This window comes from Falco biarmicus, chromosome 10, assembly GCF_023638135.1.
Source record: "Falco biarmicus isolate bFalBia1 chromosome 10, bFalBia1.pri, whole genome shotgun sequence".
Taxonomy (NCBI): domain Eukaryota; kingdom Metazoa; phylum Chordata; class Aves; order Falconiformes; family Falconidae; genus Falco; species Falco biarmicus.
Genome location: NC_079297.1, coordinates 18,170,783 through 18,272,025, shown reverse-complemented (window position 1 = coordinate 18,272,025; position 101,243 = coordinate 18,170,783). Strand labels below are relative to the sequence as shown.

The 101,243-nt window shown below is 45.5% G+C and overlaps 2 protein-coding genes across 8 annotated transcripts; one reads left to right on the top strand and one right to left on the bottom strand.

The window, feature by feature from the left end:
- Positions 1-1,054: 1,054 nt before the first annotated feature.
- PAK6 (p21 (RAC1) activated kinase 6) lies at positions 1,055-43,631 on the top strand. 4 transcript variants are annotated; one of them, XM_056354832.1, is made up of 12 exons: positions 1,055-2,041; positions 14,732-15,060; positions 15,370-15,567; positions 16,207-16,271; positions 25,490-25,698; positions 30,222-30,839; positions 33,995-34,486; positions 34,736-34,869; positions 37,549-37,675; positions 37,852-37,977; positions 38,637-38,771; positions 40,731-43,631. In XM_056354832.1, exons 5-12 carry the CDS (start codon positions 25,495-25,497, stop codon positions 40,896-40,898), a joined length of 2,004 nt encoding a protein of 667 aa, XP_056210807.1. In that variant the 5' UTR covers positions 1,055-2,041; positions 14,732-15,060; positions 15,370-15,567; positions 16,207-16,271; positions 25,490-25,494; the 3' UTR covers positions 40,899-43,631. The 4 variants fall into 4 exon arrangements, with proteins under 4 accessions (XP_056210807.1, XP_056210806.1, XP_056210808.1 ...); XM_056354831.1 differs by lacking the exon at positions 1,055-2,041 and adding an exon at positions 2,507-2,842; XM_056354833.1 differs by lacking the exons at positions 1,055-2,041; positions 14,732-15,060; positions 15,370-15,567; positions 16,207-16,271 and adding an exon at positions 20,580-21,539.
- A 4,901-nt stretch (positions 43,632-48,532) lies between these two features.
- Positions 48,533-96,876, bottom strand: PLCB2 (phospholipase C beta 2). Of its 4 annotated transcripts, XM_056354034.1 has the most exons (32): positions 96,389-96,869; positions 92,324-92,401; positions 89,901-89,969; positions 80,594-80,734; positions 79,761-79,840; positions 79,085-79,138; positions 76,430-76,505; positions 75,724-75,824; positions 74,875-75,041; positions 74,530-74,676; positions 74,055-74,212; positions 72,000-72,082; positions 71,528-71,612; positions 69,987-70,158; positions 69,025-69,122; positions 68,196-68,292; positions 67,175-67,259; positions 66,620-66,744; positions 65,419-65,573; positions 64,813-64,977; positions 63,609-63,708; positions 63,231-63,335; positions 62,134-62,219; positions 61,941-62,037; positions 60,348-60,401; positions 58,544-58,754; positions 58,140-58,308; positions 56,317-56,393; positions 54,028-54,123; positions 52,794-52,851; positions 52,217-52,303; positions 48,533-51,817 (listed from the first exon to the last, which is right to left on the bottom strand). In XM_056354034.1, exons 1-32 carry the CDS (start codon positions 96,470-96,472, stop codon positions 51,545-51,547), a joined length of 3,633 nt encoding a protein of 1,210 aa, XP_056210009.1. In that variant the 5' UTR covers positions 96,473-96,869; the 3' UTR covers positions 48,533-51,544. The 4 variants fall into 4 exon arrangements, 2 of the variants coding, with proteins under 2 accessions (XP_056210009.1, XP_056210010.1); XM_056354035.1 differs by lacking the exons at positions 89,901-89,969; positions 92,324-92,401; positions 96,389-96,869 and adding an exon at positions 82,664-82,902; XR_008824276.1 differs by lacking the exons at positions 48,533-51,817; positions 52,217-52,303; positions 52,794-52,851; positions 54,028-54,123 and having other exon boundaries at positions 58,140-58,273; positions 96,389-96,876.
- Between the last annotated feature and the right edge of the window lie 4,367 nt (positions 96,877-101,243).

Sequence of the window (101,243 nt, the reverse complement as noted above, 5' to 3'; positions counted from 1 at the left end):
TTAGCTGGAATGTTGTTGTTCTACCAGCTGTTAAGATCCAAGCTGTTTTCTTTGAAAACTAAGCTTTTTTTTTTAATACTCAAACCTGAATTTTGGACCTTGATCTGTATCTTCATGAAATAATTCTTCTTAGCATCCAGCTTTTAGGAATGTCATTGTCCTGTCAGATTTTGGTGTGATAGATGGTTGCATGTTCAGTTTAGGTGCCATACATGTAAATAATACTTTTGACACCCATGATAGCTCCCCTGTCACATTCTTAAACCACCCTTTATTCCTCCCAGTTTGTTCCAAATCCATTCTAAAATTATTTTTTTTTTTGTTCAGGTCTAAATTTATCATCTTCCCTTTTCTATCTCTTCTGTGTTTTGCGATTTTTATATGCACTAAATGTTTCATTCTATGAGGGTTGCATTAATGTGCAGTGGTGCCCCACATAGTCAAGGCAAACCCAGCAAAATCACAGTTATTATTCAAAGTGATTATAAGCAGCATGAAGCCTTTACATATCTGTCCACTCTCTTTTTCTGACATGCTATTGTCTTTCAGAAATGGCTGTATTTTGGTAATGTTGCATAGATTTTTCAGGATAGAAGTTACTATACAAACACGAGTGTTACATGACCTCAAAAATATCTATGAGCTTGAAAGCTAAATTCAGCTCTAATGAATGAAGTCCGAAAGCTGACAGCATTTAGCAATTTCACGGGCTCAGTATATTTTCTAACAAGAAAATTCATTTCTGAGACTTGTTGACAGAAACATCAAGAATGGAACTGCTGCCTTTGCCTCCACCCACCCCAGCAAAGAGTGGGGGGAGAAAAAGCAGCTCTTTATAAATAGCTCTGTTCCTGTCGTATTTGTAAATTCAGTGCTTTTTGTGTCAATGACATCACCCTCTTCTCCATGGCAACTCCCTACGATGTCAAAACTGCAGGGCACCATCAGAGAAACTTAAACCAGCAAACTAACAGGTTGATTCAAGATGATTTAACTGAGAAATAGTGCAGGGGGTGACCAGAGGTGGTGGGAAACATGAGCAAACAGGCTACTGTCAGCTCTGTTTCTCTGGAAAGCTTGCATTCATAATGACTGTCTCCTAAAACTCTGCCCCATCTCTTCTTTTTGTGAGTCCTTGTCAGGAGGAGGAGGTGGGTGGAAGGCAGGCATCTTCCTTGCCATCTCTGGTGTGTCTGGAGAGAAGCACTACAGGTGACTAAGCAGGAGGAGCATGACTGACTCAGTCCCGAGTTATTTTCTTGCTCCCCTACTCCACCCCCCACCCCTTTTTCTGTTTGTTTTTTAGCTTTCACCCAACAGCTTGTATTTTTCCCCAGGCCCTGATGAGAGAGGTAAGAAAGCCTGTGGCTAATTCTAACATTCACAAAAATATGCTTTTGGTTATCCAGGTGAGGAAGTAAAAGCCAACTCTAAAAGCGAGAAAAATGAATTGTCTCTTGGATACAACACTTTTATCTTAAAAAAAAAAAAAAAAAAAGTAATTCTCCTTTCTGAATGTTGTCCAGGAAATGCTACAGTAACTGACATGCCAGGAAATTGTAAATAACTGGCTTCTTTATCAGGCAACCTATGGAAAATACCTAATTGCCTCACTGGCAACCCTGCTGGTTTTGACTTGATTTCTAAACGGACTGCAGTGGGGGGAAGCTATTTCACTTGCTGTCTTGATTACAGAATTGGATTCTGCTGGGTTCCATTTGGGACTCAAGTAGCAGGAACATAATGGTTACATCTGGAGAGTTTCAGTCAGTGTAAACTGTCACTGCTTCAATCAGCTTAATAAATCTATCCTAATTTACATCCCTATGAAGTCTAAAGCCTTAGAACAATTTACTTTCCTTCTTCTGCAGGGTGCCATGAGATCTGTTGCTGAAATTTAGCCTGCAGAAGTGTCAACTTGATATTATGTTTTGCATTTTTGAAATTGCATGACATGGACCCAGGCAAGTTATGCAAGATCAGCACAACGCCCACAGAGTTCTTATATCCAGAGAGGGACATGTCAATGCTTACCAGATTGGTAAGTAACACTTTGGTTTGCCTGAGCAACGGAGTAACACTTTATTTGCTGCTCATGGTCTGCAGTTTATACCTCTAATAGGGTACAGTAGTCTTTAATCAGAGATTCTGGAAGTGTGAGGCTTTGTTATGTCTGTTAACTCCCTCCCCACCTCAGAGTGAAGTGGTGAAGCGCACGTCAGCCATCCTGTGACTTTGAGGCTTACTTGAGGGGAAATGCACGTATAGTCTTTATACACTAGCATCTTGATTAGTATCTTGCTCTTGCCTTTTGTGCAAAATGTCACTCAACACACAGTCCCATCCTCTTTGCTGAGATCACAGCATCAGCCCACAATAAAAAAGGTCCCAGAAAACATTGATTCACTGCATTTACAGAATCTTGGTAGCGGTATGTGTCTACAATGAGATCTCATCAGTTTTAACTGCAAGGTTTTAATGGAATTTATCACTGTGGTCTCCTCTGTCCTTCAACTGTGAGGATATTTTACCTTCACTGAATTTCTTCTAACACCTCTGCCGGCTGCCAGAAAGAGGGGGCGTGTGGCACTCTGATACACTCCTCCACGGCAGCTGGCATTGGGGTAGTGCTGGTGAGTAAGCAGCTGCAAGCTTCGTGTGTTTGCATGTGTATGAGACTGAACCAGGATCTTTCTGAAGAAGCTTTGAGATGAAATTGCTGAGAATTTTTGCCTGAAGCAAGGGATGTTTCCCGTGTTTAAGACAAGCAGCAACATGCAGTCAGAAGGAAGAAGGGACTGAATTCACTCCAGAAGTATTTTTCAGAGATCTTTTTTTCAAGGTAAGACTGCTGTTGTGGGAGATAGATCGGGCAATAGGGTCCGGCATTCTGAACACTAAAACTGAGATGACTTCTAAAATTTTTTTACCTTGCCAAGCTGTAGAACTGAGATAAATGTCTGATGTGTCTGGCACTCCCTTTTTAGGCTGGAAATTTAAATCAGCCAATAAGAACTAATTTTCTGAGGTCTGAAGCCATAAAAAAGGGGTGAGGGGGAATACTTTTAACACTGCCTTTTGCCTGCCTGTATTCTAGTGGTGAATAAATGCCACTGGTTGTCCTTCTAAATCAGGTACTTAAATAGTGGAATGATGGGCATTGTAGGAGCAGGGTGTAAATGAAAGTAAAATTTAGTAAATAGACATGAGCTTATGATTTATTAATTTTTTTAGTGCTTTTAAACATTGGTAGAGTATTTGTTCTGTAGGAGGTAAAATGAAGATGGTTTCCTGCCTTGGGAACTTGAAATCAAAGTTTTTTAGTAGGCTTTATTTGAAGAAATGCTATTGAAATAAGAGGAAGGAGATAGGATATTTTTTTAAAGTATCTATTTGAGTTACACCTGAACAACCAGTTTATCACTGTTGAAAACTATTTGTGGAGAGGCCAGAAAGTAGTAGAGAGAGCTCCTTGTCCCAGCTGCAGGCAACTTGCTTAAAAAGCATTGTTTAAGGTAGAAAAAAAAACCACCTTGAATGTATAGAGATGGCTATGGAAAAAACTGGTGAGTAACATCTAAAAATTTTATCATCAGTATCCCCTCCTCCCCAGTATAAACCAGAACCTGAAACTCCTCCTAGCTGGGAACCCTCCAGACTGAGAACTGTATGCTTAGGTTGCGGTGTATAAATTATAGTCCTTGATGAAAGTATGGCAGAGCGGCAATCTTACGAAGGTGCTGGAGCCATTAAGGAATGCACTTGCTGAGCCTGGAAGTGCAGGGCAGAGTGTAGGCGTGAGCCTACCCTTTCTCTTTGCGTGCTAATTGAGCTAATACTTGTCTGCAGTTCCATTTTGCTCTTGGAAAAGGAATAAAATCTGCTCATAAAAGCAAAGACAACTTATGTTTAGGGAAGTCAGTGTAGTTAGCAAACCTTTGCACCTAGAGCTGAGACGGAGGAAAAAGCCTTGTCAAGTCTGTGAGAAGTGAAATTAAAATGATCTCTGACTTGTTGCCGCCTCTTCCCTTTGCTATGCAAGGTAAGGAACGGAGCGGTGCCTAGAGGGGAAGCTGTGCTCTATGGAGGCTGCAGAGTGGGAAGGTGAGATTGCTTGGGGAAGGGTACTTGTGCCCAGTATTCATGCAGGGAACGACAGCCAGGAGGGTGCTTGGTGCCAGCAGTCATTGCGTAACTTTATGCTGTCTCCGCAGCTGGCTTTGCCAGGCGCTGGAGCAGTTAATGCAGTTGGATGCTGTTGCTGCAGTTTGATTCCACTTTGTAGAAACAGTTGAGATGAGGATATTCCTGCCAGCTTCACAGTCAGGAGTCATCAGTTCTGCCTCTGACACTTGGGGAGCATGAATGAGTAACTCTTAAAACATTAATCTAGGGCAGCTTCCAAGAATACTAAAGTCTGGAATACATTGTGATCCGATTCATTATCCAGGGACAGCAAAGACTTTGAAGAGGTGTTTACTCAGTGTGTGGACACACAGAGCTTCAAACTCCCAAAGAAAACCTGTCTTGGCAACTTTGAGTAGTGTATTTGGAGAGGAGAGACGCAACATCAGAGGGCAGGGAGGCAGCGGACTGACTACATGCTGGAATGCAAGCAAGGCTATAGGGGAGCGGCGGGGAAGCTGAAGAGGGACAGTATCAGCAACACACTGTGGGCTCGTGCAGGAGACAGGGCAGGAGGCAACATGGCTTTGGGGGGTGTGGAAGTTGCTGCTGCTTTTGGCAGTGTCACTTGACATCAATTTAAACTGCTGTTCTGCATAACCAGTGTTAGGCACTGTATTGCCTTCCATGTGATGGTTCTTTAGTAAGATCTTGTGTTTCTTTTTGGTGGGAGAGGGGGCTTTTTGCAGTGCCTGAGAGAACTGTGGGAAGAGGGACAAGTAGAAGGAAGCAAGGGATACTGGTGGAGAATACAAAGCACAGCAAGCTAGATAAAGGTGATCCTAATTGAGGAGGAGGATTGGTATTTAATTAAAACTACTGCTAAAAACTAGGCTCTTAGTAGTAAAATAAATAATAGCAGGACATGAGTAATTCCTCTCGGGGGAATGTCGGAGACAAAATTACACTAATGTAATAATAAAAGGGGCCTGTGTGCAATTGCTCGGAGGAATAGTAACAGGATAGAATGATTTTTCACTGCTGAGAAGTTCAAATGTGGTTCAAGTCAAAAGGGACTGAAACCTGTTAAAACACATGCTCCTCAGAGCTCTTGGGCCATTTCAGAAGGCAGAGTTGTCTGAGTTACAGAACCTGCTGTTGATGCTTTACTTGGCAATCCCAGCAGAGAGGCAGAGACTGAGCTCCTTCTCTGCTTTATCGAATGATGGCAAGTTAAGTGTGCTGTTTGCACTCCTGCTGCTCAGTCAGTCTGTTTTCAGTGAATTAAAAATAAGTATTTCAGGCCCAGACTTAGGACAACCGAGCCATGTGTCATGCATCTGGAGGCAAGAAAGGACATTAAACCATCTTTTGCTTCCTTATTTCCCTCCCACTCTGTATTTCTAATTGTGAAATCATTTCAGAGCTCTGTCTGCATTCCTCAAGCTGTGATGCCCATTCTGGTAAGGTGGTTAAATAGCATAAGCTCATTAACCATTCTCAACTGAGTAATATACAGTGACATAAGATAATTTCTTTTCCATAGCTGGCTTGCATTGTGCTACACTTCAGTTTTTCTTACTCTTTGTATTTCATCTTTGGCATTTCTATGATGTCCATCTGTTTAGCAGACAAGGTTTAGAAAAAATGGAAAAGAAAAAAAAGAATCATCCCATAATACAGAAAAAAAAAAAAGATACACAAATGAGTGTAAAAGGGATTTAACAAAGAGCAGAGGTATTGGGACACTGGAATGAGAACTGCTGTTGCCCAAGGCAGGAAGGTGAGAGAAGATCCTGGATACTTGGGGGCTAGAAAAGCAGGTAGTAGAACCTTTTTATTTTCTTCCTCCTTTCCTCCCCACTTACCCCAGCCAGGAAAAAGAACCCAGCTACACCAGCCCCCCCCCCCCCCCCAAAAAAAAACAACCAAACAAACCCTCTCTAAAAAGAATTCATGTTCCTCTGCACTTGCTTAAATTCTAGCAAGGAATAGCACTACTTCAACCAAAAAGCACTTTGGAAACAGTTGGTTGACGTATTTTTTTCTCCTGCAGGTTGCCAAGTGGGAGGGAGAAGGCCTTGTGAATCCATGAGGCACTCGGGTGCAAAGCAGTGCTTTGCAGGAAACAAGCAAGCCCCCAAAAAACCAAATTTAGTCAAAGGAAAGAGTAAGGCAGTAGTGGTTTGTGGTAGATAATGGAAGGTAATTCATAGTCTGCTCTGAATAATCATTGTAGCTGACCTACAGCCCTGAGCAGTGTCATTGCTAGTGGAGACCCAGCTGAGGCACTGCAGTCACTGGCCGTGTGCAGGTATCCTTCTGGTATGATCCAGATGTCCTTTAAACACCATTGTATAAAAAAGATGGTTTAGCTCTTAAAATGTAACATGCAGTTTCAGACTAGTAAGCAAACATACTTGGCAGTTTCAGTGGAGACAAGTGTGTCTATGATCTAATAACGTCAGCTTGATGGCTCTGAGCTAAATTGTTTCGCCCCTGAGAAGCTGGTTAAGTGGGACTGTCTGTGGTGTCAGTGTGATCTTATTGCTGGCCACCTAGTTTTCTGACTTTCCTCTCTGCAATGTACAATGCCTTATAAACAATGATGTTTTCTTATAGTCTGTCACCTTTTTCACTGAGATGAGAATTTTCCTGGATCTCGCTTGCTAATCTCTTCTAAATTTGATGTTTTAGTAAAGACAGTACTAAACAGGCTGCAGAGCCTTGGTTGTGTTACCAAAAGAGTATGGATCAGGCCACTGTCTTCCCTGCTGTGATGTGGGTACGGTTTTTTTCCTCCCCTGTGTAAACCTTTGAGTCTTTCTTCAAAGCTATGACTTTTCAAGGCATAGCAAGAGCTGAGGGTCTTTTACAGTGGAGCAGAAGAGCTGTGTTTAGATGGGGAGAACATGTATGAAAGTCTTTCCTTAATCTGGAACAGAGGGGTTAATATGTGTAGTGGCCAGAAGGCACAGAGCTTAAAATAACCAAGATCAGGATAATTTGGCTTTAAAAACCATCTGGGTCTTGATTGAGTGCTCATTAAAATTATAGTAGCCTTATGATTGGCCTCTGGAAGAATTAAGCAGGGTGTTACACTTTATAATGACTACTTTGGACCTTGTCCGTGAAAGTACATAAATGCATACAGTAACGTTAGAAATTAGCTTCTTTCGGGTAACATACAGCTTGGAATAAGACTGTTTCTAGCATTTGTGGAAGCCAGTGAAAAAACTCTGGTTCCAAGGGACTTTGGATTGGATCTGAAGAACAGATGTTACAGCTGACTCTGGAAGGAAGTCTCTGGGCAAGTCATCTTTGAGCTGTTCGTGCTACAGCAAGCTGTCCACTTTGGGTACACACATAATTAATTTGCAGAATTCAGAGCTCCTGAGTGTGTAGTGAAAGGTGTGGAAAATCAGATTGCAAACCTGGATGCTGTTATGAAATATTAGGGCCATAAAATGAGAATGCATGCTGTGTTTATTTCATTAGAAACCTAAATGTATCAAGTAATGTCACAAGTAGTTTAGATCTTTAGATCTTTACCACCTCAGCAACCATAGATGATGTTGTTAGACGAGATGCTCCTGTTTGTAACTGCTATTGAGGAAACTTCTGGATTTCTGACACTTTATTATAAAATATGCACTTTTTGGTGTTAACAGAGAAGAAAATGCTAATTCTGTTGCTTGCTCCTGTATTAGGAATTTGCAAAGCTCTTTGGGCTTTTGTGTTCTTTTCCAAGTTCTAAATATGTTCTCCCTAAGCATCTGCATAATAGCAGCCCGAGTGACTTAAAAATGGAGCCAATAACTCATTTAAGGAACATTGCCATTTATTTCTCTGTCATTAAAAGGTAGGTTTTTAAAACAGTCTCTTAGAAGTCACGGTCACCTAAATTATCTGGCTACTTCTAATTTTTTTTCTGTGACCACCTTCATAATGGGTTGTGGCTGTTCTTGGATGAGATTGCTGTTTGCTGAAAGAAGGAAATGAAAGAATTTTCCAGATCACTACCCAAGTATTTCTGTAGGGAATCTTTGCTTAAGCACTTGGGCACAACTGTTAGCCAGGCTTTCCGTTTTCATCAAAGTTCTGAAGAACAAAACAAGAAAATGCTCGTTTTGAGTCTTAACAAGCATTTGTTTTTAAAGGTCACATATGGAAATGAACTAAGTTAATACTTTTTTATATGAACACATTTCTCTGAATTCATTTATTTATAGAATTTATTTGGCACTCCAGAGAGCACGTGAACAAGAAATATGCTTTTTGAATTAATAATTTGATGAGTGATGGTTAAGGAGAAGGTTAACAGATTTTTTTTCACTTATTTTTACAATGCCATCTTCAGAATCTCTGGATCTGTAGAATAGGAGACATACCATTTTATTTACAGTTTAAATGGCTATGTCTCTTGTTGCTCTATTCTTAACTTCTTTAATTATTATAATTCTTGAGAAACTAGATATTTATTTTAATATATATGTATAAATGGATTAGTTTCTGGTGTTCCCTTGAAGAGGATTCTGGTTCAGTTGTTCCACTATGGTTTGACCCCTTACAGCAGCCAGTGGGACCCAGACTTGTTCAAAGGAAGGACATTTGTTATGATTGCAGCCAAATGCCAGCAGGTCCATGTGGTCAGGTGGACTGTATGACTGTTTAATTTGGGCTCCGTCAATCATGGAGTAGGGTTTTGGTATAAAAATGCTTTTACAATACCAGAAACAGCTGGCATGTTTCAGTTCTTTGTAACACGCATTGCCTGACTGTGTACACGTTTTAGTTTCTTATTGTGGAATCTGACAGCATTAATAATCGCACAAATGTTTTGGGTAGTTTTGATTTTTTTTTAAATGGAGGAAATGGTGGTTGGAAGCTTCATCATGTGTCTGCCAGGCTGTGTTCTGCTGAAACAGTGTGCCCCAGAGCAACCAGCACCTTATTCTGTCTTTATGCAAGTGTTTAGGCTATCATAAATTGCAGCCTGAATGAAGACCGGAGGAGAGAGCTGAGGATAAAGAATGTAAAAGGCTTCTCCAGGTACCAGCAGGAAAGGCCAAAAATCACTCTTAGGGGAGGCAGCAATTAACAACTTTTTCTCTTCCCCCTGCTGTAGAAGTTAGTACACAAGACAAGGATGTCATAGCTAATGTATTTTTTTATGCTACATAAATAAATTTCTAAGTGGTGATTATAACCATTTAACCCTCTGCACCCTGTCCTGTGGACTCCACCGCATTCACAGCTCACGGAGATAAGGGAAGCTGAGGGCACAGTATTATGACGTGCTTGTTTCAGTGGCAAGACAAGATGGCCCTGTTCCTGCATTGCTGGTCACTGGCTTCTGAGTTGTGGTGGCATGACTGTGCAGCTGAACTGTATGCCAGGCTGCTGAAAGAATCTGAGTTTTAAAACTATTATTATTATTAAAGCTGCTACAGGTTTAACCCTTCACCTACCTCCCATTTCCAGTAAAACCGAAAACTTTTTGATGCAAGTGGTTATATTGGTTATCTGCATGGTGTAGTCTGCAGGCAGCTGCACAGTGGTACCAGCACAACTAGGGGAAACGAGCTACAGTATAAAAGTATGAATGAGCGGTGAGCAGCGGTGCTCAACAGTGAGAGGAAGGCAAATGCTTGCTCCAGTTTCAGCAGCTGGAGGGGGTTGAAGATAAATTTTGGATACTCATCCCCTGGAGGGCATAGAGATAAAGTTTTGGACGCTCATCCCCGTTGCAATGGTCAGCCCTTCCTCTTTTCTCTTCCTTGGATTCCATTCAAGCAGCTGCTCTCTGCCTCTACCAGCCTTCCCCTGAAATAAGGTACCCATACAGCACCCTCCTGCACCTGCTGTAGGGTGGCTGCTGCTGGGAGGGTGACCGTGACACCCGTTCCCTGGCACAGGATTAACGGTGCAGCGCTCTCAGATGGGCTACATGCGTTCAGCTGCTTAAGGCTGTGTTGTCTGTGAGGGCAGTTGTTCCCTGCCTCCACACGGCAGCAAGTGGGACGGGAGCCTCCTGCACTGCACAGAGCCACGTGGCTGGGTTTTGACAAGCACAAGTTCCAGCCCTCAAATTATTCTGGGCTCTTGAGAGTTGGGTTTGAATAATGTACTCAGAGGTAGAGAGTGACTAATAACTGCAAATGTTGTTAGACTTTTGCTACCGTTATTTTAGCCACTAGGAATTCTCTGAATTCTGGTTAATACTTTTGCAATAGCTGACTGACCTAGTTATTCTGAACAGAAGCTGTAGTCTCTATTCGTCTTATGTCAGCCAGGGATTTCAATCTGCATTTCTATAGCATCTTTAAGGATCGCAGCACGCTTGAAAAAACGACAGATTAAGCTGCCTCTGTTCTGTGGGAGTTAAGCATTGTCACAGTCATTTTGCCAGTATGCAAAATGACTTTCCCAAGGTGACCTGGTGAAGCTGTGGAAAAGGTAGGCTACGCTGACTTTCTGCTGTGATGTTGCCATTGCAGGGCTGATAGCCCTGACTTTTGTGGGAAGCAGCAGATACACCTTTTGTGGAGGGTGGCATAGACTTGTCTGGTAGAGCATGACGTTACTTCTATTATAACCTAATATGTCTGTGAATTTTTGCAAGTAAAAGATCTGGAAGAAGTGTGAGATGGCTGTGATCCAAGCTGCATTGATATTATCTGCAGGGAATGTCTACCAAGCCACAGGAATTTAACCAGTAGCAAAATAGCATGTGCTGTGTTCAGGTGATGCTCTTGAGCTTCAATTTCAACTTCTCATCAGTGTGGGAGTTAAAATTTCTAAAGAGTCTTCTGTTTTCTCTCTTTAATCTTAATCTGCTTTCTTGCCTATGTTCTCATCCCTCGCTGCTCCAGCTTAACGTTCTCAGCCTGGCAGAATTTGCAGGTCCCCGTTCTGCTTTCTTGGTGGCCATGCTTTGCTCCACCGTTGGAGTTGCCTGGCCCAGGAGAGCTGGCTGTAATTCTGCCCTGCTGCTGCTGAGAGCCTGAAGCAGCACAGATTTTCTTCTTTCATGTGACCCAGCATGCGTTGTATTTGTCGGTGGGGATGTGGTGAAGAGGGACCCCGAGCATGACACTGCCCTGCCACATTTGAGCGTGGGGATGTGTCCTGGTCTATAACAGCACTTGGCAGAGGTGATGAACTCTCTAAAACAACTTCCAGTTCTTCAGCTGTGGTGTGTTTGGGTTTTTGTTTTGAATTGGGCAAAAAAAAAAATGTGAACTGGATTAGGCTGTAAATGTTGGAGACAGTTTCAAGCGGACTGAATGAGCTCATGCATTGGGAGTGCAGATGAAGCTTTGTCCTGCTGCGATTTCCAGGATGCTGCCTTTATAATGTCAGCAATACATAGTAAGCAGGAGGATAACCCTAACATTAGAGCTGGCAATCCAAATAGTGCTCTCTTGAAATTTTCTGCTCACTCTGAATGCAATAGCCTTGGGGAAAGGTAGCTAAGCTGTAAGCATTTATTTAAAGCGAAACTGCCTCTGGATTGCGCCCTCCTTATCTCCAGTCCTGGCTAATGTCATGTGTTGATTATGAGACTTGCAGACTTGATTCCTATCTTGCGCTTCCTCCCACGGGTTGATGCTGATGCTTTGTGAATTTGCAACACACCCTTTCTCCTAGTGACCCCTTTGTCCCAATTGCTGGTGTATTTTTTCACGTCCCTGGCCAGCTTAACTCTGGATTTCAAGAGCCATGAAAGAGAAGGCCCACACTGCTTTGATGGCCATGCATTTGTGCCTCCTAGCAAATCCCACTGTTCAGAGGAGCCCTGCTAGAAGGTCTAGCTCTGAACCACAGCCTAGCTCCACAGGTGGAATTGCCTGAGTTCTCACTGGAATTTCCTGAGTGTGTCAGATTTACTGTGCCTTGGTATTAGGTCTCTCTTGGAAGCTTTGTTGAAGCAGGTTAAATTTTTCTTAACAGCATGCCTAGTTCCCACAAGCTCCAAACGGGTGGCTGTGTACATTTCTCTTGGCTGAAGTAGAAAAAGACATTGTATATGGTAGAGTTGGCACTGATGTCTCAAAATTTTTTTTCTTTTTTTTAAGATTAGAAATGCCCAGTTTTGCTTTCTGGCATAGTAAAATGTTGAAAAGGGGTTTTTTTCTTTCTCAAAATTCTGCTCTGGTAGAGGTGAAATGGGCTTAAATTGAATCTACTGCAGCAACAGCACAGGACACGAGGTGCTGGTGCTTTCCTGCTGCAGTGATGTGGATGGGCAGGGTGAGAAAAGAGGCAAGATCAGCAGTTTTGATCTGAAATTTGCTACGCTTTGTGTCTGGGGAGGGGACATGGAGTATGGAATGGCCTTTGCTGTGTAGATAAATCAGGCAGTCTGCGATGCAAGCATTTAGCCAGTGTACCCTGCAGCACTTCTTCCTTGCCAGTTATGGCTGCTATAGCTAAGAGACAGGACCTGAATGAGCAACACAGAGTATAGCAAACGTAGGAGGAGCGGGGTGTGTATGCGTGTGTTTATATAAATGTGTGAGCATAATTATTTATATTATCTTGTGCAATTCACTAGGTAAGAAGGGAGCAGTGGGCAGGGAAGGAGCAGTGAAATGTTTAATAGAGGGACAATTGCTAAAGGAGAAAAATAGAGATGCATCACTTACACTGGGAAATTTTTCTTCAAAGTGTGTGGGACTGCTGGGACCAAACTTGTGAATAGAAAGATTGGAAAATGTCCTAAATTTTCATTAAGATTGTAGGCAGCAGAAGTTCGCACCAACTTAAAGCTGCCTTGGTTTCATCTAAGCTTGTGTCTTGACAAGTAAAATCAGGCTCTTCCATTTATAAAGAACTTGTGTCTTGTTCTAGAAGACTGTCTTAGCATGTAAGCCCATGAAATATAATACTTATGCAAATCTGAAGCCAGTTCCAAGCCTGGGTGACTCCTTGTAGAATATAAACGATGCTTCTCCGTGACACTCCCAAGCTGTCGCTGTGCAGACTCTTGCCGGCTGGCACACCAGCCAAGCCCAGATGAGCAGATGACCATGGCTGTGTGCGCTCAGTGGCGTTTCTTCCACACCTAGCAGGACTGTGCTCTGTTTCCTTGTTTCTGGTCCTCCACCATGCTGCTTCTGCCCTGCAATTTCCAGTCTTTTGGAGAAAGAATGCTGCCCCTCTCTCTTGATTAGTTTGTTATTTACTACTGTTAATGAGAATTTTCCCTTTTTTGGTTACATCTGTCTATGGGGCCTGTCCCATTGGAGGAGACGAGCTAATCTCCAGACAGAAAGGAACCTGGCTACCTTTATTTCCTATACCCTAGGGATGCTGCTGAGAGGTAGCAGGCAGGAAACTCCATGTCTTTGGCAGGCTCTGGCAGGCAAGGACCTGCAGTCTAAGGTAGAAGTGGTGACGGCACTTTCAGGAAACAGCCTTCCACAGCTTAGCTAACAGTTCTGGAAATGAGGATTATGAATCTCAGACCATCAGCTACAATGCCAGGGTTTCCTTTACGTTCTCTGTATGAACCCCGGTTCTGTTCCTTCTCCGTCATGTTGCTGTAGATATTGTGCATTCCAGCGAGATCTGTGACTCTAGTTGTTGTACAAAGATACTGCAGCCTAGTTAGGCAGGTTGAATGGATAGGAAGGAAAATGGGAATGGGGGAACATGGTGAGGTCACGGGGCTGGCCTGCCTCTGCTGGACAAGCCGCTCCTGCAGAAATGATGACAGCCTAATGATTACTGGTATCATGTCATTCATTTGTTTGTTTTAAGGGCAGTTCAACAAAACCAATGCTAAAAAAAAAACCTTAAAAAAAATCACAGGGGTGGATTTGTAAAGCTTTTATCCCTGCTCTTTGGACCTAAAAATATCTTAGGGTTAAGCTAGCATTGTTAGTGGTTTGGAGAGGCCAAGAGCCCTCTTTATTTGCAGTGGAGAAAGAGCAGCTAATGGGTTTACTGCCATAAACTCTGACCTGTCCCAGGCTATAATCCCCAAAGCATGTCCTCTAATGGTGCTCCCTTCTACCTATGCCCATCCGCCACTGCAAGTGATGGAGCCGGTGTCCTGCTGAACACAAGTCACTCATGGAAATGTCTGTTTCCAGGAGTGGGTAAACCCTGAGGCATGAGGCAAGGCAACAGGATTATAGGGTGATACCAGACTTCAGACCTGGCGGCACTGACTCATGCCGAGTGACTGGGGAAGAGTAAAAGTGCCAGGTCATGTGCTGCTCATCTGCAATGCAAATAAATTGGTGAATTCTTCTATAGGTCAGCCATATAGCAGGCAATCAAAGCTTTTCTGCTGGGAATGACAAGGAATTGGTGGCAGGTCCTGAAATCTGCAGCCAGGTGACACGGGTGGAGATGTGGAGATTCATTAGGAGCTGCAGCAGCTCAAGGCCCCGAGGCTGTGGAGCCGAGAGAAGAGCTAATGAGCAAGTCAGAGCTTAAATAAGTCAGCAGTGAAGTGTGTGTGTGGGGGGGTGGTGGTGTAAGAAAGGGTGGAGGGGAATGGGAAGTGATCTCCCCAAGGGTCTTGCCTGAGACCCAGCAAACCTCGGTGCCCACGTGTGACTGAGCTCTTTCCCTCTCTCATTCCCTCTAGGGACCAGAAAAGGAGAAGACGGTGAGGAGAAGGCAAGGTGGTCCCAAGAGACTCTGCTGCTGGCATCTGTCGTTTTCCTTGGAACAGGAATCTGAGGCTTCCCCGCGCCGTGTGCTTCTGTGTCCCATCTGCTACCACACCCTGAAATCAAACTCGGCAGCTTAGGTGAACCAGGCACTGTACAAACATGTCAGACGTGCCTCCACCCCTTTTTCTTCTCCCACTCTCTCCTGCCGTCTTTCTTGCTCAAGTTTACCGGTGTGTCAGCGGATTCTGGTGGCAGAGCATTCCCACCTCCCCTCTGGTTACGGAGCAATGAGGAGTCAGGGGTAAGCTCCCTCCCACAGATCTGGGGGTCGGCATTGACTTGCTTGCTTTAAAGCAATGACGGCACCGTCCTAATGGCCGCTGTTTCGTGCGATTTGTTTCCTCTGTTTACAGCGGACTAGGTTTGTCAGTTTAAACTAACGTCTTCACTCCCCAGTGGCTGTGCTGCTACGGCTTAACCCCTTCCCTACGGAGCTAAGCCTCGCCACTGCCAAGGATTAGCTTAACGATCACACGCATGTTGGCAGTGCCAGCCTAGGGCAAAGTGAGAGGGGAATGGTTCAGGGGGTCATACAATTTTTTCTCTCAAGGGATGGTTCTGGAAGGGAAGAAAAACTGGGAGCTGGATTCCTTTGGGAAGGAGTTTACTTCATCTTTACGCCTATAGCCCAGCAACACCATCCTCCAATCGGCTCTGCTGCATGACAGTGGGAGAGTTTCCCTCCAGACCCTCTTTCTCCTCTCACTTGGAATTGTCCTCTACCGGCATTGTTGCAGCAGGACTGCCAGTAAGATCTTGCATTTATTGCTTTCTGGTGTCTTTTTAGGTGGGCCAGTGTATGGGTCTGTGGTGCCTGGGGTTGAGCAATTTACCCTATTGACACCCAAGATGACGGGGAATGCGGAGAGGAAAATGCATTGTTGAATCTTGCAGGGTGCCGCTCTTAAAACATTGGGGTGAAGTAGGGGTTAAAAATTACTCCGGATGATGCTTGAGAAAGCAGACAGCATGTCAGGAACATGCATGCTTATTGCCTTTATGCGAGAGATAGCGATATCTCCTCTTAAGTCTCTTGTATCTGCAAGGACCCTCACCGTATCTCACGGAGAGGTCTAATTGAGTCACCAGTTCAAACCTTCCTGCCTGCTTCTGACCTTCTGGCTGCTGCACTAGCCAGGATTCTTTCAGCACACCTACCCACACTACTCTGTAGTACTCGCGCGTGTATGGGTGCATGAGTGTATTTTGGCCACCTGAAAACTGGCTAATCTCCTCCTATTCAAGTTACAATCTGCAATTCTATTGGGCATTTGTACTTAATTATTTTTGCCAGGTGGTATCAGCATACACAGCCAGGTATTTACAGCCACAGAAAACAATCCTGTCCATTAACGTTTGCTGATGTATTTGCTTTCTTCTTTGCCAGGACATTAACACTTTAATGTGTTTGGGGACAGAGTACTGAAAAAACAGAAGAGAAGTTTGTGGCTGGTGAGTGCAAGTTCTCGGGTGAGGCTGGGGGATGTATATAGAGTAAGAGATATTTGGTGAGTCTTCCTCTGCTTTTCTGAGTTTTGTGCTTGGGTAAGATCCTACACAGCTGCTGGGGAAAGCAACACTGCTGCATGGCTCGCTCTCAAGCCCTGTCCCACTGAAAAGTCTCATTCTTGATGGTGTGATGAAGCTGTAGATTGATTTTAATATTCTGCACTGCCTTGGTATGTACATTCTGTGTGCTAAGTGTGGGCAATGATTTATGTGTCTAGTAGCAAAGCTGATCAAGTAGTGGGAAGAGCTATTAACAAATAGTTTGCTGGATTAGTAACTGTGCTTCCAGGTGGAAAGTCTGTTCCCTGTGCTGGAGTTGTTTCTGTCTAGATGGGTGCAAGTAGGTATGTACCTGGAAAGAATATCCTGGGTCCTGCTGACAAGGCTTGCAAAAGTGAGAAACTTAACTCCTGCTTGGTCACAAAATGGTTTTATTCCAAAGCAGAAGCACTATAAAAGTTTGGCTGTCCTACCTCCAATCAGAAAAAACCAGCAATTTTCAACCTGCTTCTGTAACGTGCTTAGAGAAAGTCACAAGCAGAGAAAAAAGCTAAATATTTTGTGCAAATGGCTTCAAACAGCTTGGATTAACCTACGCCAACTGCAAGTAAAAACTCAGCCAGGGTCTGCGTTCTGCATTGCACATGATGTTTTCTTGAGGGTACCATGCTGAAGTTTCATTGCATTCAGAGCCACACATCAGTTCTGTACGTGTGCAGGACGTTGGCTCTGAAGTTAGCAAAAGCAGCTGAAGGCTAGCCAGCACATTGTGCTGCACAGCACGGATAGCTGAGCAGAGGACAGCAAACTTTCAGATCTTGCCAAGGGAGGGTTTGGACAAGGGGACCAGTTTTCTTGTCTGTTATACTAACCCTGCTCCTGCGCTGGTCTCTTTGGCTTGTAAGTGATGGTTGTATAGACTTTGTGCAATGGAGTACAGAATCAGGGTTCGGCTGATACAGGTCTTGTTTTTAAGGAATTTCTCAGTATGGTTTCTGAAGTTGTAGGAGGATTACTGGGGGGACTAATGCACTGAGATTTGGCCATTAGTGATGATAGTGATGATGTTTTGAGGCTGATCTTCCATTTGTCTGGTGTAAGAGAGCAATGTGAATGTAGGGTGATGATAGACTAAAAGTTAAATTTATTCCCCTCAAAAAAAAAAAAATCAGGAAATTACATTTACCCTAGGGCTGAGGCATTTTAACTTGTAGTGTTTGTTCATCAATTAATTACAAAATAATCTAATTACTAAGTGTAACTGTAGACAATAACAGTTATTTATCTTTACTTGTGTTACAAGTACACCTCAGGTTTTAATGTATTGAAGGCTATATGAACGGACATACCCACGGCATGTGTTTTTTCCTTTCCAAACAGAGCAGAATAACTGATACTCCCTAGGAGAAGGCTTGTCTGTTATGATTTAAATTTCCATATTGGTGTTGGCAGTAGTGAGTAGGAAGGCACTGAGAGTCAGCCAGGTTGTGGGGTTTAAACTGGTCTGTCTCTTCCGTGTTTTGGGGTATGCTGCCTGGGCTGCAGTGTTCCCATCAGTTACCCTGTGGAGATAACACAAGTAAACTACCTTGCAAGCTGTTGACAGTGATTATATCTATCTATCTATCTATCTATATCTCACTTTGGGAGAGTATGATGATCGTAAATAGGGACTAAGATTGTTTAGTGTTGTTTGGAAGGAGGTTTAACTCTTGCATCTCTGTACTTGGGTGGCCTGGGGAAGCACCATGGTGTCTGCCAGCCTTTTGCCATGCTGCTGGGGTAAGGATTGTGATCCAGCGTGTGTGTGACTGCCCGTGCCTCTGCTGGGACAGGTCTGCTTGCAAGCAATCGGCTGTGCTCACTTAGCGTGCGAGTCTTGTTTGGCTCCTGCTTGGTGCTTCCCTACAGTCAAGTCTGTACCATGTACGTTGGCAGCACAGAGCTACAGCTTCCCTCTCATCACCCAATGTGCCAGAGGCAGCTGGAGCTGCGACCCGTGATGTGGCACGGAGGAGCACAGTGAGGTTACAGTGCTCAGAGCCGCAGGACGTGGCACCCAGCATTTCAAAGAGCTTTGTGTGCAGTCCCATGTTCCCCAGATGCAGCCAAGTGCCTTGGCTCCTTAGTCTGTCGTGTGACCCTGCATGCCAGATGTGGCCTCTTGCACTTGTCCCAACATAACCTCCTGTCTGTTATGGAAGATGTTGCTATTCGTGTGAAATTTTGGAGTAAGAACCTTGAACATTCTTATTCTGATCTCAATAGTATTCTGATGCTCATTTTGAATGGATCAGTCATACAAGACAGTGGAGAGTGAAGCCCCACATCCTTCAAGCACTGTCTTGAAACTCTGGTATTCTGGATTAACAGCAAAATACAGCCACTTGTTTTTTACCCTGATGCATCCCTTGTGGCAAAAGAATGTCAGTAAACCCATTTGAAATGATGCAGTTACTCTCTGGACACAGAACAGCGAGGTGTGCATGTATAAGGGAAGTGTCAAAGAGGTGCAGTGCTGCATGGGTTTGCATATCCAGAGCAGGACACAGCCACATCAGGTGTTTAAAAAGTGAGGGAAAAGGGTCCTGGTTGTTAGAGTGGCTTATGTCTCAGCCTTATGACCTGCAGCACACACCTAGCTGGCTTTGGGTGAGGAGGATGCGATGAACTGCAGCCTTCCCTTGGTGCTGCAGTGGTGTTTGCGAGCTGTAACCCTCTTACAAACCAAATACAAGATGAGCCTTTTCCCGTCTGTGAAGGTGGTGTTGGATTGCAGTTGAGGTTTAGGTGTGATTTCTGACTTGGCTGCTGGTTTCTGTCACAGCGTCTAGATCAAAGTGCTGGTGTCAAGATCGAACATGTGGTCAGAGCAGGTCGTGGCTCCCACCGATGCTGGGCACTCGTGTTTTCTCCTCACGGAAGCCAGAGTGTGTTGGGCCTGGATATGAAGCTAAAAAGCAGCCAGGAGACATACCTGAAAGCTCTTTTAAGTCTGCTAATCTAGGCATAGCTGTGAAGAAACCGAGCTAGTAATTTTTTTCTGTCTCGTCTACAAATTAAGATGATAATTCCTTTTCCTTACCTTTTGTCTGTTTAGAAGAAACCTCTGGAGGGTGGGGCCTGACTTCAGAGACTGGCACAATGGGACAGTGACTTCAGCTGGCATTTCTGGGGGACTGTAAATAATGGAAAATCTTTATTACTTCTCAAGGGTAAAAGCCCATTAGCATTTGGGACATGCCTGTACTGGTTTCAGAAAGTTCAAGAGGTCTTTTCTTTGCAAGTGCTTTTATATGTCCCAGAATGAATTTGGTCTAGTGTAGCTACAACACACCTAAAAGCCTGTCACTGAGCAGCGTCCAAAACAAGCTTAGCAAATAGGCGTTCACTGTGTTTCAGGCTGTAGACCTAATTTATGAGCAAGGAAATGGAGCAGGGGAGAAAGAGGCAGCACCATAGCCTTTAGATCCTTCAGGGGAGGCATGGCAAAAAATGTTGAGCAAAAAATGTCAAGCATTGATGATGTTCTCATTTGTCAAAAATATAAACAAGTATGTCTCTCTCTAAGCTTATTTCTAATGTAATATTAATCTGTGCGCTCATGTGTGTGTTTGGGCAGGATTTAGAGCATTACATCAGTTTGCTGTGCTGCTAGTTCACTCCGACACATAGCTTTGCTATTGGGGGCTGGTGAGGGAGAGAGAGGAGTGGAAGGAAAGGACTTGAAATGGGGGAAGTGATAGCGCAGCAAGCAAATATCCACTCTTCCTTTAGGAGAAAGGAGAAAAAAAAAAAAAAAAGTACCTAAGCCACTATTTCTAAAACTAGAATTGCAGACAAACATGGAAGGTGTCATTGTGACAAGACTCTGTGCTTTTGGATCCCATTTCAGATTTCAGACCATTTTGCTTTTCTTTCCCCCTTTCACTCACCCTTTGTTGTCATTTCTTGCTGTGTGAAGTCACATTTAGGTTTGTAAGCTCCTCAGGGAAGTAACCTGTCATTTTTCTTTGTCTGCAAACTGCTATGGACGTCTAGGGCTTGTTATAAATAACAATCATGTCAGAAACCTCGGGAGGCTAAACATTAGGATTTTGGAAGGTATAGAGTACAGTGAAATACCGTGTGTGCGTATTCACACGTACATATGTGTGAACACATGCGTGTATGCCTACAACATGTGTTGGTCATGGCCTACGTGAGTTGTGCTGCATTTGAAATGTGTTACATGGCAGTGACCTGTATAGCAGAGTACGGAAGTATGTTTTTTCTTTTAATCGCTGGCTTCTCTGGGATCTTCTTAATCTTCCTGCTCCAGATTCAACCTGCATGTTGCAGTTCCTCAGGTCCTGTAGGGAGAGTTCTCCTCCTCTCCCCCTCTTCTTGTAGCTGGCCAGAGTGGTTTGCCATATCAGCTGAGGGAGTACTTAGAAATCAGGGGAATTGCTTTCCTCAGCCCAGGGACCCAGCGTTATCTCCTGTCTGGGGTGGGAGGAATGTAGAGAGCTGCGTCCAGATCGGCGATAGCAGTGTAATAAGCACTGATGAGTGAGTTCGGTTGCTGCAGCGAGGAGGGGGAGGGAAAGCTTATTTTTAACTGGAAACTATACAAGTGAGACTGAAGTAGCTCTCTGCTGTCTTCCGATCATCAAGTATATGTGTGAGTGAACGAGCCTGTGAACATAGTTAAGTACAGTGCATATATACTAATGGAGTGTGTGATCCTAGTGTATAGGGTGGAGGTAAGTCAGATGAAATGACAGTGCATGCTGGCTTCTTTGTCTGGGTGTTTGAACTCGTGTGTTGTAGTGAGCAATTCCTGATAACATTTATCTACTTCTTTTTTCCAGTCGGATTGATTCTTTTCTGTGCCCTGCTCCTCGTGTTGCCTGTCTCCCAGCCATTCCTCTTTCCCTTCCTAACTCCCATTCCCCTTTCTCTCTTCCATCCTTAATCTTCCCACCCCTTCCTCTCATCTGAGCCTGACCCTTCTGTCTTCTTGCCCCTCCTTCCCAGCCGATCCCTCCCCCTGCTCTGGATCTGCTGGCTGTGGGATTTTTTCTCATGCTCACTGGCAGATGTGACAGCTTTTGGAACTGTATTATCTAGGAACAGCTATATCTGGAGTTGAAAAATCTAACGTGGTTTCCCAGGCAGCAGGAATGGATCGCTGAGAGAATTTCAATCTCCGACTGCTTTTGTCTTGTGGTAGTGACTTTTATTATTTATGTTTGTGACATTTCTTACAGTACAGTTGTCAGCAGTGAATGAAAGACTAAAGTCTAGTAGATGATTATAAAATCAGTGTCACAGTATTTGTGTTATTATATTAAAGGGATGCTGTTTATGTTTAAATACAGGTTTGGCTTGATTTACAAAATCTTATATGCATAAAATGTTCTTATGAATTTCTTAGTGATCTAGAAAAGGCCTGTTTTATGTATTTTATTAAAACATTCTTTAGCTGGGTATTGGAAATACAAGTAAATAGCTCTTGCATGAAAACCACAAAGTGAAAGGAGACTGGTTAAGTACAGACCTCAATGAAATGCAAACCCTACACAGATTATTACGATCCATTGGATTTCAAATAACTATTTTTAGCGTATGAATTCCATTTGATCTTAATGCAGTGTACCTTTAAACCACCTGTCTGATATGGCAATGTCTTTATAATTAAAGATTGATGCTGACCATAGAAAGCAAATGTCATTGGATACCCAGGGCTATATTGTTTTTGGAGTTGATTACATTTTGTTCTTTTTAGGATGTCTAGTATAAACCAATAAGGTAGATGCTGGCCACGTCAGCTTGTTGCCCTAAAATTGACCATGAACTTAGTAGATGCTTCTTTCTGGGTTTAGGAAGCATGCTTTTGTATATAGGATCTAAGTAGTCCAGGTGTTGATTGACGGGTATACTGATTTAATGTAAGTATACAAATGTGATGTTTATGCTTATGTGAACTGATAGGCTGGCATAAAGCCACTGTTCTGTTTGGGGCCAAAACATCACCTGGGCTTTAACAATTTCCATTCTGAAGTAGTTTAGCTAGAATCCTTCTCCTTATGGGGAAATGATTGAAATGTTCAAGAAAATTGATACTACAAGTGCTGATGGTTGTGGCATTTGTAACAGCACATTTTACAGGACCCCTTGCTGCCAGAGGCAGTTAAAGAGCAAACTCGAAAGACACTCTGTGCTGTTCTCTGAATATCTTCTCATTATGAAGATGAGATGAGGAATGAAGCTGTGATTGTAGGAGCAGGGGAAGAAAAGATACTAGTTGAAATAATAGCATCGCTCTGTCCGGAAGTACCCCTGTTCTGGTGGATCAAGTAGCTGTCATGACTGACATGCAGTCAACGATTCAGAACTCAAGCACTTGATATAATACTACAGATATACTTCCTGATTTCCTTGGAGGCTGTAAAAGCTCCTCAGTAGCACCAGCTGTTGGTTTGAATAGTGCTAATGCCATGAGCTATTAGAATCTTTCCTTTCCAGCATTGTCTGCACTTTTTTGTTTGTTTTTGTTTACAGAATTGCCCTCTGACTTCAGTCTTGATTATTAGTTAATATGCAGCACCTAAGGGGCCTTAGAGATGAATCACTGTGTTTTAGTAGTGGCAATACAGACCTGGAGCACAGATGCTCTTCCCATAAGCTCTCCATTAAGATGTATTTGGGTTTTCATTGGAACATATTCTAAGCAAAGATTATTCTGGCTGTGAAAACTCCTCTAGGCAGAACAGTTGCTTCCAGCCTCTTATGGTTTTTTTTCTAGTTGCCTAACCTTTTGCTTTTTTTTTTTCAACTGTAACTTTAGTAGGGTTCTGGACACGGTAATGCAATGGCCATTGTCAGTGTGTGAATTCTGTGTTTCACCAAGGATGGATGGCGTGATTGGGGGTTTAGATGGTGTAAAGGTCCTTCTGCAACAAATACTCCCCATCCCAGTGACCGCAGGATCATGGTAACCAAATTTTAAGCCAGTGTGTATGCTTTTTCAGGATCTCAGTCTAGCACTAGAAAGCAAAGTCATCGTTCACTAAGTGGCCTGCATTTTTCTCCCTAAACAAATTTTAAGTTAAACAACCTGGAAAATGTTTGACATATATTTCACTGTGGGGGAAAAAAAGCACGAGGTTTGCTGATTTTCGAAACCAGTGTCCTCTAGAAGTGTGTTCATGCCTACACCACAACATGTTATCTGTATGCGTTCTGTGTCTCTGACCCTTGTAAATATTTGTTCAGCACAAATAGCTGGAAGGTGAGGTCCTGTGCAGGGGAAGAGCGATCATGACAAAGCTGAAGATTAAGTAGAGAAAAATCCTCTACCTGATGTCAAGGAAGGGGTAGCATTCATCGCTTTAAGCAGTATTAGTGAGAAGCAAATGCTAATATTAAACTTGTCAGTGGAAAGGAAAGAGCATATAAACATCTTTTTTCTACTGGTGGGTATTAATTGCTTTAAAGAAACCTATACAGCTTTTTCCCAAGCTAGAGAGCTTTAGCACTGAATTACCTAAAATGTTTTGGCATTGGGTGTCCATTTTGTCTCACCTCTCTTAAGGCTCTCATTGTGTGGTTCATCCTGTGCATTGACAGAATGCATCTTGGAGAGGAGATGATGAGCTCTGGAACACGCTAGTTCCATTGCATCCACAGAACAGTAATCTGCCCATTAAACGTGTTTCTCCAACAGCGAATAGGAAAATATAACTTGGAATACTTGTAACTTTAAAGTCATCAAGCCATTCAATAAAATCATAGAGCAATTGAGGGACCTCAAGATACCTGTGGTCCAGTCCCCTGCTCAGGGCAGGATCTGCTCCAAGGGTCAGACCAGGTTGCTCAGGGCTTTGTCTTCAAGAGCAAACTTGCTCTTGGTAACCTCGGAGGATGGAGACGGCACAGCCTGCCTGGGCAACCTGCTCCAATGCTGGACTCTCCTGGTCACAAAAAAGTTGTTCCTTCTATCCAGTCAGGACCTCCCCTGTTCTGCTTTACACCTATCATGTCTCAGACTCCCACCACTCTCCACTGTGAAAAGCCTGGCTCTCCATGGAAAATCCCCCTACTTCTCAGCTGTTTCTTCATGGAAGGAGTAACTTCCCCTCACCCCATCTTCCCCGTCTGTCTGTTGTGAAGAGGTTGTGTCCATCCATTGCAGTCTTCCAGTTATCTAAGCTTTCCCACCTCTGTGACTGCGTGTGGAGCTCCAGTTCTTCCTTTTCCTTCGTGCTTTCCCAATTTCAAAAAGGTCTAAAACTTTTGGCTTTATCTATCTACATCTCTCTTTTTTTGGCTATAAAGTCTAAATTCGGATTTTGAACGTCTCTTGTGTTTGGGTATATTTAAGTGTTAGCTGGTTTTGGCTTGTTGCAATTGTAATGGCTGTTCACACAAACTGTCTCTCTCAGCCCCCATGGGAAAGGAATCTTAGTTTTTAATTTTAGCTTCTTCAGCAACCTGCTGACAGAGTTTGATTTCCACCTACCACCTCCTCTCTCTCTCCCAAGCCCTCTGTCTAAGCTAGAAAAACTGAGATCCAGAACCAGTCTGGGGCAGCTCTTCTTTTGGCGGCAACTCCGTTGTCTTTAAATGGGAATCAAATGTATATTACTTGGACTAACCAGTGAGAGGCAATGTGAGCCCTGTTCCTGTCCACCCTTCATTCCAGGCTTGTAGTGGAATCAGCACTGTCTAACTGGCTGGGCTCCAAAGCCATTTAACCTAGGTGCAAGCCTGTGAAATGTAAATATATATATTTAAAATGTTTGTATTGGGCAGTGTGAATTTGTAGAAATAAAGGAAGCTGAGCGGTGGAGTTCAGCCATAGGTATAGCAGGTGTCTGTTTCTTTTCTGCAGCAGGAGCACTGCTTCCCAGTAGGCAGTGTTGAAAAGTTCACTAGAAATCCTAGCTCAGCCACTGACTCACTCAGTGGTCTGGAGCAAGTCGTTGCTCTCTTGCTGCCTCTGTTTCCTCCATCTGTGAAAGCAGATGATCAACTCTGTTGTTGAGGTGCTTGTCACTGGAGAATATTCTTCATACAACCTAATTAACTAATACAATCGATATGTGCTATTATTGATTGGGCATATTGGACCTTGACATGCTAGAGCACTGATGGTGTTGCCTCCTGTGATTCAGGCATCATGTTCCGCAAGAAGAAGAAGAAACGCCCGGAGATCTCAGCTCCGCAGAACTTTGAGCACCGTGTCCACACTTCATTTGACCCAAAGGAGGGCAAATTTGTGGGCCTGCCACCTCAATGGCAGAATATTCTAGACACGCTGCGGCGCCCCAAGCCAGTGGTAGACCCTTCAAGGATCACGAGGATGCAACTCCAGCCTATGAAGGTAAGAGAGGAAGACTACTCTTTCCTGTCCCCGGGCTTTCCTGTTCCCTAGGGAGGGCCAAGGTGAGGCAATGTTTCCATTGCCCCATACATATTTAAATGGGGCTAAGGGTGGGATTGGTAAGGAATTCAGTGGATAGCAGGGTCTGGGCTTGGATAACGATGTCTCTTCTTTTTTTTTTTTTTTTTTTTTTTTTGAGGTGATAGTAACTTCATCAGAAATAAGGACAGTAGTATCCTTCATGGCAATAGTGTCACTGTTCAAGTAACCAGCTGGCTGCCTGTCACTATAACAAGGACCTGTGAAAGCCTCTGTGGTAGCTGACAGGGCCTAAGATGTGTTCAGCTGTTGTACAGGGAAGCAGAGAATTTGTGGAGAGACCTGTTTTAGCAAGTTTGTCGTTCTCGTGGGTGAGCAAATTTGGCTGGTAATTAAGTTGACAGGGAAGCCTGAGTGGGAGAGAGCCAGATAGTGCTAGCCTGCTCTTCATGGATGGTGAAGTGAATGAGGGACAGCAGGGAGCAGGACTAGACCAGGGTTTCGGCTAAAAGGGCTTATAAACCAGCATTTTAACAGAAAGTGGACACAGTAAACAGGAGAATGTCCTTAAAGCGAGTCCTTCAGTAAGGAGAAATAAGTTACCAGTCCTTGTAGATGGGTGAATTGAGATGGTTGTCTTGCTTGGGTGGCTGTTGCTGATGGCATCTGGAGACTGTGTCCGTAGGTGGTTGCAGGGATCTGCTGTGTGAAGAAAGGCAGATTCATGATGACCCCTTGGAAAAGGAAATGAAAGGTGGTGACAGAATTATCGTGTTTAGAGTCTTGCTAGCTTGTGGGAAATTTTTGTTCCCAGTTAAAAAAACCCTACAGGGCTCTGAAAATTGAGAGGTAAATTGTAAAATAGAGGTGTTGCTACATGGATTTTAGGAAGGACATAGAAGAAAATAGTTGTCTATCTGATAAATATAGTTAGCTTTTTGTGTACAGGTGCTTAAAACAGAGGGACTAAATGGGACTACGTTTTAGTATAATGCCAGTATTAATGCAAAATCAAACCTGCAATTTAAATGGCACATCAGGATCTTTGAGCAGAAGGCTGATTTAGAAAAGAAAAGCTTGCTCGGGCAGAACAGGTAAAAGAAAAAGAGAGGAGGTATTGTGTTCTGGTTTATGGTGTCCTGAATATGCTTTGAGGTTCAAAATGTAGTAGGAGATAGGACCACAATCCAGAGAAGAGATAAAGTATGTAATAAGAGACCAACTTGGTTAGATCAGGAGCTCTCTAATGAGCTTAAACTGCAGGAGGATTGCTCAGAAGGGTGGAAACTAGGTCAAGTTATAAAGGGCAAATAGAAAAGAAATTTACGTAGGAACAAAACCGGAAGGCCAAGGCACAAAAAGAGATGTTATTCTCAAAGAACATAAAGGGCACTAAGGAGACATCATAAGTACACCGAGGAGGGGAAGGAGGATGAAGGAAAGAATATGTTCACTGCCCATTTTGGAAGAAAGTTAATAACAGATGACACTGAGAATTCTTAAATGTTTAATGATTTTTCTTCAGTCTTTATTGAAAAGGTTAACTGTGATCACTGGGCTAACACAATTAACACGAGCATGGAGGGATAAGAATGCAGGCTAGAATAGGAAAGGAACATGAGCAGAAATGAGACTTCTTAGATAAGTTACATATTTTCAAGTCAGCTGGGCCTAATGAGATTCAAGGAATTGCAGATAGGTCAGAATAATTTCAATTCCCAAAAAGAGTCTGGAATAAATAAGCAAGTAATCTATTTGCAGCCACTTCCTAGGGGATAGCAGGGTAATCGCGAGCAGCCAGCATGGATTTATCAAGAACAAATCATGTCAAGCAACCCGATTTCCATCAAACGTAGGGTATCGGGCTTTGGGTCAGGGAGAAGTGATAGTGCTCCCCTATATCTTGACTTCAGTTGGTCTCTTGACGCTGTACCTATGGCACCCCCAAAGCAAGCTGAGCAAGGTTGCTCAACTGTTAATAAAAGCGTGTTCGAAAGGATAGTGTGAGGCACCACTGTCAAAATAGAAATGTGCATGAAGAGATTTACTGGAGTTTGTCCCAAGTCTAATACTGGTCGGTACTTTCATGTGTGACTTATTAAACCTGTAGATGGTAAAAGCTGAAAGGAGGTGCAGATCTCTGAGAACAAGGATAGAACACCCAACAGCCTTTAAAAACTAGAGAAGAATCTTAAACTAATACTGCTTTGGGTTTTTTTCCTCCAGTAAGCCCAAGTGCAAATACTCTCTTAGACTGCATCACATAGTTAATTATTTCTGGTAAACTCCATTTAGACAAATTCCTGTTCAATGATACCAATCAATAGTAAGAACTTCTTTTTCCGCCCCTTTTTAAGTGCTAATTGGCCCTATTAGGCCAAACCCTTATACGTAGAGTCCTGGATTCAACTATTATAGCTGTTCCTTTTTCTGACATGTACTGTGCGTAGCTTGTAAAGGGTCACTTTTCTTTTTAAAATCATAATTTCTAAATTTTGGTCAGTATATCGTGATCTTTGCAAGAGCACTCCATATAGATTTGGCTCAAATTTGGATGTTTCTTCATTAATCTGACGCGGTCTTTAATCACAGCTGCCAAGTACAACTAACTCCTGTCTTCTCTCTCCGCTGGAGACAGGGCTGACTTAATGGACTAGAAGTGCAACAGGGGTGACTTGAATCTAACTTTAGGCAGTTTTTACCTTGGAGGTGCAGTGAGAACTTCTAGAGAGGCCATAGCATCTCTTCTTGGAGGTTTCCTACTTTTGAGAACATGCTAGATACAAGTCTTTCTGGAATGACTTTTGTCCATCTACTTTGGACTAGCTGGCCTCTTGAGATTTCTTCCAACTTTATGTTGAGTTATTCTTTTTCCCCAGTTTGCAGAAACATTGAGCGATCGGTGAGCGCTGGAGGGGGACCTCTTTCTCTCCGGTGTGCCTGTGCAAACAGGAGCAAGGGTGGGAGGCATCCTGCGGAGCACTCAGTGACTTGGGGGCCTGCATGTTACATCAGGCCCTGCTCAAGCTCATTTACGAACTAGTGCTCTTAATTGAGTGCATTACTGAGGTAAATTGATATGTCTGGCATTTCTAATGGGTGAATTGGAATGGACACAAGACTCTTCCCACCCTGCTGACAGATTGCAAAGACTGGGTTTCTGACCATTTACTTTTGGAATTTTTTTTCCCTACCGGGTTTGGTGCAGAAGTGATGCAGTTTGAGGAGCTGGTGTCCTCAGCATCTTGTTTACTTGACAGCAGCTGGGGCCATGGAGAAAGGTGCATTTATGTGGTGAGGGAGGTATAATGCTGCATTAAGACTGAAGAGCAGAATTTCCTGCTGCAGGTGATGCGTATGCAATGGTATGAGTCCGATGGTCCTTTCTTCACCTTTTTCGACAAAATCTTCTATTTTGCCTTTCATTCTCAGGTGCTGAGTGAACCGGGCACTCATTTTCTGCACTGTGGTGGCATTCTATTGAAATTACTGGAGCTGCTCTGTTGCACCAGTTAAATATCAGGCTCAGTGTAATTAATTCAGCATCTTTAGAAGGTCCCTGGAGCTCAGTTAGCAAACAGGAGATTGCCATCACTCCAGGGAAGGACTTTCCTCAGGCAGAGATTCATGAAAGTGTAGGAGTGATCCTATGCTGTGAATTTCTGTGAAGAAATGAAATGTTTTGGTTCCCAGCACTAAAAGAGCTTCTGTAAGCTTTTTGGTTCCAGAATAAACAAGGTAGAGCACTACATAATATACCAACAGCTTCAAGTATCCTACTTGTATAGTGCTGTTGATTGTTTGGATGGAAGCCTTGTTCTCCATCATTTGCTTACAAGGCAGTTGTGAGCCATTGTGACCCTTTGTTCATAATTTTTAATTATAATAGCTTGGCAGAACAGAGGAGAGATGCAGTGCTGGAACAGTGTGGTCTTCACTGGTCAGGATTAAGATGCGTTAGCAAAAATTGTAGAGAACCAGGCTAAGGGAGGCTGACTACAACACTATTGAGAGTGCTTCAGGGAAAAGATGAACCTCCTGTTGGAATGGGAAGGTGAGTTTTTCAGATAGAGCTTACGGCATGCTGTAACTTCTGAGAATTAACATTCTCAGGAGCTTGGTGAGCCTACGTTAGTGATGTGGTGTAGCACAGTTTCAGCACAAGAGAATCAGGAGTGCTAAAAAGACCCTAGTTGTGTGCTAAGGTTGTGCTCCAGACTGTGAGCATAGCAGCAGAATTCACTGTTCCGGCTGAAAGCACTGCTGCCTCTGACAGAAGGATGTAACCCAGGGAGTCTTTCCCCCCCCGCCTTCTCCTCAGTAAAGGACAAGGAAAAAAGGCAGAAAGAAAAACTTCTCTTTTTTTCCTAAGTTCCTGGGGTTGTCTTTGGCTAGACAAACAAAATCTAACCTTTGTCAGGGTACACTGAGCCACAGTTTTCACAGCTCTAACACTTTTTCTCTGCCTTCCCTATGTTTCACAGACTGTTGTAAGGGGCAGCACCATGGAAGTGGAAGGCTATATCTCCGGGATACTCAATGACATCCAGAAGCTTTCTGCCATCAGTTCGAACACTCTGAGGGGAAGGAGCCCTACCAGCAGGAGGAGAGCGCAGTCCCTCGGGCTCCTGGGGGAAGACAGACCCCCAGACATGTATCTGCAGAGTCCTGAAGCAGACTGGGCAGACAAATATGGAAACTACCTCAACTGCAATGGTGGGACCAAGGTGACCCGGAGGCAGACTATGTGGCCAGATTACAAACCCCGCCTGGAAGGACAGTCTCACCCCAACGGCATGGTGATGAAAGCACAGTCCCTTGGACCTTCGGAGTTCCGGGGTGCTGACGGCAGCTGCCTCCAGCGTGCCTCTGGTTTGCAGCACATGCCAACTCTGCCGGCGGAGGGTGAGAAGGCGGGGAAAAAGAGCTCAGAGGAGTGCTGGCCTCAGCCTTGTCTCGTACGGCAAGCAAGCGCCAGGCCCTCAGGGGAGGGCAGCCCTAGCTCCAAATCCAGGGAGAACAGCCTGAAGAGGCGGCTGTTACGCAGTGTGTTCCCCTCATCCAGCGGCTCAAACAAGTCAGGCACTTCCCTGCAGATAAAGGTACGGTTATTCAGTGGGTTTGAGTGAGTGCAATGTTGACTTTACAGTTCCAGAGGCTACTTACACAGCTGAACAAATTTAATTGCAAACATCATGCAACCATCTGTTATTGTTATGATTAATGCTGGAATCAAAATAGTCCTGGACAGGGGAAATGTGTAGTCCGCCTAAGCTTCACAGAACATACTGTTAGGCATCGCTCAAAATGTCAGCCAGAAATACACGAGAAAGGGCTTGCTAGTGGAGCTGGGCTAGCAGGTGTGTAGGCTGGGAAGGGAGGTAGGGGGCTTACTCATTTTTGCCCTTCTGTAGTAGTAAAGGCATAACTTAAATGCCGTTATACTAGCAGAAATGTGCTTTTGCCATTTGGGAAATTGCCATAATTTACATTAGTAATGTATTCTTTCGCCTGTGCGAAATAGAACTACCTCAGGAGAGCTTGCTGGTTATAGCTGTATGTGCCAAGCTGCCTACAACAGGAATGCGCTATCAAACAGGAAACCTGGCTGTTGGTTTTTGTAAGGATGGGACAGCTCACACGGCTCCCTCTCCCCCAGGAAAGTGATGCTGAATGAATGACTCACTTCTTACTGAACGAGGAGAAAAACTCTGGTTCCTGTTGCTAGGTAGGGAACGTAGCCCTTCGGGCCACTGCTCCTCATTCACCCTGGGCTAACCCAGCACCCGGTGCCCTGGCACAGCCGTCCCATGGTTTCAGTGGCTGCGCTGGGCTGGTGCTGGGCCAGGCTAATTTCTAGCAGGTGTGGAGCCCCTGAACTCAGATGACAGTAACTGCTGGCCCAACAAAACTTACTGTTCTAAAGCATATGGCAGGGTGCGGCGCTCTCCGACCTGGCTTCTCACAGTTTGAGTAAGGACCAGGCTCAAGGCTTTTGGACACAGCCTTCTCCCTGTGGATTGCCTTTCCCAGGGAATGGGATTTTAAAGGAATTGCAGTAGTTCTGTAGCACAAACTGCTTACTGCTGTCTCAGTAATGCTGGGCTGGGCTGTGCTGGCTGGAGGCACGTCCCTGAGTGCTTAGGCCGCTTTGCTCTCCTCTAGCAAGGGTGGCTTTCCATGCCTCAGCACTTTCATGGGAGGAGCAGAGGCTACTGGCCCCACGGCGTGTGTGTGTGCTTTGGTGTGTCAGAGCTCAAGCCGTTTGTGAGAGGAGTAGGAAAGACCTTGAGGTTGTCTAGTCCATCTCCCTGCTCTGGTGAAGGAGCTGCACCATCACCGGCAATTGTTTATCTAAGCTGTTCTGAACAGCCGGTAATGATTAAAGCCTTGGTCTCCCTCACGGTGGGGTGTAGCTGTGAGGGGGAGAAATGCACAGCTGCAGATGAAAGGGACAGGGTGTATAACGGGCTGAAAACGGGGAGCTGGGTGCCTTGACAGGCTGCCTAGAGCTGCCATGGGAAGGTCGAGTGCTCTTTCCTTTCAGCCTGATGTAGGGGGGAAGGAGTGAGACAACCAGTGACATCTCAAAATGTCTAGAGACTGAAAATGTGTATATAGGGGCTGTCAAATTACAGGAGCAGGAAATAATACTTACGTGTGGTTAGATAAACGTGTGTGAGCTTGCATGCATGTTGTGTGCCCTTTTGCGTGCTCTAGGTTATATAAAAACTTTCCCCCCCCCCCCCCCCTCTTTCCTGAGACAAAACAAGAGTTGGGCAATAAGTGCTTCATTGCCATGAGCATGTCTCTGCAGGACCACAGGGGTGGAGCTGCTAAACGAGGAGGAAGGAACTTGTGACAGGCAGTTGGGGTTTGCGCACTCCTGCACCCCAGTGCCAGGCGCTACTAAATCCTACTTCCAGGGCCTGTGTGTGTGTGAAAATGAGCTGTATGTGTGTGAGGCTTATGCAGATTTTACTGTTGACAGAAATCCTTGATTAAAACCCAAAGTGCACAGAATTAAATTCTATGCAATTATTTTCTGAGACAGAGAAAATGAGTGCTCTTTAAAGAATTTCTCTATTGGCACTTTTCAGTTTCCATACCCATATTATTAACTTTATTAATAATCTGTCTGGATTGTGAGAGAGAAAAAGATTGTTGCTTTGAAGTTTTTATTTGGCCCTATAATGTAAGTGATTGGCTTGCTCTTTCTGAAGTTGCTACTTTGTCAGATCCACTATTATTTTGCATATAGCTAAGTATATAATGTATTTTATACCTAACCTGCTAGGTGGTGCTGAATTTTAATTAGTCAACATTTCCAGGGTGAGTGTTGCCACTTTAGGATTTATCCTTCTCGGGAGATCTATGCATAGTGCTAGCATGGGGTTGTGTATTCTGAAGCCCTGTTACTGCAGGCTGGGATCTTACTAGATCTCCCAAACTAAGCAGGGCTGGGCCTGCTGGGTGCTTGAGTGGGAGGTCTGCGAAAGCCTCGGGTACTTGAGGAATAAGCCAGATTCATGGCAGGTCAGTTCTGAGCTGGTGCGCTGGCAAGGTGGCCTGTGGCTCTGCCTGGCTGCAGTCTCATGCTGGCCACCCGCAGCTGTCCCGGTTCATGGTGCTTGTCCCAGAACAGAGTGCTAACTCTGTGTCCGATCAACAGGAATATTCTGCAGGTACCGGTGGAAAGTGCAGAGAGTTTTCAGTAGGCAGAAGCATAATTACCCAAAGGGAATTAGGCCAAGACATCAAAGTGATTTACAGCTTTGGCATGAATCCTCTTTCCTTTTATATATAGGAAGATCAGAGGCACGGAGGGATAAACGATTTTCAAATTCTCTGCAGCGCAGGTTGCCCCTGAGTTTTGGTGGCAAGGTTGGAATGCTTTTTAGCAGCTTTTTTGGTGGTTCCCCCCCGCCTCCCCACCGTGGGTTTTGGGTTTTGATGGTTTTTTAAAGCATGTGCTTTAAAAGGTCCCTTTTAAACTGCCTCAGTTTGGAGGCCTTTACAGTGTAGCACCCATCCTGTAACTGATTCTTGAAAATCTGCAGCCATGTGGCTTCCCCTTGGCGTGCAGCATGGGTCAGGCAGACCTGCAGACAAGAACCTAGAGGTCTCGACTCCAGTCTGCTGCAAAATGCACTAGGCCAGTGGCGTAACACGCAACTGACTCCTCACCCTTCTGGCTGCTTGTTAATCTAACGATCGCTTTTTCTTTCTTCCATTTTCATATTTATTCTTCTCAAAGGCCAACGCTTTCTTCAGGCCCCAGCAATGGGGGTCACCACGCAGCCCTGCAGCCAAAGCCCAGTCCCTTCCATCAGATCCACCTGCATCCGATTTCCCCAGGATGATCTCAGAAGCTGGGACCCCCCAGAAGTCACCCACAGCAGAGAAGGCAATTGCACTGCCACCGGGCAGGCCGTCACCGGCAGGATCTCCCAGGAACCGGCAGACTCAGACTAGTTCTAGCAACCTTCACCTTCCCCAGGACTCTTCTGTGAAAGGGCAGCTGGCCAGCGAGGACCCGGTGGTTGTGACTCATGAGCAGTTCAAAGCTGCCCTTAGGATGGTTGTGGACCAGGGGGATCCCCGGACATTGCTGGAGAATTATGTAAAGATTGGTGAAGGGTCCACAGGTATTGTCTGTATTGCTCGAGAGAAGCACTCAGGGCGGCAGGTGGCCGTGAAAATGATGGACCTGAGAAAGCAGCAGCGCCGGGAGCTCCTTTTCAATGAGGTAAGCATGGTAGTGGGAGGGGTGGGGTTCTGCTGTCCACTGCAAAGCTGTGGTAACAGTCAGTGTGGTAAAGAGAAGGGAAGAGCAGGAGACATCTTCCTTTTAATAGAATTGTGCTAGTACCAAGAAGAAAAATGACTGGGGGGATGGAGGCTGCTGCATCCAGGGTTGTGCATGCTTGCTTTGTTGGATAAATGAATGTGGTGTTGGTGATTTTGTGGTGGTCGGTTGTCCACTGTGTTTTTACAGGTGGTGATAATGAGGGACTATCAACATGTCAATGTAGTGGAGATGTACAAGAGCTATCTAGTGGGAGAGGAGCTCTGGGTGCTGATGGAGTTCCTGCAGGGGGGAGCCCTCACAGACATTGTCTCTCAGATCAGGTATGAAGCAAAATCCAAAACATCAATGCTTGTGTAGCAATAGCGTGGAGATTTCTGGGAAGAACACTTTCCCTCAGAGCTCTTCCGTTTGCAGTGCCCTGAAACTACTACATTTTGACTGTCATCCATTCAAAGTATGCAATAATACTTCTGCTGTGGAAGGGACTTCACTTGCAGTACCGATCCCTTCAGATGCCCACTAGTCATCTACTTGATGACCTTCCCTGTAAAACACAGTATCATAAAAAGTATTGTTTACTATATCTGTTGAATTCTGGCCAGGAAGCTCATTGAATAAGTATTAAAGAGCATGCAGAAATAGTTTTTGTGGTGCCCTCAGTGAGGCTGAATTTGTGGCTAACTCCTCTGGAGAAGTGCAACAGAGCCTTGAGATCTGGACTCCTTCCCAAATTTCATTGCCTAAAGATAGCAGCTACTGGACACTCTCCTAAATTTGTTTTCTTATCTGCACCACTTCATTAATGCCCAAAGCATTTCTGTAGGGCAAAGAAGTTATTCTCAAACGGCCTCTAGAGTCCCACTCACAAGGTGTTCTGGTGACGCAGTTATGATGATGGTGCCTTACCCGTGACCCTGGAGCACCCTCCCTCTTCCCAGCAGTCCTGCGAAGCTGTGAACCAGCGCAGGGAATGCCAGTGAAAAGGCTGATCAAGAAAGTCTGTAGGATGAGCTTTCCTTTTTTGGAGATTCAGAATCTTAATTGGATTACAAATTAGGTGGTATTGCTAACACTAATTGTATTTACTTTTTTTTAATCATAGTATACCTTTAATTCACTTAGGTGCTTTGACTAGCCTTTACTGATCCTGTGGTGGATTTAAGGCATATATCTGGCTCTGTCAGGTTCGCTGTTTTGGAAGTGCATCTGTGATGGGTTTGGGAGGCATAAAAATTGTTTATTGTCAATTAGTACAGATGACAAAGTAGATTGTCCTCTGTAGCCTCTACAGCCCCACCTCTAAGGAGTGTCTCGAAGACACTTAGCTGGCCATGAGAGGCACATCTCAGAGTCTGAGAACCAACATTTAATCCTGAAGGGTGCTGACTTTACAGCATTGCAGAGCCAGTGAAGCTCTTGTAACTCTTAGCTGGTAATAGAACCAAGGTAAAAAAAAATAATTAAAATATATTGTGAAGAGGTTTATGAAGAGTCTGTGGTTTATGTCCAGCAGTGAGACTGAATTCTATTGTGAGACCTCAGCCTTGATTTGAGTTATTTTACAAAGCCGTCCTTTTGAACCTTTTAGTGAATGCTTGTTTTTCCACATAGTGGAAACAGGATCTGTTATAACCATAACATTTATCAAAAATAAGCTGCGAGCCTTTATCAGTTTTTCACAGGGAGGAAAATACCCTCATTCCATTCATTAAACATTTGCTGAAGGTGATAACAGATTTGCATCTCCAAGAGTGAGGTAATCCTCTAGTAATCTATTTTACACTATGCAGTCACTTGACTGAGACCAAATTCCATACGTGACAAGCTGAAAGTGCACCTCTTGTTATACTTGAGGACCACAGAGCTCAGAAGTGCACCAGCTTTTCTTGCAGCTCATGCACTACGAAGTGAAAAGCGCTATTTCCAGATAGGTGAGGTTCTCTGCTGGGGAAGTCCTGGAGTTAGCCTTTGTCCCTCTGCCTCTACGGGTTAAATCACAGTGGCAAAAGCAGCCCTCTGCCATGCTTTGGGTGTATTTGCCATCAGCACGGCACAGTGCAGCCACCACGTGCAGCTGCCCTGATCAGATGGTCAGTTTGGTACGGTAAGAGATGGAATGCAAGCCAGCAGCAGAAGTGTAGGTGTCTCAGCTGATGATGCAGCCTCCTTTGTGAACGTGTAGAAATTGCTCTTGGGGATTTAGAAGGTGCTGGTATGCTCTGCACGGTTCTGCCTTCTGAGTGCTGTCTTCTCCTCGGTCTTGCCTGCAGAGCTGGATTTGAGGAGGTGCCATTTCTGTGCCCTCAACTGTGAGTTGTTTGAAACAGCTGCTAGATACAGGCTGAGAATCAAAAGTACTCAGGTTGGGTACTTCAGCTGTTCTTTGAAAGACTTAACTTCTAGCATTGCTCAGTATAAACGTGCAAAGAATGCTGTCGCTGTCCCCAGTTACAGGAGATCATTTTCATTTCTACCATTTTCACTTATACTTGATCATGAAGGTTCTTGTGTTGGTATTCCAAGCAGCAAGAGCTTCTAAAGATATGGTTCTTGGTGCTCATGCTCAAATTATGTATTTAGATGCTTTCTGGATGAAGTTGCACAATAAACCTTGTGAACAATAGCTTTACTAAATTTAGTTAAAGAAAAGAAAAGCTGTCTTAATGGTTACTGCGGCTCCTTGGCACAAAGCAGCAGCCTTGCCTATCAGAATTGCTTGAAAGAGCATCTTGCAGGATGAATTTAGATACAAGATTTAAAATCAGTTTCTCAGTATTAGACTTATGAAAATGTAAAATTGCTAACCATCAAGATGAAAATGTTTTCAACAGTAAAAGACACAGTCATAGAAGAACAGTAAAAGTGAGATAGTAATGGTCACAGGGAGCCAAAATATGCATCCGCAATTCAAAGTTGCACCGTGCCTTTGAAGAGGACCTGTGAATGGGTGCTGTCCGCTGCCCAGTGCAATGCAGTTACTCTTGTGTCCTTAATTTCAGGCTAAATGAAGAGCAAATTGCAACAGTGTGTGAATCGGTGCTGCAGGCTCTGTCATACCTTCACTCTCAGGGGGTCATTCACCGAGACATCAAGAGCGACTCCATTCTTTTGACGCTGGATGGAAGGGTATGTTTCCCCCAACAAACAAATTGTTTCCTGTCTTCTGCTGCATTAGTCAGTCCCCTTATTTCCTTTCTGTTCTGTTTGTGCCTCATCATCTTACTCCCTTTGTTGTCTTTGGTGTTTCCCTCCATGTTGCTTAAAAAATATTTTTAAGGTTGGTTGCTTTTCTCTACGTACAGGTCAAACTCTCCGATTTTGGCTTCTGTGCTCAGATCAGTAAAGATGTACCTAAAAGAAAGTCCTTAGTAGGTACTCCCTACTGGATGGCTCCAGAAGTTATTGCAAGGATACCATACACTACTGAGGTAAGGGACCACTTCCATAATATCAGAAGAGGTAGCAAATAATATTCTGAAGTTTTACAGGAAAATAACTACTGGCTTTTCTAGGAAGAGCCTCTAGAGTCTATTCAAAATATAAACGTGACTGTGACTACAGATTTGATTGCGATTATATCAATATTTCCTAAAACGGTAGAAAAACAGGTTGTTCAGCTTCCAGGAACAAGATGTAAACTTATTCTATTCTTATACCTGAAGCTTGACGTAGACTTGTATCTGCTGTAGTGTGGACAGATGTTAGCAAGGAGCAGCCTGTGACACGATAGGGATCAGTAAATCAATGCCATAAAGAGGGGAGGGGAGGAAGGCAGGCACAGGTGTGAGCGTTGAAATTCAGGGCAGGTGACAGCAGACTGATGAGTTTTGTTTACCAACCAGCCAGGTGTAGCACAAGCAGTTACTTGCAGACCTTTACATGTTGCAACACCAGTGTGGTTCAGTCCTAGGTGCAAGGCTGTCTTTGTTAAGCTGCGGTAAGGAGTCCAGCAGCATCAGCTGGGTTAAGGTTTTACTCTCTCAGTACCGTTTGTCAAGGGCAGGGTGCTTTTGTCTTTGTGAAAGGAACAAAGCCAAGGACCTACGGCTCTGAATTGTGTGTGTTGATGTGACTTTGGCTCCCACAGGTGGATATCTGGTCTCTGGGGATCATGGTGATAGAGATGGTGGATGGAGAACCCCCCTATTTTAGTGATTCTCCAGTCCAGGCAATGAAGAGACTCCGTGACAGTCCTCCTCCCAAACTGAAAAACTTCCACAGGGTGAGCATAATGGCAAACACTTGTACACCTGATGATTATCATGGGAAGACATCCGTATTGGCTGTTCCCAGTAAAGCTGGCTGTGAGTGTGATCTTGCTAGGACATGTTTCTTGGGGAACTTCTTTGGCCTGGGTGCCTCAGTGGATGCAAGCTGCTGCTGACAGCTAGTGGCTGCTTTGGGAAACAGCCCTGATAACGCTGGGTCACTTGGGCATAGGCATGGTCACGCAAGTCAAAGCTGCTTCAGGCGGACCCGACAGGTAATATCTTGCTGATGTCGATAGCATAGCTCATCTTCTAGGGAAGTAAACAGGAGGATCCTTGCTCTTGAGAGTTTCAGGCTTTCAGGACTGCAAAGACTGCATTATGGTCGGAGCAGGAGAGCTCAGCACAGGCAGTAGCCCATGGAGACACTGCAGCTGTCTTGAAGATGAACTCAGCTTCATGGTTTCTTACGAAAAAGCAGCAGTGACATAAGGAATACAGTGATTACCTTTTAGTCGCCACTTAGAGCAGTCCTCCTTTCATTTCAGTCCAGGCCTCCGAGATCAGATAGCTTCTGCAGCATTCTGAGCTATCTGGCCTTTCCAATTAATCAGGCTATCTGCAGCTGCAAAACCTGAATTATTTAACAGAGTAGACTGCTGAACTAACAGCATACACTCAGACATCAACAGCTGCTCTTTCCTCTTTGCCTTTGCAACACTAATTACAATTTCAGGGTCACATTCTGGACCTGGTGCCTGCACTCCTTAGGCGGTGTAAAGCCGGTTCTGGTCCAGACTGCGCACCTCGCTTGGTGACACGACCCTACCTGTGAAAGGCAGAGCCACTTATAGGCTTGCTCTGCTCTACTTTCTGCTGGAAACCAGTTTGCTTCCCAGGAGATCTCTGGATTGCCAGGCTGCTGGCCATCCTCCCCTGTCTCCCTGCTGCTTGCGTGGAGCTCAGCACCAGCTGTGGATCCAGCCCTCCATCCCGATCATGGTTAATGGGTCACCATGGGCAATTGCTGTAGGACTGGGTGCCACAGGTTAAATGGCCACTGCCTGGGATAATCTCTGCTGCCTTCCTAAAACATAGGTAGATCTATTGACAGAGTGATAAAGGCTGGATCCTGGCACTCACACCCAGCTGTGTTGTGCCTTCTCCCTCTAGCAATCACAATGAAGTTGTTCAAAGCACTCATGAAATAGGCAGTAGCTCAGTGTTGAACAGTATTTCATGATTCTATGATCTACTTTTAAGTTAACCAGAGCTGGGAAAATGCCCCCAGTCTAAAATGGATGTAATTAGCAGCATTAAAATAAATAAATATATGCCAAGTTCATTTTTTATTCAGTTTTAATGATGCAGAGGATTACCACCAGCAAGAGATGTGCAATGCCTTGAAGTGGTTCTTGGGTCTGGCTGCTCAACAGGCTTTACACATCTTCCAAAGGACAAACCTGCTGAGGTCACTTAGCTTTCTGTTACGTGGTTCTGCAGTCTCTTCATCTTCTTGTACCACCACCATCAGGTTTCCAGACTCTCAAAACCTATTTGGCAATCCAATTTAACTACTTCTTCCATGATCTGTGGCCAGTAAAAGAATGAATTGATCAACCCTTCATGCTCAATGATGTGCCTTGGGTAGCAGGAATTCTGTTGAATTTTTAAGCTGAAATGCAGAAAAGATTGAATAACAAAATTAACTTAGATGGAAGGACATGGCAGGCAGTCTTGTCTTAATCTACTGTGCCCCGTTAAAAAGAAAACAACCTGTGTAAACGTGACAGAAAGGTATTGCTGCAGCACAAAAAGCATCCTGTCTCCTGTTGCATTTCTGTGCCGAAACAGGGTTACAGAGCTGAAATTACAGGATCCTTGTTAAGCAAACCTGCCTCAGCAGCCTGTGGGTGCATGAGCTATTGCCTGGTTCCTTTGTGGGGCTGACTTGGTTGGTTGCTTTTTCACAGACCTCCCCAGTTCTGAGAGACTTCTTGGAAAGGATGTTGACACGGGATCCACTAGAAAGAGCAACGGCACAAGAACTCCTGGATCACCCCTTTTTGCTCCAGACAGGACTTCCAGAGTGCCTGGTCCCCCTTATCCAACAATACAGAAAGCGTACCTCTACCTGCTGATTTTACATAAGGGCAAATGCCAGGAAAAAGTAATGTTTATTTAAATTAAAAAAAAAAAAAAAAAAAAAAAAGAGACTGGGCAGTCTCGTCTTGCAAATGGTGCTTGGAACTTGTCAGCAATCATTTTAGAGGATGAATGTGAATACTGTCCTTGCATTCTCAGCCTCTTGTGGCTTTTCTTGCTGAAGACAATCAATACGTACTAGATCCAAATAAGACCAAGTATGTCTCAAGAACAAAGCAGGCGTCTCGTGGCTTCTTCTGAAGAATAGCATTTTAAAATGGAGTCTGAAGTTGCGTATCTGAATGTCTGCAAGTTCCTGCAAACCTTGGCTGCTGACTACTGAACTGGAACAATATTTCCCAATTAGAAATGTGATCTTCGTTTCCTTAGTTGTACACTGGAGTCTTGAGCTGACTCGGATGTATGGTTTTGGGATACAGACCCCCTTAAACTCTCAAACAATGCACAAAGACTTGACAATTTTTTTCTTTGAGACTTTTTCACAGATGATTTTAATTTCCTTTGTTTAAATGTGGACTTAGAAAACTGTACATATTTTCCAAGGGAGCAGGTGTGATATGTATATATTTGTTTCTAAATGGCTCTCTGGCACCACCATGCTTCACTTTTGCTGAGGAATATGTATGGTTTAGTGGTCAATCTTGAATCCATTTCATGATCTTAAGCTTTTGGAGGGGGAATCCCTTGGATGTGGACTCTCTGAAGATGGGTGTTCTTGCTACCAGGATCTCATGGTTGAAAATTCACAACACGCAACACCTCCAGTGCTGGTGGGAACGGAGAGGCTGAGAGCTGGCTCCTGCACTGGGTTTCCAGGCATCTTTCTTTCCAAGTCTTTTCTCCCAAGAGAGGCTGAGAAGTGCTGCCCTGGGACGATTGTTGGGCAGCCGTGGGGGATGCTCTAGGAGACTGAATGAAAAGGTTTCAGCTGTCCTGCATACCCCAGGAGAGATTTTTGTGTTCGTGTGAGGTGATGTGTTGAGCCTTGGTCTCCCCTGCTTGCTACTGCAGAACATGGGGAGAAGGGAAACTTTTGATGTATGTTTTGTTATCGGTAATGCCCTATCCCACCATCCCTTCGCTGATACGTTTGGAAGGTTACTGGTTGTCTAAACAGCTCTTTCAGTTATTATTTTAAAATAGATTTAGATATTTTGTATGATACACTTTCTGATTGGCGAGATAGTCAAGGTAATTGGACTCTAGGTCAGGCTGTAACGTTGTACAGTAATGGTGTGTATTGTTGTGAGGTCTCAAGAATATAATCTTACATGTGGAACTGGGATCCTGTTTTGAAACTCCAGATACAAATTTATAGGAATTTAAGTTATTCTTGGGACAGGCCTGCTGTCTCAGAACGAACCTCATGATTGCATTTTCCTCAGAAGATGTTAATAATCTCTATCCTCTGCTATTTACTCCAGTTACAGATCCTGCTTCAAAATTGAAGCCACAGTCGATTACTTGAAGTAATTTGGGATGGAATTCATCTGCACTGATGCCAGCCATCAAACGATGGGCATCCAGTCTGTGAAGCACATAGGTTGGCTCTGTAGACCATGGTGCAAGGAGCACCTCAGAGGGTGATTCATCTCCATTCTCTCAGATACCTGCTGAAGGATGAAATTGCTGTCCCTCGAAACCGCTCTGCCTGTGGCTGGCAGAGGGATCGTAGGTGGTTTGCCTGGACTGGGTGTTGATGAAGTTGGTTGAAATTAATTCATTTAGCTCCTCCTTAGCTGCACTGGAAAATTTTTGATGTAAAATGTTTCTGTATTCCAGATATACTGCTTTTTTTTATGCAAAAGAGCAGGGCTTTGAAAAGATTTATAATTTGAAACAAACGATCCTGCTCGTCTGTAGTTGTGAATCCTTTGCACTTGTGTTTTAAATTAAAGTAGATCTTGATTTATTCATAAGCCTGTTGCAGTGCTGAGATGCTTTAAAATATGTCTATAGTTCAGAGATGTAAGGGAAGCGTGAACCTTGAAGTCTGGTCTAACTTATCTGTTCTGTGGCTATGTGGCTTTTAAAACAAGAAGAGACTGCAGCAGAAGCCTGGATCCTGAAACAAACATTTCTTGGAGACAGGGATGACAGGTTTAACTTTTAGCACCGTTTTATACTTTGGCCCAAGTCTGACTAAACACAGTGAGGGAAGGCCCCCTTGAAAGATTGCATTCAAGTATCTTATAAAATATTAAAAACTCATTACCATATTTGCGAAGAATGCACAAAGTATCCATCTTCCTGTCCAATATAGAATTAAATATCTGACTCTTGTGTTTCTCTCTTTACAGTTCGTGCATGGCATATCACCAATTAATTGCTCCATTACTTAGATGAGTGTGGTATCAAATATAAATCTAAAGGCAAACCTAGATCAGTTAAAAGATTGAAGCTGTGTCTCCAGGGCCAACAGCTCCTTCCCCAAGAAGCAGGCAGCCAGGCAGGAGAATTATGATAAACAGAGCAGGTTCGTAATTTGCATTGCAGTAGCGTTCAGGAGCGAGATTTCTTGTATGCTAAGCGATACCGAAGTATGTAACAAACTGTAGCCTCTTCTCTGAAGAGCTCGTAGGCTACGCGGCGGGTAATTATGCTCTGAGATGTTGTTTTCTCTGATTATCTTTTCATATATACTTTCAACAAGGCTATGCTTATGTCTCAGGGGTTTCTGTTGTTTTGTGTCATGTTTCACCTGAATCCTTCCCTTTTTTATTTTTCCGTCCTGTCAGCCTTGTGAGGATCGAGCGCTTTCTGTGCTGCCGCAGCCCTGGCAATCAGCATACAGTAGGCCTTTGAAGCTGGCAGGCTGAATTTATATGAACAATTTGCTGAATCAAATGGGGAGTCCGTGGCTGCTGTCATCTCCCAGCTGTATTTGTTCTTGTATGACAGTTCCTGTCCCCCTCCAAGAGGGCTCCGTGCTATCGAATGCAGTGGCTTATTAGCTCATTTATTTCAGAGCGGGACAAATCCTTCTCTAGAGGCCCCTGTCTTTTAACCAGTGTTTACAGAAGGAACCTGGCTCAAAAAACCCAGCTTTTAAAGTGGTTCAGTCTGGTGAGAAGAATCCTCCGCTTTCTGGAGAAAGCATCTTGCTGTGCCCTAGGTCCTAGTTTCTACATGGGGATAATAACAGTAAACGTTGACCGTGTGGGGCAGGGAGAGTGTCTCTAAAATACAGCAGCTACTGTGCAGCAACTCCTTCTGCAGTAGTGACGGTCATGCTGGCACCAGATCTGTGTTGCGGAGGTAGAAGATAGTTCCGGATCAATCAGTACAAACTGAGCCTGAACTGCAGCTCCCAGCTGTGTATTTATGTTTGTAGGAGTATCTAGAGCAGCTTGCAGTATGCAGAGCGGCCACTAAATATTTGAAGGCAAAGTTTCCTGTAATTGCAGGAAAGGGAGTGTAGAGACCTGCCTGTATGCACTGCCCGTTCTTCAGCTGAACGCGGGGGCATCGTAGTTGTGCCCACTGGAGGGAGATGAGTTACTGTGGCCATCTTCGCCCCCTTTGCAAGCAAGACATTTGTTTGGAGCTATGAAGAGACATCAAAGGCTTCCAAGTCCCTGACTGCCTAGGGAATGATAGGAATAAAGCAAAAGCAACCAGTTATATGCATTTTCTGGCTATTTGCTTCTCGATGTTTGGTTGACAGCATCATATTCGCAGGGATCTGCGTCTGTTTGTTACAGCAAACTGATGTGCTTTAGAAATGACCTTCAGGCTTTTACTTGTGTCTGTAAAGTGGTCTGGCAACGTGAAGGACTTGTTGATAACCAAGGTGCTAATAGCAAGCCAGCCTGCCTTCCCACTTCCCCGCCGCCAGCAGTTCCCACGGGGTAGTGAAGAGATAGCAAGGGGAAGCTTTCCTCTGGGTTGGGCTTCTCAGCTGAAAGTGTGTGCCATGTTAGCCTGCTAGGGGTTGTTTTTTCCCCCCTCTTTTCTTCCTAAATGTCAGTGCTGAATTCTCATTAGGAAAGCTGCCCGTGAATTGTTGGCCAAGAGATGAGTTCGACTGCCGTGTCCTTTGTTAGTAATGCTCTTGTTTTAGAGGCTCCCCGTGCCAACCCTTCAGGTATTGTGTCTTGCGTTTGTGTCCCTTGTTGTGGTTGGAGGCCTCCTTTGCTGAGGGGTCCCTGTTATTTTTAAGAATATAGTACAAAGTTCAGGCTCATGAAAATAAGTATTTTGGGTAAGAATTTGGTGGTAGAATGAGATTTAGAAGAGAGATTGGTAGAGATAGATTTATGCCACATAAAAGATGAAAACATGGAAAGAATCTAAGATTGTGCCTAAATGTGCTGCTCTTCAGTGTCTGACCAGGTACTGCTGTTGTCTTAATTACCCCTGAATTTTTGTTTCTGTATGTAACGGCCTCGTTACAGAGACCTATCTGATCCACCCACTGTATCACCCTGTGGTCAGCAAGTACCCTATGGTAAGCAAAGCCACAGGCAGGGCTGCACAGCAGCGTGAAGAAGTCTTCAAAGATGTTTGGGTTCTGTGGGAAGAAATAGTGCTGGAAAATCAGAAGGTGGCATTTCTCCTCGAGTACGTAAGTAACCAAACACTGACGAGACTCTATGAGCCGTCATGCTGCTGGAGGGACGTCAGAATTCTTCATGTGTTGTGTGAAACCTCTACAGTAGTCTTTGTTTTAGTGAATTTATTTACTTGTGTCCATTTCTCATCTTCCAGAAATTTCATCACGTTTTGTGTAGAGACAGCTTTCTGGGCAGAGGAGCATTGGCACGCCTGGCCTCTGAGGCACGAAGACTGTTTTACTTCAGGGGGAAAAAGTGGTGATGCAGAATGTGGTCTGTGCTTCATCTGAGATGTGGCTTTGCTTACAGTTAGTGATTCTTCCATATACACTCTGAAAAGTATGATTAGAAGATATTTTTTTAGCGCTAAGGTACAATCAGCTTAAAACATTTCACCTGTTTCTCATGAAATTCTGCATAACTCGCCTGGTAAAGCTGTGCCAGTGCTTTGTTTAGTAACAGAAGGGTTGCACAACAGAAACTGTGATGTGGTGTAAGGGTACGAGTCATCAAGTTGCGTTTTCTTCCTCAGGCTCCCAGCATCAGAGGGTATTAATAAGATGAATCCAAACTGCTGAAGTTCGGTTTTCTTACATCTGTCTCATCGTGTAGCTGGGCTATGGTTGTTTTTTGAAATGTCCACGCCTTTAAAAACACCTCATGAAGCGCGTTTTACTCTGGCGTTGTTTCCACCCTTGTTTTGGCCAGTTTGTGTCATTTGAGGGCTGCTAGAGCACTGATGTTCTGCTTGGAGATGATGGCAGAAAGAGCTTAAAAGGTTAGAAGAGTGAGAGTGCTGGGTTCAGCCTGCTGTATTGACCTCAAAGCGCCCCCAGGCAGTGTGAGAGCCCTCGCCGAAGGGTGTTGCTGGAGAGCTGGCATGGCATGCCGCAGCGGAGGTCTCTAGGCTGGTGAACCAAGCAACTGGGGAATTCCGACAGGCAGCGCTGGGAGCATTGGTGCAGGCTGGAGGGACGGGGCTGGAGCGGTGGCATCCCTCGCTGCTGCGGTGGGGGGCAGCCTCTGGAGTGAGACTGAACCTCCCGACCTGGCTTGGGGTATTGGTCCTGTGCTGTGTGGTGGGAGGGCGCGAGTGCGTCCTTCCCCTCCTCACTGCAGGGCCATTAGGGCTGTCCCTGCCCCTGTGAAACACGTTCTTTGGGTGGTGTCAGGGGATGAGGACTGAAAACCTGCGCTCGCTCAGGCCCTGCTGTTCTGCCCTGGCTTTGGGTGTCCGTTACGGGTTTATTCTGTTGGGTTCGTTCACTGCAGGGGTTTGAAGGAAAGAGTAACCCCTGGTGCTTCGGCAGCGTGCATGGAGAGGGGCTGCCCCATGTCCACCTTTTTGTCTGCTTTGAGCCAGGCATCAGAGCTCCCTCCAGAGAGAGATGGGATGAATTCTCCTTTAAAATAAACCCTAAAATTGGAGGGGGTGTGGGTGGCCGAAGCTGGTGGCAAGCCCTGGGTTAGCCAGCAGGAGAGCTGCCTCTGCCGTGCTGGGCGCTGTGAGCGCGGCAGAAGGGTGGGATAAGCATCAGGCAGCTCGGTGTGCGCCCAGCAGCGTGTGCCACGTAACGGCGCGCAGAGCGGGTGGCGGCTGTTGTGCCCCTGGAAACGCAGCTCAGAGCAGCTGCTGGTATCAGCAGTCTCGAGCTGTAAACGGTGAGCGTTGCGGGGTTATATTTATGCTGATGGGAAGTTTGCATGTATTTAACCTCATTCCTTGGTTTCATCACATCCACGTACGGCAGGATCTAGGGGAGTAACCGCAGGCACCGTTCCACGTCACCCATGTCTGGGAATAACAGGCGCTCAGGGGGGCCAGTGCTTTTCTGGGTGGGTTTTTGGTGTGTTTCTCTGCGGTCGTTCCTTCCTCCCCGCTGCGAGGGCTGTGGCTCTGTGCTGTGCTCCCACCGGGAAAGCAGCCCTTCCCCTTGCGCTAATCCCATTTCTGACACCGTCCTTGATCTTGGTGCCAGCCCCGAGGCAGAAGGCAGGGGGTTAATGGACATGGGCTCGATTTAGAACTGCCAATGCTGCCAGCTGGTTTAAGTCAAAATGTTAAACTGCTGCGGCTCTACCTTGCTGTCCTGTTTGCCATCGTTTTTTGAAGGCCCTCAGACTTCACAGGGTGAGAGACTTCAGGGATGGAGGCTGCTCTATAAATCACTAACGCTGATCTGACTGGAGTAATGTTTTACCACTCCTGGAAGGGCAAAGGCAACTGCTCTCAGCTGAAGGAAATGGCTGTTAATAGCATATATCCAGCCGTAACATATATATATAAAGCATACCTATAACATGTAAAAAGCATGTAACAGCTCAGCTGTACCCATGGAGCCCAGCCACCACCAGCACGAGCTCAGGAGGGAGTGGAGCCCCCGCTGTGGTGCCCGGGTGTTGCTTGGCCAGAGTTCTGGGACTCAGCTGCTGCCCACAGCACAAAGCGCCCTGCGTGGGTCCAGCCCCCCCGGGGGTCTCCTGCCGGTGGTGAGAGCGGCCAGGGGCCGTGCTGTGAGCGTGTGGGGGGCCAGCGCGGCTGTGGGGTGGGACAGAGCCAGCTCCGGCGCCTCTGTGAAGGGCCTGTCTGTCTCTGGGCAGCCCCTGTGCCGCTCTGAGCCAGCGTGAGGAGTGTGAACTCACCAGAACCGCTTTGACTCCTGTTGCAGAGCTCTTCTGACCTGTGCTTGTGAGGAGGAGGAGGAGGCGATGGCAGCCACTGTCTTAGTGTGAGGCAAGGTCGCCTGTAATGGCAGGGAGATCAGGAGGGGTATGTGGACTCCGAGTAATTTGCTTTGCTAGATTTGGTTATTAAGTACCATAAGGACTGGAATGAGCTAGTGCACAGGAACGTGTGTAGAGGGTTATTATATTTAAAGAAATACCTCACGGCATATTTAATAAATAAAGAAGTTGAATTTGAGAACGGTGAGCACAGATGGCAGAAACTCTGGGCACTGGATGTCTCTATTAACATGTGCGGACACCGGGCAACATTTGGGACTTGCTCCCATACCCACTAACTGCAATTAAAAACCAGAAGGTGAGCCAAGTTTTTAAGAAATTTGATGTTTTATTTTTTAGAAAATAAATAAGTCAGAAATTTACAATACATAATTCCAGTAATATGTTAACACCGTAGGGGAGGCATGGGCTCTTCTTGGCTGTCAGACCAGGCTTGGAACGTTTTGTCTCTCATACCTACTTGAGTTGTTGGGGTTTTTTAATATAGCAGCACTTCATAATGCGTTTATCCTTGCAGTTTCTAGGTGTAACTGTTATCCTGTAGCAACCACAGCGTGCTGTAGGTTTGCTGTGACTGTGTTTGCTTTTCCAGAAAAGACACAAACCTGAAGAACCAGTTGAGGGGTAAGCGGGGACTTTGTTAGATCACACTGCAGTGTGGCACTTAAAATTTTGGGGACACTGTTGCTGCAGTCAGGAACACATCTCTTCTGGTACTGTCTCAAATCAAGGGTAAAGATTTTAGTAACAAGAGGATGGAAGAAGCTCCTATTTTAGACCATGGTCTCACCTGTCTTTTCTATGGCTGGGTTTAAGGACACTCAACCTTTGCGGTGCTCTAAGGTACCAGTAAAAGGAGGTTTGAACTGCCAAAGAAATGTATCGTGGGCTTCATCAGCACAAGGTTCTCTAGGCTGCTGGTGCTAGGGCTGCAGCAGTCACAGATCTGCTCAGTGGCAGACTGAGGTTTGGGGGTCCTGTCCCCCCATTTCTCCTCAGCAATGTTTAGGGGGTTTGGTTTGCGTTTTTTTGTTTCCTTGAACAACCTGGAAGATTTGACCTACAGTATCTTATCTCTAGGATATGTATTTGTAGTAAAAAAAGCTGCAGTTCCTATTCCCTTTTGTATCCTTCAGCATACCTTTTAATTAAATTAAAGTCCTGCTATTTACAGATGTACGCCTGGGCAGGGCTGACTCTGTTTTAGGGGGGCAGGGGGGCCGGGTCCAGTCATGTGTGTGTGTGTCCTGCCCCCACCTGTGAGATCTGGTGACCTCAAGCACCCCATTTCACAGGGTCCCCGTGACCTGGTGCAAGTATACTTTGGCAGGCCAGCCTCCAGTTCTCAGGCTAACATTATTTCAGGACGGGATATGTGGAAGGCCAGGATGTGGCTGATCTGTACTGAATTATTGCTGTTTCCTGCTTTTTTTAGGATCCATAAGCAAAGTCTGTCTTAAATGGTGCTAGGAAAAAGAGCTGGACCATATGTTACCAGGTCCTTCCTGCTGGATGAGTGAGAACTCGCTGTGTCAAAGCTGTTCAGTGCACAAGGTCATAAAGCAGGTGAGAGAAAGTATGTGAGGAGGCAGGGGGCACTGGTGCAAGTTCTGCATTCCCGAAAGAAGGCTTTGCTGTCCTGGAAAGTGGAAGGGTAAAGATGGCTTCAGGGGAACCTGCCCTTTGTCTGTGCAAGTCAAGACCAAGAAACTGGCAACCTGGACCGCCAAGTGTGTCCTGCTGGACGGGTCTCTTAGCGAAGCGGACAGCAGCAGGTACGTGCGAGGCTGAGAGAGCCTGGGGAGCGTCCGCCCCTTGCAGTCACGGGCAGTTCTCATTCACAGTCAGGCTGTGCAATGGGACGGACCTGCTGCTCCTTACAGGTGCGCACGCTTCACGGGGAGAGGGAAGTGACTGAGGCTTTGAGGGAAGGTGTGTGCCAGCGCTCCTGCAAAGGGGCAGCAGGCGAAGCGTGTAGTCTTCCCCGCAAGGTCCTAGAGCAGTTGGGTTTCCCCAGCAGCAAGGAACAGCTTCTACAGGGCACTGCTGAGCCCTGTTGCCATTAACTGAGATGGCAGCATGTAAAAGCAGCTCCAGAGAACCGCTTTCTGCTGCTGGAATGGATAGTCAATGTGCGTTCTTATAAGCCATGCAGCTTCCTGTGTAACAGAAACTTACCGGCAGTGTAACTGGCTGGCTTTTTATGTGAGCAACAAAATTATTTTCAAACAGTTTAGAAATTTTGTTAACTGTTGTTATCCTAAGCCCGTAACATGGAACTAATTTAGCTTCATGAGAAAAAGTTTCAGTGAAGTTCTAAAAATGTCAAATTGCTGGAGATGGGAACTCTGCAAGTGTTTTTGTGGTAGCTGGAACAAAGGATGAGGCTCTGACTCCTCATAGTTTGCCTTCTAATTGCCCAAGGAGTCTGCTCAAGACTTGCTGGGTCTTCACGAGATCCAGAGCTGAGAGCTTGCCTGAAGGCCTGTGAGAGTCAGAATCAGGAGTGAGAATCAGCCCCTGGGAATAAGGGAGGTTAGAAAGCAAGCAAGCTACACCGCTGGCAATGCACGTTTCTGCAGGAGGAAATGCTGGTTTATGTTGTGTTGATACCAATGTACTCAAAACTGCCCTGGTCCGACGGGGGCTGTGAAAAGCCAACACTGGTTGTGCAAGGAAGTGGTACGCTGACAGAAAATGGTATGAGGTTCATCAAACTGACCTTTCCTCCTATAAACAGAGGCTGCATCTACACTAGCAAGTAGCGTTGCCAGAAGGAACGGTGCTTTAGAGGGATGACGACAGTTTTTGCCGAGCACCTGCCGCCCACACGTAGATGTCTTTCAGAAGGCTTTGTGCTGGGCGAGCTCCCAGTGGTTGGAGCACATTAGGTGGGCTGCTGCAGTGTCTCCCAGTTACATTTTGTTCAAAGGGACCTGGCTCTGAGACCACTCTCTGAAGAAGTGTATGTGACAACTGAGGAGGGAACTTACTCTAAAAACTTAAGTCTGAATCCAGACTAAAATATTAATGTAGGTGCTGCTGTGGATGCCAACAACTAGCTTGTCTTCAGCCACAGGCCCTTACGCACTGCTTAAATACCTTAGGCTGTGGAAGACAAAGAGCGCGAAGCACTCTCTGAAGGGTGATCTCTTCAGGCTACTTCCGACATCTAGGATAAAAAAGTAGTAAATTCCTGAAGGATTTCAGGAGTTGCCACGGTGCAAAAGGATGGCAGTAGTTTGTCAAGCTGGTCTTTCAGTATACACCTCCATGAGCCTTCCTTCCTGAAATGGAACAGTAAGTAGGGGAAGCGTCTCTCAGAATCTGCTTTCCTCTATCTCACCATCTGTTTCAGCTCCTGGGGGCTCAGGCATGGCTGTTGTAAGCCCTGACACCTCTGCCACTGGGATCTTTTCTTCTAGCTGTTCTTTAGAGCCTTGTCCTCCCTCAGGAATGCTCTGAACTGCTTGCTTCTGAGTCTCTGGCTCTCCAGAAAAGCCTGCTTTTGCATAGTTCTTCATCATACTCTGCACCTCCACAGCCAGACTTTTCAGTTTCTCCTCGTACTCTGCCAGTGCATCCTGCTGGAGCTGCAAACAGAGACCTCAAGTCACTCTCCAAGCACTGAAGCTGAGCAGACATTAGTCGGAGCATGGTATAAAGACCTGCTCTGAGAGCGCCCGGTAAGATGAGATGTTAGCGCTTCACAGTTGTGTTCTCAGCCCGAGATGAATGGTAGTGCTGGCACAGGGAGCGTAGGAGTGCTGCTCCTCTGATTTCTGTCTGTGTAGGCTCCTGCAGAACCACCTTCTAACTCATTCATTTTCCCAGCGTACTGAGGAGTGGGTGGCCGAAGTGTATGTGCGTGTGTGTAGGATGAGTGTAGCGTCAATTACAGAACGTGCAAGGAAGCCTGATCCCCCACAGTGTTTGGGATTTATACTGTACTGAGGGACAGCGCTGACCCCGAGATTAATTTCTGTGTTTACCTGGCTTTCTTTCTCCTTGATTCTTCTCAGATTATCTGCCTGCTTCTCTTCCAGTTTCTGCTGGCACCTGGCTGTCTTTTCTGTCATCTTTAAAAAGAAAAAAATTAAGAAACCATTCAACTTGTCTCTCTCACTCTCTCCCCCCCACCTCCCCCCATAAGGGGGTGGGTTGCTGAAGGGTAAACATGAGACCCCTAGGGGCTCCCCCCTTCCGTACACCTTTGCACATCATGAAATAGGTGTGGGGTTACACTGTTAACTAGTTGTGCTTCAAAACAACCCCTGATTTAGAAATGAGAAGTATCCTGGACAGCTCTCTGCACTGCATCTCTGACCTGGGGCGAGCTCGCTAGACCTTTACAGACCAGTGGCCTTTTAGCAAAAGTAGTAGCTGTCTTCAGCTGTGCTTTGGCTGTCTGAAGTATGTTCTCAGAGCCCCCAATGCAGTAGCATTTTAACAGGATTTAAATACCTCAGAGAACTGACACTCTCTCTGTGAGACATGCTGAGGATGTATGCAAGACACCCCCTTGCAGAAAGCAGAGATGCTGTGGCAGACTGTCACAGAAGAACTTACCAGTTTGATTGTTTGCACCACTTCCTGAATGTGAGAGTTATTAATTTCTTTCTTCAACCTTTAAAGAAAGGAAATGTAAATAACCCTATAATTCATCTGTTATCTTTAGCAGTATTGATAAACAAGTTTTATATGAAGTGCCATACAGTAAGACAGGACTGCTAGTGCCCACACAGACAGGTGTGTTATGCTCTCCTAGCGTCCTCCCACACAGAGAGGTTGCTGTAATTTCAGGAAAGGCAAATAAAACACCATTCAAATTTGACTGCGAGATAAACCAAATAATTGGGTGCAAAATTCTATTTTTTTTCAGCTTAACAGACAGCAAAGGGACCTTGCTGTGAGCTGGAAGGAAAGGAGGCAGCATACCCTCTTCTGTACCCTTGAACATGTGAAGCTGTTGCAAACTGATTCGTGTCACGCAGTACTTGAATACACAGGCTCAGTAGCAGAATATTATTTTTATAACAGTGAAGGGGAAGGCAGGTGGCAGCCATTATATACCCAAACACAACCTCTTAACAGAGAGGGCTGCTGGCACTGATTACACACAGATTCTAGAGAGGCTGGGGAAGACCTGCCTTTGATTCTAGGGCAGATAAACACCCAGGCACCATGGGAGGCAGCAGGTATTTTGAAGTGCTCTTAGCCTTCAGCTGAAGTGACTGGAAGGTGCCTGTCACTTCAGCAAGAAGCTTAGGTGTGGCGCAGGAGAGCCAAAGTGATGGGTGCGTGCCATAGGAAGGGTCGTCTTCAAGGTCCAATTTCTCTATCTGTATGCTCTCCCTCTGCATTCCACGAGCTCCTACTCCCTGAAGGGGCGGCAAGGGGCATTTCTAAGGCACTACTCCTCTCAGGCTATTCAGAAGTCCAGTAAGTGAAACCAATTTTGCTGACAGCTTTACACAAAAAAAATTAAGCCTACAGAGAAAGCTCTGGAAGCCACTGTCAGCAGCAACTGCAGGAATGACGTTATCACTGCAGCTAGGGAGCAGATGTTTGGCCTCACTGCATATGTGCCTGCGTACCGGAATGCAATGGAGCAAAAGCATTAAGCCGGGAGATGAGGGCAGGCCAGCATCCATCCCTTGGCCCCTACAGCTCTGCCACTACTTGTTTGGGTCCTTCAAGAAGCTTCCCTGATGGTGACAGAGACTGGTGCAGCGCTGCTCCCTGCCTGGAGCAGGACAGTAGTGTTCTGCATAGACAGACCCAGTAACATCTGCCCCGGTACCTCTCCTGAGCAGCCTTGTCACTCGTATTCCTCATCATGGTTTGGATTCGCTCCACTCTCTTTGCCTCGAGCTTCTTCTTAATGTCTTTAATATTGCTGTGGAGAGAAAAGAGTGCTGTGAGAGACAGGCCTGGTTACAAACTCCAGAGACTGAAACGGCCCTCCCACACCTGCTCTCTGGAGTGCTCTACTGTCTAGAAAAGCAAAGTCTGAGTGATTGAGCAGCAGAAAGCCCTAAGTCTTAAGAATATTTTAAGTCCTGTAACTTTTTTTTTTTTAAAAGGGAGTCATAACAAAGAGACAGAAGAAAACACGTTATATAATTATGCTATATTGTATACCTACATGGGGTTCCTCTGGGGCAGCACAAGACTTGCTGAAAGTACTTACGCTGCTAAATTACAAAAGGAGGAACTACATGTCTGTATGGCAGAGCTAAAAAGGAGACCTGAAACATGCAGAAAGGTGGATAAACTCTGGGATGTGACTTGCAAAACAGAAACCATAAACACTTAAAAGGCATTTGATCAACCAGTAGGGAAGATTAAAAGAACAATCCACAGAAAACCTAAGACCTATGCCCCTGTCTGAAGCACATGTCACCATCAAAAATGCTAACTGCATGTCAGAAGGTCAGGGACAGAGGAAGGTGCTTGTGTCGGGGCGTAAGAGGCTGCTGACACCACCAGCGCCTCATCTTGCCCATCCATGGACAAAATGACTGACACAGGACAGCTGCTAAGGGGGACATAAGAACAGCCGGCAGGTTGCAGCCCATCGGTCTGGTGTCCTGCCTCCAGCAGTGGAAGGGAACGCAGGCTTAAGAGAAGTGTAAGAAAGAACAGGTGTAGGGTAATTTTTCCCTCCTTCACCTTCCCAGTTTCCAGTTTATCCTCCTGCCTCTATGCATTTATCTTCCATGAATGTCTCTCATACGTTGGAGTTTAGCTCTGCTTTTGGACTTCACAGCTCCTTGCTGTGATAGGAAAAGAACTTAATTTATATGCTGTGTGACAGAAGTACGCCCTGAGAACTTCACTGGCTGCCCCCCATTTCCTCTCTTATGAGAAACAGTGAGTAATCACTTCTCTATTCTTCTTCTCCATACCATTCATGATTTTACATGCTTCTGTCACATCCCCCTCAATCATCTGTTCTCCAAGCTGAGTCCCATTTAATTTCTTTTGGTGCAGAAATTACTCCTCAATGCTGACTATCCTTGCCACCCCCTTCTTGCTCTTTCAAAGCGTTTTGCTCAAGATGGCATACTGAAAAGGTGACTGCACTGTGGAGACAGATCTAGTGGCGTAACGCTGACTTTGAATCTCTCTTTTCCCCCATAAAATTCTACAAATTCTATTCGCCACTTCGGCCACTGCAGAGTTGTGATTGATGAGCTGTTTGAGAGAAGCATCCACAGCAGCTGAAGATCTGAGTGACAATAGCTCACCCCTGTGTGCAGTTAACTTACGGTTAGTTTTTTTCCATTCACATTATTTTTTACTTACTCATACTGAATTTAACTGCCATTTTATTGACTGTTGCTCAAGATCTTTACACCCTTTTGGAGCTCCTCACAGCCAGCCTTAGATGTGACTGTACAAAATGACATCGTACTTATAGCAAACCATTACCTAGCTACTCAACCTGTTTTTCTTGGTCTTGTCTGAATATGCTGAATAGCTGAGAGAAAAAGAGAATCCATCTTGATGGAGGACACAAATAAAGGAAGTTTTGCCTGACTTGGAAACTAAAGGCTGACAGAGGATTTAATAGGAAGGAGGAATGAGTGAGGATTTAGCTTCAGGACAAAGTTACCGCAAGAACAAATGGATGAATGCCTGGCTGGAAATTGATGAATTGATTCTGCCAGTTTATTTAAGTACTGGAGCCAAGATGCTCAATTCACTTAAAAGACTGAGCTGATCAGTCCCTGGGAGGGATTATATGTGATGTACTGACTACAGCATGTAGAGATGACATCCAGTGACCAGCAGTCTTATTTCCTATCTCTCTGAATTAGTCAGTCCAGGCTGCTGTTGTGCCTCGTGGCAGGAATGCTGCTCTGGAGATCGCAAGACAAGAGCTGTCTTCCCACCACTGCCACTGTGTAACTGTGAGACCCTGTGTCACATGGCTGTGCCTCAGTTTCTCACCAGAGAAAAAGAAATGCTTCTCTTCCCCTGTATTCACTCCTTGTCTGTAGTACAGTGCTTTGAAATCTAGCAAGAAAGCTACCCCAGATAAGAGCTATGCATTATTACTTTGTTATTTAAATACTAAGTTTACCTTTCTGATGCCTCCTTCAGTGCCTTCAGCTCAGCTGTCTGCTTCTCTCTGGCAAGCTCTATTATCTTGGTAACTTGCTGTTCAAGGGAAGAAAAAGATGATCAAAACTAAAACGAAGATGAGACACAGCACACCATCCGTATCTAATTACCACCAGGTTGAGCCTGATCCCTCCCTGCACTGACTTCCAGGGGCCAGCCAACCCATGAAGCTTTGTGCAGGCCCATGCACCACCATGACATGAGCTCAGATGTGCACACAAATCGCACCGTGCTGGTGGACTGGGCTCCACCAGGGCTCCAAGGGCCCTGTGAGCCCTGTCACACACCTCTAGGTTATCTTTATGGACAGCTTCCTATCTCCTTGTGCAGGAGGTATCACCAGATTCACCGCACTTGTGGGAAGGTAGGAGTCGGCAGCAGAGCTTACCTTCTAAACAACACAGACTAGCAGCAAGGGAATGGGCCTTCTCTCTTGTGGAAACAAAGTTCCGTGGAAACAAAGTTCCATGGAAACTCCCGACAGATGCGCCTCAGTGGTCAGGCCTGCCCGCACTGCTGCCCGCAGGGACAGCCTCAAAGGGACACCCCTGGCTGCTGGGCTACGTGCTGCGCAGTGAGAGCTTGGGTTTTGATTTCCTTTTCGTAGCCTTGCTCACTAAATCTCACAGTCTTTGACAGTTGTGAGACAAGAATGTTTTATTCCTTTGGCTTCTCCCTCTGGTGATAAGCATGATTTCCAGGTAAGCTAGTTCTCAAGAGGTTGGTTTTTTTCCCTTCAGGGCTGGTAAAAAGGCTAGAACAGCCAGTCTTGTAGACAGCTTGCAAGCTGCTTGTCAAGCCAAAGTGCACCAGGGAATCCAAGACTGAAGACGCGTGATGCTAACTCCTTTGGAAAATAATGGTAAGAAAAGGCTTCCAAATGCTGGAGTTGTTCCCCTTTCACTGGAACATGTGGTGTACGCTGTATTTATCACCACCACCTTGCGGACTGCACTTTCTCACAGGCATTATTGTGTCTCTTGCTGGTGTTGGCTAAAGGCGGGGGTCTGAGGGTGTGGGAAACACCAACATGCTTGCGACACCTTACATGGACACTTACTTTGACTTCTACTAAGTCAAACAGCAAAACACTTTCCAGATTTCAAGGGGAATGAGACCCAGCCCTGCTATCAGTACTAAGGGCTCCTAGGAGTACTGTCCTTCACAAGGCTTTCATTGTATTGGCACCGATACAGCTATGGCAAGCACTGAATGCACTGGTGGGGCTGCTCTGTTCCCATGTCATCTGTCCTGGTTGAACGACAGCGGTGAGCACGGTTGCCCCTATGGCGTGTCTGTAATGCTCTGACGGTTGCCACTGGTGAACCTGCAAGGAAGGCTTCAACATACCTGTCACCCCAGCTCTGACAGTACAGCGTCAAGCAGGGAGCCGTGAGAAGCGCGGTACTACCTCATGTAGCCATGCTCCTCAAGAATTGGCACCTGGCAGCGTCTGAAGCTGGTAAATGCCACGTTAACTCCAAGCTAAGCTACCAGAAGAGTTTAAGCAGATGGAGCCTGATATGCTCCAGGGCAGCGCTTCTTGATTTTTTTCAAATTGCAGACCTATAAAAATGTTTCTGCTGGATTTTTATAGCTTCTAACAAATAAGGACCACTACCTACATTCTCAATTATGTTGTGCAGACCTGAAAATTGCTCTGAGGGGTGTCTTCTGCCTTGTGGCCACATTTCCACAGCTTAGTGAATAACTTGGTTTTTCAGGCTGTCCTTGCAGGGGCTCTCTTAGGCTACATTTTCTGTCAACACTTGCAGTCCATACCTCTGTGGCGTGCTGCTCTTTCTTTCTTCGAATCCCATCGTGGTGCTCCTCCCCCAGGTGGATGAGGTCCATCTCCAGCCTCTCTCTCAGTTCCAAAATTCGGCTATCGATGCCTTCCGCCATTTCTACAGGATCTGCACATGTACCAACGTCACCTGTTGTCAAACTCCTGCAGAACAGATACAGCAGCTGTGCTGCTTCTAGAGGTGCTGATACAATCCCGACCTTCCTACCCACCCCTCAGTGGGAACACCCAAAACCCTATAAACCCACGGAGACGGGGATGTCTGCACCACTCCATGCTTCCTTCAAAGGGGAGCCCCGTTTCTCTTGGGGGTTCCTCTTTTTTGGTCTGGGGTAGCCCACAGGTCAGGCCCCTGCTGCAGACCCCATGCTGTATTTACCTCTTCTTCTGGGTTTTCCTAGTGTGTATCATCCTTTTCTTGCCTCCATAGCAGACAGGCTCTGAAAAGAGTACAGAATATTTTTGCAGCAGCTCCTCCCTCCGTTTACTTCCTTTCCGCTCCAGCTCCTTCAATTCCTTCTCCTGCTTCTTCAGCAGCTTCAGAAAGAGCTTCATCTGCTGCAGTTCTGTGAGGCTGGCTGTCTGAGGCTCTAAAATACAAAACAAAGAGAGGCTGTTTGTACTCACATGGCATTTCTCAACCTGCTGTGATGCCTTCTGGGGTCAGTTTTTTCCAGCACTGCCTTCATTCAGCTTTTCCTCCCTCTTTTCAGCATTGCATGCAGCTCAGTTTGTCATCTGGTGGCTATGTGGCACGGGGATGGCCAGAGGAATCGCTGCCCTGTGGTATTTTGGCCAGAGGAACATGCTGGTGGTGATGTACCAGTCTGTCTGTCTTAATGCCTTGCACCCTTTCCCACAATTCTAGGTATCCCAAAGATAGCAGTTTTTAAGCTAGTTGGCAGCTCTAATTGTAAGGGAAAAGCTTTGTTATTTCATTAGTGATTTTTCTGCAGAACTGAGTTATGATGACAGGTGCTTTCATCCCTTCCAGTTTTAATGCCTGGCATTTCTTCAGTTGGGAGGAATAAATGACAGGGCTTTTGAGGCCGATGAAAACGAGAGGGGAAGGATGCCTGGGAACTGCTGGAGAATGTGTTATCTGGCAGTAGCAAGTCAGTCAGATGCAGTTATCTGTGGCAGAAAGGCCACAGGGAGTTATCTTCTCAGGGGAAGTAACTTTGTTTTTCTTTTTTGCTTGTAATGTGTAAAAAGTAAGTGAACTTGCAGGTGCGCCTGCAACATAATGCTGTGCTGTGCAGGGCCAGCTCCTTCTGGAAGGCTCGTACTGCGGAAAGCGAAGTGTACAGCTTAAATGCAACCCCTCCGACAGCGAGCCTAGGCTCTCGGCCCTGAGCCCACTGTCCTTCCATATTATGTGACACCTTCTACCAGAGTACATATTTAAGGTAATCATAGCTCTGTGCTGGGGAGCCCTTTTCTTTAGAAATAACTTTCAAAAACAAAACTTGATGTCTGTAACAGTTACTTGGCAATCTATCCTGAGCGCAACAAGTTCATGCTTGTGCCTTCAGTACAGTTTTGTGGCATAATTAGGCACGCTGGTTACTAGTGTATTGTACTAATTTGTATTACACTGCATTAAGACACAGAAAAGCAGGTGAACAATGTGTTATTACAGGGTGCACGTGTGCTGAAGGCCACCTGCAGCCACATTATCCCTGGCTTAGTGATGGCAAAGGAACCATCGAATGTAGCCAGAGCAGAACTCGTGTGACAGCTCCAGCCTCCCACTTTGCTATAAAGTTGACTTGCAGCAGCGTTCCTGCAGCCAGCAGCCTCAGAGGGCTAAAGCTGGAGCAGCCCAGAGATCTCCTGACCTACCTGTGCAGGTAACAGTGGCCCGGCTTGCACAGGGCATACTCCAAGCCTCTCTTCTCCTCGAGACAAGCTGTGAGCTCAGTCCCAGCCCGAGAGCTCACCACACACCACAGCAGTTGTCAAAATGGGCAAATGGTGCCACAGGCAGCGAAACTGGGTCCCTGAGCCCAAAGATCCCTGTGGTTTGCCTTTAGGGCTGGCTACAACAGGCAGGGTTGGGTCAGGTCTTTTTTAATTTGCAAAACAGGTGCCATCGCTATCCCAGTCAGGAATTGTGCAGAGAGGGAATGTAAGATGAGTGACAGGGCCTCAGCCCACGTGAGCCACACAGGAGGAGTTACCTGCAATCTGCGTCACTTCTATCACATTTTCGTCCTTGGTGAATGCCGCTGCTCCTGAAATCACAAAAAGAGGTTCCTCCTTATGTTCTATCTTGGACCTTCAGGTTGAAAATGGACAGTAGAGAGCTCAAGAGCATGGGCCACACAAAGGATGTTGGTGTGAATACAAAGGAATTAATTAAGCTGCTGAGATGCTTAAGTGCTTGGGAACTCTGTAAACAGGCAGAGTGGAAAGGGAACAGCGTTCTCTGCCTTGTCAGAGAAAAGACTTTTGCTTTGTATTAGCTCAATATCGCTAGCGATGATTTGGCACATGTAAACTTGTTTTGATTAGGTGAGAAGGATATTCTGGTCTGAAATTTGAGGAAACTAATTGTTTAGATACCAACATATTTCAAAGGACACTAAACACATTGATACAGTCAATACAGAAGAAATACTGATTAGCTGTCAATTACCATAACACACAATAGCGAGGTATCTGAGTGTATGGTAGGGGATGTGCTTTTACCCAACCTGAAGGCCAAGAAGGTGCCAGAATGGAAGAAACATACTGTAAGAAGATCTTTCTCTGCTAGAGCTTCTTTAACCTAATAATAAATGCTGACTTTGGCTTTTGGTTTCTATTAAAGCAAATTCATAACTTTTTTTCAGCTCAGCTGACTGGTCAGTTATGTAGTTTATAAGTTTTTCTGTTATGTTAATGGATCCCCATTTAATCTAGTGGCCAAAAAACAGGTGCTCTTACTCCCACTCTTGCAGAACACCCAATGTGGGATCTCTTCACTCTGATCCTGTAATAGATCTTACAAAGAGCCTGGTGTTCATCTGAGCTGGTGAACAAAATTACTAATCTTTAAAGCTCTGAAGTATTATACAACTGGACTCTGGTGCAAGTGCAGTTTCAGGGGGATCTAAACATATTTTAAATGTCAGAAATCAACAGTAATCCACAGAAGAGAGACCCTTGAAAAGAACAACAAAGAGGTGAAGGGCAGTGACGTACTGTGGGATAAACCCAAGCCAGATCTTAGAAGCTTTGTCTCAGAAATACCCAGAATTATCATGTCTTTGCTCAAAATCCATGTCCAAACTCTGATTTTACACTTAAAGAGACTACATCTCTGTCACAGGCCACTTCTTCCTTGGACAGTGGTTCCCTCTTAATGTAGTTATCTCCCAGGGCTGAACCTGAAAAACTGAGGTCATCTGTCACAGTCCTCAGCATACACGTAAGGTAGCACAGGGAAGAGCAGTACTACCCTGGTATGTTAGCCCTGCCTCGAAGGGGACAGATGTGTTTGCGCCAGTTGGGCCTTCAGCTTGTTTACTGGTATTCTCAGTAGATACCTGAGATTACTTTTCTGTTGTGGAATAAAAGCAGTATGCACGTCACACTCACTCCGGCCCAGGAGTCAGGGGATAACTACAAATTTTGCCATTTATGACAAGCACTAGAATTTAAGTTGGTGACTTGATCAGAGAGGTTCTGACCCCATTACCAAGGATCTTCACCCTCCCAGCACTGCTTGTTTCCAGCCTTTTGAGTGTACAGGCTTCCCCTTTTAGCTCACCCCACATCCACAGCTTTACCTGCAGGCCCATTAGAAAGAGGAATGCTGAACCTCCCAGTGGAGTCTTGTACCCCATTAGTTTCAGCAGATGGGAAGTTCCTCTGTGTGCCAAGCCTCTAAAACAAAGATCAGAAGTAAATCAAAGCTCTATTATTTCAGGCTGATTCATGCAATGTATTTTAGAGACAATGACAGACCTTGGAAAGTCTTACCTCCGCTGAGCCATCTTTTAGCTCAACTGATCTCTTGTCTTGCAGACTGAAGAACTTAATGGGGTTGGAGAGAGCAATAGTCAGATCTACAAAAAAAAGAGGAGGTCTTTACTCGGATTATCAAAAACCTCATTGCACTCTGATTTTCCTTGCCTTCTGGTTTCCTTTCTGGCCTGGGACAGGAAATTGTGGAGAAGGGGTATTTTGTATTCTCTGCCTGCAGAAGCTTCTCCCTGACAGCACAAAGGAGGGGACCGTTTCCACCTCAGTCCCATTCTCAGATGATGGCTCACAACTGATGCTCAGGGCTATGAAGCTGAAAAGAGCGTAGTGCTCCCAAAATCCAAAGCCAGGTTAAGATTTTCCTAACCTGCACAGCTCCCTGCTCCAGTTCCAGTCCAGTACTGTACAAACCTGGTCTTTTTTTACAAACATGTCTTTAAATCAATAACTTTGCAGGATTTCCCCCCTGATTAAGGTTCATTTGTACACAGGGGAAGAGAGAGTAAACATGAGAAGTATTCGTAAGAACTTCTGTGGTTGATGCTGTTACATTCTGCATGGCTTTGATCATGATTGTTAAAAAGTTTTGCCGTTAATACCTCAGCTGGGGCTTCTTTCCTGATTCATATCTCACTGTCTGACCATCCCCTTTTTAAAGGATCACTCTACCTCAGTATCAGCAAGAACCTCCCTCTCTTCAAAGGGGGAAGAAGAACGCTCCTGTGCTCCCTAAAACCCTGTTCTCAACAGTCCCTGAGAGTTACCACCTCTTCACTCAAGGAAACCTCTCCCTGCTTCTGAATAAAAGCAGTGAAGAGGCTGACCCATCCCAAACCTGGGAGACAGTGACATCTGCACTGCACGTCAGGCAGTGCCACGGCCTGTACAGGGAACCAGGCGCAGCTACAGCGCAGCCACCCGCTTTTCCCTGATGAAAGCAAGGCTGTGACGGGATGCTGGCCCGCGCTCAAGCCCCACCCTGACAAGGAATTAAGGGTGCAGCAGGGAAGCACCCCGGGGCTGGAAAAATGCTTCTAGATCTGAGTCCGGACAAAGGCAGCGCATCCCCCCACGTGCATTCTAACATGTACTACCTGCCCAAGCATCAGGAACGTAGTCCTTTATTTCCAGGTACACAAACAGAGAAGGCATGGTGAGTGGCATGTTACTTTCGCTGCGGAGACAAACGTGGTGATAGCCTGAAAGCAGAAAGCAGAAGAGGTAAGCTGGCCGAATCCCGGTCCCTTCTGGGCTGTGTGCTCCGACAGTAAAACAAGTCCCTCTTCGCAGGAGGGCATGGTGAATGTATTATGGAGTTAAGCCAAGACTACAGCAGGACGAATCTGAAGGCTGCACTGCCTATGGGAATGGAGATTAAGTAGCAAAACATGCAGATATTCCTGTTTTCTTTACAGCTTCCAATGAATAGGTCTCAAGGGCACAAAAGCTAAAGGAATTTCCAAGAAATTTACCTGAGTGCATTGCAATGACGGGAATTATGCGATGTCCAATGAACTTCCCTCCTTCTTCCCAAGCCACAATTTTAAGAGACGCCAACTCAGGCATCATGATCTAAGGGAAAAACAGAGTAAGGCACCAATGTCATCACCTCTAACTCCTAACAGCCTAGCAGCCTCAGTAAGTAGAACTTCACTCTCTCCTCCTTCCAAAAGAACAATACCATCTCTCTGAGGAAGTCACAGCCTATTTCTGCACCTTGTAATTTAAGGCTACAGTTTATCGCAGACACAACTCAATCTACAGACTCCACAAAACACAGGCTTCTCAGAGGACAGTCTACATGGAATCACAGGAGGGCAGTTTACCTAAAGAAAAAATGGGGCAACACACCTCCACAGCACAGCTTCCATGAAGTGATTCACCAGAGGAGGGCATGAACTCGGAAGCGTAATTTAGCAAGCATGGTGACTTTGCCATAAGGGCTCTTGCCTCTCTCCTCCCCCATTTTCTTCTGCAATAAAATGAACTAAAAATTACTGTGCCAGAACTGCAGCCTGAAAAGCATTTTCTGAAATGAGGATAATATTTATCTACCACATCCCAAGTAGGCTGAAAATATCTGCTATTTCACTGCGTGCGTGACAGAGGTGAATTGCGTAACATGTATTTTGCCTTTGTAACTTACTGCAGAAAGGTCAAACGTTACTATCACCTTTGACTTAACTTCCCCATACCCTGTAGCCGGATTAGTGGCCACTGAATTCTTGCGGAGAGAGGGCAGATTTCTCTATTCTAGCACAACTGAAAACCTCCCACTGATCCCATTACTTCTCCAGTTTGTCTGTTTCTCATTTACAGTTTAACCACAGACGTTCTATTCCTTTCTGCTTCCTGGTGCTTGAAGTTTTCAAAGCTGATTAGTCAATTCAATTTGAAGTGCATCACAAATGCGAGACTTTTGATGCCCATTATTTCCAGAAATGTTCCCAGCTACCCCTTGTCTGCTCAGGGAAATCCTGATGGAGAGTTGTTTTGGATACTGTCATTTGGATATTATCTGAGCATGCAACACATAACACCTTGTATGTCTAAAGCTGTGACTCAGATCTCCAGAAGGGAGCTCCTTCTGTTGTCACTGGCCTCTCAAGAAGCAGTGCTTGTGGCCAACAGGACCTTTAGGAATTCTCTGTCTAAATTACTATCAAACATTATTACCTTTTCAAAAACAAAAGCCTCTTCTTTCCATACAGGGTTAATGGAATTGGCAGTGGAGGTCAGTTTGGTTCTGTATTTGCGTTTTGTGTCCCTGGGCAATCCAAAGAGCTCTACTTCCACATATGTCTTCACACTGCGGTCTGAGAGGAACTGACCAGAGAGTATCTACAAACAAACAGAAACATAATTAGCAACTGCTGAAAAGAATAAAACAGAAGAGCCCATCCACACCTTCACCCCAAAGTCACTCTCCCACCCCAAAACATCTTTTCTACTGCAGCTTCCAATCTACAATAGGCTTTTCTTTACCTCCACCCATGTTTCTTGCTTCAGCACTTCCTCCAGCCTCCTCCCTCCCCATCATCACAGCCTTGGCTGCTTCTGTGTGGCAGATGCTAATTTTCTGTTTTCATGCGATTATGATTAATTTAAAATAGCGAAAAGACTGGGAGTTGCCATGGTAACACTCTCCCACAGGACTCTCCGAGTTCATTTGCCACTAAGAACCCTACTGGGTAATAAATAGTGGGGACATAGATGCCAGTTATGTATGTGGTGCCAGGAACTGGCTGTCAGGGGAGGAACAGCACCACAGTTTGTACTTGCCGTGACAGACAGGGTACTCGCCACCACCACATCAATGCGGTCCACAGAGAAGGGGTCAAACTGCTTGTCTGGCCGCCGCATGAATTCATGCTTGAGCAGATAGCCACACTGGCCGTTGAACTCAAACAGAGCCATGTTCTGCTGCATGGGGACATCTGAGAGAGACAGAAAAACACAGTGAGAAAAATTTCTGTGGGACCTCATCAGGTGGCTTGTGCGCTACGAGTGAGCTGAAGGATGCTGTATTTTTATAGCCCCAGCTAGCCAAAGGCTCACAAAGCCATTTCAAAAACTAATTAAGCCTTTCAGCACCCTACAGGGAAAAATATTACAGCAGCTGTTGTAAGAAAGGTAAGTGGTTTGCTTATGATTGCACCATAAGTCATGGGTAGAACTAAATTAAAACCTACTTTAAGGAGTACCCACTATTTTGGGGTGCGAAGTAAGTAGTTGTCTGAGTCCCTCTGCTCCTTCCCCCTCTCATTTTGGGCCTCCCCTCCTCTGCCACTTCTCTTGAGAACGCTGGCTTGTGGTTTCTGCACCCTTCTTCACCCCTCTTCATAACCAGTCTCTCACTCCCTTTTAAAGCTGCTGGGTTTTTTCTCCTACTGAACCTACAGCTAGTCTCTTACACTCTCTATACATAAGACACTCCCTTGAGGAAGGAAGAGGGGTAAAGAATCGCTTTCTCTGGAGGCTTTTCTTTCCTTCTCATGCTGGTGGTGCAGCAAGAAAAGGCTCTTTTTCCCTGTTCAGGTTAAAATAACCGGAAATAACAGCATAGACAGGCCAGTCCTGTAGCCAGATGGAGCTCTGCCTGCTGCCTCGCAGAAGAGGAAGCAATCAGGGGAAGCAGGAGCTTCTGATGCATTTCTGCACATTATTTAGTCTGACATCACATTACAGGGCAGCTAGAGAGGGTACCCAGACACTAAATGACAGCAAGTCCATACATGCGCGTATGCACAAGTGTGTAGGGCCAGCATCCCAGGCACTGTATGCCAGGTTTGTGCTGGGCCCAGAAAAGTGCTTTTGGTCTGTGGAGATGGAGTCAAAGAAGAACACAACTTTGGGAGAAGGCACACAGAATAAACGCGTTCAGGGAAACAGCAGCGGTGGGAAATAGCAGTGAAGGAAGAGACAGTGAATGCGAGCACACAGCCTCACCCACTCAGAAGCTGGAGGACAGTGTGACACTCACCCATGGTCTGGAAGTTAAGTGCCACCATCTGACAGCCGACATTCCAAAACATCTGGGGCATGTAATTAGAGGAGTCCATCCGGGTGCCTTTGGGGTAAATCCGGCTCATCTGTCGCTTGTTATATCTGCAGTTGCTCTATTGGAAACAAGTCTGGAGCACTCCTTGTGTACCCTGGGGCTAGCTCACGTACCCAGATCATGAAAATTGTTCAGGCTCTGCTACCAAACGCTCAGAGCCTTCCAGACAGGAGGAGAGGCCCTGGCAACAACAGGCTCCTTTCCCATATCCTTTCCACTTAAAAAAAAAAAAGCATCTGGCAGCCTTGGCGTTCACTACAGCAGGATGCGTCCTGTCAAGAATCTCTGGACAGCTCCCAAGCCACCCTGGAAGATCCCATGCCTCTTGCACCTGTACACCCGGTATCTCTGATGAAGAGTTCACCAGGTCCTGAAGCCAGAAGCCAGCTGGATGTAGCTCAGCCTCGCCCAAGCTGCAGACTGGCTCTCCTACCTCACACAGCCAACTACACTGGGCAACGGTTGCCAAAAGGATACTCCACAAACTGTACTGGGAACTTGGTTAGTAGATCATAAGCCTTCAACTCCGTGAAGGAAGAGATGACGTAACTCCGGTTCTTCTCTAGAAACAGGAGATGAGAAAGCATTTAGAAGAAAGGCATGCCCAGCCCCCACTCTGTGTGTGGGGACTGACAGACCCAAGAAGCACCTGGCCCGTTTACGCCCACCTTCTCCCACGTACCTTTTTCTATCAAGGCAATTTACCTTTCTCTGGTCCCTTGAAAAGGGACTGAAGAATAATACTCCATAAAAGGTGATTTACATTTACCAGGGAGACACGGTTGTGTACTACAGGACAGGAACCTCATGGAGTACAGACAGCATGGGCTCACAAAGCTTAAATAGCGCTAATTTTGCCCATCTCTTCCTGGATTTCAGTGTCATTTACAGAACACCTCCTGCCTAGAATTTTAGTTCCGAGTGAATCCCAATATTCAGTGTCTCACACAAAGTTCTTTAATTTGTCAAGTTTCCCCTTCCTCTATTTTTTTCTTTTTCTTTTCCTTCATAACTCAAACCAGCTTACACAAAGCTAGACCCAAATGTGGGAACTCTTTAGAGGAACCTATAGTGTATAAAGGAATAGCATGCATTTCCAGTGTTTCAGACGTTTCTCTGTCCAACCACCACAGAAGAGGAAGGCCAGTCACACACATTAAGAAAAGCTGGGCTCAATCCTGCTCCCAGAAGCAGCAAAGCAAGCCCACTGAGATGGCACTGGCCTCTAGGCTGGGTTTTTTCATCCTCAGTTATAAAACTGGGAGCAGCATCTGACATCTCACTGTCTTCTCCTTAGCAGTTCCTTACTACAGGGAGGAGGGCAGAAGGGAAGTGTTTGAGCCCGTGCACACGTTGTGGGAGAGAGAGAGAGAGAGCACAACAGAAAATGGGTGAAAGCAAGTCACCAAGGCAGGCAGAGAACAGCAGCATCTGAAAGCACTGCTCTCCTGGGCGAATGAAAACACTTGGGATTCTGAAAGGACTGACTTTGACTTACCAGCAGAGACTTCAAAGGAGTCAAATTTGATGGGCTGTATGTAATTAACAAGGCTGGACATTTCCTCGTATGCTGTCACTTCCAAACCAGCAGTGCCCTGAGCAGAAAACAAAATTCAAGAGAAGACATATGAAGAGACTTTTCCTAAAGATGGAACAAAACACACCTGGGCTTCACAATCACAGAACTCCGATGGCTGCCCTGACCAGAGCACACCAGTTTCTTTGGCTTCTAGGTCCTACAGTGACATTGTGGGCAGCGTGGCCAGGGGCACAGTTTCTAGGTAGCTCGGAAAAAACAGAAACTGAGGCATACGGTGAGGTCTCAGTCAGTAAGTAAGGAGTCCAGGACCTCTTTAACCTCTCAGAGCATGGAGTCAGGGACAAACCAAGGGCATTGTTTTCCCTCCTCTCTAAGCGATATGAGGGAGGTGGAAGATGGAAATGGGAAATGGATTCTTTTACTCAAGGGAATGCTGACCTCCTCCTTCACCCTTCAAGCAGTAGCACTTCATGTTTCAGTAACAACTTTTATCAGACTAAGGGTAAGCCTCTCCAAACACCCTGAAGGCAGTTATCTCCAAGTCATGCAGAATACCAAAGGCAGAGTCAGAAATAACAACTCTGTGCTTGCAACATAATTTCCCTCATTCAGTTTCTCCTGCAAAAGTCTTGTGGCATGGAAGGAGGAAAGTCCCTGGCTGATCATAGCACAGTTCATTCCCCCTTGCGTTCTGGGTTCATCTTTGTTCAGTATGATACGGCCCCAGAGAAAACTGAAGGCCAGAAAAAATAACCCCCAGAAAAGGAACAGAAACAACTGACAGTACCTCATCTGACTGCATCTTTTTAATTTCCTCTTCATCCAGGTTTCCGAGATGTTCATCCTCTTCCTCTGGTTCCTCTTCAGCCACATCACCTGCCCAGACTAAGCACACACAGCCCACATCAGCAGTATGTACCAGTAGCACACTGAGACAAGACATGGCAGATGGCTAGCATTAGCCATGCATTTAGCTCTGTAAAACCTCACCATCAAGTCATGCAGGCACAGTAAATGGAAGAATCCTACAATTTTATCAACCAAATCCAAATACAAACTAGCACGCTCTGGACTAGCAAGAGTCAAGAGACCAAATCATTCCTCCTGCAGGCTTCCCTCATCCCCCACAAGTGATAATCACAATGCTATTTTCCCCACCACGGTTGCACACATTTGTGGGAATAAATGTCCATTTCTAGGTGCTCTGTAGCAGTGCTCACCTTGTCTTTCTATGACTCCAGGTGCTCCTACCATGACAGGGACTGAAAATACACTGTCCTACCACAGGTTCCCTGAGCCCAAGAGGTGACAGCCTTGAGACCGGAGAAAGGCAGCAGAGTGAGGATGAAGGTTCTATAAACCTTCACGAACCTCAGGGTGAAGAACATGGTGAATTTGTGGTTATCATAGACCTATAAGCAGTAAGAAATTATCCACCCTTCCATGAAACCAATAGCCAGTGTGTATCAACGAATTACCAACTCATGCAGTCACATAACTCAGAGCAGGCAGAAGAGTTGACTGATGGGCAGGGCATAAGTTGATTGTCTCTTCTGGTTGGAATAAAGTGTTTGAAAATATTCTGAAGATTTCATTTCTCTTCCAGGCTTATGCTGCTCCTTGAGATAACTGAATTAATGACTAGTACTGGCTTGCCTCAGGCTAGTATTAATGGCTGATTTGGAAAGTCTCCAGTGGGTCAGACTGGCTCATCTAGCTGTACTAGTCCCATTTTCCCTTCAGACATACCAGTGTCTTCGGCATCCGTAGGGGCTGGCTGCTCAATGATTTCTGGTTCCACATTCCTCCCTTTCTTCAAAGAGTTCTGCCTCTTCCCAGACATAGATTGGTCCTTTTTGTTCTTAATCAAGATTTTCCCTAAGAGATCCTTAGGACTTGGCAGAGGAACTCCTGGCTTCAGCTGCAACAGATAAACTTTGTACTGAATTTCCATCACAACGACAGAATTCAAACACTCATCTCTCCAGTCCCTCCCAGTACCATTCCTTTGGCCATTGGTACATGGACACATCTCTCACCCAGTGTATATTTTAATTTCTCCACCTGCTGACATATCCCACTGTATCTGTGCAGATTTTTTTTCCAAGATTTCACCTTTGGTTTCAGACCAGCATTTGGTACCTCTCAGCCCTCTTATGTTCTGCTGCCTGCACTTGGCATGCTCTTCCCAGACACCTATCCTGCACCACAGCTAAAAGAACATCTACATGGCCTGAAGGCATCCACGCACCCCTGGCTTTCACATTCCACCTACTTCTCTCATTATCCCAGAGCCTCAGTCCTAGATCAGCACTCAGGCTGTATTTAAACACTCTGCCTGCAGCAGATTTGAAAAAAGATCCCAGAGTAGGTGGCTCAAGCAAGCCAAGGATGTGTGACTCAGACTGTGCTTCTAGTCCTACACTCCCTGTACAGATAGCAACAGGCCTATTAATATTTTAGCTAAATACCCTGAACTGTTTCTCCCCACACACCCACCCTGTCTCTTCCTATTGCCCGGACAAGGACATGGGTCTGGACAACAAGCAACTGCCAGTTTGCTCGCTGCTTCTTTTCAGCTCTTCTTTTGATCTCATGCTTTAAAATAGATGCTTGGGCTAGGTTTCTTAGTTTTCCCTTCCACTACATATCCCAAGGAACTTGCCTCATGCTTTGCAGAACACAGGCACTGCCTATTATTTGTAAATCAGTGTCCATTGGCAAGGTAACTAAAGTAGCAATGCGCACAGGGATCACCAAAAATGTCACTGTCCGCAAAGATACATGCTTGTACAAGCAAGCTGATGAGGAGGGTCAAGCAGATCGGGAGCTTTACTCATCTATTCTGAGCACAAAGCCATGTGTGTGGTTAGCTGTGTGCATAGGTTGGAAGCAGGAATTCAGAGGCATTGGTAGGAACAGCCTGAAACACTACTAGGCCCTTGTTCCCGTTTCTTTCCAAAGCAAGTGCTGGCAGATGAATTTGAAACAGTACCACGTACAAAAATACACAACTGGTACAACTTGGCCACCTAGAGCTCAGTTGCCAGAGTCACTCAGGTCACAGTGTCAAATAAGACTAGAGTCAGGCAAGTGCTTGGGAAAACCTCTGCGACTGAGAGGTCTCCCATCCACTATGTTCCTCACTCCTACGAACCAGGCTTATTTGTCCATGGCATTGCATTCTCTTTCACTGGCCTTGCATCTGTTATGGCCTCTCCTAGCACCAGGAGTGACCAATTTTTCCAGAATGACCTCTCCAGTAGCCTCCCTCCCCGATTTCTACTTACTGGGTATTTTTCCAGCGGCTCTGTCAGCAGCATATCTCCAAATATGGTTCGGCAGTACTCAGCCATCTTTGCCTGCTGCTTGGGCCTGAAAAGAGATCAAGCAGGTGTGGACAGGAGAACAGATACCCAAAGCCAGAGCTTAGCATGAACAGCTGTCTTGAGCTCTAGGTACTCTACCCAGAAAACCACCTCCTGCCTTCACTCAGACAGCTATGCAGATATTGAAGTCCCCTCCCAGGCCGGCTCCTATTTGTTCATACTCTGCCCCCCCCCCCCCCCCAGCTAACAGGCTGCACAGTTGTGGTCACCCTCACTCTGCACCTTATGGCTCATCTTTTAGCTCTGACCCACCTCCAGTTGCTTCAGAAATCTCAATCCATGTTTCATTTTTTCATTTCAGCTCAGGCACCCATTTAAAACCCAGCAGCCCTTGCCTGTATACCTTTTGCTCTCCCAACCACTAGATACTCACGAGTCCACGTGGTTCTCAAAGGACAGGATGACAGGGTAGAGAGATGTTTTAAAAGCGCTTTCTGCAATGGCCTCAATGGCATCCTAAATGGGAGACAATGGCCAGAGAAAAGATCAGCACCCGTTAATAGCAGAGACATGCAGCTGACCTCCTACTGAATGGACTCCAAACTGATCACTGTCAGGAGCTTCTTCTCTTTAAAGTAACTAAACTTTCTCCCAGTACGAAGGTGAGAAGTGTCATCTTTTTCATACCCGCCTGGGCTTCCAGCTCCAGAGGATACAACATGCAGCTAAACTCAATAGCTTGCATAAAAAAGCTGAAGATGTACGAATAAGACTTTTTATTTTTGTTACATAGTTTAGGGTATATATAAACAAATGTGAAAGCACCTTGCCAGAGTCATGCTGCTGCCACACGCACTTTGAATTTGGAGAGAGAGATGTATGCAGTACCAGGTTAAAGTGTTTCAAACCCTATTTATACTCACCTCTGAACATGTCCAATTTTCTGTCATTTCATCTGCTTATAAAATCCTGTCTAGCAGCAGAGAAAACCAGAATGTTCAGTAACCAGCAGCGCTGGCACTTCAAATGCAAGTACCATGGAAACGTTCTCAGCATTAATGATTTAAGAAAATAATCATATTTTCTCCAAGACTCTGTTAAACTGCCACAAACTTTCTACTATTTTCTGTTCTGGTGCTGCTAATTGATAGGGCAAAGAAGTGTCATTTGCTGCTTTGCAGCTACAGTCCCCTACTCCCCCCAACATCCTGGTTCAGCCATGATCTTAGCACTGAGGGAGGCTGCCCCAGCTGCTCCTCCATGCACTACTTGGACTCTCTCTTACAAAAACCTGCAAGGTTCAGAGGAGAAGCTACAGAAAAAGCTATTAAAAGGCCACAGGCAATGGTAGGAAAGGGAGAGAGGTGTGGAGGGGAAGACCGAGGTGTTATGTGAAACTAAAACTTGGGCACATGCTGTGTTAACAGGTTGTAATTTCCTTGAGGTACAGTCACATGCTTTAGCAGAACTCTGCAATTACAGCAGCTACAGCTGTCATTATTTCTCCTCTCTGTAGTGAACTGCTGTGCAAAAAGCAGCAGTGGCACAACAGGATTTGGGAAATTACTGACACTGAATATGACAATACCTCTGATCTTAAGGATTGGGTTCCCCCAGCCCCCAAAATATTTTAGTAATAGTGAAGCCTGCGAACTGGGGGGAAGATACAGAATAAGAATGAACAGCTTTAAAAAGAATCTGAAGTGCCTCTGCCTGTTGGCAGCAGCTCTGTAAAGAAAGGAGTGCATAAAAAATAAGTGTGATGCATCGATTTTTAACCTGCAAGATGTTTGTAGCTTCTGTGGTTAAATGCCAAGTGGTTAAACTTCCAAGGGAGAAGCAGACTTTGCACTCTGCTTCTGAAGCCTGGGAGCTGACTCCTCATGGAAGCCATCTGCCCAACATGCTAGAGGGCAGTTCCTCCACTGAACGCACTCCACACACTCATGTAATTGGGATGTAATTGAAACCTATTCTTCCAAAGTGCCACCACGTAAGGCTGTAAGCCACAGGAACCTGCTGTAGACCAGTTAGAAAATAAACCAGTTTTAATGGTTTGCTTTCTAAAAGCCACCCTGTTTGTTTCTCTAACGTGCATCTATTCATAAATCCACCATCCTCATGGTTTGTGTCCATCCATCCATCTGGCTACACAGCCCTGTGCATGTGGGCACATCTGCTCAACCACCTCTCCATCGCTTCTACCTGACTGCCTGCATTTCCTTCATTCATTCATCTTCATCCAGCCAGCAACCTCTCTTCTGGTCCTCCCACTCCAAAAATGTACACAGACTCCAACCTATTGCGTACTTGTTCATCTTTCATTCTTTCTACACATTCATTCACTTGTCATCTTGCCATCAATCTTTTCCTCTCAAACATCTTTGCTCTCAGCCCATCCATTTGACAGTTCCCTCAGCCAGCCTCCTCAGAGATCAGTCTACAGCCAAGCAGGGGAAAGCATCCACGGAGAAAATGCTTTCCATACCTTGAAGAGGATCTCAGTTGTCATGGTGAACCCGTGAGTGATGATCGGCTCCTCATCCGGAGGACGGCCCTTCCAGCAATCCAGCTCCACGCAGCGGCAGCCAGCCAGCAGCGTCTGGCGATACATTTCAGGAGAAGAGATCCCAGAAAACTGACCGGCTGGAGGAGAGCAGAAGGAGGGAGGCTCAACGTTACCTGCTCACATGGGACAGTTTTTGCATAAAACAGGAGCAACAGAAATCTCTGCCACCCTTCGGCAGGTGTACGTGGCAGACTGACAAGACATTCTCAGTAACAGGCTGACATTTCTCCTTCTCACACAACATTTAATTGCCAAGCCCCTCACAGTGCATTACAGCTCTCGGCCCTCCAAACTTCAGGGCAGATACATCTGCCTGCCTGTCAGTACCACTCTTCCACCCCTGGTGGTGGTACATAAGCGCTGGGGCTGAGGCAGATGCCGGAACCACCCATACCTGTTAAATACGTGTTGTGTGATGAATTGATGAAGTAGTGAGAGAGCGGCTGGGTCATGTCCTGGTGCAGCACCAATTTGTCCAGTGCTATCACATTGTTCTCAGGGCCACAGAGAAACCAGACCATCCCCTCTGGAGACAACTGCCCTACATGGAAAACAAAGCTGTTAATAGCATCGGCACAAAATGGTTCTGGCACATCCTTGCCAGTGCACTGCAACGCAGGGGCTTGTGAGAACTGGGCTGATTGCTCTCCTTAGAAAGTCAGAGTAGCAGAAGGTGCAAGTTCCTCTCCTACTTCCATGCCACCTCTACAGCAAGACTTCTGGGCTGAACAAGACTCACCTCTCTGGATGTTAATCCCACTGGGCTCATACTTCTCTATCAGGCTCTGCACCTGCTCAGGTTTGGCTGGTGGGAAAAGGATGTCATTGAGGCGAGAGTCTCGCTGCTTCTTGTTGATAAACTTCGCCAAATGCTCTTTGGTCATGTAGGGCTTTGCTTTTAAATGGCTAAAGTGAGAGAAGTACAGAGGAGCACAGGTTAAGGCCTGTGTACTACCCAGAAAACCTTTTCACAAAAGAGAGGTTGGTCCTTCCTCAGGTAGGCAATGGGTGCCTGCCTCCCTGGGCCCACACATTTCTGTTTTGTCTACTTTTCTTCCCATAAATGATGCTTCCCACTGTGGCCCTTCTTCTTTCTTACTAATTCTGTAAGGAGGCTGTACGTATTTGAGCCTCTGACTAAAACTCTAAAGGGACTTGAATTTCAGAGCACACTGAATTGCTTTCCATACAAAGCCAAGTCCATTTAGGAAGTCACAGATTTAGCTACTTGAAAAAAACCAAAAGCCACTGGCTATTTGTGAGGATCTATGGTTCTCACGCTGTACATGGCCTTGTTTGGTGCAAGTCACATGCAGTATCACATTCGCATGACCTAGTGCTGATCGGGAATCAGCCCTCCTGATGGTGGCAGTTAAGAAAGAGTCCCTGCAGCACCGTGAGGTCTCATCCTTTTCTTCAGGCTGTGAGTGAAAGTGTTGAGTGCACTGGCACTGTTTTGTGACCTGGCTTCCTGCATTTCTAAGGCTTGAGACAAACCACGTAGCACAAAATCACCTCGCCCCTCCTTTTTCCCTCTCTTTTGCCACAAGAGATCCCAGTTCTTTGCTGTAGCTTGAAGGAAACTTACTGTGAGGTAAATATTTCATCAATCTCAGGCCGTGGACACAGATTCATGAGGAAAGTTTTATACACGGTCTCAGGGAAGTCCTCTGGGTTGATGGCATCGTTCTGAGAATGCAGTAAAGACACGTCAGTATCACAGACCCATGAAGGCTTTCACCTCTCCGTTAACACCCGCAGTCCAGCACCTGTTTGCGACAATGCAAGTAAGCAACTGGCACATCTGGCAAGGTGTTTAGGGAAGAACACATGCAGTGAAGAAGCACCATAATGCCCTATTTCAGAACAGACAGTTATTTAAACTGTCCCTCAGTGCCTCTTGTGTGATGGTATAAAGCTAAAGCTTGATGCAGTGGCAGGAGCTGTCAGGGGCCTGGACTGTACTCTCTGCATTGGCAGAAGCATCAAAATTAACCATCAGATCTGTTGCTTCAAAGAGCATAAAGTGAAACAGGTGGAAGGGAACGTTCTGCTTCTTGTGCCACATAATGCAAGCAATGGAGTCACAAGGGTTACCACAATGCCAACAGTAAGAATTGATCCTAGCCGACCTGCAGTTAAGGCATGGCAGCTAGCAGTAAGGAAGAGGTTTCACAGCAACTAACAGCATCTGGGATGATGATTTTTTCATAGCCAAGGGCATCACAGTCTGTGTAGACAAAAACATTATTCTCAAACTAGCGAGACCTTTGGCTACCTAGAGAAACTCTTACCTTGCCCTTTGGAAGATGACAAGCACTTAATGCTGCTTCCACCCTTTTCCTGTCTGCAGGAAACATCTGAAAAATACTAACCAGACAGAGAAAAAGAGAAATCACCACAATGTAGCAGGAGTGAAATCAAAAAGCCTGCATTTGGGTGGCTGGGAGCTGCAGCCAGAGTGCAAGACACTCAAAATGCACAGTGAAGGAGACTGAGAGGAAGACTGTAAACATGAACCAGAGAAGGGAGACAGTGTTTCTCCAAGGGAGTAGCTGATGTACCAAGTCCTATAAACCTACAGTGGATTTTTTGACTGCTGCCTTAATATAGAAGTTCTGTATTTCTGCTATGGACTCTGTAAGAGCCCTGTCACTGAACTACATCAGCTTACTCTCAAAATCCCTCCTCACTACCCTTCCCCTCTTGGAGCTGCTCCCTGTGGTAGCAGGCCTCATGCCACAAATTCCTCAGACACTTTCCCCCACAAGACACTATCCCATGTGGTAGCTGGCATTAGCAAGGAATAACTTGGTAGTCAAGACAACAATCAAAAAAAGCAAACAAATGTGCAAATTTGCTGCTCTAGAAGAAGTCAAAATTTTCTGGAACCAAAGGCTCTCGACGAATTCAAGGAACAAACTCACTACACAAGCTGGTATACTGCACGATGGAAGCACAAAGGTCTGCTGCTGCAGAAACCAAAACTCATCTCCAATTTAGAAAGCTAGGCACTGGTCTGCAGGGCAGAATTCACTTGGTCAAGCCTTCACCTTAAAGCAGCCCCTTTGCTGCACTATGGAATAGTAACAGTAGCTGAACTCTATCTACTTTCAAAATATCCCCGTCAGCAGCAATGAGGTCTCCTCCATGGATAAATTTAGATGTCTGCTCTATTAAGCTCCTGGAATCACAGGTGCTCACAGCCAAAAAGGGGAACAAAAAGTGCCAAATGTGTTGACAGGTGGAAGAGTGTTCAGTGGGAGCTGCAGCAGGCTTATGCAAACTCAGTGCATATCGGTTTCCAAGCTGCCCTTTGCAAGGCAAAAATTGCAGCAACTTTGTTATGATTCAAAAGGGATTTAAATGTCGAAAGAGAAAGGCAGATGCTCAGTGGAATTTTCAGAAGAATCCAGACAAAGAGTTTTGAAAGCCTTACCTATACTTGCACCTGGAGATACTGAGTATTTTTGTAAATCTGGCTCTTAATCTGGACTATTTAATGGTCTAACGCTTTATACAGTAAAGCATTTTTACCTCTGCAAGAAAGCAGACCAGGGCATTGAAGAGAGGTACATCCTGTACCAGACATTTTTCCTAGCTTATGTCAGAAGAATAAGCCATTTTCTCCCTGCAGTAATGCTACCTTGCTTGCATTTTAAAGATCAATTCAAAGTACTCTTCCCTAGTGTGAGTTATTCATTAAAGACCTATACATTTTTAAAAGCCCTTTGATGAATACACTGGTTTCTGACAGAATGAAATCTTGCTGGTTGGTGGTTTAGAAAACAAACAACAAAAAATGTTTATTGTTGAATAATGATCAACCATCCAGGAGCACATTTAGCCAGCATAGACTTAATCTAGAATCGTTATGCAATATAGCACACAGTAGGTAGCGTATTTACTACAGGTGATTAGCACTTGCCTCTTGTAATAATGTAACACAGCATAAACCTAGAAGCAGAGTGGTTCAGAACTTCCTAGTGAATACACACAAATGCACTATCTGCAGGTCCTTATTCTTAAAGCAAAAGATATTTATTTATGCACCCTTTTGGGTGAACATGGAATTGAACATGGCAGTGCAGCCTTTGGTTGCTCTATGAGTCGAATCAACATGGAGGAGCCACTGGATCAGCCATGGAGTAATTTTACTAGGGAAGACAGCGAGTGGCACAAAAACAGTTCTAGATTCATGCCACGCAGGTACAGGGGAGAAATAACAGGCTGGTCTTTGCTTCAGCAAAGCAGCCTTGGCTTGTTCTAACAGCAGTCCTACCCCGGTGCACAAGGCCAACCCTGGGGCCAGTGAAGGGCAAACCTCCACGTTCTGTGCTTGAACTGGCATTGACGTTGGCCCAGAGGGCTGCCTCAAAGGCTGCTTCCCTCTCGTGCACATCCAGAGTAAAGGCTGGGCATTGGAATTACACTAGTGAGAACGGCTGGTGGTCCCACATGAAGAAAGGAGACAAGTGAAAGTGATGGACCCCTACACTTTAGGCTAGCTGGGGAGTCAGGCAAAAAGTTCTCCAAATACAGAACTCCTTATATGAAAGGTTAAATTAATCCTATACTTCATCCACCTTTCAACTCAGGTTTGCAAAACAATCTGTGATCAGAATTTTACCAGAGTTGTTTGGTTTTGTTGATTATTTCTCGGCAAGAGCCAGAAGGTGAAATCTATGGCTGTTTAAGGCAATTTCTTGCTGTAGGTGCAGGCCACAAAAGTTCTCCCCTTCCAGACCCAGATTATGTCCCAGGCCCCTCCCTGGGAGGAACCTAGGTGGCAGCAGGAATCCTTTCATAGCCTGAATCCAGAGGGAATGATCTCTGCCTCTTAGGTGCAGAAAGAGCAGGCAGCTGAAGCCACCAGGTAACCACTCCCGTACCAGCTGCTCTGCCTTCAGTCTGACTGAACACACAAACACCCAAATATCTATACTCACTTCCTGACAGGAATCTTCCCCTCTGCATTAAGCTGCATCTTCAGCTTCACCAGGCTGTGAAAAAACCCACAAAATTATGAAAACACACTTGTACAGTTTTAGAGGTCCTATTAAGTAATGAGAAATAAAAAATACGCAACTGGGAAAACAATTTAACAGTCAACTGAAAATCAGGCCCTTCAGATGTCAGCTTACCTCAGATAGAATCTGTTAATGTTTCGTGGGAAGGAGAAACAGGCAAATTATAAGAGCTTAGATATCAGAAAAAGTCCTCTAAAACATAAGATATAATGATATGTCCTACTATTTAGCATTCCTCAGCAATCCTAGGTTGCCAACCAAATGGTATTACAGAGCAAAGAAAAGAGGCAGCACTTCGTTGGGGTGAGTGCTGTGACCTCGGTGGGAGACCCCTTTGAGGCTCAGAATTTCAGTTTGTCTAAATACCACAAGTGTGTTTGACTGGCTCAAGCACTTCTGTGCCAGCCAGCGCTCACACAACATACAGCACAGCTACCAAACCCCTGCCCGTGCCTTGGGGGTCCTGCACTGACACAGGACTTGGTTTGGAGGCTGCCAAAGGACATGGATGCTACGCAGCCTTTTCTTTCTAGTACACATAGAAAGGGAAGTACGTGAATGTTTCAGAGAACAATGTTTGTCAGAAATCACTTACATTTTCTCTAGGAAGGTGTACCGAGAAGCGTTGTATGTGAGAGGATTCCGAACGATGGCCATAATATCCTCAGCCCAGCTCTGGGAACAAACACACACACACAAAGCAGAGGCAGTTGGACGTTACAGAACTGCACCAAGAAGTACAGAGCGACAAATGTGGAAAGGGCACAGAACTGTGGAACAATTTGGGTTGGAAGGGACCTTTAAAGATCATCTAGTTCCAAACCCCCTGCCACGGGCAGGGACACCTTCTAGACCAGGTTGCTGAAAGCTCCATCCAACCTGTCCTTGAACACTTCCAGTGACGGAGCATCCACAGCTTCTTTGGACAATCTGTTCCAGTGTCTCACCACCCTCATAGTAAAAACTTTCTGCCTTATGTCCACTTAAAATCTTCCCTTTTTCAGTTTAAAATCATTACCCCTTGTCCTGTTACTACAGGCCTTGGTAAAAAGGCCTGTCCCGATACTGCTGGGCTCCAAATCCCAACCGCTGTGCCCTGGGCTTGGCTTTATCACATTCCTACTGCCTATATACACTTGACACTTTACCACGGAGTCTTTTCAGCTGTCTGTTTATCCACACAAAGCACATGAAGGACAAAAATGACATATTAAATGTCTTCTACTGGTCCTTTTCCATGCAAGGTACAAGCTTCTAGAACTATGGAAGTACCACACCTTACTGGAACATTAACCTGGTTGTTTATAACCTTGCCAATAACATTGACAGGGTTCAGGTTCCCCGTTTTCCCCTCCCCTTTCCCACTCCCCACTCAATGCCCCAATCCTTAGTGTCTCCCAGCACTTCCTTGCCCTCAGGACCCAATACCTTGCCAACATTCTCCTTGTAGGACACAAAGTTATGAAAAGTGAGGTCAACCATGTCAGGGCCAGATACAATAGTCAGAGTCTTAAGCAGGAAGGTGCTGTGAGGATAATCCAAGTTAAAAACCTCTCGGAGCTTCTGGCACTGCAAAAGAAACAGAACAGATGGGGATGAAGGGAGAATGAGGCAAACTATCTGAAAAAAACAGGGCCCAATCCAAACCCTGACCCAAATTCACGGCAAGCTTTTCAAGGGTTGCAAAATCATTTAATGTATTCTTCCTTTCCTTGGCTTTCCTTATTTTTCATCTTTACTCTGGAGCCTGCATTACCTGGATCCTCCATGAAACAAAACATTGTGACTATCATTACTGTGCAAACACACTGTTTTGCCCTGAAAAAGCAGAAGTTGGAGACTGCCCTTAAAGAAATTCCTTTTGAAACTTCAACCTGAACTTGCAGACAAGCCAAGGAGTATTTGGCCTGCTCATACCAGAGGTGCATAACCAGTTTAGCACAGACAGCCATTTGTCAAAACACAGGCTAAAAAAACCCCTCTTTTAGCTTAGTGTGATACCTTTTGCTGTAACCTCCCTCCACCACAAGAAAGATGGTTTTTGGGACCTGGAAGCTCTACCAGCTGTAGACCTGCTTGCTGCAGAGATGGGCTCTCTCCCTCCAAGTCACGTTTGCTGCTAGTTGTCAGTTGCTAGAAGTGTTTTTTCCATAGCAACTGCAGTATCCTACAGCGATGGCTCACCAGAGATTTGTTTTGTTAAGTATAAGGCTCATCCGATTAGTCATACTTGGATTTCATCACCATATAAAAGTATTTATAGAATCCCTTTAAATTATTTAGCATTTTCTGCATTCCTATGTAAGGCATCATTAAACCAAGGTATCCTGGAGTTGTACTGATGGTCGCTATTTATAATGAAAAGATAAAATTCCCGTGTCCTAGAATAAAGCACAGCCATTCATTATCTAAAGCGCAGGATATATCCATACAGAAGCAAACAGGGAGGCTGCCAGAGCACCTGCTCCTTCAGAAACTGCGGGCAAAATTAATGATCTGGGATTTTTGGCAAAGCAGGTCAGATTCAGAAGTTTAACTGGAACTGGAACCTGAGCTCTTGCTGTAGGCACAGACCTAGAGTCATGGCTGAGTTTCAACAAGTTACAGCATCAGTAACACCTTAACACATCACGTGTCACGTGAACCGCAGTGAGAGAGGTTTTAGCTAAATGATTTCACCTTTGCGTTTGCCGTAAACTCGGAGCGTGTACAAAGTCAGTCGCTGCAGTACAGCTCGCATTCAGGGACTTGTTAAGCTGCTACTAACTGGACCAATATCTGAATCCCTGCAAGCTGAAAAAAGCAAACTCCCCGATCTTAGACTTCCATGGACCTTAATTTAGCCCAAGCCAGCTACAAACCCCAATATGTAACCATCTGTTTGCATATCGCTGTGATTCAAATGGAAGGAATTTCCTTTCTGCCACAAAATTTTCTCTTTACATTTGGACTGTAATAGCAGAAACTCCAAAACTGCTCAGCTTCACGCATTCTTGTGTGTTTGCATGACATCACACACAAAGCTGCATATATATTCAACAAGAAACTCTGCAGACTTTCCACTGCATTTTTCCAAATTTCTGGAGCATTTGCAATGTTGACACATCTGTAGCAAACAGACATCTTCAGGAAGAACAGGATTATAACTCAAGATCATCTGACTGCTGTCTCTCACTCTAAAAGCGGCTCTCCGCAGGAGTAACTGAAACCTGTATAATCCAAAAGCATTTGGAGGGAAAGAAGGAGGAAAGCAGTCAGCCACCCAGATTTGCCTGTTTTCTAATAGTTAGGGAATTTCTAAAATGGCTCATTCTTGCTTTGTGAGCAATTTTCCTTTGCAGAAGCGAGCAGCACCCACACACCCACACCTCCCTTCCACGCTCATAGCAACTCCTCGATGGAGCCTAACTTTTCATTGCAAGTGGCAAAGCGTTAGGATTTTAACTTCAAATTTAACTTCATCTTGCAAACCCACTGGCATTTGTTCAGTTTCCTTACCTCTAGTGTTGTAAACTACGTGAAGCTAAGACAATAGAGAACTTGTGGTTTACGCTGAACTCATTTCCTGCATTTGTTACAAACCGGCTCCTCCCAGCCCTTCCTCCTCTGCAAACTAGTGTTGCTTGGCTCTCCAGCAGACATTGCTCTTCACGCCATGTCCCCAGCAAGCTGAATGCTGCATCAGAGCGTTTGCCTTTATCTAGCTGTGCTCCACCAGACAAAACTGCCGCCTGCCATGTTTGGCAATGGCTTGATATCCCACCACCTTCTCAGAAGTCCCCGTTAGCTTTAGCCTGTGCCACTTTTTATATGCCATGCCCCTTATCAGCATTAACTTACGGCACCTCCTAACGCCATGGTGAAGTTGATAGCTTCATTTTATGAGAAGCAAACTGCAGCAGGGAGAGGATGATTTTGTTAGGGATCTAAATTAGGTCATATTTTCCCAGTGACTGACTTCCTGCCTGGCCTTAAGCAAGCTGCTTGCTTTCTGCTGCCTGCTTTACATGGGGATTATCTCCCTCCCAGGATAAACACAGTGATGTTGGCGTTAACACTGAAATGAAGATGGTGAGAGGACCACAGGCTGTGTCCAAGAGCACTGAACCTGATGCCATGGTTGCGTCTTGGCTCTTCCATAACCTGTACGCCTTTAGCACCTCGTGCTGCAGCTTCACTACATAATTACTTCGTGTCATGTTGCAGGTGGCCATAACGGGAAAATAGGAATCACTACATGAAAAACAGGACAACCATATTAGCCATGCAAATCAGAAGGGAAATGTGCTTAGCAAATCCACTTAAACTCCCAAATAAGCAGAAAACAACCCATCAGCAGAGCGGTTGAAATACAGATTCGGCTTGCATTTCACTTCCCACCCTCCTGATTTCCCTAAAATCCTCATCTGTACAAACCACATTCATAGTCCAGAGAAAAGCAAATTCTGATGCAAATATAAAGAAAGAGCTAGGCTTAATACAAGAGACAGAGACGGACAGTCATTTCTCTACTTGAAATGGGATATAGCCTGGGATAACCAGGACTTGCCACAGCTGCCTGCACTCACTGCACTCTGACAATTTTGTATATTCATGAAACATGCAGCATGATGCAATGTTCATGGTATTATAAGACAGGATGTGACAACAAATCTTCTCTTTTGGAGAAGGAAGGTCTTGTTTGGTTGCCAGAAAGCAAAGGGAGCACCAAGATTATTGAAATGCCTTTGGCTCTGCAGGTAATGCTCATGTCCTCAGTAGCAGCACCGCTCCATCACGGGATTCAGCAACAAGACCCGACTGCCGAGAAGCAGGGAGGGCTGTCCTGCCACCAGCTGCACCGCGGGGGGCCCCCGACTCTGCGCCAAGCATCTCAGCGAGATGAGGCAGAAAAAAAATATTACGCAGATGAAGCACTCTCAGCTCTCATTGCTGTCTTATCTAAGGGAACCGGAAAATGCAGCAGCACACAGATTCACACAGCACAAAATAACCCACGGCACTCTGGAATCGAGCAGGAACAGACTGCAAGGGAGACATGCAGTCTGTGCATCCTCAGTAACTTCTGTCCCTGTGGTCAAAGAGCTCACTCTGCAGAAAGATGGAAGAGGCAGAAAAATGGCCCAGGGTGGTAAAATGCTGTTATTCAGATGTGACCATTTCCTCACTTGGCCCCTGCTCTACTATTTACAAATCCTTTGCAAGCCACAGGCTTCTACCCGCTTTTCTCTTGCATGCACATGTATCAGTTTGTCTCCGTGCTTCTTGTGATCACTCTCTTATTTGGAGGCCTGAACATCAGACTTTTAGTTCCATCCTGTGCTCACACACTGCTGAATCCACAGCGTAGCGCCGAGATGATGCTCAATCCCCAGAGCTGCTGCTTTCCCCTGGGATGCGGCAGAATGACTGACCACCCACAATGTGTTTGTAGTCCGCGGCTCAGCCCTCAGCTCAGCTCCCAGTGCAACGTGAGTGCTCCCTGCATTGTTCCCAAACAGTACTCGTTCCTACTTTATCATCTCACAATATGGCACGTGAAATACCTTGGTATCATTTTCTCCCTTGTACATGTTCAATTCAGAGTCTGCATCTCTAAGTTCAGTAACAACAACATGCATATGGAGGATGAAACTGTTTTATAATCATGACAGTCAGAAAATACAACTTCTGTTTTTGTAAAAAATTATGCTTGTTTCAAAGCCAATGCTTGCTGAAATGTCTAAACAAAACCCAAGACGAAGCCAACAGCCCAGCAGTCTGGCCTAAAACATCATGTATTTTGGTCCTAATTATTACATTCTCTGTCAGCGTTCTGGGGTCTTGGTGCATCAGAAAAAAAAACAAAATGGAGCAGACATTATTGTTCCTTGTTACTGAAAGGAAAACACAGAATTGCATCGTAAATAACATCTTGATCTGCTTTGGCATGCTGCTGAACTACATTCAATAGCTTTTTATCTGGTCTCATTTATGTTCAAAGTCCCTGCTAATTCTTATCTTCATTACTCTTGAACATGCGCCAAAGTTCATTCTGCCCCATCTCTCAAAAAAAATTTCCATGGAGAAAAAACACCACAGAATACTGAGTAGCTCTCAAAGAAAATAAAACAAAGGGGGTGAAAAGGGGAAACCTGCACATGCATAGATGAGGTCACGGGAGGACTTGAGGGCTGTGTGCACGCTTACGTGCTAACATACCAGGAGGCAAGGGCTCAGGGCGGGGGCAGAAGGGAGAGTCGAGTCTGTCTGAAAGAGCATGGTCGTCCCTCACCTTCAGGCAGGTTCAGTTCCAGGAATCATTCCTTCTGGGGCAAACAGCAGTGGCCCTTTTCATTTAGAGGTAGCTCCTACTGCTGCCAGCCCTTAGTGACTTGTCCCTTTTCCAATGCCACACTTACTGTGCGGGGGACAACAGGCTGAGCACTGACTCCCTAACATGGGCAGTGTCAGGAAGCAGGTCCCACCAGTCCCTGCCTCCCAGCTTGCAGGGACAATGCTGTGACCTGGGCTGGCAAGGGACTGTGATTTATGGCAGGTCTTTTCAGAAGTGTTTTTACTGTGTGGGCGCTTTGGTGTTATTCTTCCTGCTGTGTATAGAGAGGTTACAAAGGAAAACCCCAAAACTCTTGCTTAACAGCAGCAGGAAAGTGTTACTGAAATAACTCCCGACATCCACAGTACCCCACCAGCAGGAGACTCATTTCACCTACGTTGGTCTGAAAAGCACTGGCCACATTCCACCCTCATGCAGCTTGAGCTACAGCCAAAAAGTGCACAGTACCTTGCAGACGAGAGCAATAGTGCTGATGCTCTCAATAAAATGCTTTCCTTCCTTATAAATTCCTTCAGTCGTAATTCAGTATGAAAACCAGAACAGCAGCTTTGTCTCAGAGGCTGTAGATTTACTGTGGTGTCACTTGCAAGGGGAAAGGATGCTTGATCTACTATTGGTACTACCCAAAGCCGGGATCATGCTCACGCAGAGTTACACCAGTCTGCACCCTTCTCCTCTACTTTTAGTCAATGAAACAAGTAACCATTTGTATTAATTGCAGCAGTTATATCCCACAAAGACTCCAGGCCATTATTTCATAATAGGGGAGACAGCACCCTTTTCCATTTTTCCACCCTTCACTTCCAACAGATCTTGGTTTGCTTCATCACACCAGTTTTTCATATTTATACCTTTTTGTAATGATACACCAGACATAGCCGCCATATGTGGAGGGTGTGGTGATTCACATTAAGGAGTTTTCACTGCTTTCTGCATTCCTTTGAGCAAATTCTGCTCTCAGGAAAGCCAACTGAATACACAACTGAAGGCTTTAAGCAAGCCACGCAGCAGCATTATGGATAGCGTAGCCACATGTAAGACAGACACGTCCAGGAGGGGATGGCACAAGACCTCCCATCATCCCCTAAGAGAAAGGTGGATAAGGAGCCAGCCTAGTGCATTTTAGTACACGTTGCCACAGAGATGCCAGAAAATTCCCTGAAATAAAACGGAACTTCTTTTAAATGGGTCTCTCTGAAATGCAGAATTCAAAAAGCACTTGGGATTTTCATAGCAGAGATTGTCATCAAGTGCATCATTTCTGCTGTTGGAAATAATAAATCACTTGGTGCTTGACCTTTGTTTCTTTGTAAAAAATGAGCTGTAGCCAATACCAAGGACTGTAAAATACTGTTTCTGGCCTATCACAATGGCTAGAATACAACAGCTACACCAGGTCAGACCACAGGTCCATCCAGATGCCTGGGGGAAAGTGTAAGAACAGGGCAAATGCAATGATACTTCCCTGACACATTTCTGCAGCTTCCAGCAATTTGTGATTCAGCAACTTCCTAAACCAGAAGCACTATCTTGCTTTTAATGACCCTCAAAAGGCACTTCCTTCTTGTCCTGACTTTTTAAATTCATGTACATTTCCAGGACTTGTGCAGGAAGGCATCCCACAGCACAGTGACATGAGGTGTAAAACAGCAGCATCTCCTTCTGCTTGTGCTGAACCTGCCTTTGGAAAATTCCATTTGATGTGTAGCTCTCACACTGGAAGAAACACTGAGTAACTGCTTCATGCTCACCTTCTCCAGTCAACTTCTGATCTTACAGCACTCCACAACACTCCTCCACATCCTTATCTTTTTTTTTTTTTGCCAGACTATAGTCCCTGCCTGCTCAGATGCTTTTCCTACAGCAGCATTTCATTCTTTTATTAGTCTTGCTGCTCTTCCCTCCTTTTCCAGTTCTTCTTTGCCTCACTTGAGACAAGGACACTAGAAATCCACAGGTATGTGGGTGCATTCCGGGTGCGCACAGTGGCATAGTTTCCTAATTCTCTCCTTGTACTTCCTAACATAAAACTTAGTTTTATGAGCAAATATTATTGAACACTGCATTGGTACTTTACCAAACCCTTATGACCTTGTTTCTAAGTAGCAGTAGTCAATGCTGAGCCTGTCATTATGGCAGATTAGGATTGGGATTTTTTTTTTTTCCTGTGTGCATTGCCTGATTTTCAGCTATACTAAATTTTATCACTTATCATCCAGTCAATCAGCAATTCAAGGTCTTTCCACAAGTGTCCCTTTATTACCCCAAATAACTCTGTGCCATTGGCAAACTTTGTCTTATCTCTATACACCTCTTTTGCAGATCACATATGAACACACCGTATGTCACAGGCCCAAGCACTGATCTTTGTGGGAGCGTGCTGGTTCCCTCTCTCTTCTCAAGGGACCTTTAATTTTTTCCATGCAAAGTTGTCCTCTCTTACTCTGTTCTTTAAGAGCCTTTGCTTATGATGGGAATCACACAGACCACTTTTCAATCTTATTGAAAAAGTTTAGAGCTTACTATGGAACACAGCTGTTGCTTCCCACTCCTCTCTTGCTTTTTGCTACCCTGGTACTGCTTAGGAATTTCCTCATTCTTTTCACAATCTTCTGTGCTTTTATTAAAAATCTCTTTTAAAAGGCCATTTTAGCTTTTCTCTGGATATGAAATGTGGTCATCCCAAAACTGTACTGTGAATTACTCTTAAAAAAAATAAAGGCAGGTGTGTGAGAGTGTGTCTTGTTTCCAGGGCATTTCCTTGCTTGTGAGCAGGGGTTCGTTACCGGAAGATGCTGTTTCAGAAGAAGGTCCTTCTGTCTAGAGGCAGCTCTGACACTGCACTTGTGCCAGTGTGTTTCTCCTGGTAGTCTCCAGTTAGTCTTCTTTAAACAATTGTCAGAATCTAGGACATCACTCACCAGCCTGCCTGTTGCCACCAGAAGGATATACAATACAACTATGGCCTCAGTACTTACACCATCAATTTATTATCTCTATCAAAGCTGAATTCATTTCGTAAACAGTTTATTCCTGAAAGTTTAACACCCTAGAAAACAGTATCTCATGCCTCTCCTTTAAGCTGGCCTTTTCCTTGGTGCATTCTGCCTGGAGTGTAGCACCTAGCCCTACCAGCTCCAAATATTTTATCCTCTTAAATGAAAAACAACTTCTGAGAGCTTTTTTCCAAACAAATATGCCCACAAAACAAGTTGCAGACAAAGTTTTAGGCTTGTTGAAAACTCAAGTATGTTTCATTCTAGTCAGTTTCCAAGAAGAAACACAGTTTCTCAGAAGGAATTATGATTCTTAAGAATTGCGTAAGATGGGTACTGTTCTTGAGCTCTGCTGTGCCTTTAACACCCACCTCATTATGGTCTTTTGAGAAACACCAGTTTTGGGGAGCTCTTGAACAGGCATTTTCAAAGCAGTACTAAGAAAACAGCTGTACTACTTAGACAAAGAGGCTGCACTAGTCTCTCAGTATACATTGCAAAACCTTCCCCTTTTGTGTTAGACTGAGAATCGCCTATGTTGTCTATATGTAGCCATTACCTTTACTCCTTTGTTTCCTTTTCACATTCTAGCTTTACTTCAATTTTCTGCTTGCCTTTTCTGTACATGGAAATGTTAAAAACAAACAAAAAACAGACCCAGAAAAAGAGTCCTACCCAAGGACAACTTTGCAGCAGGAACTCAAATTATAACTGAAACCAAGAACAAAGCCATTATCATGTGCTTCCCTTCGTCTGCCACCCTACAAGCAGACAATTTAAAATTATTTGGGGAAAAAGAAAAACACACACTAGGTTTTTGCTAAACTACATTTTCTTCCCTTTAAAGGGAAAAAAAGACCCCACCACACACTGCGTTGGAATCTCACTGTAATTACAGGTTTGTAGCTGCCTTGACCCAGCCTGTGCATCTTTGCACAAGAGAGAAGCTCCAGTGACTCAACAGAGAAGCATCACAAGTCTCCTGCAGGACTTCCCTGTGTAGCTCAGTGAACGTAAAGGTCAGGCCAAGATTAAAGCTAGCCAGATACATAGCAGGGGGGAGAACACAGCTGCTGTGCACAACACAAAATAAGTCTTTTGGCAAGTGCTCTGGAGGGGAATTGTTTCTTTCCTAGCCTTCTGGCATATTCTTTCCAACAAGCTCATATACCATAGTCCTGAAGCGCCTTTCTTTTGGGTGCACTGAGGAGCCCTGGGGAGTTCAGGGACAAGAGTAATGATGCCTTTTCTGTATTTACGTAGTTGTGATGTAAGGAGACAAGGTCCTCGCCACCTTCTTGGAACAGAAAGCCAGGATAAACCGCCGCAGCTTATGCCAAAGCCCCAGGCAGCCTTGCCTTTCCCACACGAACAACCAGCAGAAATGAAGCTATGCACTCACCTTGGGGATTTTGGCAAACCGCCCTACTCTGGTATCTCGGATGCTGGTTATATCCAAAATTTCCATTTCCTGTGACAGAATAAGGACAAGGAAGATGAGAAAAGACATAAAAAGGAAGAAAAAAACCCCACCACCACTGCAGAGCCCCCAGAAACTGCAAAGCAGGTCTCAGCCTGTGCCCTTCCCTGAGGAAGAGCTCTCCTACCAGGAGCAACGCAGGCAGGGAAACAGCAGCTGATATGCCAAGCTGGCAGGCTGGCTAGTGCAGAGGCAGCAGTTTCTGCAGCACTGTCCTCTTCAGGGTGAGCCCATAGGCCCAGTGTGGATTACCACAAGAAGGAGTGTATGACATGCATACAGGTTTATATGGGGACACTCTACCCCAGTTACAAGTCAATGTGTTAATACAACCCACTCATGTTCGCAGCCTGTCTTTTGCCTCCACACATTCAACACAGAGCAGCTGAGCTGCAAGGCAGGCAGGACCATTTCTCTCCCTAGGTCACTCCCAGCAGACCGTCACCTAATCTGTTCTGAAGCAGCTCCCATGGAAGACATTCCACAATCTTCCCCCAGGCAGCCCACCCCACGTCCTCATTACTGGCTAGTTGTCATGTTTATTTTGTTTGTTCTTTTAATATCCAACCTGAGTTTCCTTCCTCTGTTACTGATTTGTCTGCTCACCACAGATCTGGAGAACAAATTATACTTGTTGCACTAGATAATATTATTTTCCAAGATCACAATAATAAACAATGTGGATACCATGTCTTCTGGCTGTATCCCCATTATATTGTCAAGCAGGATGGAAATTTTACTCATAATCCCACTCCTTTCTGAACCCTAGTGCGAAAGCAGTGCATTTTTTCTTCTTTGTGTTCATGATAAGCAGATCTTACGGAGAGTCAGCCAAAAATTGGTAAGTCACATGAGTTCAACATACTACACCATGCTCTGTACTAGCCCATCTCTTGTCCCTGGCTACTGTGCTCATGCCAGCCTTCACAGGACCTTCACAAGCCTGCCCCAGCTCCCTCTGACAGCTAGTGTTTGCCCACCACTCTTGCTAGCTCACACTGTCTGCAGATTCCCTCAGAGGATAAGAAAGATGCCAGACAAGTGCTTCCCCAAGGATGTAAAACACGCTGTTGCTCTACTGCAGCTCTCACATTTGTTTACAGTTTATTTAAGGTGCTAATCAATGGTATTTTTCAGGAACATGTGACCCCCTCCAGTCTAGGTTTCCTCATGTCAGCTATGCTACCTTCCCAGGTAATTAAATCCCTCTCACTACTAACCCACAGAAATATCTCTGCTTATGATGGGTGACAATAGCTCCCCTTGCCCCACTTTGTGCACCACTTCTTCCTGCTGTCTGCTGGAACCTTTACAGCCAAAATTCTACTGCAGGAGCAGACCTTGAAAGGGGAGCATGACTGAGATGGCTGGAAGGAGAGCACATCTAGAGGGATGTGACATTTCTTAGCCTTGCAACACTGTTCTCTGAGGATACAGCTGCATCACAGTGCCCTGTCCCAGCTGGCATTGGGGCACCCTTCTGAAAAGGCAGAGCTCATCAAAACACATCATGTCTCTTGGCCAGGGCACTGTGCAGGACTACTGTCTCTGTCTCTTTATCTACCATGCCTCTTCAGCATGTAGGTCACGAGGAGGAAGTAGAGCCGAACCACAGCTCTGCTCTGGAAAGCAGAAGTAAGCCCAGCCTTCCACCTCCAGTCAGCCAGATCTCTCCACTACTCATTGCTACTCATCAGTAAGGAAATGAATTCTCCTTCCTAAATTTGTTGCCTCTCACTCTCTTCCAGCAGCCAGCATCCTGCTGTTTACCTCTGCCAGGGTGCACGCACCATCCTGGCCTGAGAGGAGCACAACTTGCTCTCCAGACTGTATGTAATGTCTACATCACTACAGTCATTACTTTTATTAAAATGTCTAAAACCCCAACAACTCAGTTCATTACAACAGGTGCACACGGTACACGTTAGCTGAAGCTGCATACACCTAGCCATTTCTTTCCAACTGCACCACCGTACAGGGTTGGGAGAATCATTTAGCATGCTGGTTAACAGTGATATCAACACCACTGTTCTTTGTGAAGTCCTTTGAAGCACATCTAATGAATTTTGCAGGTATAAGATGCCGGCATGACAAAAAGGTCACACGAATCTCTCTGGCATGTTCACAGCTTAATTTCTTGCCCTTTTCTGGAACTCTGAAGACAGATAAATCTGCCCTTGAATAAGTACAAGACTCCCAGGTCCTTTGAGAAAGGGCTTCCTGCTAAGTGGAATGAGTATGGTGGTTTGTTCCCAAGTGCAGACCTCAAGCACTTATGGTGTTTTAATCTCGCACAAACTTAACCTGGCTATTTGGAGACCAAGCTGTGAAGTCTTAGGACTTACCTTATTCTGATAGGTCCAGTATAAGTAAAAGCCCTTTGGATCCACTCGAAGAATCACAGGAGAAGCACCTGCTGTTTCCTGACAAAAAAACCAAAAACCACAGAAAAAGGTTAGAACCTTACACGATGTGCTGGCTTGCTTTCTTTGTGGAGAACCCATCACGGGACGTAAGGTTCCCAGTTCAAATATAGACGCGGTTGGGTGAATCATCATCTGTGATTTATGGAAATGAACCAGAGTATTTTAGTACATCTCCAGAGTAACGGCGTGAGGCTACAGAAGCAGATCTTTGCTGAAGCCCAAGTCTCACCAGCACCAAGCATTTAGCTAGAACAACTCTCTTGGAGCTTTCTATACAATGGATTAAGAAAGTACCTGTAGATGCAATTAATTGTTTCATTTGAACTGCCTTCCTCCCAAAGCACCAACTTCATTCTATGGACTCCCAAAGTAGCCTAGGCCAAGCAGAGGTAGCATTCATCTGTGGCACCCACCACCTAGGTGCTAGTTATCTGGGCTTTCTTTACAGAGAATGGGTCTAGTCAGGAACAGGTCAAGGAGGGGTCCATCTAATACAGCAGACAAGCCTGCTTTACGTGGCAATTCTTAAACTCCGTGGACTAGCTCTACACAGACTATGAAAAGAAGTGGCTATTTAAACACCAACACTACAGGCACAAAATTAGATTAAATTATTCAGGGCTGATCCCAAACCCCATACAACTGCAAGGCCCTCCAGATCAGAGCCAAGGCACATACTGCAAAGACGAGATAGGCTACTGTGAGCTTGTGTGCTTTGCCTTGGAATAATTACACTGTGTCTGCATGTCCAGTTAAAGGCAACTCCACAGACATTTTCAAGACAGCATCCACTCCCATCTCACACACAAGCCTGTGCTGAGAGATGAGTTAGCGTGAGCTCTTTGGAGACAGAGATGAAGGACACTTGGTGCCTCTTCTTGGGTCCCAGCCCATTTGCTCATTCCATATAGATGGCTCCTGAACTGCACTTGACCTCTGGTGCCACAGAAGACAGGATCATAAGGCCTATCAGCCATTTCTAGGAAGGCTTCAAATTCAGTTCAGGAAGCTGAAATACCCAGCTACTGAGATGAAACCAGTAATGAAATTTGGAAGTTGTATTTGTCACTTGGCCTTGGTTTCTTCTGTTTGTTATTGAACTCATGCTTTACCCCAGAGTGTATTTGTATTTCCTGGGATCTCCATTTCCAGATCCAGTATTCTTCATTAAACTGCCCATGCCACAGTACGCTCTCCTTTTACTCCCTACTTTCTCATGCTGTACCAGGGACAATGCTGATCTGCACAGCATCACGCCCATGTTCCCAGAGCTCTTGGTTAGCTCCCTGAACACATGGCCACAAGCCGCAAAGAGCAGAACAGGCACTATACTACTAATGAGTATCATGCCATGTTTCTAGATTAAACTTATCTCCTATGAAGCAGCTTTCTTGAAAGCAAGTTGAGGCTGCAATAAGGACTGCTGATGGCTGGCCTCCTGTCAGGATCATGCATGTTATCATGATCGGGACATGCATGGCTGTGGGGTGCAGGTAGACTCCTACAGGGTGGCTCCTGGCAACAAAGGAAATGGTGAATTTTACAGAAGACAGTCTGGCAGCCAAATTGGCTGCTGCTTACACCATGGAGTTCAAATCTAGGGCAGAGAGTAAGCATTGTTTGGTAAAATCCTGTAATCTATAATCTTTAAGAGATAGAAACATTTTTGCTTCTATTATGAGGTTTAAGAATCAGCATAAAGCCAAATACACATGTATCTGTTCCACTTAAGAGGTCAGCTACTACACTGTGCCCTACCCGAGGTGTTGAAAGTGTTCCCAAGCTGGTTCTTGAAATAAACTATCATCCATGTAGTAGGACTTAACCTCTTTACTCTGCTTGGTAGCCCCAGCTTGCTGAATGCTAAACAAAGTGCACCTGAGTTGTTCCTTACCCCAAGATGTGGCAGCTAACTCAGTGGGGCAGGACAGAACAGTCCTGCCTGTCAGAGATCCTACTGCACTCTCCTCTGGAGAATACATTACAAGTGCTGGACAAGGTGAAGGCACTAGAACAAAAAGTGTGGTTTTCCTTTTCTCAGGAAATGGTTGGGTATAGTTAATGTTCCAGTCCAGTTCCACAAGATACAGAGCAATGCAAGGAGCCAATCTGATCTACCTTCATTCCTTTGCCTCAGATATTGTGGAAGGCGTTCAAAGCTGTTACCAACAGCACAGCCAGGTCATGTCAAAGAGCGACACAAAAATGCAGGCCCATGCCCTCTAAAGGGCAGCAATCCTGCAGCCTGGAGCTCTTGCCATCACTCTTTGCAGCTGGCTCTAACTGTGGAGGAGGAAAGCAAGATGAGATGGAGCAACATGACCAGGACAGCCCACTTGTGGAGAAGGTTTTCATTATTGCTGGAGGTCAAGTCTGTAAACTACTTAGTGATTAGAGGCAAACATTTAGGAATGTTTACAAAACTGTAAACTTTAGGGAAAAACCTACATGGGACTTGAGGTCCCCAACTCCTATGGTTGCAGCAGGAAATAAACACTTGGTGGGTCTTGGAAGCCCAACTTGACTCACCTTAGGTTTCAAGGGAGCCTAACTATCCCAGGAATTTCCAGCAAGATACTTAACAGCTTAAAGATTTTTGGAAAGTGGTCTCCAAGGACTGAGCATAGAAAGTCAGCAGCGATTTCAGACAAGTTTGGCTACTGTTATTCTCAGAAACCAGATCCCTGTTCAAATTTAAAGAAGCCACAAGCACGTTCTGCAGGCAGTGGGCTCACTGGAAAGAAAGGGAAGGCTGCCCTCTCCACTATACCCTGGTGTCATCCTCCTGTTTATGTACAGCTAGTGGAATAAATGCCCCGTGGTATTCCAACTTGTATTCCTCAGCATCCATCCTTTCTGTCAGCTGTATATTAGTTTGCGCTCTCATTTCTCAGTGCCGCGGGACCACCCCTGCTTATGCTGCACACAAGTGATCTGCCTCCGCCGCACACACTGCCTTGGGACTTAAAACTCTATTCCAGCTTTACACCCAACCAAAGTAAGCACTAATCCCTCCTGCACCGCTGCTGGAGGCTCCCTCTAATGCATCTCATTCGCACTACCACATCAAATGTTTCCCCCAGATCTTGGTGACTAATCATAACCTGGCCTGCCCCCCCATTTTATCAACATTCATGCTCAACAGCAGACAATTCACGCTTCAGACAAAACAGATAGGCAGCTGCTGTCCTCTTGCTCAGGTATGTGGGTATTAGGGTACACACTCTTTTGCCTTCTTAGAAAGTGAGGAGGGGAACTATTACATTCCAATTAACTTCTCTGCTGCTGTTCCACACACACTCTTCCCCTCACAATGAAAGGCAAACAGAGACTGCAAACCAAGTGGGAGGCTCTGGTGCTGTTAAAGCACAGGTCTCTTGTTGCTTGGCCACTGTGCACTTGGTAGCTCACTGAACCACCAGCCAGGCAGGCGTGGGAGGACACAGCTCACCCTCTGATCCACTCCAGCAACAAGGCCATAAGAGGAAGCAACTTGGAGCCTGATTTCCTCTCTATCTGCAAAGCACGGACAGTCCGCTCAGCTCTGGAGTAAAACCTACCCCTGATGCTCCCCCGGACAAGTCAAAATGCAGCATATGCCTCTCAGCCTGAGGAGACTCCCAGCAGCGACCGCCTTCCTGAGAGCTGGTTCACAAACACAGACAGGACCCTGGGGTCCTACGCCCAAGAAGCTGCACACACAGACCCAGTGGCACACTCCATTCGCTTCCATCCTCCAAAATAACAAGAGGTGCAGAAGCCACATCACCAAACCCTAACGCATGTGCCCTTTGTTTTTAGCTCTCAGCTCTCCTGTTCTCAGTTCACTCTCCCTATCCATCACTGCTCTCAGGTATGACACACAATGTCCCACCCCCTGTGCTCAATACATGCTCCCAGCCTCCCCAAAAACCTCAACCAAAACACTGTATCTGCCCTACCACCACACATATAATCTAGTGAAGCAAAAACCCCGGTACTCACATCATCCCATTTGATGAAGCGCTCACCCTTGGACAGATACTCCTTCACCTCCGGGGGCTGCAGGACAGGGGTAAGCATTGACATTCTGTCCCACAGATGTGCTCCTCGGCTACCAGAAGCAATAGCAGCTGCACAGTTTGCTCCTCCTTGGCCCCCTCTCCTCTATCTCTGCCTCTCACATGGCAGGGCGCTCTGCCATTGCCACTGTTGGCATCAAGCAAACACAGCAAACAGCCTCTTATATCCCAGCCAAATTTAGGAGGGGCAGGGACAGGCAGGCAAAGACCAATGAATCTGCATTGTAAATCAACAGGTCTCCAAGCAAGCAGAAGCTCAGCCCAAGGTCACCTAGAGGAAAGCTAGGAATGGATTGAGATGCCCGCGTGGGCAGTCATGCACGCACGCCCGCTGTCTCTCCAGGAGGGACCTACTCCTCGGAGTAGTACTTGTGAAGTGCACAATTCGTAGCGCTTCCGCAACTGAACTTCCTTAAATGTTCTCTTTGACGAAGTGCAGGCATTGCCAGCCGACATTCAAACTATTTCAGCAGATGTGGTTACAGAACAGCTCAGGCTTTGGCTACAAGCAGACTGCCCCCTTCATGTGACAGGCCAAATATCACATAAAATAAATGTACTCTGCTCTGTACAGACTCCATTTCTGGGGCCACTGGCTGCACCGTCCAGTCCTTAACGTTTTTCCTTTCTCTTATGGGGTCTTCTGAATGTCAACCTGAAAAGTGAGACAGACCAGCAGAGCAGATGGGAATTCCACAGACAAATGAAATAAAACATTCACAGGAGTCCCTAGGGACTGCAGTATTCTCCAGATTCACTTGGGTCTACTGCAGATACTGTGGGAACACAGAATGGGAGAGATGTGTACGGTGGGGATTATAACGATGAAGCTGCAGGGAAGTGACAGAAAGCAGAACAGAAGGTTAGTGGCCAACAGGGCAAAAACGAGTTCCTGCTCCTGACCTTGAAATAAAGGAATTGCATGTGGATAGCAGATGAGAAAAGGAGTTCTGGTGGCAGATGTGGACTGGCTAACCACAAAGAGAGTGGCTTGTGAGAAGGACTGATGTGGGCAAGGTTAATTTTAGTCAAAAAGGCAGAGCCCCACAACTAATCAGAAGCGGAGATAACTGTGCTACACTTGCTGTAATAGGATTCCCGGCCACACGGTCGGATTTCATCCTTGTTTTCACCTATGAAAGTCAAGGTGTGGGTTTGACATTGCTCAAGAGGGACATGATACTGTCAAAAGTAGTGCAAATTCTCTGAGCAAGGTGGACAAAAACTCCCACTGTGCCAAGGGAGCCAGCTGCAGAGTTTTGTTGCTTCTTTCCCACCCCAGCTTATCCAGTCTGATAAGGCCAGCACTTTAAAGCAGATTGGAGAACCCCTGGGGCAGGTTGACTGAAGGAATCCTAATGACATTCCCAAATATTAGTGGCATGAGGCAGGAGAAATTAAGTGATCCTATAGCAAGTGCTCTAGATGCAAAGATGGCAGCAATTACCAGAGGTGCTTGCTGCAGAAACAGAGAACCCTGAATAAACCTCACATCCTTCATACATTTCCTTCAAGGGTTTATCTGTCTGACAAATTAGGAATAAGAGAGTTTCTACATTTCCAGATACCATCAAGTTTTCTACATGTACTGACATGTTTTGCAAGGCACCGCGCCTCCCAAGAATTGGCTACCCAAGCTAAGGCTGTTAGCTCTGTTTCACTAGGGCAGCAAACTGAGGTGGCTTAGCCATAGCTGTGGTCGCTCAGTATCAGGGCTGAGACCAGGGACATGGGAACCCATCACCTCCAGTCTCATAACCCAGCCACACTCGTGGTATTAAGCTTCCTTTGCACGTGTGTCAAAGTGAAATGTGCTTTTCAGCCAGCTGACAGAGCACTGGGGTATTCCAGGCCAGCCAAGACAGCACCACCAGGACCTCCCCACTCAGAAACCGCTGTTACTCCCAAGCAGCAAAGCAGCAGATGACAGTGTCTGCCCAGATCTCAGAGGCTGAGCTGGAAGCTCTCAGGGATATCAGCAACAGCCTGGCACTCAGTATAAATGCCAGTGAAATACCAGGCACTGCTGGGTGGGTTTTGCTCTCTATGCTCCTGTAGTGTCTTAGGAACAGAGCCTGAGGCCTAGGTACGTATAGAGAAAGGCCATGGGAACACAGGATGCTGCAGTGAGGAGTAAAAGTTTTCTCTGTCCTCACCTGATCCCTTCTGCACAGCCAGAGCTGTTTCAGGGCTGCTTAACTTTAACTTTGGGAGCAGCTGTGAAAAGGAGAAAGAGCACTGATCCTGGTCAGAAGTGCTGCAGTCCTCCCACCCTCTGCAACACAAAACACTAAAGGAAGGCCTTGGAGGTCACAGCTGTGAAGCGAGAGGTGGGATGAGCTTTGCCACTCAGCACTGCCAAGAGCAGAGGGACTGCAGGTGAGATCAGAGCCACAGCTACTGGTTCCAGTGGCCCATCTGGTATTTACCAGAGTTACAGCTTCATGAGCCACGTCTGCTTCCTGTCAGAACCCAGGCCCCACAGAAAGGCTCCATCTGTCCTGCATTCTCTCAGACCTGGATATTCAACAACTTTGTCTCATCAACAAACCTAAAGTAGGCAAGAATCCTGCCACAGTTTTACTTACTTGTTACTCAAGGTCAGCTTTCCCTAAGGGATAAAACAATTTAAAAAAAAAAAAACAAAACCAAGCTAGCAGCTGTCCTACGAGGCTGCACGGCGCTGCAGAAAATCAACTGCCAAGATCCCCGCTTGCACAAAGATGGTCACAAAAGCTGAAGCTCACTTCCTTTTGCGTAACTCAGCCTCCTTATCTTTCATTTCACACTCCTTGCTCTATGTGGGAGCTTCTGTCCCTTGCACAAGGGATGGCTGATGGAACAGCGACAGAATAAAGCAACAGTCCTGCCCTCTGCTGAAAGCTCTGATATCAGAGCAGCAGAAGCAGCAGCACTTTGAGCAGCGTTTCTTCTAATCACCCTTTATTTTCTTTCTCCTGCAAGGCCCATCACCCAGTGTATACTCACCCACGTCCCCTCTGTTCAGGGCCCCATGCCTCCTTTGCTTTCATCCCTTACCTTCCTCACTGCACATCCCACCACCCACTACAAGAATTTTGATATGCACAAATGTCCCCCTCCCTCCCTTTTTTTTCTTTTCTCTGGAGGCTCTTCCTTATCTCCCTGTCCTACATATTCAGCAGCTTCTACCTCCCACTGAAGTGCCTGCAGGAGCAAGGCAGTCAGCATTACCCTTCAGAAATTTTACAAGCCAGGGTCTGTAGACAGTGATTTAAGCCACGCTGTCTATTACACCACCTTGACTGGATGGCTTCCAAGTTCTAGCAAATTATTTTGTAACCTCAACCCCAACCTGTTCCTGGCGCACACACAATCTGTAAGAAATCTCTTCCAGCACTGCTCCATTATCATTATACCTTGCAATGGGTAATACTGCTCTCTAGTGAACAGCTATGATATTGCACACCCAGCCTTTAGCATTGCCTTTGAACACCGGTAATAAATTCACAGCTAAGCAAGACCGAGTTCATCCTGCTGCTCCTCTTCCTAGTCTGCCCTTTGAGCCCTGGGAATCCTGCAAAGATTAACGACACCATTAGGACCACAAAGGCCAATATTTTCTCACCATCCCTGTAAAGGAGAACTGCTGAGTGTGTGTGCCAAGGCATATTTTGTGTCCTACTTTCAGTCCAAACCACAAAGCCAAGGATTTCTGACAGCTCTCAGCTGACAGCACGACTCTTCAACTTGATTTGCAAAGGTCAGAGGGCAGTGGACAATGGCACAGAAAGACAAGTGGCCACAGATGCCACAATAATATAAAGCAGTGAGGTCTTGTGTGGAAAAAAACCCCAACAAGCAACCAAAAAAGCCCAATTATCTGGCCGCACCGAGACATGGTTAGGTCCATAATTAACTGTTCACTAGGCAGGAACATGCAGCAGGAGCATGTTATGCTTACAGCACTGATGGCTTTCTGCATATTTCTGAACTGCACAGCTGAGCGATGCAAGCAGGTATGCACACTATTTAAACATGCGATACATTACTGCAGTACAAAATTAATTACTGTACAGGGATGACTGAACCACACAATTCCTAATCACTAGTAAAAGAATAAAACTTTCCAAGATGGGTCATTAACAGAAGAGGAAGGAGGATGAAGAGCAGCAGTACACCAGACAAAATGCCTGTCTTGCATTACCTTGCGGTAACAGAGCAGCATGAACACAAAAGCGACTCCTACCAAACCTGGAGGTGAACACATCTAATTTCCAGTTCAGTATGTTATCCTGAAGGCTGTGGGGCAATCTGGCTACTGGGGAAGGACACCCCATTTTGCTCTTGACCTCATCAACTTTTTCTTCCTGCTCTACCAGCCCAACTTATTTCAACTATAAGCTGTCTCTTCCTGTGGATGCATTTGCTGCCTGCCACAGCAGATGCCCAGTCCGGGTTGAGACCTTAGTATTACCGTAGTATTTCTGCCATACTCACATCCTCATTGCTTCTGCTTTTCACAGTCAATTAGTTCTACAGCCTGGACTTTACTCGCTCACTCTACTTCCCTTGGTTAGGCCTAATCTGTTCCACTTATAACAAGGTCAGATCCCAAAGCACATTTTACAAGAGCAATCTCCTACAGAAGGTCCAAAGTGGCAAACCCAGCTGCCTCAGTAACTGCATCTGCCCACGTGAGTCAAGTCCAGAAGAACACAGTCCCTTTGGACAGGTCACAGAGAACAAGACATTATTTCAGCTGCACCTCAGGGGACTTTGAAGATCACTGTCAACAC

Coding starts and splice junctions, on each gene's coding strand:
- PAK6 (XM_056354832.1), top strand. CDS start 25,495: ATGTTCCGCAAGAAGAAGAAGAAACGCCCGGAGATCTCAGCTCCGCAG. Junction 34,487..34,735: donor GGGAGCTCCTTTTCAATGAG/GTAAGCATGGTA, acceptor GTGTTTTTACAG/GTGGTGATAATGAGGGACTA. Junction 37,676..37,851: donor TTTTGACGCTGGATGGAAGG/GTATGTTTCCCC, acceptor CTCTACGTACAG/GTCAAACTCTCCGATTTTGG.
- PLCB2 (XM_056354034.1), bottom strand. CDS start 96,472: ATGTCAATGCTTACCCCTGTCCTGCAGCCCCCGGAGGTGAAGGAGTAT. Junction 89,970..92,323: donor ACTGGACCTATCAGAATAAG/GTAAGTCCTAAG, acceptor ATTCTGTCACAG/GAAATGGAAATTTTGGATAT. Junction 62,038..62,133: donor TAAAAGATGGCTCAGCGGAG/GTAAGACTTTCC, acceptor TCTTTGTTTTAG/AGGCTTGGCACACAGAGGAA.